The sequence below is a fragment of the Oncorhynchus kisutch genome, linkage group LG25, assembly GCF_002021735.2.
Source record: "Oncorhynchus kisutch isolate 150728-3 linkage group LG25, Okis_V2, whole genome shotgun sequence".
In the NCBI taxonomy this organism is placed as follows: Eukaryota; Metazoa; Chordata; class Actinopteri; order Salmoniformes; family Salmonidae; genus Oncorhynchus; species Oncorhynchus kisutch.
Window position 1 is genome coordinate 19,647,256 of NC_034198.2, and position 144,179 is coordinate 19,791,434.

Sequence of the window (144,179 nt, forward strand, 5' to 3'; positions counted from 1 at the left end):
TTTTGACCTGCTGCCATGTCCGTTTTGGCCCGTTCATGTTTAATCTACACACACACACACACACACACACACACACACACACACACACACACACACACACACACATTTAATGGAGTCACACTGCAAAAAATTACTTGGTATTTTTGTCTTGTTTTCAGTAAAAATATCAAAAAATGTATCATAGCTTTATACAGTGTGATGGAGTTACTTTACACAATTTCACTCATATCTGCAGTGCATTTCAATAAAAAATTTAACCGTTTCATAATTACAGTACAACTGCATTTTTGGAGATGTGAATTAAATATTTGAATTGTAATTGTGATGTTTCAGCGGAGCGGTGAGTGTGTAATTGTGCACTACTTACGCATTCAGGCGGTCTGCAATACTTTGCCACGCTTTTTCTCTTTGCTTTATCACTGTGGCGGTGTTGCCTTTCTTCTTAATTATATATTTTACCTCCTCGTATGCCTCCATGAGGATTTGTGCTTCCGACGGGGAAAAGTACGCGGCTCTAGTTGCCATGGTAAATCAGTTAATCTGTGATCTGTGGCGGGGTCTATTTGAGTGAGCCGTGAGCGCGCACCTATCCAGGATTGGTTTCACCTGGCTTAATGAATCCGTGTCTGCTCATCCTGGCTTGGTCTTTGTGCAACAAATTAAGCCTGGACGCACATGTTTTGGCTTCATTGAGCTCAGCTGAGTCATTTATCCCGGATGTCTTAATTCTACTTTTGTGCAACAGGCCCCTGAAGGTACCACGTTCATCTGTACAAACAATAAACACCATGGGACCATGCAGCCGTCATACCACTTAGGAAGGAGACGCATTCTGTCTCCTAGATATGAACGTACTGTCACGCCTTGGTCTTAGTATTTTGTGTTTTCTTTAATTATTTGGTCAGGCCAGGGGCCTGTTGCACAAAAGTAGAATTAAGACATCCGGGATAAATGACTCAGCTGAGCTCAATGAAGCCAAAACATGTGCGTCCAGGCTTAATTGGATGCACAAAGACCAAGCCAGGATGAGCAGACACGGATTCATTAAGCCAGGTGAAACCAATCCTGGATAGGTGCGCGCTCACGGCTCACTCAAATAGACCCCGCCACAGATCACAGATTAACTGATTTACCATGGCAACTAGAGCCGCGTACTTTTCCCGGTCGGAAGCACAAATCCTCATGGAGGCATACGAGGAGGTAAAAGATATAATTAAGAAGAAAGGCAACACCGCCACAGTGATAAAGCAAAGAGAAAAAGCGTGGCAAAGTATTGCAGACCGCCTGAATGCGTAAGTAGTGCACAATTACACACTCACCGCTCCGCTGAAACATCACAATTACAATTCAAATATTTAATTCACATCTCCAAAAATGCAGTTGTACTGTAATTATGAAACGGTTAAATTTTTTATTGAAATGCACTGCAGATATGAGTGAAATTGTGTAAAGTAACTCCATCACACTGTATAAAGCTATGATAAAAAAAATTATATTGTCCATTGACGAACACTGCATTGCCAGTGATTGGTGTAATATTCCTCATCTTATGATTTCAGATGGTCTGCAATGCTGACTGTGTGATCAGCAATGTTGTGGCAAAATGGCCTGGCTCAGTCCATGACTCCAGAATCTTTCGGGCCTCTGAAATCTATCACAAGGTAAGCCACACAACCCCTATTTATAACCATCATGGCTGTGTCAAGAATATCACTGTGTTTATGAGGTAGTAATGATGAGATTTTGTGTTGACAGGTGAATTCTCTGGTGTGTTGCTGGGAGACAGGGGGTATGGCTGCCAGCCTTTTCTCCTGACACCTTTCACAGACCCCCAGGAAGCACAGCAGGCCTACAACCATGCCCATGCCAGGACCAGGGCCAGAGTTGAAATGACCTTTGGCCTCCTGAAGGCACACTTTCACTGCCTTCACAAATTAAGGGTCAGCCCTGTTAGGGCATGTGATATTACTGTGGCTTGTGCTGTCCTCCACAATGTGGCCTGCCTGAGGAAGGAGAGGGCCCCCAGAGTGCCACCAGCCATGGACTGGGACAATCCGGCAATCTTCCCTGATGACGACAGTGGTCGGCTGCTGAGGGACCAATATGTGTTGAATTATTTTAGTTAGTATGTGTGCTTTCAATTTTGGTTAAATATGTCCTGCGGTGGCAGAGGAATTTGGGTTTTTTTGGGTTCGTTTTTTGACGAATTTGGCCTCTTATGATGTTTGTGCGGTATACTGTGTGTAATACAAGGCTGCAGGGAGGCTACTGCATCCATTCATTTGTCTGTTCAGTTGATGTGTATGGATTTGTCCTGCATTTATTTTAGTGTGCAGACATGCAGGGTGTGTTATATACAGACCTTTGAATGTGTATGTATCATTTTGTATAATATGCTTGGATTCTGTGCTTTCCATCTTGTAGAGTCACTGTGACTTCAGTTTCGAAAGGAGCTGATGGTTTACCTGCTTTGTTTTGTCCTTATTCAATAAAGGAACATAATGTTACACATTGTGTTTTTATATTCATATGGAATGTGTATTTGTTTATATGACAGAGTACTAGGGCCACACTGAAGAAAAAGGATAGTCATACATTTATGAGGCTGGTTCTTTCTGCAGAAAAGCTACATATTGTTTTTACAGTTTTGATACTTATGACAATGTGATACTTAATATTCTGGCACATCAGCATGTCTTTGTTTATGAAACCATACTGAAGTACAATTTCACGAAATGCCCCACATCTGTCATTTTAACAACTGTCCTCCTTTAAAACAACTGGTTACAATATTATGACTTGTGTTTTTTTTCCCCTCTGTGGCCCTAATATTCTATCATTTTATATATAGCCTTATAGTCTATGGGAAACTGTAAATTATCTAATGATAGCAACATCATCTAAAAATCATTTTTTATCCAAAATCATTGAAATTAATGATCACAAACGTTTAAATAATAACAGTGGGTCTAGTTATATGTGATAACAATGTATAGTGAGCAGTGAAATAACTATTGGTTTCCATTTGTGGTGACTGCTGACTGACATTAGGGATGAGATTAAATAGATCCTGGAATTTAGCCTGGTCTGGAGCAGGCTAGCTCCACAGAATAAATCTCCATGGTAATTTATACCATAACATATCCTCCTGCCCCCTATCCATCTTTAGTGCAACCGGATTACGGATCAATTGAGCCAGGATCACCAAGATATCCTGGCTTAATCCCTTATCCTAGTTTTGTGCAACAGGCCCCAGGGTGTGACATGGGTTATTGTGGTGTGTTTTTGTCTTAGGGGTTTTGTGGGGTGTCTAAGTAGTCTAGGGCTGCCTGAGGCGGTTCTCAATCAGAGTCAGGTGATTATCGTTGTCTCTGATTGGGAATCATATTTAGGCAGCCATATTCTGTGAGTGTTTTTGTGGGTGATTGTTCCTGTCTTAGTGTTTTGTATTTCACCAGATAGGCTGTTTCGGGTTTCATTATTTCATTTAGTTATTTTTGTAGTTTCTGTATGTATAGGTTTTCCTTCATTAAAATATATCATGAATCATCATCACGCTGCATTTTGGTCCGATCCTTGTTCTACCTCTTCGTCAGAGGAGGAGATAGAAGAGAGCCGTTACACGTACTTTACTGAGAAAAGTGCAAATCAATCCCAGAACAACAGCAAAGGACTTGTGAAGATGCTGGCGGAAACAGGTACAAAGGTATATATATCCACAGTAAAACGAGTCCTATATCGACATAACCTGAAAGGCACCTCAGCAAGGAAGAAGCCACTGATCCAAAACCACCATAAAAAAGCCAGACTACGGTTTTACAACTGCACATGGGGACAAAGATCATACTTTTTGGAGAAACGTCCTTTGGTCTGACGAAACAAAAATGGAACTGTTTGGCCATAATGACCATCGTTATGTTTGGAGGAAAAAGGGGGAGGCTTGCAAGGCGAAGAATACCATCCCAACCGTGAAGCACGGGGGTGGCAGCATCATGTTGTGGGGGTGCTTCACAAAATAGATGGCACCATGAGGAGGAAAATATGTGGATATATTGAAGCAATATCTCAAGGCATCAATCAGGAAGTTAAAGCTTTGTTGAAAATGGGTCTTCCAAATGGACATTGACCCCAAACATACTTCCAAAGTTGTGGCAAAATGGTTTAAGGACAAAAAAGTCATGGTATTGGAGTGGCCATCACAAAGCCCTGACCTCAATCCTTTGGAAAATATGTGGGCAGAACTGAAAAAGCACGTGCGAGCAAGGAGGCCTACAAACCTGACTCAGTTACACCAGCTCTGTCAGGAGGAATGGGCCAAAATTCATCCAACTTATTGTGGGAAGCTTGAGGATGGCTGACCCAAAGTTTGACCCAAGTTAAACAATTTAAAGGCAATGCTACTAAATACTAATTGAGTGTATATAAACTTCTGACCCACTGGGAATGTGATGAAAGAAATAAAGCTGAAATAAATTATTCTCCCTACTATTATTCTGATATTTCACATTCTTAAAATAAAGTGGTGATCCTAACCGATTGATTGAATATGTCCGTAAACACACGAGCCAGCTGGTCTGCGCATGCTTTGAGGACGCGGCTAGGTATGCCGTCTCGGCCAGCAGCCTTGCGAGGCCATGGAGAAGGAGAGCCCACAGGCTTTGGTAGCGGGCCGTGTCAGTGGCACTGTATTGTCCTCAAAGCGAGCAAAGAAGTTGTTTTATTTGTCTGTTAGCAAGATGTCAATGTCCGCGACTGGGCTGGTTTTCTTTTTGTAATCTGTGATTGACTGTAGACCCTGCCACATACGCCTCGTGTTTGAGCCGTTGAATTGCGACTCTACTTTGTCTCTATACTGACGCTTTGCTTGTTTGATTGCCTTGCGGAGGGAATAGCTGCACTGTTTGTATTCGGTCATGTTTCCAGTCGCCTTGCCATGATTAAAAGCGGTGGGTCGTGCTTTCAGTTTTGCATATACACACACATTCATTCAAATAAACACATACAAGAACACACACATACATGTAATAGTGCCAGACATGCACACAAACATATACAGTTGGCATTGCTGTTCTGATTTTAATTGTCCTTGATGTCCTTTGTTTTAAATGTATTTTGTTTTATCATTTTTTTGCATTGTTGTTTACTTCTGTCTTCCTTTCTTCTCTCTAGTTCATTCTCTTGGATGTTGGTGCATTGGGGGGTTCTTGGGGGCGAGGAATGGAATTATTTGTGTTTTTACATTTTATTTTTCTTGGGGGGGGGGGCTGTGGGAGGGGTCTCGAATGGTTGAGGGACAGCTATTGGGGAACTATGTGTGTGTGTGGGGGGGGGGATCTTGGAGGGTTCGGATTCACATTTTTTGGCCTGGTGGTAGATTTGTCAACGTGTCCTTGAGCAGGGCATTGAACCTGGATGCTTCTGTGTGTCGCTCTGAATGGGAATCTGTTGGATGACTGGTATGGTGTAGTTGTTGAGCAGCTTCACTGCAAGTATATTGTATGTTTCGGATATATTCATTAAATAACAAAAATTATAAACTCGCTCACAGAGTCAGCGCATACATCAAAGTTGTTGGCTGAGGGTATCCGGAACACATCCCAGTCCACGTGATCGAAGCGGTCCTAAAGCGTGGAATCTAATTGCTCAGACCAGCGTTGGACGGACCTGAGCACGGGCGTTTCCTGTTTTAGTTTCTGTCTATAGGCTGGGAGCAACAAAATTGAGTCATGGTCAGATTTGCCAAAGGCAGGGTGGGGAAAGGCTTTCTATGCAGTGGTTAGAGTAGCAATGATCCAGAATGCTAGCAGCCCGTGTCGCGCATTCGATATGCTGATAGAATTTAGGAAGTCTCGTTCTCAGGTTAGCTTTGTTAAAATACACGGGATATACACGAGTGTGACTATAATCGAAGAGAATTCTCTTGGAAGATAATGCGATCTGCATTTGGAATTCTAGGTCAGGTGAACAAAAGGACTTAAGTTCCTGTATGTTGTTGTGATTACACCATGAGTCGTTAATCATAAATCATACATACCCCGCCCTTCTTCTTACCAGAGAGATGGTTGTTTCTGTCGGCTCGATACATGAAGAAACCGGGTGGCTGTACCGACTCTGACAACATATCCCGAGTGAGCCATGTATCCGTAAAACAGAAAATGTTACCATCTCTGATGTCTCTCTGGAAGGCAACTCATGCTCTAATTTTGTTCACCTTGTTATCTAGAGATTGGACATTGGCAAGTAATATGCTCGGGAGCGGTGGATGGTGTGCTCGCCTACTGAGTCTGACCAGTAGGCCGCTCCATTTGCCTCTCTTGCGGTGACCGTGTTGTTTTGGGTCAGTCTCTGGGATAAGAACCCATGTCCAGGGTGGAGGTCCGAACAAAGGATCCGCTTCTGGAAAGACGTATTCCTGGTCGTAATGTTGGTAAGTTGTCATCGCTTTTATATCCAATAGTTCTTGCATCAAGAAGAGTGCATGCGTGTGTATGTGCAGTGATGTAAAGTAAAAATACTTTCAAGTACTGCTTAAGTAGTTTTTGGGGGTGTCTGTACTTTACTATTTATATTTTTGCCAAATTGCACTTTTACTGCACTACATTCCTGAAGAAAATAATGTACTTTTTACTTCATACATTTTCCAGGGCACCCATAGGTATTCATTACATTTTGACAGTAAAATGGTCCAATTCACACACTTATCAAGAGAACACCCCTGGTCTGCCTCTGATCTGGTGGACTCACTAAACACACATGCTTTGTTTGTAAATTATGTCTGAGTGTTGATGTGTGCCCCTGGCTATCCATCAATAAAATACATTTTAAAATGGTGCCGTCTGGTGTGCTTAATATAAGGAATTTGTCATGGTTTATACTTAAGTATATTTAAAAACAAATACTTTAAGACTTTTACTTGAGTCATTTTCTATTAAAGATATCTTTACTTTTATGCAAGTACCTTTTCCACAACCGTGTGTGTGTGTGTGTGTGTGTGTGTGTGTGTGTGTGATGGGAGGGACCTAGGCTACAGCCAGGGAGTGGGCGGACTCGTCATATCATCATAACAACCTCCTTATAATTTTTCCTCTCTCTTACAACTCTCTGGAGGCAGAAGAGGAGAGAGAGGAGGGTTCTTCGAAAGCAGGGACAAACTACTAATCCAGATTAAATCAACTACGAGCTCCACTAGTGTGTTTGTTGAAAGTCTCTGTATGTGCAATAACAAAAGACGGTAAAAGAGAGGGAGCGACCTGTTAACGCCGGGAAAAGATCATTCGTTCGTTGTACCGAAGCCCCGTGGACATGGAGCGCTTATGTGGACCAAAGCTCCCGTTCTGGGTAAGTAGGGCTTGTCCGTGGCAGTCAGTAGAGTTCGCGGTTGTGATCACCTCGTGCATATCACAAGGATCTGAAACAAGGCCATTGCCTTGGCCTCAGTGTTTTCTCTGTGTTCCTCACATTAGAGATAATAATATTTGTTTCACTTTGTATAATAATAGCCCCGTGTTGGCGATTTAAACATGACAACGAGCGCAGCTGAAAACAATATATATTATAAAACAAGGAAATAAATATTCGGTCCTGGAGGCTTTCATCAACTCAACCTGGAGCATACCCAGTAAGCAAAAGTATTTTGAAAATAGGTATTTTGCAGACATTTGCTTTGGTCTTTGTTTCTAGGGCCAAATGTCAACAGTTTTTTTTATGTCCTATTTAAATAGCAGAATTTAGTTAATATTCCAAGTTTGCTGACACAAATAGAACACTTTAACTACAACAACATTTTCAGTAATGGTTACAGAAATGTTTTACTTCCTATGTAGTTGTTGGTCTACCAGAGTTAAATCCATTGACTGTAAATCAGCCTGAATAAAAACGTCTGTTAAATGACCAAAATGTACAAATGAACACTTGCCAAGCACAGGGGTATTATTTAAATTGGATCCGCCCCCAAACAAGACCAAATTTGAACCAAACATATTTGGACCAATTATAGATGTCTATGTTAGGTCCATATCAAGGCCTATCCAGAGCGGACCAAAAAGCGGAATATCAAAATGTAACTGTTACAATGTTGATGAACATGTAACCTACCCTTTTAAATCCATTAATCTCTGTGTGAAACCACACAGTGACCTCGGTCAACCTGACCTTTTTAAAGTTCACAGCGCATGAGCACATTATAGGTCAACTGTGCTTGTCTGTTTTGGTATTATACTAGGCACCTGATTTCCCTCGCTCTGGTGCGCATTCCACAAAAATGCCTTGTTTACGAGGTCACGAGAGGTGAAGACCTCAAGTATTTGTGCTGCCTGACTTTGCTTGGTCTAGGTTACTTAAAAATGTTTGGTAATCCCCCTGAACTCAGGGTCTTAGCTCTCATGGTATGAGAGCAACACATCACTAACAGATCTTCACATTCGAGGACACATCCATCTTACATTTGGTTCCTTAAAATGTTTTGGGTCTTGGCAGTTGGTTGCCAGTGTTCTGCTCCCCAAAGTCAACAGGAGAACAGGCCAACACATTTCTGGTCCAGAGATTGTGGACTTTAGAGGTCTCAGTCAAGGTTAGGACTCTAATACTGTACCTTACAAGTTCAACTAGTTCAACCTAAATACCCCCAGCCTATTTAGACTCTTTATTGGTCTGTGTGTGTCTGACAGACACACACACACAGCATCATTGCCTTTAAGTACACCAGATGTACATTCATTTCCAATGGAACGCTGCGTTTGCCTTGCAGCATTGCAGAGCGTTCAGTGTGGTGCATACAGGGCATTTGGGAAGTATTCAGACCCCTTCACCTTTTCCCAATTTTATTGCTTTACAGCCTTGTTCTAAAATGGATTCAATTGTTTTTTCCCCTTCATCAATCTACACACAATACCCCATAATGACAAATTAAACGGGTTAAGACATTTTTGCAAATGTATTAAAAATAAAAAACAGATACTTTATTTACATACGTATTCACACCCTTTGCTACGTTACTCGAAATGAGCTTGGGCGCATCCTGTTCCCATTGATCATCCTTGAGATGTTTCTACAACTTGATGGAATTTACCACAGGTGGACTCCAATTAATTGGACATGATTTGGAAAGGCACACACCTGACAGTGCAAGTCAGAGCAAAAACCAAGCCACGAGGTCTAAGAAAATCCTGTCTCTGAGCTCTACGGACAATTATGTCAAGGCACAGATCTGGGGAAGTGTACCAAAAAAGGTCTGCAGCATTGAAAGTCCCCAAGAACACAGTGGCCTCCATCATTCTTAAATGGAAGAAGTTTGGAACCACCAAGACTCGGGCAGGAGCTGGCCGCCCAGTCAAATTGAGCAATCGGGGGAGAGGGGCCTTCGTTAGCAACTCAGTAAAAGGCACATGATAGCCCGCTTGGAAATTGCCAAAGGGTACTTAAAGGACTCTCAGACCATGAGAAGCAAGATTCTCTGGTCTGATGAAACCAATATTGAACTCTTTGGCCTGAATGCCAAGCGTCCCGTCTGGAGGAAACCTGGCACCATCCCTACGGTGAAGCATGGTGGTGGCAGCATCATCCTGTGGGGATGTTTTTCAGTAGCAGGGACTCAGAGACTAGTCAGGATCGAGGGAAGATGGACGGAGCAAAGTACAGAGAGATCCTTGACGAAAACCTGCTCCAGAGCACTCAGGACCTCAGACTGGGGTGAAGGTTCACCTTACAACGACCCTAAGCACACAGCCAAGACAGCGCAGGAGCAGCTTCGGGACAAGTCTTTGAATGTTCTTGAGTGGCACAGCCAGAGCCTGAACTTGAACCCGATTGAACATCTCTGGAGAGGCCTGAAAATATCTGTGCAGCGTCACTTCCCATTCAACTGGACAGCTCTTGAGAGGATCTACAGAGAAGAATGAGAGAAACTCTCCAAATGCAGGTGTGCCAAGCTTGTAGCTTCATACCCAAGAAAACGCAAGGCTGTAATCGCTGCCAAAGGTTCTTCAACGAAGTACGGAGTATATGGTCTGAATACTTGACTATCATTTTTTTTTTAAATATTTGCAAACATGTCTAAAACTTTTTGCTTTGTCATTATGGGGTATTGTGTGTAGATTGATGAGGAAAACAAACCATTTAATCAATTTTAGAATAAGGCTGTAATGTAACAAAATGTGGAAAATGTCAAGGAGTCTGAATACTTTCAGAATGGATAAATCGAAGGTATACGTCAAATTGTACGCGTAGACGGCTTGACAGAAATGGTAGCAGAAGGTGAATGTTGAACTTTTTTTGCACACATATCCAGATGATGCTGTGTACCGTTTTGCCCGATAACGCTGTGGGTGTGTATGAGGCGTTAGATTAACACAGAAGCACACAGGGCATATAAGGTTCCCCCTGTCCCGCGCCCCTCCCCTTAGCTTCCTTCTCTCGGCTTTCTCTGCTATCACTCTCTATCGATCTCCGGTCTTAGATGGAGTCCTACAGAGTATGTAGCATGTGGCATGTGCTCATCATACCAATGTTTTCAGCAAACAAACAAGTATGATGTCTGACCAGAGCATGTCATTCTCTCCCACCACTCTCCCGTTCTCTCTCTCTCTCTCTTTGTGTGTGGTGTGTGTGTGTTTGTGTGTAAAGTCAATATACAGTATGTTACCTCCTTTTTTTCAGTAGACTAACCTAGTTCTTAAGAAACCTTATGCTGTGAGAACAGACAGACGGAGAGGAGAGAAAGAGAAATAGAATGCATGTGTGTGAGAGGGAGATCTGAAGGGCTTTAGTGCAGTAGTGGCTAAGGCCTAATTTGAAATGAGTTCAAGGTGGTTTTAGGCTCGTAGGCTAGGAAGGATTACAGTAATGTCTTTGACACAGGAGGACAGCGTGTAACTCCACCCCTAAAGCTTTATTTTACAGATACATAGTATGGTTTCAGTTTTTCACCACTTTAATTCCTTATATGCTGCAACAGGTGTACTGTTGACATACGGTAAAGCTAATCCTTTGGTTCACTCCTGTCACAAATCGTAAAATTGTGAGCGTTAAAGTAACTGTCCAGTGAAAATCTCACTTTTAAAAGTTGATATTTTGTTAATTCATACACAGATACTTTGTTGACTCATCCTATACTTGTATTTGAGGGGAAACTTTTTTAAACCCATCTCAAACATACTGTTAAAAAAGTTAGCCATTTCCTCAGGAAGAGGATGTCATCCTGAGCTGGCAGATCAGCGGTATACTCACATTAATATTTTTAATGACCGGTATACGCCCACACCATTCCAACCCAGGGTTTTGACTGGCAACATTTTAATTTACTGGAAATTTGAGAAATTTACCGAACAGATATGCATTGGGTATGTAACCTGATCAAATCAAATTTTATTGGTCACATACACATGGTTAGCAGATGTTAACGTGAGTGTAGTGAAATGCTTGATGCAAATGTTCATTCCATAATGCAGTTAGCGAGTGGTTTCATCTGACAGAGATTAAAATATCCGTTAGATCTCCTCTTTCTACATTTCTATTAGGCAACTTTGAAGCAAGGTAAGGCCTCGTATGTATTAAAACGTCCAGGTTTCAAACAATTAATTATGCGTTTCAAAATGCATACTTCCTCCAGCTTTTTTTGGGGGGGGGGGGGACAAAAGACAGCCATTACCGGCTCACGGAAACCCTGATTCACGGAAACCCTGATTCCAACACAGAAAATCTGCGTTTTAACATAAGTGTTGGAAGCTTTTCTGAAAATATAGTTTACCAAGCTACCAATTACTTCACACTGGAATAGGTTAAGCTGCACTGAAGTTACCCTTAAGAAAAATACAGTTTACTAAAGTAACTTTGAAAAAGTAGTTCACAACATCAATACGTTTTTGGAAGGATAACAATTTCACTCGTATTGTAATTAAAGGCCCAATGAATGAATGAAATATTCTTATTACATACTTTTTTCTTTACGTAGTTGAATGTGCTGACAACAAAATCACACAAATTATCAATGGAAATCAAATGTATCAACCCATGGAGGTCTGGATTTGGAGTCCCACTCAAAATTAAAGTGGAAAACCACACTACAGGCTGATCCAACTTTGATGTAATGTCCTTAAAACAAGTCAAACTGAGGCTCAGTAGTGTGTGGCCTCCACGTGCCTGTATGACCTCCCTACAACGCCTGGGCATGCTCCTGATGAGGTGGTGGCTGGTCTCCTGAGGGATCTCCTCCCAGACCCGGACTAAAGCGTCCGCCAACTCCTGGACAGTCTGTGGTGCAACGTTGCGTTGTTGAATGGAGCGAGACATGATGTCCCAGATGTGCGCAATTGGATTCAGGTCTGGGGAACGGGCGGGCCAGTCCATAGCATCAATGCCTTCCTCTTGCAGGAACTGCTGACACACTCCAGCCACATGAGGTCTAGCATTGTCTTGCATTAGGAGGAACCCAGGGCCAACCGCACCAGCATATGGTCTCACAAGGGGTCTGAGGATCTCATCTCGGTACCTAATGGCAGTCAGGCTACCTCTGGCGAGCACATGGAGGGCTGTGCGGCCCCCCAAAGAAATGCCACCCCACACAATGACTGACCCACCGCCAAACCGGTCATGCTGGAGGATGTTGCAGGCAGCAGAACGTTCTCCACGGCGTCTCCAGACTCTGTCACATCTGTCACATGTGCTCAGTGTGAACCTGCTTTCATCTGTGAAGAGCACAGGGCGCCAGTGGCGAATTTGCCAATCTTGGTGTTCTCTGGCAAATGCCAAACGTCCTGCACGGTGTTGGGCTGTAAGCACAACCCCCACCTGTGGACTTCGGGCCCTCATACCACCCTCATGGAGTCTGTTTCTGACCATTTGAGCAGACACATGCACATTTGTGGCCTGCTGGAGGTCATTTTGCAGGGCTCTGGCAGTGCTCCTCCTGCTGCTGGGTTGTTGCCCTCCTACGGCCTCCTCCACGTCTCCTGATGTACTGGCCTGTCTCCTGGTAGCGCCTCCATGCTCTGGACACTACGCTGACAGACACAGCAAACCTTCTTGCCACAGCTCGCATTGATGTGCCATCCTGGATGAGCTGCACTACCTGAGCCACTTGTGTGGGTTGTAGACTCCGTCTCATGCTACCACTAGAGTGAAAGCACCGCCAGCATTCAAAAGTGACCAAAACATCAGTCAGGAAGCATAGGAACTGAGAAGTGGTCTCTGGTTATCACCTGCAGAACCACTCCTTTATTAGGGGTGTCTTGCTAATTGACTGTAATTTCCACCTGTTGTCTATTCCATTTGCACAACAGCATGTGAAATGTATTGTCAATCAGTATTGCTTCCTAAGTGGACAGTTTGATTTCACAGAAGTGTGATTGACTTGGAGTTACATTGTGTTGTTTAAGTGTTCCCTTTATTTTTTTGAGGTGTGTGTGTGTGTGTGTGTGTGTGTATAATACATAATATATCTATATGTGTGTATATACACTGAAAATTCAGGCAGTCTATTCAAACAGCTCCTACACTAAAAGAGCACTATCATTATTTTCACAATTTCACAGTATTATTCCAACCTCAGTGTGGAGACGCATACATACGTGTATGTATATATATATATATATATATACACACACACACACACACACACACACACACGTATGTATGCGTCTCCACACGGAGGTTGGAATAATACTATATCATATACATACATACACACACACACACACACACACACATTGGGGCAAAAAAGTATTTAGTCAGTCACCAATTGTGCAAGTTCTCCCACTTAAAAAGATGAGAGTCCTGTAATTTTCATCATAGGTACACTTCAACTATGACAGAAAAAACGAGAGACAAAAATCCAGAAAATCACATTGTAGGATTTTTAATGAATTTATTTGCAAGTTATGGTGGAAAATAAGTATATATATATATATATGTGTGTGTGTGTGTGTGTGTGTGTGTGTGTGTGTGTGTGTGCGCGCACACGTGAACGTACGTATGTATGTGTCTCCACACTGAGGTTGGAATAATACTGTGAAATTGTGAAAATAATGATAGTGCTCTTTTAGTGTAGGAGCTGTTTGAATAGACTGATTGTTCTCTCTCATTGTGTCTGCCATAGTTGAAGTGTACCTATGATGAAAATTACAGGCCTCATCCTTTTAAGTGGGAGAATGTTTGAATAGCTGTTTGAATAGACTGCCTGAAATTTCAGTCTGTTTTTGGTGGGATGGAGTTTTGGCCTGCCTGGTGACATCACCAGGGGGTAAATTAGTTAATAGACCAATAAGAAGGAGAATTCCAAACCTCTCTGCCAATAACAGCTCATTTTCAGTTTTCCCCTACCCACTCAGACCACTCCGTCAGTCCAAGCAAAATTCATGATTGAGAAATTGCTTTTTGCTAAGAAGCTATTTTTGTTTGACCATTTTAATTTATGAAAAATCACAGTAAGGCATCTAATTGTTACCCAGAAACTCTTTAATTTTGAGATAAAAACGGTTGCATTCGGACCTTAAATTATAGGTCATATTTAATAGAAATCAGGAAACACGGGAGACGTTAAGGCCATACAGTTTCAGCTCCATTAAGGGAAATGGTTTTCTGAGCAGCAACTAATATTACATTTACCTTCTTTCTACGACACTCATCCGTTTCATCAGGTATAGCAAGACTGCTGGTCTATTGAGATTATGTATAACCGCAATCTTACTGTAATCTTTTGTAATTCTAAAGTGACCCAATTATTCAGTCCTGACTGGCAATTTGTAGTTGTTGAGTTATTAAATAAATATTGTGTCATGAAGGGCCAGTTTCTGGTTTTTAGTCCATAAATAGAGGCTTAATCTGTGTACAGGAAACCGTCCCGAAGAGTACACCATGGATGTTTTAATTTGTCATTTGTTGAGCTCTTTTGCAAATGTCCACCTTACTTTGATAAAAATATTTTGTCAAGGATGCATCTTGTCATGTAGACACAGTCTTTGGTTAATTAATGACCAGTGAAACATCCATGGTTGTGTCCAGTAAACCTGGCCTTTATTACACAATGGGGACCAAGAGGTACTATTTCTATCGCTAGGACCCTGTTAATGTTGCTCACATCTATATTTTATTTGTGTTATTTTCATTTAATTAATTCATCCATCGTTTCTGTCTTGTGATGGAGTCAAAGCACTGATAATAAACTAACAGGATGTTTTCTAGAAAGGAAATCAGCCCTGTGCTGGATTAGCTCAATGACTCATCTAATAACTGCCAGCTCCATGCTCCTAACCTTTCCCTTACGTACGGATCTTATTATCATTCAGTCACTGTATGTAATGTAAGTGTGCTATTTTTCCTTTGTCATCTATTGATGTCCAAACGCTAATGTTGTCTATAATTATATTTTCACATTTATTTCCTATTGTTGAGAAATGTCGACTTTTCAGTCTTGCTGTTTCTGAAATGTAACTTTTACTCAGTTTACACTTCCTCGCCTTGGCTTATTTTCTTTCCTCAATAGCAATGTTTTCTGAACTCTTGAGATTCTGCTTAACTGGAAAAACATCAGGAAATGAGATTTGCTGACTGTACGGTCATACTCATACCTCCAGAATGACCACAGTTTCACTGAGGCATCTTCTCATGAAAATCAATATGAAACACACTTACATACGTTTTACTATCCTTGTGGGGACCAAACAGTTGATCCCTATTCAAAATTATATTTTCCCTAACCCTAAGTCTAACCCTAATTTCCCTTCTAGCAGTTGTGCCTCTTCTCCACGGCCCCTTGTGCATGCCTGCAGCCAGCTCTCAGACCCAAAACATACAAACAGGCAGCATGGCGACAGGCACTTCCTCTTTTATCAGGGCCTATGTATAGTGGTCCTCCTTAGACATACAGTTGAAGTCGGAAGTTTACTTACACCTTAGCCAAATACATTTAAACTCAGTTTTTCACAATTCCTGACATTTAATCAGAGTAAAAGTTCCCTGTCTCAGGTCAGTTAGGATCACCACTTTATTTTAAGAATGTGAAATGTCAGAATAACAGTAGTGATTTATTTCAGTTTTTATTTATTTCGTCACATTCCCAGTGGGTCCGAAGTTTTCATAAACTCAATTAATATTTGGTAGCATTGCCTTTAAGTTGTTTAACTTGGGTCAAACGTTTCGGGTAGCCTTCCACAAGCTTCCCACAATAAGTTGGGTGAATTTTGGCCCATTCTTCCTGACAGAGCTGGTGTAACTTAGTCAGTTTTGTAGGCCTCCTTGCTCACATATTCTTTCTCAGTTCTGCCCACAAATTTTCTATAGGATTGAGGTCAGGACTTTGCGATGACCACTCCAATACCTTGACTTTGTTGTCCTTAAGCCATTTTGCCACAACCTTGGAAGTATGCTTGGGGTCAATGTCAATTTGGAAGAACCATTTGCGACCAAGCTTTAACTTCCTGAATTTTTTTTAAATGGTCGAATTTATAAACTAAACTAAAGATGTCTTGAGATGTTGCTTCAATATATCCACATAATTTTCCTCCCTCATGATGCCACCTGTTTTGTGAAGTGCACCACAACATGATGCTGCTACCCCCGTGCTTCACGGTTGGGATGGTGTTCTTCGTCATGCAAGCATCCCCCTTTTTCCTCCAAACATAACGATGGTCATTAAAACAAAAAAGTACAATCTTTGTCCCCATGTGCAGTTGCAAACCGTAGTCTGGCTTTTTTATGGAGGTTTTGGAGCAGTTGCTTCTTCCTTGCTGAGCGGCCTTTCAGGTTATGTCGATATAGGACTCGTTTTACTGTGGATATAAATACATTTGTACCTGTTTCCTCCAGCATCTTCACAAGTTCCTTTGCTGTTGTTCTGTGATTGATTTGCACTTTTTGCACCAAAGTACGTTCATCTCTAGGAGACAGAACGCGTCTCCTTCCTGAGTGGTATGACGGCTGCATGGTCCCATGGTGTTTACTTGCGTACTATTGTTTGTACAGATGAACGTGGTACCTTCAGGCGTTTGGAAATTGCTCCCAAGGATGAACCAGACTTGTGGAGGTCTACCATTTTTCTGAGGTCTTGGCTGATTCCTTTTGATTTTCCAATGTCAAACAAAGAGGCACGGAGTATGAAGGTAGGCCTTGAAATACATCCACAGATACACCTCCAACTGACTCAAATGATGTCAATTAGCCTATCCGAAGCTTCTAATGCCATGAAATCATTTTCTGGAATTTTCCAAGCTGTTTTAAGGGCATAGTCAACTTAGTGTATGTAAACTTCTGACCCACTGGAATTGTGATACAGAATATTTCACTTATAATTAATTCACTGTATGTAAACAATTATTGGAGAATTACTTGTGTCATGCACAAAGTAGATGTCCTAACCGACTTGCCAAAACTATAGTTTGTTAACAAGAAATTTGTGGAGTGGTTGAAAAACGAGTTTCAATATCTCCAACCTAAGTGTAAACTTCCGACTTCAACTGTAGATCTAGGATCAATTTACCCTAGCCAAGTCTTACCCTTAACCATTAAGGGATGGAATGTAAAACGGACCTTAGGTCAGTGTCTGCGGGCAACTCCCGGTACAGTAGTTAATAGCCCATTTCCCCAGCAGAGAGCTCTCTGGTCTAACACGGAACAGATGGTGCCATTAAAAAATGTTTACAACCTCAGACGATTTCATAACATCCAGCCTAAAGAATGTTGCCCCTAACACCACTTACTAGTAGAAAAGTGAACTTTCAGAGATGGTTCACATTTCTTTGATTACTTTATTATTATTGAAAACTTCCACTTTTTCAGATGAATGACTTCAGACGAATTCTGTAAGGAACCAGAGTACCACATCCATTGGCGTGTTCTACTTTAAAAGTAGAAAAGTGAGCTTTAAAAGACACGATTCAACATAATTTGATTCTAAACTCTGAAAAACATCATCTGTGAACTCCACCTGACCATGGTTGTCAGTGTTTACGGTGTAGTGCTAACCATCTGGTAGGGCTTACAGAACCCCCCACACAACACATCTGATTAACAAAACGTCTCCGATTTACTTACTATCTTGTTATAATGTATGGAGGGGGGAGAGTGAGTATAGTCTGTACAGACATGCTGGCTCCTTTTAATAACTTTTATGCCAACATTAAGTTCATACACCAATCATTATGTTCATGCAACATCATACAAAGTAATTAGATGCCTATTGTTCATAACGTATGTTGAATTTGAATTAGATGCTGTAGAGACAATCCCTCTGATTGACAGAACTCATAAGGGGCACATTTAACTTGAGTCGAGACCGAGATGCCGATAATAAGGCAGCGTTTTGCTGTTCTTCACGTCAGATTCCAATCACACACATATCAGACAAATCAATGCTTTCTTCCAATGCCAACAAAACAAAGACACTGAGTGTCCAAAACATGGTATTTGCACGAGACTGACCAGGTGAACCCAGGTGAAAGCTTATTGATTTCACTTGTTAAATCCACTTCAATCAGTGTAGATGAAGGGGAGGAGACGGGTTAAAGAAGGGTTTTTAAGCCTTGACACAATTGAGACATGGATTGTGTGACATCCAGAGGGTGAATGGGCAAGACAAGATATTTAAGTGCCTTTGAACAGGGTGGTAATTGTTCTGAGGGCAAAAAGGAGAGCAACTCAATATTCGGAATGTGTTCCTAATGTTTTTTTGTACACTCTGTGTAGATAGCTCATTACTTTTCGAAGCATCATGGGGAAATTGCACACTTACCATAACCACGGATTAAACTTGACACCCAGAACCAAATCAGCTACTGTTAAAGGGACATTTCTAAATTGTTCAACTTCATATTCATCATCTCCAACTCCACCCCAACATCGACATGTGTGAAAATGGCTTGTTTCTATATTTCGTAGTAAAAAAGATAGAGGGAGATAAGTGTTTCCATTCCAATGACATCATCAACCAATTAGTTGGCAGTTAGTGGGCAATGACTACTCATAATTGGTAGAAGAAATCGTCACGATGCGCACCGATGATGTCATTAGAAACACTTACAGTATCTCCCTCAATCTTTTTTTAATACAAAACATAAACGTGCAATTTTCACAATGTTGATGTTTGGGTGGTGGACATGAATATGTAGTTCAAAATTGAAGACTTTCGTGACAGATTGGCTATTGAGTAACAGTAGGGAACTTGCCACAACTTGACTGCAGGAATTGCCAGGCATTTCACAATATGATATTATCAAAATACTTAAGTGCCGCTATCATATGTATTGCAATTCAATACTGTGATTTTATTGTGATTCGATGTTCCAAAAATATTGCTCACCATATGTCTGGGGCAGAGGGATAAGAGAGAGCTATGAGAAAAATAATTTTGATCAGTAGCTAGGTTTCCATCCAATTGGTGACCAGATCTTCATTAGGGCTGGACGATATATCAAATTCATTTGATATATTTGAATGGATGTTTTTGCGCGATATTCCAAATACCGGTATCGTAAGAATCAAGTTTTTGTTATTTTTTCTTTTTATGGGCGTTTATGCCCGCTTGTTCTCATGTTCTATTTGTGGTCTCGTCTCCTTCACTCGTCTGCTATGTGCACCTTCCCATTTTACAGCAGAGATCTGTATATATTGAGAGATGCACATCTCCTCCCTAATAATGGGAGTCCTTGTCCCAAAGGCGGGAAGACGGGCAATGAGTTTACGTCCAAAATTAGCCCATAGAAACGCATTGGCCTTATATCTTGGACAGATTTGAGCTCTTTTAGATCTTTCGTCTCTTCCTCTATGGTTTACACACACACCAGGCCCCTGCCTCTCTCGCCAACAAAGTTGAGAGAGATCACATCTTCCTCTCTGACAAGTGGTTTCAACTCGCTGTTTGCATTTGAGGTTTGGGCCAACAGAAACGGTCAAATGGACACCAAAACACATTGAGACATTATTTTACTGTAATGGAGGAGAAGTTAACTTATCCAACGATACCCTTTTATGTGTCAACTACTCAAATTGCACACAGAGCAGACACTACTAAAACAAGAGTATCAATGAACATTGATTCTGGAAAATGAATGATCAGTTTATCGCTCAGGGCATTGGGATACCACATCCTGCTAGCAGCATTTTAACCAAATACTGTTATACTAGCTGTCTAGTTTGTGTTTTATAAATGTGCAATAAGCATAAAACACAATTGTATAAGGAATTGGCAACTTGTTTTCAATTGGCAACTGATTTCAACATCTGAACAAAGTGGACAGGCGAACATGCTTTTCAAACAGTCGTAGACAGAAGGGTGTGTTCATAACAATTCAACTGTTCAACCTTGTTAGCTAGAAAATACTGTAGATCCAAGTTGGCTAAACTTGAAATATAAAGATTAACTGGCTAATCACTAGCACATGGGCTTGAGAGATTGTTGATGAAACCTGTGTTAATTTTCTATAGCCTAATGCCTGCTACAAGAAGTGATGATTAGTGAATATGCATTATGCATGGTTCTAGTTACATTTATAAGACAAAAGGGCATTTTCATAGACAGACTGCCAGATCAGTGATTATTGCAACAAAAGAAATGCCGGTTAAACCTATTTGGATAAAATCATTGAATTATTAGTGGGTCTTATTGTTGTGGGATGCTTATATTAAGCCTAGGTGTAACTTCACAAGCCCTGAATTCATTAGATTATTGCTGGCTGTTTGAAATGCAGTGTATGTGACCTTTAATTGTACAACAATGCTTATTTAGAGAGAACATAAAAAAAAAGAGATGTACACTACATGGCCAAATGAATGTGGACACCTGCTCGTCGAACATCTCATTCCAAAATCATGGGCATGAATATGGAGTTGGTCCCCCCTTTGCTGCTATATCAGCCTCCAGTCTTCTGGGAAGGCTTTCCATTAGATGTTAGAACATTGCTGAGGGGACTTGCTTCCATTCTGACACGTGCATTAGTGAGGTCGGGCACTAAGGTTGAGGGATTAGCCCTGGCTCACAGTCGGCGGTCCAATCTCAAAGGTGTTTGATTGGGTTGAGGTCAAGCCTCTGTGCAGGCCTGTCAAGTTCTTCCACACTGATCTCAACAAACCCTTTCTGTATGGATCTCGCTTTGCTCACGGGGGCATTGTCATGCTGAAACAGGAAAGAGCCTTCCCCCAAACTGTTGCCACAAAGTTGGAAGCACACAATCGTTTAGAATGTCATTGTATGCTGTAGAGTTAATATTTCCCTTCACTGGAACAAAGGGGCCTAGCCTGAACCATGAAAAACAGGCCCAGACCATTATTCCTCCTCCACCAAACTTTATAGTTGCCATTATGCATTGGGTCAGGTAGCGTTCTCCTGGCATCTGCCAAACCCAGATTTGTCCGTCGAACTGCCAGATGGTGAAGGGGGATTCATCACTCCAGAGAACGCGTTTCCAATGCTCCTGAGTCCAATGATGGCAAGCTTTACACCACTCCAGCCGACGCTTGGCATTGCGTATGGTGATCTTAGGTTTGTGTGCGGCTGCTCGGCCATGTAAACCCATTTCATGAAGCTCCGAACGATCAGTTCTTGTGCTGATGTTGCTTTCAGAGGCAGTTTGGAACTCTGTAGCGAGTGTTGCTACTGAGGACAGACGATTTGTTACCCGCTTCAGCACTCGCGGTCTCGCTCTCAGAAATTTGAACTGACTTGTTGGAAAAGTACCATCCTATGATGGTGCCATGATGAAAGTCACTGATCTCCTCATTAAGGCCATTCTACTGCCAATGTTTGTCTATAGTGATTGCATAGCTGTGTGCTCGATTTGATACACCTGTCAGCAACGGGTGTGGCTGAAATAGCTGAATCCACTAAATTGAAGGGGTGTCCACATACTTGTGCGATTCAGGATATACACACACACGTTTCACATTTTTTAAAAGATATTTAGGCCATGTCGCTCAGCCCTAATCTTAATGCGGATTTTAGAATATGCGCATGAAGAAAATATGCGCATTTTCGCTTAAGTTTTCATGTACTGAATAAAAATCAAAAGTTCAATGTTTTTCCATCACATTTTCAAATATACTAATAGTTTTGTCACAAACTGTTGAATTAAATATAGCATGTGCCTACTCCGGTTTTGGCACGTACACTCCCAAAGTTGGTCCTAGGGCCCCCAATGGAGCACGTTTTGGTTTTTGCCCTAACGCTACAAAGAGGATTCAAATAGTCAAAGCTTGAGGATGAGTTGGATATTTGAATCAGCTATCAATTTTGAGCTCTTTTCAAATAACTGTGGTTGTGTCCTGAATGTATTTTCCACTTCATAGATGTGAAAAAGCTACCCATGATAAGTGGTCTCATTCAGGATGTTCACATGAGAAGCACACTGCTCAGTGATCATAGCTATTTCTTCTGGGCTTATACAGTATGCTTAACTTATTTTGTCATGTTTTGAAGATTGTGGTGTCATTGTGAGGTTCAAATACATTTTATCTCCCCATGAAACACCTTTAGTGTACTTATCAAAGGCCCATTATCAGCAACCATCACTTCTGTGTTCCAATGGTGCGTTGAGTTAGCTAATCCAAGTTGATCATTTTAAAAAGGCTAACTCAACGCACCATTGGAACACAGGAGTGATGGTTGCTGATAATGGGCCTCTGTACGCCTATGTAGATATTCCATTAATAATCTGCCGTTTCCAGCTACAATAGTAATTTACAACATTAACAATGTCTACCCTGTATTTCTGATCAATTTGATGTTATTTGAATGGACCAAAAAAAAGAGCTTTTCTTTAAAAAACAAGGACATTTCTAAGTGACCCCCAAACTTTTGAACAGGTGTGTGTATTACTCCGCAAGCATTTCACAACAAACTCAACACCTGTTGTATTTGGCAATATTTTTTAACCTTTTATTTTACTAGGCAAGTCAGTTAAGAACAAATTCTCATATACAATGACGGCGTAGCCCCGGCCTAACCCGGACAACGCTGGGACAATTGTGCACCGCCCTATGTGGGGTTTTGATTTGGTGTTGAAACCACACAGTGAATATCGGAGATAAAAGCTTTGGGAGAGTGAAGTTTCACATTCCATTTAGATGGCTTGTGTGTTTAGATTTTAAAGTTGAAATCCATTAGTTCTGGAATGCCCTGTATTTTCCAGTCATGGGCCCAAGAGAGAACAGAATACTCATTCATATATTCCTTCCTTTCTAGTACTAGTCTACTGTATCTCTATTCATCATCCCATGACACGATTAACCTGTTGGGGACAAATGAACTATTTGAACTATTTAAATGAACTATTTAATTTGATCACTCTGTTGTCACAGAATTTTCCTGCACAGCATTAAATGCAAATTGTAGTGTATTTGAGGTTCAAAGTCCTCTAAAGTTTTAAAGTAACTGTCCAGTCAAAATCTCACTTCAAAAGTTCATATTTGGTTAATTCATACCAAAATAATGCTGTTGACTCATTCTATACTAATTTGTGGCCAAAACATAAATGGACCCCCCCCCCCCTCCCACGGTATATGCCCACACCATTCTGTTGTTGGGGTACGCCAACACCATTCCACACAGAAGAGGGGGGGAATCTGTCATCAGCATCTAGGAGACGAGGCCTTCCCCAAACTATTCAGTAAAATAGCATTCAGTCTCTGTCATTCAGTTAAGCCTGTACTTGATTGAACTTTATATTTTTTTATTCAATGGAAAGAAAACTATTACACTCATGGGTAAATTATAGGTCATATTTCATAGAAATCTGGAAACACTGGACAGTTACTTAACAATGTCAGACTTGATTTGCTCTAATAAAACATTTATTGATCCTTACAATGTAAATGTAATTTTATACAACGAGTGGGTCTAATCCTGAATGCTGATTGGTTAAAACCACATTCCAGCTGGTGTCTATGACGAATGACTGGGTCGCGTCCATAGATACAGAACAAAAAGACTGAACGACTGGGTCGTGTCTCTGGCAACAGATAGCATGAACGACCAGCCAGCTTGGGTACCAAACCTAGATTTGTGTCGGGACTATATCTTGTGGAAGGAAGAAATGGTATGAATAAATTCATCAAAATAATGTTTTTAATGAAAATATGTCAACCATTATTTGAATATGTTGGTAACCCGTTGTATAAAAGTGATAATGCCCTCAAAGCCGGTGTTTGGAGGATATATTGGCACGGTTTACAGGCCCTCGACTTCAGCTCGGGCCTAATAACACCTGTGCCAATATCCTCCAAACAGCGGCTTCTCAGGCATTATCACTTAAATAATCCACATAATCTTTCACATTTGCTGTTGCTGCAGGATTATTTTCCCCATCTCTCTCACGTTTGAGATATTTAGCAGATTCTCTTGTCCAGAGTGACTTACAATAGTGAGTGCATACTACTCTTATCTGTTTCCGCCCATTCTAGCCATTTGGGAGATGAGACTCGTGCTCCGTAAAAAGCAATGCTAACCGCTACCCTTTTTTCCTCCCTATCTCCTTTGCTTTACTTGTCAGCCCATGATTTATTTGCATACACTGCCTTTGCAATGCAAAGTTATCAATCATGCTCACAGAGGGTGTTCCATACATTAATTTCACTGGAGGGGGATGGGAGAAAAGAAGCTAGCTTATAGACTCACCATGACACTGCCAAGCTATAACTCTTGACATTGTGATGTGTTGATGTCAATGGACTATTAATGTTAATTACTACACAAAAATGTAAAGAGTTTGATTCCAGAAATGGTCCCAATGATAAAGTGAGTAATAATGACCGGCCAAACATTTGCATTCATTCTCAAATCAGCCTCGTCACTGGCATCAAAGAAAGGTGACCTTCCTTGGACAAACAGCTATTTATTTACATAATTCAGTATCACCCCCATAATGTAATATTTGTTCTCCTGGACATGGACGCTAAAGTCATTAGCAGAGTGATGGCTGCTAGCTACCTCCCTCAAACTGGTTAACACAACCCAGCAGGCCTGATTTTTAGATGCAAAACATACAGTAAATACTGACTAGTGCTGCTAACCATCTGCCATCTGTACTGAAGGTTGATGAGACAGGCAGACTTTACAGAAAGGAATGGCTGGTGTGTATCACACACGGACCAGCCAGTTACACACCACAACCTACCATCCAATCATAGCTTCTACGCTACACACCACAACCTACCAGCCAATCCTAGCTTCTACTCTACACACCACAATCTACCATCCAATCGTAGCTTCTACTCTACACACCACAATCTACCATCCAATCGTAGCTTCTACTCTACACACCACAATCTACCATCCAATCGTAGCTTCTACTCTACTCTACACACCACAACCTACCATCCAACCGTAGCTTCTACTCTACACACCACAGCCTACCATCCAACTGTAGCTTCTACTCTACACACCACAACCTACCATCCAACCGTAGCTTCTACTCTACACACCACAGCCTACCCACAGACCTGGGCATTGTTCTCATCACGTAGAGTGGAAAGGCGAAGGCCATGCTTTGTGACTCGCTGAGAGCAAAGTCGATGCGGTTTTTTGTTTTCTAATGCTCAGGGTGTGTGACTGTTCCCTAGTGTCATATTTATTTGAGCCACTGTAGTGATGCAGCTAAATAATGACCACACTGGGGAGGCGCCTAGCCTGATGCAACATACCACGTGGTACAATGGAAAACTAGTAACCTGGTTATACAGAGTTTGGGTTGTTAGCCAGGCTAGGGGCAAACCTTCACTTTATTCAGTCACACTTCATTCAGTTCAGTCCCTTTTTGATTTACACAACCATACTTTGTATTCCTGTGTCCTGTCACACTAATATGATTCACTCATGATGCTCTGCTCTTTCATCCTGGCCATTAAGCAGATGGGCCAAATGTAAAGACCAGTCATTCTATGTATAACTATAGGCCTACTGAAGACCAAAGTGCCACCTCTGTTGTCAACTGATTTATACTGGTTTAATTGGAAGGAATGGTATGGTTCATGTGTCTAACTGTATGTGAGTTCTTTGGCTTTAAAAGGGCATCTGAACAAATGAACCTTAATCAAGTTTGGCAACGTGAATATGTACAAATAAATGATGTCTTATCATATTCACCCATTTATATAAATGTAGCTGTATAGCTGTGGTCTCACATTCTCCATGTTGTTCTGAAGACTACCTGGGATGTTTATGCACGTACATTGCAGAAATGGAAACTGACAGATGGGATGGATCAGCCCCCCCCCCCCACCCCACCCCCCCACATCATACAGACACACGGCATGCACACACGTCCACACATACTCCCCTGATGGGTGCCGACAGGCAGAAACATGGGCAGCTGTGTTTATCTAGCCAAGTATCTGGGGTTGGGCCTCTTCTACTCTGTTCCACCACTGCCTGGTCCGGTCCTTAAAAGCACATTCACTACTGGCTGCCTGCCACACTGCCGATATGACGTTTGATACGATATGCTTTCCTCTCATGCCGTTGAGATATGGCTGCATCCTTTAGCTATTCATGGTAAATACTTCCATAGATACTCTCACTGGCTTTTGGGATTGTTATTGGGCCTCACAAAACTGGTAGCACTTTAGTTGTGTTAGTGCTATAATGCCTACATGGCACTAACTGTCATAAGACTGTCATAGCAGCTGTCATTAGGAGTTATAACAGCTAATGTCTGTTTATGACTATGATGACTTACCGGGTCCGGTAACTTTACTGTGAAATAACCTTATTTGCGTACTGTACATATGCTAACCTGGAATATTATATATTCTCTTTTGAGCCCTAAAATTATTTAAAGTATGCCCTAACAGAAATGTAACTAGCAGTCATTTGTCTTCATTAGGAGTCCCTGCCTTGCTGTCCAGTCTCACTGGCTGGCTAAATGAAAGCTCCAGTGCAGTCATAAATGAGATGATCCTGTGTTTTGTATATATTTCCACACTACTGTATGAGGTTGGAATTATATTGTTAAAATGACAATCAATGACAATGCCATTTTAGTGTAAGAGCCGTTTGTAATTTCAGCCAGTCTTTTCAGTCTGTTTTGGTGGGATGGCGTTTTGGTCTGCCTGGTAACATAATTTACAGGCGGTAAATTAGTTAATACACCAATAAGAAAGAGTTCCAAACCTCTCTGCCAATAACAGCTAGTTTTCAGTTCTCCCCTCCCACTCAGACCACTCCGACCAGTCCTATCTAATTCTTGCTTGAGAAATGGCTCTTTGCTAAGAAGCTATTTTGATATTGAGCCGCATTGGACCTTTAACTTAGCTTTTATTGATGTAGAATGGAGAAAACTATGACCATAAGCTATAAATATATGCTAAATGGCATATACACTGAGTATACCAAACATTAGGAACACCTTCCTAATAATGAGTTGCACCCTCCGAACAGCCTCAATTCATAAGGTGTTGAATGCGTTCCACAGGGATGTGGGTCCATGTTGATTCCAATGCTTCCCACCGTTGTGTCAAGTTGGCTGGATGGCCTTTTGGGTGGTGGACCATTCTTGATACACACAAACTCTTGACACAGACCGGTGCGCCTGGCACCTACTATCATACCCCGCTCTAAGGCACTTAAATATTTTGTCTTGCCCATTCACCCTCTGAATGGCACACATACACAATCCATGTCTCAATTGTGTCATTGTTTAAAAATCATTCTTTAACCTGTCTCCTCCACTTAATCTACATTGACTGAAATGGATTTAACAAGTGACATCAATAAGGGATCAGACTGACCAGGTGAAAGCTATGTCATGGAAAGATCAAATAACATGTATTAGTCACATGCACCGAATACAACAGGTGTAGACCTTAGTGAAATGCTTACGTATGAGCCCCAAACCAACAATGCAGTTTAAAAAAAATATGGATAAGAAAAAAAAGTAACAAGTAGTTAAAGAGCAGCAGTAAAATAACAATAGCGAGACTATATACAGAGGGGTACTGGTATAGAGTCTATGTGCAGGGGCACCGGTTAGTTGAGGTAATATGTACATGTAGGTAGAGTTATTAAAGTGACGATGCATAGATGATAACAACAGAGAGTAGCAGTGGTGTAAAACGGGAGGCAATGCAAATAGTCTGGGTAGCCATTTGATTAGGTGTTCAGAAGTCTTATGGCTTGGGGGTAGAAGCTGTTTATAAGCCTCATGGACCTAGACTTGTCGCTCCGGTACTGCTTGCCGTGCAGTAGCAGAGAGAACAATCTATGACTAGGGTGGCTGGAGTCTGACAATTTTTAGGGCCTTCCTCGGACACCGCCTGGTATAGAGGTCCTGGATTGCAGGAAGCTTGGCCCCTGTGATGTACTGGGCCGTACCCACTCCCCTGTAGCGCCTTGCGGTCGGAGGCCGAGCAGTTGCCATACCAGGCAGTGATACAACCAATGCTCTCAATGGGGCAGCTGTAGAACCTTTTTGAGGATCTGAGGACCCATGCTAAATCTTTTCAGTCTCCTTAGGGGGAATAGGTTTTGTCATGCCCTCTTCACGACTGTCTTGGTGTGCTTGGACCATGTTGGTGATGTGGACACCAAGGAACTTGAAGCTCTCAACCTGCTCCACTGTAGCCCCGTCGATGAGAATAGGGGTGTGCTCGGTCCTCTTTTTCCTTTAGTCCACAGTCATCTCCTTTGTCTTGATCATGTTGAGGAAGAGGTTGTTATCTGACCTCCTCCCTAATAGGCTGTCTCGTCATTGTCGGTGATCAGGCCTACCACTGTTGTGTCATCGGCAACTTAATGGAGTTGGACTTGTGCCTGGCCTTGTAGTCATGAGTGAACAGGGAGTACAGGAGGGGACTGAGTTGATCCTGTGTTGAGGATCAGCATGGTGGATGTGTTGTTCCCTACCCTTACCACCTGGGGGTGGCCCATTAGGAAGTCCAGGATCCAGTTGCAGAGGGAAGTGTTTAGTCCCAGGGTCCTTAGCTTATTGATGGGCTTTGATAGCACTATGGTGTTGAACGCTGAGTTGTAGTCAATGAATAGCATTCTCACATAGGTGCTCCTTTTGTCCAGGTGGGAAAGGGCAGTGTGGTGTGTAATAGAGATTGCGTAATCTGTGGATCTGTTTGGGCGGTATGCAAATTTGAGTGGGTCTGGGGTTTCTGGGATAATGGTGTTAATGTGAGCCATGGCCAGCCTTTCAAAGTCTTACTCACATTGGCTGCGGAGAGCATGATCACAGTCTTCCGGAACAGCTGGTGCTCTCATGCATGTTTCAGTGTTATTTGCCTCGAAGCGAGCATAGAAGTAGTTTAGCTCGTCTGGCAGGCTCGTGTCACTGGGCAGCTCTCGGCTGTGCTTACCTTTTGTAGTCTAATGGTTTGCAAGCACTGCCACATCTGACGAGCGTCAGAGCCCGCGTAGAACGATTCGATTTTAGTCCTGTATTGATGCTTTGCCTGTTTCATGGTTCGTCAGCTGGCATAGTAGGATTTCTTATAAGCTTCCGAGTCTCGCTCCTTGAAAGCGGCAGCTCTAGCCTTTAGCTCAGTGCGGATGTTGCCTGTAATCCATGGCTTCTGGTTGGGGTATGTACGTATTGTCACTGTGGGGAAGATGTTATCAATGCACTTATGAATGAAGCCAATGACTGATGTGTACTTCAATGGTTTCGGAGGAATCCCGGAACATATTCCAATCGGTGATAGCAAAACAGTCCTGTAGCATCTGCTTCATCTGATCATTTTTTTATTGATCTAGTCACTGGTGCCTCCTGCTTTAATTTTTGCTTGTAAGCAGGAATCAGGAGGATAGAATTATGGTCATAGTTGCCAAATAGAGGGCAAGGGAGAGCTGTGTGTGGAGTAAATGTGATCCAGAGTTTTCTCTCTCTGGTTGCACATTTAACATGTTGATAGAAATGTGGATTTAAGTTTCCCTGCATTACAGTCCCCATCTACTAGGAGCGCCGCCTCTGGGTGAGCATTTTCTTTTTTGCTTATGGCAAAATACAGCTCATTCAATGCTGTCTTAGTGCCAGCCTCTGACTGTGGTGGTACGTAAAACAGCTATGAAAAATACTGAAACTCTCTAGGTAGATTGTGTGGTCTACATTTTATCATGAGATACTCTACCTCAGGCAAGCAATAGCTCGAGACATCCTTAGATATCGTGCACCAGCTGTTATTTATAAAAATATATAGTCCGCCTCCCCTTGTCTTCCCAGACTCCGCTGTTCTGTCCTGCCGGTGCAGTGTATAACCAGCCAGCTGTATGTTGATAGTGTCGTCATTCAGCCACGACTCTGTGAAGCATAAGATATTACAGTTTTGAATGTCTCGTTGGTAGTTTAATCTTCCGCGTAGGTCATCTATTTTATTGTCCAAAGATTGCACGTTTGCTACCAGAATGGAAGGAAGTGGGGGTTAATTCGATCGCATACGAATTCTCAGAATGCAGCCTGCCCTCTGGCCCCTTTTTCTCCACCTCCTCTTCACGCAAACCACAGGGATCTGGGCCTGTTCCAGATAAGCAATATATCGTTCACGTCGGGCTCGTCAGACTCGTTAAAGGGGGGGAAAAAAGGATTCTGCCGGTCCGTGGTGAGTAATCGCAGGCCCGATGTCCAGAAGTTATTTTTGGTCATAACAGACGGTAGCGGCAACATTATGTACAAAATAAGTGGAAAAAAAGTTACAAACAACGCAAATAAACAAACAAAAAACACAATCGGTTGGGGACACGTAAAATGTCTGCCGCCCTCTCCGGCGCAGGTGTTCTTAATATTTTGTATACTCAGTGTATTTGTTTTAGTTTTTTTAACAATTTCTATTTGATCTTTAATGCACTTTGAGATTATTCTTGTATAATGAAGTGCTTTAAAAATGTAATTATTCTTATTATGAAATATGATGTTTGAGAGTAGTGCAGTTTGTTTCTGTATCACAAGATGCTTCCCACTCTCTCGAGTTTCACTACTCAGTTCTTAGTGTCTGTGATTCAACTCATCCCCCAAGCTGTGGTTTTCTCCTCTACATTTTCATTGGAAGTTTACAGTATGAACACTGTCCCTTCTACGTAACTAGGCTAAGTACAGCAACAACCTATGCTGTGCGTGTCTCCCTCTCGGCCCCTAAGCCAGCTGATGTCATGCGACATTCCACACAGCTAGACAGCCCCAAATGACCTGGGGTCAGACAGGAGCAAGTGGCTTGACTACTGATAATGTTCAGTACTAATTTATATACACTACTGGTGTTCTGTGAGAACAAACACTAGACCTGAGTATGTTCATAATGACACACTATTCCCTATGCCTATATAGGACACCACTTCGGGCCATATTGATGTCATGGGTTCTGTCCAAAAGTAAAGCACTGCACAGGGACTATTAGGGCGCAATTTCAGATAGGCCCCACTGGATATGTGTTTGATGATTTGACATTTAAAGTGTATTGGTCTCAACCCATTGGTCTCCATCTTTATTTGATTCTAGGTAGCCAATCAGACGCTCCACACAGACAGTCCAGACCTGCCGGAATGTTTCCAGCTGTCAGTGCTGTCATGGCTGCCTTGTGTGTACCTGTGGCTTGCTTGCCCTCCCTACCTCTTCTACCTCCAGAGGAACAACAAGGGTTATATCATGATGTCCATCCTTAACAGAGTGAAAACGGTGAGGGACCACACCACGCACTGGGCTGCTGTATGCGGACATGCATACGCCGTCTGTCCAGTTGTCTCTCTGTCTCCGTCTCTCTCTCGATGCAATACTGTTTGTTGCCTGAGATTCATACCCTGTTTCGTGGCCCTTATTAGATTAGTTAGTTGATGCACGATAGGGGAATAGTGGAAATGTTTATTAGACAGGCTAATGACCAGTACTGGGAAACGTACCAGACATTCAAGCTGGTTCAGACGGTTTAGATGGGTTTTGATCAAATTACTCCTGCTCAGTTTTGGGTTTATTTCTTTCTCTCTTTCTCGCCCCTCCCCTTTCCTCCTCTAGGTCTTTGGGTTGGTGTTGTGGATTGTGTGTTGGACAGATCTTTTCGGCACCTTCCATGAGCTGCAGCAGGGGGACTCAAAGCCACCCATCTACTTCGTCACTCCACTGGTGGTCGGCATGACGATGGTACTTGTACACAACCAACAGGGCGTGGTGTTGTAAACATGCAGTACAGTCATACAGTACAGTGTTCAACTCACTTCCTAAAAATATCTTATTTTTGGGGTCTTGTTGCTTAGTGACCAGTATTTTGATTCCATAACTTGCCAATCAATCATGTATGTATTGTTGCAACCTGAACTCAGGGGTAGACGTAACATAGTAACCGGAAATCTAGGACACTCAAATTAGTAATGTATGTATTAATTTGTGGATGTCCATCATCCATTTTGTATGATAAGTTACGATTTACAATTCAAGTTTTATTAGTCATGCGAGATACGCATGGTATACATTGTTCAATGAAATGCTTACTTGCAGGTTCCTTCCCGACAATGCAATAACCATAAGAAATAGTTAAAAACAAGAATATGAACATGAAGTGAATGGCAGTAGAATAGATTAACAATTTTAGTATAAATGTAATACAGGAAGGCACAATTTATAGTAAAATATTTACATGTGTTTGGGGGAAGGGGGGATGGAGAGCAAGTGTTTAACTTGAGCAGTATAGTAAGAGTCTGGTAGCAGTAGTTGTAATGTGTGCTAAGGTGAAGAGAATCAGAGCAGGTGGTCAGTCCAGTTCAACTCTGATGGCTTGTAGATACCAAAAGGCTCAGAGACAGTTTCTATCAGACCTCATGCTCTGATACCGTCTGCTAGACGGTAAGGGAGAGAACAGCTTGTGGCTGGGTTGTGTGGGGTCCTTGATGATGCTGCGTGCCTTCCTCAGGCACCATTTTGTATGTTCCGGATGGATGGAAGCACAGCCTCCGTGACGACCACGTTTCGAGTAGATGTACTGGATGGGTGGAAGCACGGTCCCAATTCCTATGACATGTTACGAATTGCAATTAAGACAATATGTTACAAATTTGCAATGTATGATATGTTACAAATTCTAATTTGTTATAGCTAGCATTAGCTAGGTTGCTTGGTGGCTAACATTAGCTAAGTTGAGGTTAAGGTTAGGAGTTATGTTAAAGGGTTATTGTGAAGGGGAAGCTAAAATGCTAAGTAGTTGTAAAGTAGATAAAAAAGTAAGCAGTATTTGCTAATCAGCTAAAGTTGTCCGTGATGAGATTCGAACATGCAACCTTTGGGTTGCTAGACATTCGCGTTATACGCTCATCCATCCATAACGACCAACCACCATTTTTGCCTTAAGTAACCTTCCCTGTTATGTAACCATACCAAAGGTAACATATACTAAGTTGAGTGTCCCAGATTTTTGTTTACTATGTTACGTCTAGTCTATGAGACCAGCCTGATTGTTGTGTTTGTAGATTGTCATTGTATTCCATGAACCTTTACTGTATGTTGCACGCTCTGAGGTGTAGAATAAGCCTAGTGAACATGCTGTTATTCACAGGCAGTTGCTATGCTGGTTCACAAGTTGTTGTTTTTTCTTCTCACATTTCTCTCTCTCGTGCCCTATGCATGAGTGAGAGAGAGCTGAGATGCATGTTCACCTTTACATGCCCGGTGTGTTTCTGTGCTTATCTAAATCGTGATAACTTTAATGCCTCGCTCCCTCACCCTCCCTTTTTCCCTCCTCTCTTTCTCAGCTGCTAGCTTTGTTTCTGATACAGTTTGAGAGGTTGAGGGGGGTCCAGTCTTCAGGGATTCTATTTATATTCTGGTTCCTGTCAGTGCTGTGTGCCATAGTGCCTTTCCGCTCCAAGATCCTACAGGCCAAATATCAGGTGAGATCAGGGTTTCCCCTAATGTGTACTGTATAGGCGGAGGTGAAGGAGATGTTTAAAATGTATAGATGTCTCCATCTCCCTCAGCTCTCTCCTTCTTTTCCCTCTCTCATAATATGGTTACCACCCCACTCTTCCTCCTCCTTCCCTCCCTCTCCTTCCCTGGCTAAAGAACTTACGGTTGGTTGTTTTGGGGGTTAGGCAGGGCCGAGGTTGGGTGAAGAGGAAAAATACTAGGTCTGTTGTCCTAGCGACCTGCAGGGCCTTAGCCGTCTTAACTAACCTATCCTACTGAGGGCTGTCTAATACTCTTAACATAATAAAATGCCCTAACAGCTAGCTAGAGCTACACTGGGGCCAAGCCAGGTCAAACCATGCCAACATCAGTCCTGTGGTCTGCTCTGGTTATTTACAATCCCATTGATCCTAACAATTAGCCCCTAGTTGTGTTTCATATATTTTATTTAAAATGGCTTGTGGTCAGGGAGATAAAGGAATGATTTTGGATGACTTAGTTGTTTTTAGCTCAGCAGGGTTTGGGGGGACTGATCATCGATATGTAAGAGAGCATTTTAGGAGACTAGGACAGTTAGTGCATTGTCTGTCAGCCTCCTTAAGAAATGGCTTTCATAACAAAATGTCTTTCTCTGTTCTTGTGTTTCAGAGTGAGATTTCAGACAAGTTGCGTTTCACCACATTCTATTTCTACTTCAGCCTGATCGTAGCCGAGCTTATCCTCACTTGCTTCAATGAGAAACCTCCACTTTTCTCCAACATAGACACAGACCCCGTGAGTCAACCAGACACACAGACCCTGTGAGTCAACCAGACACACAGACAGACAGTGACCTCTTCTTACTCTTTCTCCTCAGAATCCTTGTCCTCAATCAACTGCTGGTTTCCTCTCCACTATGACCTTCTGGTGGTTCACTAGGTAACATGATTTCCCCCATACAACACATACTGTACAACAATTATACCTTTGTGCAGGATTGCCTTATCCTGTACATTTGTATGGCTTGTAGTTATTTCATGTTCAAGTATGTTATTCCCACAAGTAATCAGTACATTTGATCAATAATCAATGGAACCGCAAACAAGTCTTCTCTCTGTGCCCTGGTTTCCTGGACACGGATCAATTATTTTCCAGGATCTTGCACTTCATGAAGTTCCACTAATGTGTTGTGTCCCTCTCTGTCCCAGCATGGCCATCAAGGGCTATAAGAACCCTCTGGAAGCCAAAGACCTGTGGTCACTGAACAAGAGGGACAGCTCAGAGGTGGTCGTCCCCAAGCTACTGCGGGAGTGGGAGGTGGAGCAGGCCAAGGCTCACAGGTAGGGAGGGAGGGAGCAAAAGAGGGTGGGGTGGTAGAATAGGAAACTGAAAAACTATTATTATACTGAACACATATAAACGCAACATGCAAAGATTTCAATGTTTTGTACTGAGTTACAGTTCATATAAGGAAATCTGTCAATTGAAATAAATCAATTAAGCCCTAATCTATGGATTTCACATGACTGGGAATACAGATATGCATCTATTGGCCACAGATACTTTTTTTTTTTTTAAGGTAGGGGAGTGGATCAAAAAACCAGTCAGTATCTTGTGTGACCACAATTTGCCTCGTGCAGATCGACACATCACCTTGGCATAGAGTTTATCAGGCTGTTGGTTGTGGAATGTTGTCCAGTCCTCTTCAATGGCTCTGCGAATCTGATGGATTTTGGCGGAACTGGAACACGCTGCCAGTACACGTCGATTCAGAGCATCCCAAATATGCTCAATGGGTGACATGTCTGGTGGGAATGCAGGCCATGGAAGAACTGGCACATTTTCAGCTTCTAGGAATTGTGTACAGATCCTTGCAACATGGGGCCGTGCATTATCATGCTGAAACCGGTGATGGCAGCGGAGAAAGGGCACGACAAACAGGATCTTGTCACGGTATCACCGTGCATTCAAATTGCCATTGATAAAATACAGTTGTGTTCGTTGTCCGTAGCTTATACCTGCCCATACCATAACCCCACCGCCATCAAAGGGCACTCTGTTTACAACGTTGACATCAGCAAACCGCTCGCCTACACAACGCCATCTACCTGGTACAATTGAAACCGGGATTCATCTGTAAAGAGCACACTTCTCCAGCGTGCCAGTGGCCATTGAAGGTGAGCATTTGCCCACTGAAGTCTGTTACGATGCTGAACTGCAGTCAGGTCAAGACCCTGGTGAGGATGACGAGCACGCAGATGAGCTTCCCTGAAACGGTTTCTGACAGTTTGTGCAGAAATTCTTTGGTTGTGCAACCTCTGTGTCATCAGCTGTTCGGGTGGCTGGTCTAAAACTGCACATTTTAGAGTGGCTTTGTATTATCCCCAGCACAAGGTGCACCTGTGTAATGATCATGCCGTTTAATCAACTTCTTGATATTCCACACCTGTCAGGTGGATGGATTATCTTGGAAAATGAGAAATGCTCACTAACACAGATGTAAACAAATTTGTTTACAACATTTTAGCGAAAGCATTTCTGGGGATCTTTTATTTCAGCTCATTAACACTTTACATGTTGCGTTTTATATTTTTGTTCGGTGTGTATTTCTAAGAAATGTAGATTTGAGACCAGCATCCACATTTCCTTTAATCTTTCCTGTCATGGACATATTCTATTTGGTGCTTCTTATCTCAAAGGCTTCCAATGTTTTCACAACTTTTTTTGTTATAATACATTTTTTCGCAGTTTGAAAATCAGTACCCTTATTTCCTTATTTTACTTGTTACAACAACATTGACCCAGCAGTACGACTGTGTAGAGAATGGTTTCCCTTGTTTAAGGTTACACAGCCAAATGACACTGCCTAAGTCAACAGTAGTTTGCCCTTTCACATCTTTCCCAGGACTGTGGAGAGCTGAGGGGGTGGGGGGGGGGTTGTCTTTATGGGATCTGAGTGTGCACGCTTGTGTTTGTACTAGTGCATGTATGTGTGCGAAAGATAGTGTTTTTCATGTGGCGCCAGCCAGTATCGCTCATATCTGTTAAACGTGTTAGCATAGTAACCACTGGATTGTGCAGCACCTTTTGAGCATTTAATATGTTCAGTCAGTGTCTCTGCATCTCTGGTCTTGGGTGGAGAACTCTGTAGAAAAGCAAACATGCTAGTATCAAAGACAGAAATAGCACCACAGATCAGTAAGATGAGTTGGCGAGAAATCGTTACAAAACACACAGATGAAACATTGTGTGTTTTGATGTGTTTACATAATACATGATGTGTTTACATCATACAGAGAATTCCAACAGGCTGCTGCAGTGAATAAAAAAACACTGGAATGTGACTGGAATGCAGTGGAGTGAAAATCTGGCTGGCATAGCCTTGCTGATAGCCATATTAAACACAGAGTACCTGCTTTTTCTCTGATAAGAGAGAACCATTTTTATAATTCATCCCAATCCTACGATATTAATAATTGATAGGATTTATATAAAGTTTCTCTTTGAAAATGTCTGCTTTAACTTATCAAAGCAGGTGGCTAACACAAAAAAAACTTCTGCTTAAACTTGTCAAACAAGCTTTCGAGAGAAAAAAACTATTAGCTGAAACTGCTTTCTGCTTCAGCTTATTAAACTGGACATACACTACCGTTCAAAAGTTTGGGGTCACTAGTAATTTCCTTGTTTTTGAAATAAACGTTTTTTTTTTTTAATTGTCGATTTTTAAATAACATCAAATTGATCAGAAATACAGTATAGACATTGTTAATGTTGTAAATGACTATTGTAGCTGGAAACGGCAAAATGTTTATTCTCTGTTGGGCCCGTAACTAGAAAGTACAGGGCACTCCAGAACTAAAATCTAAACACACAAGCCATCTAAATGGAATGTGAAACTTCACTCTCCCAAAGCTTTTATCTCCGATATTCACTGTGTTGTTTCAACACCAAATCAAAACCCCACATAGGGCGGTGCACAATTGTCCCAGCGTCGTCCGGGTTAGGCCGGGGCTAGGCCGTCATTGTATATGAGAATTTGTTCTTAACTGACTTGCCTAGTAAAATAAAAGGTAAAAAAAAAAAAGCGAAATACAACCGGTGTAGAGTTTATTGTGAAATGCTTGCTTGCAAGCAACGATGCTGAGTTATATATAACACACACACTCTACTGTTCAAAGGTTTGGGGGTCACCTAGAAATGTCCATGTTTTTTAAAGAAAAGCACATTTTTTGTCCATTAAAATAACATCAAATTGATCAGAAGTACAGGGTAGACATTGTTAATGTTGTAAATGACTATTGTAGCTGGAAACGGCAGATTTTTAATGGAATATCTACATAGGCATACAGAGGTCCATTATCAGCAACCATCACTCCTGTGTTTCAATGGCACGTTGTGTTAGCTAATCCAAGTTTATCATTTTAAAAAGCTAATTGATCATTAGAAAAACATTTTGCAATTATGTTAGCACAGCTGAAAACTGTTGTACTGACTAAAGAAGCAATAAAACTGGCCTTCTTTAGACTAGTTGAGTATCTGGAGCATCAGCATTTGTGGGTTCGATTACAGGCTCAAAATGGCCAGAAATAAAGACCTTCTATTCATGTTCTGAGAAATGAAGGCTGTTCCATGTGAGAAATTGCTAAGAACCTGAAGATCGGGTACAACGCTGTGTTCTACTCCCTTCACAGAACAGCGCAAACTGGCTCTAACCAGAATAGAGAGGAGTGGGAGGCCACGGTGCACAACTGAGCAAGAGGACAAGTACATTAGTGTCTAGTTTGAGAAACGGGCGCCTCACAAGTCCTCAACTGGCAGCTTCATTAAATAGTACCTGCAAAACATCCGTCTCAACATCAACAGTGAAGAGGCGACTCCGGGATTCTGGCCTTCCAGCTACAGTAGTCATTTACAATATTAACAATGTCTACACTGTATTTCTGATCGATTTGATGTTATTTTAATGGACAAAAAATTTGCTTTTCTTTCAAAAACAAGGACATTTTTCTCAGTGACCCCAAACGGTTGAACGGTAGTGTATATCTTCCAGGCTACATAGCCATGGGCGCCACAGTACCGTTGTAATTGTTGTTTCTTACCTGCACTGACTTTGCAGAAGGCTGCTTTATTGAGGAAAGTTTCGAAAACTGTGAGATGTGGTTGTTGAATGTAGCTACCTTAAGGTGAATACACTAACTGCAAGACCAAAATGTCAACATAAATCTTGTCCAAACACACTTGACACCAGCTTGGGAGTGTCTGCTGAATGCTGAACTCTAACCTCTTGTCATTGTTCCAAGCGTTCTCTTTGGCTCTCGCTCGCTCTCATGTTCGCTCGCTCTTTCGCTACTCTTCAGTTTCTCTGCCAAGTTCTGTCTGGTTTTCCTTCAGTGAACAAAAGAACCAGTAAAATGATATGAAAGAGAGACCTAAGCCTGTAATTGCTCAAACCTGTTTAGAGGTGTGAGGGAGTTGCGTTTCATTGACTTTTGGAATCCAACCCCTCCACATTCCGATTGTGTGAGAAAATCATGCGTAAATATACAGTATATCGGTTAACGTCATGTTCAAGGGTAGAAACTGGATGTGATGAACCTATTTCTACCCCTTCTCTCCACAGTGCTGTGGACCAGTCCACCCAGGCTCATTTCTCCAAACCTCCGCCAGCGGGAGAGTCCAACCATGTAGGGGGGGAGAGCAGTCCTGAGGAGGTGGAGGTGTTGCTGTCCAAACAAAAAGACCCCAAAAAGCCCTCCTTCCTCCGTTCCCTCATCAAGGCCTTTGGACCCTACTTCCTCATCGGATCTGCATTTAAACTCCTACAGGACCTCATCACCTTCGTCAACCCACAGCTCCTCAAGTAAATAGAGCACTACTCAGCATTATAAACCCTTATGAAGCCTTACCAAGTCTATATGTCAAATGCAGATGAACATGCTGAATGTGGTCTGAATAAAGATAACGTTCTGAGTAAAGATAAAGATCAGAATATAAAGCTAATTTAGGACAGCAGCAGTATTTCCCGTATCAGACCCATCATAGGGGTGGGGTGTTTGTTTCCTTGTAGCTTTACAGAGTGACAGGACAATATTGTTCTTGTTTGTGGTGTGTCTTTGAGCAGCTATCAAAGCCCCTTTTTAACGAGTGTTAAAATACAGTATTTTAAAGGGAAAAGCTGCACACTCTAGTAGCTCCGATGTAATATATTATTTTTACCAACATGGGCTGGATAGTAGTCTAGCGATGAAGCTGTTGGGCCAGTAACCCAGAGCTGTCTAGTTGAAATCTGTTGATGTGCCCTTGAGCAAGGCAACCCTAATTGCTCCTGTAAGTCGCTCTGTATAAGAGCGTCTGCTGAATGACTCAAATGTTTAAACAAATATTCTCACTACCACAGTGTTTCCACTGGACAAGATTCACCTGGACACCTATGTGGTTTATGGAAGGACAACATTTACCTACATGAACATGTGTCATGGTCTCTTATTTCCAGGAAAAATATTATTTGCATCTTGATTGGTCTACATCCTTATGGTCCTCCTCGGCTGTCAAGAGTTGTTTTATTTGTTTGTGATGTAAAGCCGACGTGCAAATGTGTTCCCTGTGTAGGTTGTTATGAAAGTGTGTGTTTGAATGATGGGAGGCTTTCTGTGAAGCATAAACCCATCTACAGTACCAGCCAAAAGTTTGGGCATGCCTACAAGGGTTTTTCTTTATTTTTACTATTTTCTACATTGTAGAATAATAGTGAAGACATCAGAACTATGAAATAACACACATGGAATGTAGTAACCCAAAAAGTGTTAATTTTTTAGAATCTTCTAAGTAGCCACTCTTTGCCTTGATGACAGCTTTGCATACGCTTGGCATTCTCTCAACCAGCTTCATGAGGTAGTCACCTGGAATGCATTTCAATTAACAGGTATGCCTTGATTAAAGTAAATTAGTGAAATTTCTTTCCTTCTTAATGTGTTTGAGCCAATCAGTTGTGTTGTGACATGGTAGGGGTGGTATACAAACACTTCCTGTCCCGCCCCCTATCTATTTGGTAAAAGACCAAGTCCATATCATGGCAAGAACAGCCCAAATAAGCAAAGAGAAATGACAATCCATCATTATTTTAAGACATGAAGATCAGTCAATCAGGAAAATTTCAAGAACTTAGAAAGTTTCTTCAAGTGCAGTCGCAAAAACCATCAAGCGCTACGATGAAACTGTCTCTCATGATGACCGCCACAGGAAAGGAAGACTCTGGTACCTCTACTGTAGAGGATACGTTCATTAGAGTTAACAGCCTCATTATTTGCAGCCCAAATAAATGCTTCACAGAGTTCAAGTAACAGACGCATCTCAACATCAACTGTTCAGAAGAGACTGTGTGAATCAGGCCTTCATGGTCGAATTGCTGCGAAGAAAACACTACTAAAGGACACCAATAATAAGAAGAGCCTTGCTTGGGCCAAGAAACACAAGCAATGGACATTAGACCGGTGGAAATCTGTCCTTTGGTCTGTTGAGTCCAAATGTTTGATTTTTGCTTCCAACCGGCGTGTCTTTGTGAGATACAGAGCAGGTGAACGGATGATCTCTGCATTTGTGGTTCCCACCGAGGAGGTGGTGTGGGGGTGCTTTGCTGGTGACGCTGTCTGTGATTTATTTAGTATTCAATGCACACTTAACCAGCATGGCTTCCACCTCATTCTGCAGCGGCATCCCATACGGCATCCCATCTGGTTTGCGCTTAGTCCCACTATCATTTTGTCTTTCAACAGGACAATGACCCAACACTGTGTAAGGGCTATTTGACCAAGACGTAGAGTGATGGAATGCTGTATCAGGTGACCTGGCCTCCACCATCACCCGACCTCAACCCAATTGAGATGGTTTGGAATGAGTTGGACTGCAGAGTGAAGTGAAGGAAAAGCAGCCAACAAGTACTCTGCATATGTGGGAACTCCTTCAAGACTATTGGAAAAGCATTCCAGGTGAAGCTGGTTGGGACAATGCCAAAAATGTGTAACTCTCTCAAGGCAAATTGTGCATACTTTGAAGAATATCAAATATAACATACATTTTGATTTGTTTAACACTTTTTTTGGTTACTACATGATTCCATATGTGTTATTTAATTCGTTTTTATTTCTTCACCATTATTCTACAATGGTAAAAATAAAGAAAAACCCTTGAATGAGTAGGTGTGTGTGCAAATGTTTGACTGGTACTGTATGTCATGTTTAATGTGCTTGTTTTACTCATCAGTCTACAGAATCTATGTATTTTGTATATACAGTACCAGTCAAAGGTTTGGACACACCTACTCCTTCAAGGTTTTCTTTGTTTTTACTATCCCATCTTTCTTCTATTCCCCCCCCCCCCACCCCCCCAAATATTCCTCTCTCCTCCCTCCAGGTTATTGATCTCATTCACAAAGCAGAAGGGAGCTCCCACCTGGTGGGGATACGCCCTGGCCTTCCTCATGTTCTTCGCAGCCTTCCTCCAGACTCTCATTCTGCACCAACACTTCCAGTACTGCTTCGTCACTGGGATGAGGCTCCGCACCTCCATCATAGGAGCCATCTACAGGAAGGTACACAGAAGCACGCGCACACACACACACACACACACACACACACACACACACACACACACACACACACACACACACACACACACACACACACACACACACACACACACACACACACACAGTGGTGAAAATTTTATTTTTGTCTTTCTCTTCTGTCCTTTCTTTCTCTCCCTAGTCTCTGATTATCACTAACGCGGCCAAGCGTACATCTACAGTGGGAGAGATAGTCAACCTGATGTCAGTGGACGCTCAGCGCTTCATGGATCTCACCACCTTTCTCAACATGCTGTGGTCCGCCCCACTTCAGATCATACTGGCACTATACTTCCTGTGGCAGGTGGGTGGGTTCTTTCCATGGAGGTGGGTTTATTAGTCCACCATGGCCAAAGTAGTGCACTGTATGGGGAATAGATCTAAAGAGATGAGATCCAGAATGATTGTGCCTGGAGTGTATTCATTAGTGGGATTCTGTTTGCAACAGAAAAGGTTTTGCAAGGGAAACCGTTTCCTTCAAAAGGGAAAACATTTAGCAACAACAACGAGTTTCTAGGTCCCTCCCTGTTTCATTTCATTCTGTTTGCGTCCGTTTGGCTCCTAAAGTTAACGGTAAATGTTTTTCCGATGCAAAACATTTTGTAACAGACTAAACGTTTTGCAACTTTATCCGACTAATGATTACACCCCTGCTCTCTGCGTTGATTAGTCTTACGTCGTCTTTCTGGGGTCCATCTCTGTTGTGTTGATTAGTCTTACGTGGTCTTTCTGGGGTCCATCTCTGTTGTGTTGATTAGTCATACGTGGTCTTTCTGGGGTCCATCTCTGTTGTGTTGATTAGTCATACGTGGTCTTTCTGGGGTCCATCTCTGTTGTGTTGATTAGTCTTACGTGGTCTTTCTGGGGTCCATCTCTGTTGTGTTGATTTGATCCTGCCTTGTTTTTTATTTTGATTGCTAATACCTTGTCTCTCTCTTCTAGAACCTTGGTCGGTGTCTGTGTTGATTGGTCGTGCCTTGTCTCTCTCTTCTAGAACCTTGGTCGGTGTCTGTGTTGATTGGTCGTGCCTTGTCTCTGTGTTGTAGAACCTGGGTCGGTGCCTGTGTTGATTGGTCGTGCCTTGTCTCTGTGTTGTAGAACCTGGGTCGGTGCCTGTGTTGATTGGTCGTGCCTCGTCTCTCTCTTCTAGAACCTTGGTCTGTGTTGATTGGTCGTGCCTTGTCTCTCTCTTCTAGAACCTTGGTCTGTGTTTGGTCGTGCCTTGTCTCTCTCTTCTAGAACCTTGGTCGGTGTCTGTGTTGATTGGTCGTGCCTTGTCTCTGTTGTAGAACCTGGGTCGGTGTCTGTGTTGATTGGTCGTGCCTTGTCTCTGTGTTGTAGAACCTGGGTCCGTCGGTGCTGATTGGTCGTGCCTTGTCTCTGTGTTGTAGAACCTGGGTCCGTCGGTGCCTGTGTTGATTGGTCGTTCCTTGTCTCTGTTTTGTAGAACATGGGTCCGTCGGTGCTGATTGGTCGTGCCTTGTCTCTGTGTTGTAGAACCTGGGTCTGTCAGTGCTGATTGGTCGTGCCTTGTCTCTGTGTTGTAGAACCTGGGTCCGTCGGTGCTGGCTGGTGTTGCTGTGATGATCCTCCTGATCCCCTTAAATGCTGCCATCGCCGTGAGGACACGAGCCTACCAGGTATGCACACCTCCCTCTGCTTTTCTACAACGGCTTAATATCTGTGGTATGGAGGTTTGATGTTGTGGTGATGATCGCGACTAGAAGGATGGTGTCGATGATGATTGTAATTACGACTGAGAAGTCTCGTCGATTTGAACAAGCGGCTTCTCGTCCAAGTGTGTCAAGGTAGAAACGTGTGCAACTCTTTACCACAACAAAAAAATGCTCATGATCAAACACCAGAGCACTGTAAAGATCTCCTGTGAGTGTGTACTATAGCAGGCTGCTCTTTAAACTCTTTTTTTAATGAGTGTTAAAATACAGTATTTTAAAAGGAAAGGAAAAGCCGCACACTCTGTTAGATCCGACGCATTCATTTATCTACCAACGTTTCGACAGCCAAGCGGTCTACATCTCTAAAGTAGCATTGTTTTGACATGGACAGAAGATATCTTCCACCTCCCCCTCTCTCCCCCCTCCCTCTCTCCCACCTCCCTCCCTCTCTCCCTCTCTCCCACCTCCCTCTCTCCCACCTCCCTCTCTCCCACCTCCCTCTCTACCACCTCCCTCCTGTTGTCTCTTAAAGGTGGAGCAGATGCAGTACAAGGATGCTCGCATCAAACTGATGAACGAGATTCTGAACGGGATCAAAGTGTTGAAGCTGTACGCTTGGGAGAGCTCTTTTAAAGAGAAGGTTCTGGAGATCAGACAGAAAGAGCTCAATGTGCTCCGCAAGACGGCCTACCTCGGTGCTCTGTCTACCATGGCCTGGACCAGTGCACCATTCCTAGTACGGGACACACTCCGGCACGCACACACACCTATATTATCCTTGTTGTATACGCTATATCACTTTGCATGGAGGAAGGAAGGTTAACTCTGACTATTAGCTAGCTATTTTAGATGGACAGAGTACAACTGAAAGCTGCAAATCAATGAGCTGTCCAGAGGATCTTTTTCCAAGCTTTTTTAAAATGATTTTTTATGTCTCCTCAGGTTGCCTTGACAACGTTTGCAGTGTATGTGACTGTGGATAAAAATAACATTTTAGACGCGGAGAAAGCCTTTGTATCTTTGTCTCTTTTCAACATCTTACGGTTCCCTCTCAATATGTTGCCCCAAGTCATCAGCAGTATCGTACAGGTAGGCTCTTCTCCTCCTCTGTCATTCTCTTACTCCTTCTTGTCTCACTCCTCTCAATTTTTTCACCCTGTCACTCTTTCTTTTCCCCCTACTTCTCTCATTCCTCTTTTTCTCACTCCTCCTCTTATTCCTTCTGTCATTCCTCCTGTGGATGTTGTGCATGCTTTTGCGCTGTGTGTGTGTTGACTCTGTTGCCACTCCAAGGCCAGCGTGTCCCTGAAGCGTATCCAGGACTTCCTGAGTCATGATGAGCTGGACCCAGAGTCTGTGGACCGGACTAACACTGCCACAGGTGAACATTGAACCAAACTTGGCTGGGCTGGTTTCATTTCACCCCCTAAGGCCCTTCCGATACCCCTTAGGTTTTCACTGACATGAAGGATGGTAGAGAATAAAGCTAATGGGACGGGGCCTCTGAGGCATTCTAATGGTCTATGTTTCTGCCATAGAGATCCTATTAAATTACTATTCTAATTCCTAGTTCTATGGTTACTGCTGAGTCACGCTTACATGGGCCTGTTGCCATGGCACCACTGCCTGCCATTACTGTAGGCGGTGAGGTTTTATATAGAAACTATGAGGGATTATGTAATCAATTTCAGTTTTGCATCGTCATTACTCTTGGCTTTTGTAATAATAACGTTTTAGACTCTTAAGTTGAGGTGACATAAGGTATTTAGATGGACGGATTCCCACAGTCATTGCTTTCTCTTCTGTAACTCCCTCTGTTTTTGCCAGTTTGGTAATGCTGTGTCATGGTTCCTGTTTTTGTAACTGCAACGCATTCTCCCCTTCAGATAGCTCGGTGACTGTTGTCAACGGGAAGTTCACCTGGGCAAAACAAGATCCTCCTGCTCTACACAAGTATGTTGGCAAGTTGCATCATGCAAAGGACAATAACTATTCAAGGGAAAGAATGCACTGACTGTGTGTGTTTGTCCGTCCCAGTATAAACCTGATGGTGCCCCAGGGCTCATTGCTAGCGGTGGTAGGACATGTCGGCTGTGGAAAGTCTTCTCTGGTGTCAGCTCTATTGGGAGAGATGGAGAAAATGGAGGGAGACATCTCTATACAGGTATGTCCACTGAATTCAATTATGCTAACTGAAGGTTGATTTGATTTTATTGGGGCATTTGCTCGATTGAGTAATTGATTAGTGTGTCAATTGCTTTATTGATTGATTGAACGATTGATAGACTGATTGTTTGTGTCCAGTTGTAGTTTTCAGCTGTACTGAGTTTTCTCCCTCCTCTCCTTTCAGGGTTCGGTGGCCTACGTCCCGCAGCAAGCCTGGATCCAGAATGCCACTCTGAGAGACAACATCCTATTTGGCAAGGCCTACAACGAGCACAAGTATCGCTGTTGTCTGGATGCCTGCGCTCTGACCCAGGACCTGGAAGTACTACCTGGAGGAGACCTGACCGAGATCGGAGAGAAGGTAGGGAGATGGAATAGAATCTAACCTGGTTTGTTTTTTGGGGCTAAAGGTCACGTTAGCCCACAACTAAAGGCATCAGTTCTGGGAGCTGAGATGAGTCTTTGAGTCTCAAACAAAGCAACTTATTTTGAGATCAGTGATTTGCTTGTGTTTGTCTCTCTCCTCTCTTTCTCTCCTCTCTTTCTCTCTTTCTCTCCTCTCTCTGGCTTTCTCTCCTCTCTATTTCTCCTTTCTTTCTCCTGACTTTCTCTCTTCTCCTCTTTCTCTTGCTCCTTTCTCTCTTTTTCTCTCTCAGGGAATCAATCTCTCAGGTGGTCAGAGACAGAGGGTGAGTCTGGCCAGAGCTCTGTACAATGAGGCAGACGTCTACCTGCTGGACGACCCTCTCTCTGCCGTGGACGCCCACGTGGCCAAACACATCTTCGACCAGGTCATTGGCCCAGAGGGGGCGCTGCAGGGCAAGGTGAGTAGAAGAGTCACACTGCTCTGTTCTCCATACACTACAGAAGAAGAGAGACACATTCTGAGTGGTAGCAAAGAGACATTAACTGGTTAGATATCTTGTCCATTATCAACCATATTTGGTGGTATGGCACTACATGGCCATGTTAAAAAGGACAACAGTGGGAATCTCCTCATAACTGACAAGTACATGAGCTATATTCTGCCTAGTTCACATAGTAAAACCCCATTTTAAAGAGTCCTCGCCTACAATAGAGGAAATGGTAGCTCTTATCTGTGGTTTATAGTTTTCAATCCTCTACTTGTTGGTTTAGTATCAAATGTACGACTTTAATGCTCTGATAAGAAACTTATGTACAGACTTGGGTATGTAGTGTGTTTGGTTGTTTCATTATTATAGTGAGTGTCACTTCCTATATTTGAATGTTCACTGTCCTGCTGCATATGCAACACTAAGAATAATTGAACTAACATGACAGTAAGTGACAGAATCACTATTCATTTTTGAAGATGTTGTATAGATTCTATGACTCCAAATGTAAATTATCTAGCTCAGGTATTTCTCCTTCTATAGTTTGTTCTCCATCTTTTGAAATGGTGAGTCAACATGTTTTAAGCAGATTTATTAGAACATCGAATTGCAATAAAATCTCAGTATCGAATCACAATAACAATATAGAATAGTGAAGCGTATAGAAACGCAACACATATAGAATAGTGAAGCGTATAGAATCGCAACAGATATAGAATAGTGAAGCGTATGGAATCGCAACACATATAGAATAGTGAAGCGTATAGAATCGCAACACATATAGAATAGTGAAGCGTATAGAATCGCAACAGATATAGAATAGTGAAGCGTATGGAATCGCAACACATATAGAATAGTGAAGCGTATAGAATCGCAACAGATATAGAATAGTGAAGCGTATGGAATCGCAACACATATAGAATACTGAAACGTATAGAATCGCAATAACAATATAGAATAGTGAAACGTATAGAATCGCAACACATATAGAATAGTGAAATGTATAGAATCGCAACACATATAGAATAGTGAAGCGTATGGAATCGCAACACATATAGAATAGTGAAGCGTATGGAATCGCAACACATATAGAATAGTGAAGCGTATGGAATCGCAACACATATAGAATAGTGAAGCGTATGGAATCGCAACACATATAGAATAGTGAAGCGTATGGAATCGCAACACATATAGAATAGTGAAGCGTATGGAATCGCAACACATATAGAATAGTGAAGCGTATGGAATCGCAACACATATAGAATAGTGAAGCGTATGGAATCGCAACACATATAGAATAGTGAAGCGTATGGAATCGCAACACATATAGAATAGTGAAGCGTATGGAATCGCAACACATATAGAATAGTGAAGCGTATGGAATCGCAACACATATAGAATAGTGAAGCGTATGGAATCGCAACACATATAGAATAGTGAAGCGTATGGAATCGCAACACATATAGAATAGTGAAGCGTATAGAATCGCAACACATATAGAATAGTGAAGCGTATAGAATCGCAACACATATAGAATAGTGAAGCGTATGGAATCGTAACACATATAGAATACTGAAACGTATAGAATCGCAACACATATAGAATAGTGAAGCGTATGGAATCGCAACACATATAGAATAGTGAAGCGTATAGAATCGCAACACATATAGAATAGTGAAACGTATAGAATCGCAACACATATAGAATAGTGAAGCGTATAGAATCGCAACACATATAGAATACTGAAACGTATAGAATCGCAACACATATAGAATAGTGAAACGTATAGAATCGCAACACATATAGAATAGTGAAGCGTATAGAATCGCAACAGATATAGAATAGTGAAGCGTATAGAATCGCAACACATATAGAATAGTGAAGCGTATAGAATCGCAACACATATAGAATAGTGAAGCGTATAGAATCGCAACACATATAGAATAGTGAAGCGTATAGAATCGCAACACATATAGAATAGTGAAGCGTATGGAATCGCAACAGATATAGAATAGTGAAGCGTATGGAATCGCAACACATATAGAATAGTGAAGCGTATAGAATCGCAACACATATAGAATAGTGAAGCGTATAGAATCGCAACACATATAGAATAGTGAAGCGTATAGAATCGCAACAGATATAGAATACTGAAACGTATAGAATCGCAACACATATAGAATAGTGAAACGTATAGAATCGCAACACATATAGAATAGTGAAGCGTATAGAATCGCAACAGATATAGAATAGTGAAGCGTATAGAATCGCAACACATATAGAATAGTGAAGCGTATAGAATCGCAACACATATAGAATAGTGAAGCGTATAGAATCGCAACACATATAGAATAGTGAAGCGTATAGAATCGCAACACATATAGAATAGTGAAGCGTATGGAATCGCAACAGATATAGAATAGTGAAGCGTATGGAATCGCAACACATATAGAATAGTGAAGCGTATAGAATCGCAACACATATAGAATAGTGAAGCGTATAGAATCGCAACACATATAGAATAGTGAAGCGTATAGAATCGCAACAGATATAGAATAGTGAAGCGTATAGAATCGCAACATATATAGAATAGTGAAGCGTATAGAATCGCAACAGATATAGAATAGTGAAGCGTATAGAATCGCAACACATATAGAATAGTGAAGCGTATAGAATCGCAACAGATATAGAATAGTGAAGCGTATAGAATCGCAACACATATAGAATAGTGAAGCGTATGGAATCGCAACAGATATAGAATAGTGAAGCGTATGGAATCGCAACAGATATAGAATAGTGAAGCGTATAGAATCGCAACAGATATAGAATAGTGAAGCGTATGGAATCGCAACAGATATAGAATAGTGAAGCGTATGGAATCGCAACACATATAGAATAGTGAAGCGTATGGAATCGCAACACATATAGAATAGTGAAGCGTATGGAATCGCAACACATATAGAATAGTGAAGCGTATAGAATCGCAACACATATAGAATAGTGAAGCGTATAGAATCGCAACAGATATAGAATAGTGAAGCGTATAGAATCGCAACAGATATAGAATAGTGAAGCGTATAGAATCGCAACACATATAGAATAGTGAAGCGTATAGAATCGCAACAGATATAGAATAGTGAAGCGTATGGAATCGCAACAGATATAGAATAGTGAAGCGTATGGAATCGCAACACATATAGAATAGTGAAGCGTATAGAATCGCAACACATATAGAATAGTGAAGCGTATGGAATCGCAACACATATAGAATAGTGAAGCGTATGGAATCGCAACACATATAGAATAGTGAAGCGTATGGAATCGCAACACATATAGAATAGTGAAGCGTATGGAATCGCAACACATATAGAATAGTGAAGCGTATGGAATCGCAACACATATAGAATAGTGAAGCGTATGGAATCGCAACACATATAGAATAGTGAAGCGTATAGAATCACAACACATATAGAATAGTGAAGCGTATAGAATCGCAACACATATAGAATAGTGAAGCGTATAGAATCGCAACAGATATAGAATAGTGAAGCGTATAGAATCGCAACACATATAGAATAGTGAAGCGTATAGAATCGCAACAGATATAGAATAGTGAAACGTATAGAATCGCAACACATATAGAATAGTGAAGCGTATGGAATCGCAACAGATATAGAATAGTGAAGCGTATAGAATCGCAACACATATAGAATAGTGAAGCGTATGGAATCGCAACACATATAGAATAGTGAAGCGTATAGAATCGCAACACATATAGAATAGTGAAGCGTATAGAATCGCAACAGATATAGAATAGTGAAGCGTATAGAATCGCAACAGATATAGAATAGTGAAGCGTATGGAATCGCAACAGATATAGAATAGTGAAGCGTATAGAATCGCAACAGATATAGAATAGTGAAGCGTATAGAATCGCAACAGATATAGAATAGTGAAGCGTATAGAATCGCAACAGATATAGAATAGTGAAGCGTATGGAATCGCAACAGATATTGGCACCTAAGTATCACGATAATAAAGTATCGTGAGGTCCCTGGCAATTGCCGGCCTTAATGACAGATCCTCTTTTCTTTTCTCTCAAGACGCGTATCCTGGTGACGCACGGCATCAGCTTCCTGCCGCAGGTGGATAACATAGTGGTGATGGTGGAGGGCAGGGTGTCGGAGATGGGCTCGTACCAAGAGCTGCTCAAACAGAATGGGGCATTCGCTGAGTTCCTCAGGAACTATTCCCTGGAGGACATCATCGAGGAGGACGAGGCAACAGGTAGAACTACCTGTTACTATAGCACAGGGGTATTTGAATCTTACCCTACGATGTCTGTAGCACTGCTGGTTTTCTGTTCTACTGCCACCTGGTAATTAATTGCACCCACTTAGTGTCCCTTAAAGGAAAACCACATACATTTTTGGTCACTTGAAATCGTGTGAGAACATGTCTTTGGAATACTTCAAATGTTTTCTTATGTGTCGTTATATGTTATCATATTAACCCTCCACCTCAATGGACATTTTTACCCCACCCCCACCCCAATGGACATGTATCATGCTGAATTGCCACCTCTAGTCAGCAACCTGTCCCCCGGTCCCAGGTTTAAATTGGTCTCTGATTAGAGGGGAAGAATGAAGAAAAGCAGTGGAACTGGCTTCAAGGTCCAGATTTGAATTTGAGGGCTAAAGCAGAAGGGCGGATTCTATTGATGTTAATCCCCTTGGGGTTCCACTGTTCCCCTTACACCAGTACGTGCCAACATGTGTCCTTGAAGGCTACTGGGTGTGCAAGCTACTAGCTGTTTCAGGTTTGTTAGTTGGGTTGGAACAAAACCCTAAATACCCAGTAGCTCTCTAGGAGGAGAGTTAGCTGTCCCTGCCTTACACCTATAGGAGTGTGTACACCTGCTACATAATTACCACGGTAACGCTGTAACTCAACACCCACAGAGGCTTTGATTGACGAAGAAGAAAACTTCCCTGACGACGCCCTTAGCAACCATACAGACATGGTGGACAACGAACCAGTGGTCAATGAGGCAAAGAGACAGTTCATAAGGTACTTATAAGTCTCTGTAACCGTTCATAAGGCAGTCCCTCCAGGATTCTTCTGGTTTTTTCTTTGTGACAGTTGCGGACCAAAATGCCTGATTTTGCTCTGGCAATTCGGACATTTTGCATGCCAATTTGCAATGTTTTTATTAAATGTGTCAGTAGGGTCATTTAAAAAAAACAAATGCTGGTCAACGGGGGCACCTCCCCCGGACAAAAATCCCCCTCCCCTCTGCACTAAGCGAATGAATTGAAGCGTACCTTTTTTGCCTCATGTAAAATGTGGTGATGCAGAAATGAGAGACCACGTGTGGTTGTTATGAAAATCTAGGAATATTTGTCCAGGGAAATGTTTCTGGTTGGTCTCAGGGAATGTACAACAATTAGGAAGGGAGACTTTTAAAATGGGATTGAGTGAAGTAGCAGCAAATATGTTGAATGAGCAACTAATGAGCATGGAGACTCTCACAAGTTAACTTATATCTTTCTGTCCAATACAGCTATTGACATACTTTTTTAGCTCTTTATTAGAGGCACACTTTTTGTAAGTAGTTATAACTGTCCTCTGGAATTTAGCCTGAAAAGATTTGACAAATGTGATTGGTTGACGATATCACATTGGCGTCTCATCTTGCACTGCTCAGAATATCAGATCTCAACACAGATTGGAGAAGTGTTTAACATCATCAGTCACCGATCAATCACTTCCTCTCTCCCTGCAGGCAGATCAGCATCATCTCAGGGGACCTGGAGAACCCAAAGAGCAGGTCTGTCCGGAAGCGTCTGTGCAGCGAGAGGAAGCATGCCGAATCTGACTCAGAGAAGAAACTACCCAAGGTGGAGAAACTCATCCAAGCAGAGACCGCTGAGACAGGCAGGGTGAGTAGAGCTATGGGGCCATACATAGTTTAGTGAACTTGATTGAAGATGTAGACTTCTACTTTCTCCTACCCCCAGGTGAAGTTGTTCCGGGTGTATTCCGAGAGAGTACGGCCTCTGATGTCTAACCTCTTACCCCTGACCTTTAACCTCTGTCTCCTCCCTGTCCTCAGGTGAAGATTAAGGTGTTATGGGAGTATTCCAAAGCTTTAGAGCCACTGATCTCTAACCCCTGACCTCTAACTGCCCTTTCCTCCCTGCCCTCAGGTGAAGAGCAAGGTGTTCTGGGAATATGCCAAGGCAGTAGGGCCTCTGCTGTCCCTCTTCATCTGTTTCCTGTACGGCTGCCAGAGTGCTGCCTCCATCGGAGCCAACGTCTGGCTGAGCCAGTGGACCAATGACGCAGCTCAGAACGTGACCCAGGAGAATGTCAGCATGAGGGTGGGGGTGTATGCTGCTTTGGGCATGGCACAAGGTGAGGAGACCTGCTGTCCAGTACCTTTAGGATAACAATACCTATCCACCTTAAGATGACTGAAAGTACTCAATATTCAATAATACAATTTGTCTGTGGTGTTTGGGTCATTTGTGCCGAAGAGGTTTTGTTGTTGTAGATTTTGCTGTGTATATGACAATCGCATGTTTTTTACTTTATTACTGTATGATGCTCACTATGAGTGGTTGGTCTTGTGTGAGGACCTTGGCCTCAACACCTCAGGTCCTTTTCCAGTAACACTGTGAGCTTGATTTGAATGAAATTGAAAAGGGTCTCTGCATTCATGAGAGCGGACACGTACAGAACCCACTGCCTCCTCCTCCCTCCATCTCAGGGCTCCTGGTCATGGTCTCCTCCTTCACCCTGGCCATGGGGAACATCGGAGCAGCCAGGAAGCTCCACTATGCCCTCCTGGACAACAAGTTTCACACCCCCCAGTCTTTCTTTGACACCACCCCCATAGGCAGGGTCATCAACCGCTTCTCTAAGGACATCTACGTCATCGACGAGGCACTGCCCTCCACTGTTCTCATGTTCCTCGGGACCTTCTTCTCCTCTCTCTCCACCATGATAGTCATAGTGGCCAGCACCCCCATCTTCGCCGTGGTCATAGCCCCGCTGGCTTTCATATACATCTTTGTCCAGGTATTGGTTCTGTTCTGAAGAGCTAATGGTTGGTTGCTCTACTCTCCAGGGCAGGAGTTTATGGTGTCAAGTAATACTTGTTTTTTTCCCCCCTCCTTTTCATTTCAATTTCTGCCAAAGTGGGTTGTTTACCTTCCTGAATGCAGCATGCAGCACCCTGATTGTTGGAGCAGTTTCTGTGACCTTTGGCTTTTTTGTTTCTCTGCAGCTTTTTGTGTTCCTGTTATCTGTTGAGCATTTGCTCTCCTCCCGGTCTCCTCTCCCCTAACTATGCATTCACATCCTCTCTCTCCCTCTCAGCGGCCCTATAGCACTTCCTGCCCTGTCTGCAGCCTGTTTACCCACACGCGCAGACACACACAGCAGGGTTGGTTCACCCACAGCCGGTTCTGTGTACACACAGTAGTGAAGGAGGCTTCAGTTCAGCTGATCTTGTTTGTTTGTTTACTCTGGTCCTCTTGAGGCGATCAAGCTGAGAGCGCAGAACACTACTGTGCTTTCTTTACCACCCAAAGTCCTTCTCAGGGACACAGTGGAGAATGTATTGTAGCTGGAGAACATAGATTTAGACTAGAGTGGCGTAGGATGAAGTTGCCCCTAGACCTGATCTAAAGGTGAGGGTTTTAGGTTTGTGCTTACAGGAAAGATGAGAACTCTGGTGTGCTGCTGCCCTCTGGCGGTGAATGAATGGAAAGGCAAGTAGTAGTCTGATTCTACAGGTGTCCATCCGCACATTAGATAGTTTGAGGTTCTTTTATTTCCTGTCCGACTCTATAGGGTATTGGTATGCAGGGTTGCCATGCAATGCCTTTAGTTTTTGACCCAGGAAGTTAATATTTGGGTCATTATTCGATACTGCCAAAGGCTTCTATACCAGTGGGAGGGAGAGAGATCCAATTAACAGTAGTGTGGTTGTCACCTGTGCCCCTCCCCCCTCTCCCAGGTGTGCTGTTGCTGGCCAACTGTCTGCTGTCCAAGGCCTACAGCATGCTGCGGGCAGCCGAACTCATGCACCTCCACATGCTCCAGAGGTTGCTGAGGGCACCCCAGGGCTTCTTCGAGAGCACCCCCACGGGGCGCGTACTCAACCGCTTCAGCAAAGACGTGGACATTATAGACTCGCACATCCCAGACAATATTGATATATGGATGCGCACTTTCTGGTACACAGTGAATGTGCTGATCGTATGCTCTGCCCTCACCCCTCTGTTCCTACTAGTCGTAGTGCCGTTAATGGTGTTCTATTGGTGGGTCCAGGTAAATAGGACACAACTCATTAATAACTCTAATACAGCGTGTGTGTGTGTGTGTGTGTGGGCTGGTAGATTGCTGCTGTTGTGTGTACAGTTTGCTGTGGTAGATGTGACCATCATTCTCGTTGTCTTAGTGTTGCAGTGGGGTTTGCTTGGTGGGTAGACACAGTAGCAGACTAGCGAGTGGAGGTTTAGTGTGTAGCCTAAGGCTCCAGTCTCTAGTTGTTTGGTTTGTGTGGAACGGCTGTTCTTCTAGTTCACACCACCCCAAGGAATATGGATGTGGAACCTCAGCATATGGCAATATGACCAAGATTGTTGATATTCCATTGACTTGGCTTCACTATGATAATTCGATACACTGAATTTTGAATTTGACTGAATCCGTGCCGGTTAACAACCGGGGGTAGATGGTGAGCAGCCGTTCGGTATCTGTATTGAATACTGTTGTGTGTGTGTGTGTGTGTGTGGGGGGGGGATAGGCATTATCGTGTCATCATGGTTACTGAATGTTCATTCCGACGTTTATAACTCATCCTAATCAGTTAAACTTCAAATCATCCAACATCCATTTAGAATCCGTTTGTTGTGAATAACTGTTTGGCTATCTACTACTAACGCACTAAGATGATTTGGCTTCTTAAGGTCCCTATGGCTTTGTAATGTGTGTTTGGGTTTTTTTGCGTCTGGAGATTTGACCCACAAAATTACGACACTTGATAGGAGCCACAAGGCTTCTTCAAATTGCTGGTCACTGATAGAATGTGTTGAGCATCAATTGACATGACTGCTCTTGATCCGATTTCCATCCGTTTTAAATGTCCACGCATCTGCAGCACACTGATTTAATTTCAAGAAATCGACAAGCAATCACCTCCTTTCAACCTTCCAATCAGTCTGATTGAGAAGGTCTAAAGAGAGTACGTGATCCCGAGCGAAAAATAGTTTAGTTTGTAGTATCTGCATTTGGATGTTTCGCTGAGGGCCATTGGGGCTTGTGCTTTCCAGAAGTTTCCAGAAGTTGGAAAACTGAAATATTTCTGGAGCCCGACCGATATATCAGTTCACCAATATTATCGGCCGATATTGGTCTTTTACCACTATATCGTTATCAAGATGATAATTCAACCATTAACCGATATTCAGTAAAAAGGATTTTTAAATCTCATGCTTTTCTGAACAAATGCGGCCATTCTCAGAACGAGGGGACATATTTGCATACATTCTTGCCACGATTTATGAAATCAACATTTGAAGCATAGTTATTGGACAATTGCACTTTATGCAAATTCAGTGAGTAAGACATATAGGTATGTTTTGTCCCCTAATAAATCAGAATCTGACCCCCCCAAAAAAAACATTGATCGGGCTGGGCTCTGTATAGTGAATGTAAGCAGGGTTCTGTGTGTTCACATGTGCCTCTGTGAGATGCCTGCTAACTGGAGCTGCAGCGCTGTTAACTGGGTCGCCATGATCTAACATCCGCATATATTCCTTCTGCTTTTTGATTTATCTGCATTGTCTTTTATTTACCTTCTCTGTGTGTCTCTCAATCATTGAAAAAAGGGCTATTTCTTACTCACTGGGACTTTAATTATTCTATATGTATGAATTTGACCTTTAATAATGTGTTAGTGTTTAAAAGCCAACCCGTACACTGCAGTATTATGATGGCATTTAAGCACTAATGGACATTGAAGTGTTGATTTGATCAAGTGTAATCAAATGTGTTTAGTACTGGATGATTTATACATTGATTTGATAATCAAATTAAATATACCTTATTTCGTAGACTGGGCCGGGTGGAAAGAGTATCCGCAGAGTTCAAGAACTGGCATTATCATAATTAATGTAAACGCTAGCTAAATATGACTATTAAATATATCTATCACTATGAAATGAATCTATTACTCTATTAGTCTGTCAAAGGAACTCTGCAGATGTTTTGTGAACCCTGACCTTACTATATATAGTGTGTTACTGCAGTGTGCTCTTCCTAGTTGCTTACTGTCACAGCTTGTATCCCCGTGTTCAGTTACTATATAATGCGTTGTTCATCTCTCTTCCCCACGGCTGTAGAGATTTTATGTGGCCACATCTCGGCAGTTAAAGCGTCTGGAGTCGGTCAGCAGGTCTCCTATATACTCCCATTTCTCTGAGACCGTCACTGGCTCTAGTGTCATCAGAGCCTACTGCAGACACGATGCCTTTGTACTAATGAGTGACATGAAGGTGGATGAGAACCAGAAGAGTTACTACCCTGGTATAGTGTCCAACAGGTAGGTGGTGTCTATATCTTACTGTACATTCACTATGGACTCTGGAGGACAGTGGCTGTGTTCCAATTGTCTTTGGTGCGGCAGGTTGCCTTGCCTTAAGAGTGTTTGGTCAGTAACCGAAAGGGCGCTGGTTTGAATCCCCGAGCTGACTAGGTGGAAAATATGTTGGTGTGCCCTTGAGCAAGGCACTTAACCCTAATTGCTCCTGTAAGTCTCTCTGGATAAGAGCGTCTGCTAAATGGCTCCAATGTAAAATTCTTAATTTGCTTCCTTTCCTCGCTCCCTTTTTTGGCTACTGCTCTGAAGGGTCTTGGTAATAATCCCAAGTGGGCTAGGATTCTCTCTTCAAAATGACAGTACAGTATTTGTCTGTCCATTGGATTTTGAGGATTGGAACATAACCACTGACTGGTGCTCATGTTGAAAGCATGCTCAACAGGCACACGTTCCATCGCAAAGTACATAAAACATGAGTGTCCCACTTTACAATAAGTGCTCCTAATACTGTATCTAATCAATGTATTTGCATGGTAATGTATATTGAACAAAAATATGAGCGCAACAGTTTCAACAATTTTACTGAGTTACAGTTCATAGAAGGAAATCAGTCAATTGGAATACATTCATTAGGTCCTAATCTATGGAATTCACATGACTGGGTAGGGGTGCAGCAATGGGTGGGCCTGGGAGTGCATAGGCCCACCCACTGGGGAGCCAGACCCAGCCAATCAGAATGAGTTTTTCTCCACTAAAGGGATTTATTACAGACCAAAATATTTTTTAGTTTCATCAGCTGTCCAAGTGGCTGGTCTCGGACGATCCCGCAGGTGAAGAAGCCGGATGTGGAGGTCCTGGGCTGGTGTGGTTACACATGGTCTGCGGTTGTGAGGCTGGTTGGACACGTACTGCCAAATACTCAAAAAGACATTAGAGGCGGCTTATAGTAGAGACATGAACATTCAATTCTCTGGAAACAGCTTTGTTGGACATTCCTGCACTCAGCATGCCAATTGCACGCATGTATGGTGTTTTGTGATAAAACTGCACATTTTAGTGGCTTTTTATTGTCCCAAGCACAAGGTACACCTGGCAAAGGAGAAATGCTAACAGGGAGGTAAACAATTTAAGAGAAATAAGATTTTTGTGCATATGGAAAATTCTATTTAATTTCAGCTTATAAATATGGGACCAACACTTTACATTAGTGGAGGACGGCTCATAATAATATCTGGAACGAATGGATTGGCACCAATCACATGGAAACCATGTTTGATGTATTTGATACCATTCCACTGATTCCTCTCCAGCCATTACCACGAGCCCGTCCTCCCCAATTAAGGTTCCACCAACCTCCTGAGCTTAATTTTGCATAAAAAAAAATGTCTTCAGTATATTTACATAGGCGGGTTCAGTGTAACTACTGTGTAGAAACACACTGTGTGTCAGCGCTGCTCTAACTATGTTGTGTGTTTGTGTGTGTGTGTGTAGGTGGTTAGGGGTGCGTATAGAGTTCATTGGGAACTGCATCGTACTGTTTGCTGCTCTGTTTGCTGTGATCGGGAAAGACAAGCTCAACCCTGGACTGGTGGGACTCTCTGTGTCCTACGCTCTACTGGTACAGTACAACATATCTACTGTCCGTTTAACTGTCTGCTGCAAATGGTGCCCATTGCTTGCCACTGTGATTCTGTAGTGCTCGTGTTAAGGACGTCACACTGCTTGCTTGGCGACTACCGTTTCTTCCTAATTGAGCTCATACTGAGGCTCGAACCCACCGAAAGCTAGTTATTCAGCAACGCAAGTGGGGACACTTCAGACTGATGGCTTAATGGCGTGTGTGTTTCTCTTCCCCCCCCCCCCCCCCCCCCCCAATAAGCATCTCTCACCCCCAATAAGCATCTCTCATGCTACTGTGTTTTCCTTGTAACAGGTGACCATGTCACTGAACTGGATGGTGAGGATGACGTCAGATCTGGAGAGCAACATCGTAGCCGTGGAGAGAGTCAAGGAGTACTCTGAGACCAAGACTGAGGTACAACGAAAATACATCCACACGGTGCTTACTAGAATGGTACATTACATATGGAAATAAACCAGGTCTAATCGCTCATAAAGTACAAGGCACAGCGACAGTGGAAATGTTGTTGTGGCCTGCTGTCTGCTATTTACTGACTACCTTTTTGTCTCTCATAAATTGGCACTTGAAGTGTGTTTTATTTGCTCTAAATAGAGAAACATTGTTCATGCTGTTTTCCAGGAAAATAATCCATTAAAACAAATCTGGAATTTACACATTCCTTTGACTGTTTGGCTGCAAACTCACAATCACAACCATAAAAGACTAAAAGTAACTACATCTATATCTTGGATATTATGTGCCATATAAGGCCTACCTTTTGATGTTGGGCGGCTGGGCACTAGTATACTGTACATTTCAGACCACTTTGTATATTACACCCAACAAATATGCCACCCTCTTTACTGATCATGTGATTGAGTTTATAGTCTTACACTGTGCTACAGTATGTGGATGTGTGCTTGTTTATGAAATGTGTCTGTCCTTCCTCAACCTCTGCAGATGTGGACAGAATTTCAAGTGTGCATCAAGCTTATTGTTGTGTATAATTGTGTATGTTGCTAGGCCCCGTGGGAGGTGGAGGACAAGAAGCCTTCGCCTGATTGGCCGTCCGAGGGGAACGTAGAGTTCAGTGACTACAGTGTGAGGTACAGAGAGGGACTGGAGCTGGTCCTTAAGAACCTCACCGTCAGTGTCAAAGGAGGAGAGAAGGTGAGCACAACAGACATACAGGCCTTGATTCTGTAGACTGATGAGGGAAAACAAGCACATTAAACATGACATACAGCACCAGTCAAAAGTTTGGACACACCTACTCGTTCAAGGGTTTTTCTTTATTTTTACTATTTTCTACATTGTAGAATAATAGTGAAGACATCAAAACTATGAAATAACACATATGGGATCATTTAGTAACCAAAAACTTGTTAAACAAATCAAAATATTTTTTTTATTTGAGATTCGTAGCCCCCCAGTGCCTTGATGTCAGCTTTGCACACTCTTGGCATTCTCTCAACCAGCTTCATGAGGAATGCTTTTCCAATAGTCTTGAAGGAGAGCCCACATATGCTGAGCACTTGTTGGCTGTTTTTCCTTCACTCTGCGGTCCAACTCATCCCAAACCATCTCAATTGGTTTGAGGTCGGGTTATTGTGGAGGCCAGGTCATCTGATGCAGCACTCCATCACTCTCCTTCTTGGTAAAATAGCCCTTTCACACTTTGGAGGTGTGTTGAAAAACAAAAGATAGTCCCACTAAGCACAAACCAGATGGGATGGCATATCGTTATTATATTATTATTATTATTATTATTATATTGTGATAGCCATGCTGGTTAAGTGTGCCTTGAATTGTAAATAAATCACAGACCGTGTCACCAAAGCACACCCCCATTATCAAAGCACACCCACACCATCACACCTACATGCTTCACGGTGGGAACCACTCATGCGGATATCATCCATTCACCTACTCTGTGTCTCAAAGACATAGCGGTTGAAACAACTAAAAATCTCAAATTTGGACTCATCAGACCAAAGGACAGATTTCCACCGGTCTAATGTCCATTGCTCATGTTTCTTGGCCCAAGCAAGTCTCTTCTTCTAATGGGTGTCCTGTAGTAGTGGTTTCTTTACAGAAATTGGACCATGAAGGGCCTGATTCATGCAGTCTTCTCTTAACAATTGATGTTGATACGTGTCTGTTACTTGAACTCTGAAGCACTTTTTTGGGCTGCAATTTCTGAGGCTGGTAACTCTAACGAACTTACCCTCTGCAGCAGAGGTAACTCTGGGTCTTCCTTTCCTGTGACGGTCCTCCTGAGAGCCAGTTTCATCATATCGCTTTATGGTTTTTGCGACTGCACTTGAAACTTTCAAAGCTCTTGAAATTTTCCAGAATGACCGACCGTCATGTCTTAAAGTATTGATGGACTGTCATTCCTCTCTGCTTATTTGAGCTGTTCTTGCCATAATATGGAGATGGTCTTTTACCAAATAGGGCTTCCTTCTGTATACCACCCCTACCTTGTCACAACACAACTGATTGGCTCAAACGCATTAAGGAGGACAGAAATTCCACAAATGGACTTTTAACAAGGCAAACCTGTTAATTGTAATGCATTCCAGGTGACTACCTCATGAAGCTGGTTGAGAGAATGCCAAGAGTGTGCAAAGCTGTCATCAAGGCAAAGGGTGGTTACTTTTAAGAATCTCAAATGTAAAATATATTCTGATTTGTTTAACACTTTTTTTTGGTTACTACATGATTCCATATTTACAATGTAGAAAATTGTTTAAAAAAAATAAAGAAACACCTACTCATTCCAGGATTTTTCTTTATTTTTGACTGGTACAGCAGATACTGCAATAAGGCTTTCATTTCAGTCACAAATGAACAGAGAAACTTGACACCACGAAAACACCTGGCAGATGTTCATTTTGGGGTGAAAAACATTGCTTCATATGCCAATCAGAACAAGTTAAATGCTTGTTTAACACACTATTTTATAGAATGTACCCCCATGAAAACGCTGTACTCCTGCCATCACATTTCATACACAGATAAAGTTCTGTTAACTTTATCAGAGCTGGCACTGATGTGTGTGTCGAGCATGCAGATATCCAGAAGAAAAAAAGAATCTAACCTTTTATTTATCTGGAAGAAGTATTTGAATTGAGACTGGTGAACTACGATGAACAACACTGAGTATGGGAGCATCTCCAGGGTACAGTTTTTTGTTGTTGCAGAGTTTCATTCAAATCAAATGCATTTATACAGCCCTTTTTACACCAGCAGATGTCACGCAGGAAATGTTCAAGTTTTATTGTCACATGCACATGTACAGTGAGTGGCTTAACTTGTTACCTCTACCCAACATTGCAGTAATACATATCAAAATAGTGTAATGTTTTTTTTATTACAAAATACCTATAATAAAGAAAGAGGCGGCTATATACATGTAGGCAGGGATTAGGAGAATGTGACTGGTATCAGGATAAATAATAGTAAACAGTATGGCTGCAGCATAAGTGGTGGGTGGGTGAGTATGTGTGCAAGAGTGACAGTGTAGATATGATAGACGGATATACTGTACAAAATAGCTGTGCAGCGACGCTCCCCGTCCAACCTGACAGAGCTTGAGAGGATCTGCAGAGAAGAACGGGAGAAACTCTCCAAATACAGGTGTGCCAAGCTTATAGCGTCATACCCAAGACTCCAGGCTGTAATCGCTGCCAAAGTGCTCAACAAAATACTGAATATAGGATCTGAATACTTATATAAATGGCATGTTTCTGTTTTTTGTATAGATTGATGAGGGGAAAAAAACGATTTAATCAATTTTAGAAAGAGGCTGTAACGTAACAAAATGTGGAAAAAGTAAAGAGGTCTGAATCCTTTCTGAATGCACTGTATACATGTAAATGGGAGTAATAGTGACCAGTAGCAGGATAAATAGATACTGATGGGAAAAAGATGGACAGCAGCGTAGTGGGAGTAATACATCTCATCAATAATCATTATAGCAGCAGCGTAGGTGTGAGGGGGGGGGGCAGTAGTTATTAGCCATTTAACAGTTGCCTTGTGTATCCCTTACAGATAGGTATCGTGGGTCGTACTGGGGCTGGTAAGTCCTCTATGACACTGTGCCTGTTTCGACTTCTGGAGGCGGCAGGGGGAGAGATCACCATCGACGGGGTCAAGATATCAGAGATAGGACTGCATGACCTTAGATCTAAACTCACCATTATACCACAGGTAAACACACACACACACACACACACACACACACACACACACACACACACACACACCGTCCTCACCTCCACCTTCACTACCCTCTCTCTCTCCCCAGGAGCCAGTGCTGTTCTCTGGCAGTCTGAGGATGAACCTGGACCCCTTTGAGAGGTACAGTGACGGGGAGGTATGGAAGGCTCTGGAACTGTCCCACCTCAACAAGTTTGTCAGCAACCAGCCGGCTAAACTGGAGCTGGAGTGTTCAGAGGGAGGAGAGAACCTCAGGTAACCTAATCCTAACCACTCAACAACTGCATGCTTTGATACCCATTTGCATTCACACATGTTTGCACCTGTACAAGGCTTTTTACCTGTATATTCAGGTGGGAATTAAACACTGAAAACATGTGGAATACAAACGTGCCTTTTATTAGGATTTTCTCTTAAGAACGTATTCCTTCTCTGAATATTTCTTTTAGCTTTTTATATCTTTCATGTTTTACTCTTCTGAAAAATAATAATGCCTTTGTGTGTGTGTTCAGTGTGGGCCAGAGGCAGCTGGTATGTTTAGCCAGGGCTCTTCTGAGGAAGACGAGGATTCTGATTCTGGATGAAGCTACAGCTGCCATCGACCTAGAGACCGACGATCTCATCCAGTCAACCATCAGGACACAGTTTGAGGACTGCACCGTCTTCACCATCGCTCACAGACTCAACACCATCATGGACTATACTAGGTAATGTACAATACATAACACATGTACACACTCATAAACCCGACAGACAGACATAGAAATACATATTTTGATTTAAGATGCCATGTTATTGTGTTGTTTGGTCTTATTCTCTCCAGAAACCTAATAAAGTTATGAGACATTCTACTAACCCCTCTTCACCTCTTTGCAGAGTGCTGGTCTTGGACAAGGGACAGATTGCTGAATTTGACACTCCTACAAACCTCTTATTCCGGAGAGGAATCTTCTATGGTATGGCTAAAGATGCAGGACTGGCACAATAGCACTGCCTCTCCTCTACACACACACAGTCCTGTACCTAGATAAAAACCTATAGTGCCTTGTGTCAGATCACAGAGCGCCAGTGAATGTATCCTTTTATACTCTGCAGTCCGCTTCAAAACCAGGATAAAAATGTTAGTTTCTTTTTTTAAATGTTACTTTTTCTAAAAAAGAAAAGACAGAAAAACTGTGTCACTGTAATTTCCACGAGTGAGTTTCAGGATGAATCCAGCTATTTTTGTACTGTATCATTTTTATTATTTAAGCTATACTTTTTATTATTACGAGTTGTCTGATTGGGAAGTTTGCTCTGTTCAATGTGTGATTTCCTTTGTGAACCAAATCTGTAAAAACTTGAATTCTGTACTACCAAAATATGAGAGATGGTGGTAATGCCTTTATTAAAAAAAAGAAAGACCTTAAGACTGCCTTCATTTTTTCTTTTTTATATACATTTATGATCATAGTACATGTTAACTACTCTGCTATAGCCTACGCTACAACCACAACATAGTTAGCAATGTAGGAGGTAAACAATATTAAGTATGTAGAACATTTAGCTGAATGATGGGAATTAACAGGATTTATGGTGTGGATTAAGGTTTGATAAATATGGCCTGTCAACAACACAACAGAGCATACATACATAGAATGTATGGCCTAGATCTATTCATCTATATTCTTACGTGGGCCAGAGATTATTATTATTATTTTGGAAGAAATGTATAAAGAAGCAACACACCAATAAATCACTTTTCTACTAATTAAATGTTGCTGAATGTTTTTACGAAAATCACAATTTTATCATAATTGAAAATGGCGCAAAGCTAGCATTATTTATTATTTCAACAACTATTAAAAGTTTCTTACGATATTAGGTAATTATCAAATCATCTGAAAACTAAGCATCTCAATAAATAACAAAGATATGTCAAATCAGGTAATGCCAAAGTCCAGTCTTAAGGAAGTATGCTTTGATTTCATTTCCCTCAGTCATTAGGTGCATTTTTTTGTCAACCTCCCTTCTAAAGAGTCCGTGTGAGCATCAGAGAGGGGAACTGAAGGCAGGTACATGTTCCTTATTGTCATAGCTTTCAGAAATGGGGTCCTAATATTTTGTAGCTTACACCATTCAAACGTTAGAGACAAATGTATATGAAGGAAAATAATCAACATGCCACATGTGAAAGCACAAAGCTACAGTATAGACAACCAAAGTGCTTATCATTTTGGCACTGAATTTAGAATTTTGTCTGGGATTTTTTTGCAGATATTTTATTGCTGTTCAGAATTGATCAAAGGGCCAGTCTAAATTAATAAACGGGGCTGATCTGGCCACGACTAGTACAATGTCTGCCAGTTGAATAGCCCTGGCCTAGATTAACATTGACATTTTAGCGAACCTATAAGCCTTCTGCATGGAATATCTCACTGACTAGTACAATGGACCCCTTGTTAAAAGCAAAGTGAGAGGCCGTTGTCACTCAAAGGTGAGGTAGTGGTGCCAAAACCACCATCATAATTGATAGTTTGATTAATTTTTGCGTCAAAGGGTATTATCCAAGCCTCCTCACCTTGTAGCTCTCTGGAACCAGGGTTGGCGACCCCGGTGAGGTAAATACATTCATGCTAAAGTTACTGCATATAAGCACTAGAGGGGGATCTTAAATCACGCTGCATCATTCCTCACAGACTCAGGCTTCAGTACTGATGGGAGCTGGTGTTGTCTGAGTAAGGGAAAGGGGGATACCTAGTCAGTTGTACAACTGAATACCTTCAACTGAAATGTTCCCCTTTGGCGTTGCTAGTGCCACGTGCTTACCAACTGAGCCACAAAGGACCACATTTACCCTTTAAAGACTCTGCAGCAGTATTGTCTTGAATGCAGAAAATACCCCAATAAACATTAGTCATTTGAAATGTCAAGCATTTCATTAAGTATATTTGCGCAATGAAAGTGAATCTGTTCCACAATCATCCTGAGAGCTCAGCTGCTATTTTTACTCTTTTATAATTAACCTTAGTCATGACTGCTGCAGTGTGAGGGGTGGTTGATGTGGTCACTCAGGATGAAGTTGCTTCCAGAGTTTCCCCCCCTAATTGTTATGCTAAAGATTTGGGGAGAGTAAACTAATCCTAGATCTGTGCCCAAGGGCAGAATAGCTGCACCAAACGCTGACAGTTGATTGGTTTAGCTGACGATGGATGAGCTCAGGGTGCCAGGAATCAGGATGCTGAGTAACGTCTCAGCCTATAGGGCAAAACCACATGAGAGAGAAGCTGGATTGGAGCTCCACTCCTCGCTACCCACCACAGAGATTACACCTCGGGCACTAGAGTCAGAAGTGAGATCAAGATTGAAAACAACTCAAGTGAAGTGGTGACAAAGCAAGAAGTTTATCTGGGATCGAACAAAGCCAAGCTTGTTTTTCTAAGGCCTTGATTTCTCTGCTTTGTCAGTGTATTGCCAAATATAGGATGTCTGTGGTAGCAGAGAAATGCCAATATGTCAGTTTTGGCACAGTAGATATTTTCTGGGCTGCTTTTGGATCAAAGAGCTGCTTTCCGAAAGCCTCCCAGGTGGAGGTGGTGGTGTAAGGACACTGACAGTTGCAGACATATTTCTTTAGCAGGATCTGATATTGATAGGACTTACATTGCCACAGGGGAAGTTGATGGATTAAAGTATTTATCAGAAGCTTGACAATTGAGTGAATTGTGCACCATTGTCTGTGATAACTTAATCAGGTGTTCCAAGTATAGATCACACGTGTACTGTGTAGAACTCTCGCTGTCAAGGGACGCAGTCAGTGTCTGTATTTTGATATTTTCTTTTATTGAGAGACTTAGTAAACCAGGTATATGCACGCTCTAGTCTAGGCAATCTGTCATTCATCGATCATTTTAGTTCAGGGAGAAACAAATTGTCAGGATTGCGTTTTAGATTTTAAATCAAATGTTTGATATGAGGCAACAGTACAGAATGTCCTATTGTTAAACATATCTGTTTTACCGTTTAGAAATAAAAGCACTTTATGCATGTTCTCTCCCCATTTGAAAAAGTCCTAAGTATTTGGACAAATTCACCTATGCCTATAATGTATTAAAGTAGGCAAAAGTTTAGTATTTGGTCCAATATTCCTAGAAATTACTTCATCAGGCTTGTGACTCTACAAACTTGTTGGATGTATTTGCAGTTTATTTTGATTGTGTTTTGGGTTATTTTTTGCCCAATAGGAACTGAATGGTGAATGATGACTGGAGTAATTTTCTTTGAGTGGATAAGATGTTTCTCAACACATTTAAATGAATCCTAATAATGTCATGATTAAGAAAAATCCTGATTTTACTGGAATATAGAGCCACATTTTAAAGTATAGCCTCACTGTCCAAATGGAAGTGCATTCCGAAAGTATTCCAGTGCTAGCCTCTCTACACTGGCTTCCTGTCAAAGCAAGGGCTGATTTCAAGGTTTTACTGCTAACCTACAAAGCATTACATGGGCTTGCTCCTACCTATCTCTCTGATTTGGTCCTGCCGTACATACCTACACGTACGCTACGGTCACAAGACGCAGGCCTCCTAATTGTCCCTAGAATTTCTAAGCAAACAGCTGGAGGCAGGGCTTTCTCCTATAGAGCTCCATTTTTATGGAACGGTCTGCCTACCCATGTCAGAGACGCAAACTCGGTCTCAACCTTTAAGTCTTTACTGAAGACTCATCTCTTCAGTGGGTCATATGATCGAGTGTAGTCTGGCCCAGGAGTGGGAAGGTGAACGGAAAGGCTCTGGAGCAACGAACCGCCCTTGCTGTCTCTGCCTGGCCGGTTCCCCTCTCTCCACTGGGATTCTCTGCCTCTAACCCTATTACAGGGGCTGAGTCACTGGCTTACTGGGGCTCTCTCATGCCGTCCCTGGAAGTGGTGCGTCACCTGAGTGGGTTGATTCACTGATGTGGTCATCCTGTCTGGGTTGGCGCCCCCCCTTGGGTTGTGCCATGGCGGAGATCTTTGTGGGCTATACTCGGCCCTGTCTCAGGATGGTAAGTTGGTGGTTGAAGATATCCCTCTAGTGGTGTGGGGGCTGTGCTTTGGCAAAGTGGGTGGGATTATATCCTTCCTGTTTGGCCCTGTCCGGGGGTGTCCTCGGATGGGTCCACAGTGTCTCCTTACCCCTCCTGTCTCAGCCTCCAGTATTTATGCTGCAGTAGTTTATGTGTCGGGGGGCTAGGGTCCGTTTGTTATATCTGGAGTACTTCTCCTGTCCTATTCGGTGTCCTGTGTGAATCTAAGTGTGCGTTCTCTAATTCTCTCCTTCTCTCTCTCGGAGGACCTGAGCCCTAGGACCATGCCCCAGGATTACCTGACATGATGACTGCTTGCTGTCCCCAGTCCACCTGGCCGTGCTGCTGCTCCAGTTTCAACTGTTCTGCCTTCTTATTATTCGAACATGCTGATCATTTATGAATATTTGAACATCTTGGCCATGTTCTGTTATAATCTCCACCCGGCACAGCCAGAAGAGGACTGGCCACCCCACATATGCTCTCTCTAATTCTCTCTTTTTTTTCTCTCTCGGAGGACCTGAGTCCTAGGACCATGCCCCAGGACTACCTGACATGATGACTCCTTGCTGTCCCCAGTCCATCTGACCGTGCTGCTGCTCCAGTTTCAACTGTTCTGCCTTATTATTATACGACCATGCTGGTCATTTATGAACATTTGAACATCTTGGCCATGTTCTGTTATGATCTCCACCCGGCACAGCCAGAAGAGGACTGGCCACCCCACATAGCCTGGTTCCTCTCTAGGTTTCTTCCTAGGTTTTGGCCTTTCTAGGGAGTTTTTCCTAGCCACCGTGCTTCTACACCTGCATTGCTTGCTGTTTGGGGTTTTAGGCTGGGTTTCTGTACAGCACTTTGAGATATCAGCTGATGTACGAAGGGCTATATAAATACATTTGATTTGATTTGATTTATTCAGTCCTCTTGACTTTTTCCACATTTTGTTACATTACAGCCTTATTCTAAAATTGATTAAATAGTTTTTTTTCTCATCAATCTCCACACAATACTGTGAAAACACCCCATAATGACAAAGCAAAAACTTTTTTTGTTGAAATTTTTGCAAAAGTTATAAACATAACAAAAAACACTGAAATATCATTTGTATAAGTATTCAGACCCTTTACTCAGTACTTTGGTGAAGCACATTTTGCAGTGATTACAGCCTTGAGTCTTCTTGAGTATGACACTACAAGCTTGGCACAGCTGTATTTGGGGAATTTCCCCCATTCTTCTCTGCAGATCCTCTCAAGTCCTGTCAGGTTGGATGGGGAATGTCGCTGCACAGCTATTTTCAGGTCTCGCCAGAGATGTTCGATCGGGTTCAAGTCCAGGCTCTTGTTGGGCCACTCAAGGACATTCAGAGACTAGTCCCGAAGTCACTCCTGCATTGTCTTGGCTGTGTGCTTAGGGTCGTTGTCCTGTTGGAAGGTGATCCTCAAATCAAATTGTATTTGTCACATTTACATGTTTAGCAAATGTTATTGCGTGTGTAGCGAAATGCTTCAAATACTTATGACTTGAATCACCCCAGTCTGAGGTTCTGAGTGTTCTGGAGCAAGTTTTTAATCAAGGATCTCTCTATACTTTGCTCCATTCATCTTCCCCTCGATCCTGACTAGTCTCCCAGTCCCTGAAAAACATACCCACAGCATGATGCTGCCACCACCTTGCTTCACCATAGGGATGGTGCAAGCATTCCTCCAAATGTGATGCCTGGCATTCAGGCCAAAGAGTTCAATCTTGGTTTCATCAGACCAGAGAATCTTGACCAGAGTCCTTTAGGTGCCTTTTGGCAAACTCCAAGGGGCTGTCATGTGCCTTTTACTGAGGAGTGGCTTCCGTCTGGCCACTCTACCATAAAGGCCTGATTGGTGGAGTGCTGCAGAGATGGTTGTCCTTCTGGAAGATTCTCCCATCTCCATAGAGGAGCTCTGTCAGGGTGACCATCGGTTCTTGTTCACCTCCCTGACCAAACTCCTTCGCCTCTGATAGCTCAGTTTGGCTGGGCGGCCAGCTCTAGAAAGAGTCTTGGTGGTTCCAAACTTCTTCCATTTAAGAATGATGGAGGCCACTTTGTTCTTGGGAACCTTCAAATCTGCAGAAATGTTTTGGTACCCTTCCCTGTGCCTTGACACAATCTTGTCTCGGAGCTCTACAGACAATTCCTTCAACCTCATGGCTTGGTTTTTGCTCTGACATGCACTGTCAACTGTGGGACCATAAATAGACAGGTGTGTGCCTTTCCAAATCATGTCCAATCAATTGAATTTACCTCAGGTGGACTACAATCAAGTTGAATAAACTTCTCAAGGATGATTAATGGAAACAGGATGCACCTGAGCTCAGTTTTGAGTCTCATAGCAAATGGTCTGAATACTTATGTAACTAAGGTATCTGTTTTTTAGTTTGAATACATTTGCAGAAATGTCTAAACCTTATTTTGCTTTGCCGTTATGGGGTATTGTGTGTAGATTGATGCGACTTTTAAAAAATGTAAAAAAGATTTTAGAATAAGGCTTTAGCGTAACAAAATGTGAAAAAGTGAAGGGGTCTGAATACTTTCCGAACGCACAGTTCTGAGCACCTTAAATAACCTCTTCTAGCTGCTAGAGCGATGTCTAATGATTTTTATTCTATTTCGAGTTTCATTCCATTTTAAAGCTGCCTGTGTTGACTTTTTCATGTCTTATAAAGAATCACCCTATTATTATATACCTGTTTTAGCCTCAAGATCCATCCATCCTCACCTGTATGACAGGAGTTTATTAATTTCGGCTCCAAATGAAACATTGCATTTGTCAATGACAGATGGAGTGGAGGAGGGCATGTAAGGTAAGAGATCTTTCCTATGTGGGGTACGTGACAGATTGTACTATGTTGTTCCTTCCTCTTTATCCATCAATCACACTTTGAGTTGCTTTGACTGGTGAAAGTGGGTGTTTCAGCACATCTATCCCCCCATCCAAACACACACACACACACACACCCTCTTGCTTTAGAAATGTACCATATCACTGCTTTAGGCCATTCTGGCCTGAACTTGAACCTGCAGTGCTAGATGTTAGATTACCCAGTGACTAGACAGTACCTGTGGCCAAACTCATTGAAATGATGTGACCAACATCAGACTGTAGATTATAATTGTTAATTGCTGAATTGGGGAAAAACAACATATGTTTGTTGGTTGAAAACATATTGTAAACACAACAATCCATCTGAGAGGATTAAAATGGTTAGACCTACTATAATTCTTCATACTGGCACGCAGCTAAGGCTTGATTAAATACACAGTAGGGCCGACTTTTGTTGCAGTAAAATGCACTCATGTGGCCCCTGTATCCTTATTAGCATGACTGTGTAGAAATTCAGCCTGAATAGTTGATTCTTCTAAGGGAATTGAATGTGCATTCCTTCAAACATTTATTTTACGTCAATGCCATTGTTGGTGACGAGCATTTGTTGGTTTGTGGGTCATCTATATCTGTGTTGTGACTTCCTCCACTGAGAGGGACAGAAACATTGTCCCCGTATCTTCCTGTTCGTAAATCAAGCTGTCCTGACGAAAGACGTTCATCCAACTCAGCAAGTAGTCCATCGCATTTCCAGCCTCACCTGATGGCAATCACATTACCAAAGTACTATTCTACCTGACTCCGACAGTAGGAATGATAATATGTATTATGCAGACACCAGACTGCCTGATAGGATTATAGTAACACATCGGTTGTTGTTGGGCAGTTGTCACTGTCCATGTGTCAACTCGGAGCATCACAGATCACAAGTTTATATTTTCTCTCTGAGGTATAGTTAGCTGTTTTTCAGAAAGGTGTTACGGGCAAGTAATGTTCCAGGAACCCCTGTAACAGGGACGGATGGTGTCAATTATAAGCACGCCTGATCCACGGCACAAAGGCAGGTTTTGGAGGATGTGTTGTGTGTGTGTACTGCAAATTGGAGGGAGCTCAATGTTCTTGAGGGAGTTGCATCTCAAACGGCTGGGCAACGTGAGTCACGTACGATCTGGCGCAGACACTAAACCCACAACACAGTACAACAAGTGCTATTTAACGGTACACAGCCGCACCTCCAATTAAACCCCTCAAATGATCACGGTGATTCTTTCTATTCACATATAAGACACTTCAGACATTAAGGTTGTAGGAGAACATAATCATTTGCATGGCTAAACATCAGTTACAAAACATTCAATATTACCTTATAAGGTCATGGATTGGATATCATAACCAATCCATCAATAAAGCAACAGACAGGACAGACACGGTGTACAAAGCACATATAATCCCTTTCAAAAGGAGAGTCTAAAGAATATCCATTAGTAACAAGTATGGGCACCATCCAGTGTCCTCAGCAGAACTTTGCCTGTGTTCCTCCAGCTGGCTTGTTTTACTATCGTTGTGTGTACCAGAAAACTCCACTAGTCCTCAGAAGGATGGTAAAACAAGGACAATTATCCATCATGGGGACATTTCCCAGGTCTAAGGATAGTCCATTTTAGGGTTAGAATTAGGGTTAAGGTTGGATTAGGGACATTTTGAATGGAAATACATTTTAGAGGTGTGTGTGTGTGTGTGTGTGTGTGTGTGTGTGTGTGTGTGTGTGTGTGTGTGTGTGTGTGTGTGTGTGTGTGTGTGTGTGTGTGTGTGTGTGTGTGTGTGTGTGTGTGTGTGTGTGTGTGTGTGTGTATTAATAATGCCAGCTCCTAGTGCTATACCTGATCCACACACATGTGAGTGCTGATATCCACTAGTCTCATCATTGTAGGCTTGGAGATGACTGTGAAAAGCACTCAGGTTCCTCATTTAGATAAATGACAAGCACTATTAGTCCCTCTTCTCTCACCAAAATAAATCACAGTAGGCCTAGTCGATGCATTAAAACGGATTCAAGTAATGCAAAAAGTATGCCAATTTGTTCTGTATTCAAATGGATAATTTACACTAAGGTCATAATTGCACATTGACAGTAATTGTTATCCAAATGAATAAACGAATTCGTCCCCTAATAATTTTATACAAAATAATTGACTATTCAAATATCGCAGAAGTATTGGCATTAACGGTTAGAGGGGATGACAGTAGTTTCATGTAGACTTAGGCTGCCTGTCATCAAAACTCATCAAAAGCAGTCACACGCAAGGAACAAATAGTTTGCAAAACGTATCAACAAAATGTATTTTATTTAGAAAAGACATTTTTCACAGAGTGGATTTTTGTTAAGATTATTGAAGTAGGCCTACAGTTTCAATCTCTCCAAGTAACTCGTGCGTCTTTTTTCCTCCAGTGCGCAAGTCTGTATCCCGGTGCATACAAGGCGCATACTGGGTTAAATGGGGATACCAGCTCAATCCTTCTAACAGACAGGTGCCCCGCCAGTCCCAGCCCAGCTTTACCACTCTTTCAACATCTCACAAGCAATTCATAACTGTCACTTGCGAGCAAGGGCGAGTTATGTGGTCAGGAGATCGCCTGGGAAGAAGCCGATTGGATATTTTGGAGCAAAGTTCTGAAGTATAAATAGAGCATCTTCATCTCTCAAGACTTCAGATACCTGATCGAACAGGAACTCGACAGATTAATTTCACTCAATTTAACTTGTAGGTTACTGGAGACTTGTTTTAAATCTTTTGAACTTTGAATTTCAAACCTCAATAATCGGCGGAGACATTGAAAAATCTATAGTTTTGCATCAATAAATAGGCTACAACATTTTTCTCTCTAAATTTTCTTTGAAACTGGTACACGCTGGCGATGTGGTGGATGCTGTTTCCCCGGTGGATCTGGTTCTTGTTGGGGCAGTGCCTGGTTCTGTGGTTGGACCAGCGGGTCAGGGCCATGTCTGTAGCCGGAGTAGCCTATTCCCATGCCGGCATCTGCCCCAACGAGATGAACCCCAACCTTTGGGTAGACGCCATGAGTACCTGCATGCGGGAGTGCGAATCTGACCAGGTGAGTGTTCCCTGTCATCACGTCCTACTCTACTCAGTGAGAAATAACATTGTTTTTAATTCAAGCTGTGAAATTATAGGTTTTAAAATAATTAATTCATGATGGAATATGAATAATTTGTAATTCTATATGATGTATAATTCAAAAAGTGCATTGCAATTTGTCACTCAACATCTGCTTTTGTATTAAATGAGAATAAACATAAAATTATTATTATTAATCTAATAATTTTTATACATATTTTTTTTTACAATTGCTTCTCTAAAATTCTACAGTAACCAATCCTTTTAATCCTTCCCCTCTCCCTACAGGAGTGTGAGAAGTTTGAGAAGTGTTGTCCCAACGTATGTGGAAACCAGAGCTGCGTGGCGGCACGCTACATGGACGTTAATGGGAAAAAGGGTCCAGTGGGCATGCCCAAAGAAGCTACCTGTGCCAGCTTCATGTGCACCCAGCAGGGCTCTCAGTGTGACATCTGGGAAGGCCAGCCTGTGTGTAAGTGCAGGGACCGCTGTGAGAGAGAACCTCACTTCACCTGCGCCTCCGACGGTATGACCTACTACAACAAGTGCTACATGGATGCTGAGGCCTGCTCCAAGGGCATCGCCCTCTCTGTGGTCACCTGTCGCTTCCACCTCACCTGGCCCAACACCAGCCCCCCGTTGCCCCTGGAGACCACCCTCCGACCAACCACAGCCCCCCTCCAGGAGACGCCCCCACTCCTGACGGAACCCCAGCCGCCAGTCATGGCCAGCAGCTCATCACAACAGTTGGTTACCGTTGGAGACACGGCCAGCTTCATGTGTGACGTCACGGGGCACCCGCGGCCCGAGATTAGCTGGCAAAAGCACCAGGTGGAGGGAGATGGAAGGGAGAGGGTTGTGATGAGACCCAATCATGTGAGGGGGAATGTGGTGGTCACCAACATTGGCCAGCTGGTGATCTACAACGCCCAGCCTCAGGACTCTGGTGTCTACACCTGTACTGCAAACAACCCCTCTGGCTCGGCCCATGCCCACCATGCCCTCACCGTGGTGCCCAGGGATCCCCTGAGGAGAGAAGAGCCCAGGAACATGACCCGCTGCCCGGCCGAGGAGTGCCAGAGGCCCCCTGACACGGTGGAGGAGTGTGGTGGAAAGGAGAGGGTGAGCTGGTACTATGAGCCCAAAAGGAACAGTTGCTTCTCCTTCACCCATGGCAGCTGTAACAGCAACAGGAAACCATTTGAGACGTATGAGATGTGTATGTTGTGCTGTGGTCCGGAGGTGTCTTCCCCCTGTGGCCTGCCCAGCCTGCAGGGTCCCTGTAAGGCCTACGAGCCCCGCTGGGCCTACAGCAGCAGCCAGAGGCAGTGCCAGTCCTTCATCTACGGAGGCTGCAGTGGCAACGACAACAACTTTGAGTCCAGAGAGTCCTGTGAGGAGATGTGCCCCTTCCCTAAGAACCACCACTGTAAAACCTGTAAACCCAGAGGCAAGATGGTGACCAGCTTCTGTAAGAGTGACTTTGTGATCCTGGGGAGGTTGTCTGGACTGATGGAGGAGAGGGACTCGGGCCAAGCCCTAGTCACAGTGGAGGAGATCCTGAAGGATGAGAAGATGGGCCTCCGGTTCTTTGGCAAGGAGCCTCTGGAGGTGACCTTCACCAACATGGACTGGAACTGCCAATGTCCCAACACCAGCGAAGGTCAGGTCATCGTCATGGGAGATGTGAGGGACGGCATGGCCGTGCTGCAGGCGGACAGTTATGTGGGAGCGTCGAACACACGCCGGGTACGGAAGCTCAGAGAGGTCATCACTAAGAACACCTGTGACATTCTCAAAGAGTTCCCCGCCATTCAGTAGACCAGGGGGAGAGGGATAGGGGTGCTTTGAGGACAATTGTACACACACACATACACATTTATTTTTAATTTAAATCTTTTATCCTTTTTCCTACCCTCAAGATTGCATTCAACGCAACGTCAAAGTTAAAAGCAGAAAGTAAATAAAACCGAAAAAATGTAACACAGCTCTGTACATAATGTACCTTGCTCTGAGAGTTTCACTTGAACAAAACATTCTTAATGCGCCCTGCCAACCTGTCTGTTTATCCCAATGCTCTCTGTTGTGGTCTGACTGTTGGCTTCTAATTGAAAAACCATGTATCAGAACAGAGGAGACATTCATCAAACCCTCTAGTTGTCTCATTCCCTATAGACTCGGGCCTTTTCCTCCTCCGCCTCTCCTGGTGCATCTGGAAATCGACCAAGCAGACTTTTGCTCGTTGGAAGCACTGCACAGAAACTACATGTTCTGATGTTTGTGTATATACTTTACTTTAAGATTGTTTTTGATGTTTGTTTTCGTGTTATTGATCTGTCACTGTGGATGATGAAGCTGTTCCCTTACCTCTCTGGTAGAACCGATGACAGTGTGTCTGTGTAATATACTGTGTGATTAAGTTTTTGTCAGTACACCTGATTTAAGTTGTAATATATTCTCTCAGTGGTTGATTGCTACATTTTCCAAGAATCAGAATGATCTATCAACAATAAGGCACGTTAATGCTTCCCTTTGATATGTTGCTATTTATTGTATCGTAATCTTTCTGCTCTGCTGTTGACTCGCTTTCACACCTATTCCCAAAGCACATTCTCTTAATTTGTTTTTCTCGTTGGAACGTATGTTCCTTGTTTGTCTTTTGTGTCATATTTTATGATGTCTTGTATAAGATCAAACAGGGATATCCATATCCCTGCGTTGTCATGTAAATATATAATAAAATATTAGATTCTGTCTCTACTTTGATATTTTACTGTTTCATAAACTGAAAGAAATGATTGGAATATACCGCAGGAAGTAAAGGGGAAAATTACAGGAGAGAATGAGGAAATACATTCACACATTTCAGCTATAATTGTACTGAATAAAAATATAAAACGCAACATGTAAAGTGTTGGTCCCATGTTTCATGAGCTGAAATAAAAGATCCCAGAAATGTTCCATACGCACAAAAAGCTTATTTCTCTCAAATTGTGTGCACAAGTTTGTTGACATCCCTGTTAGTGAGCATTTTTCCTTTGCCAAGATAATCCATCCACCTGACAGGTGTGGCATATCAAGAAGCTGATTAAACAGCATGATCACGACACAAGTGCACATTGTGCTGGGGACAAAAGGCCACTGTAAAATTTCTACATTGTAGAATAATAGTAAAGATAAACTATGAACTAGCACATATGGAATCATGTAGTAACCAAAAAAGTGTCAAACAAATAGAACTGACAGTCCATCAATACTTTAAGACAAGACGGTCGGTCATTCCGGAAAACTTCAAGAGCTTTGAAAGTTTCTTCAAGTGCAGTTGCAAAAACCACAAAATACTATGATGAAACTGGCTCTCGGGAGGGCCGTCACAGGAAAGGAAGACCCAGAGTTACCTCTGCTGCAGAGGATAAGTTCGTTAGAGTTACCAGCCTCAGAAATTGCAGCCAAGTTCATATTATGTCAAGAACAGCTCAAATAAGCTAAGAGAAATGACAGTCCATCATTATTTTAAGACATGAAGGACATTCAATGCGGAACATTTCAAGAGCTTTGAAAGTCTCTTCAAGTTCAGTCAAAAACCATCAAGTGCTATGATGAAACTGGCTCTCATGAGGGCCAACACAGGAAAGGAAGTCCCAGAGTATAAGTTAGAGTTACCAGCCTCAGAAATTGCAGCCCAAATAAATGCTTCACAGAGTTCAAGTAACAGACATATCTCAACATCAACTGTTCAGACGAGACTGTGTGAATCAGGCATTCATGGTCAAATTGCTGCAAAGAAACCACTCCTAAAGGACACTAATAAGAAGAGACTTGCTTTGGCCAAGAAACACACGAGCAATGGACATTAGTCCGGTGGAAATCTGTCCTTTGGTCTGATGAGTCCAAATTTGAGATTTTTGGTTCCAACTGCTGTGTCTTTGTGAGACGCAGAGTAGGTGAACAGATGATCTCCGCATGAAGTTTCCCACTGTGAAGCATGGAGGAGGAGGTGTGATGGCTTCGCTGGTAACACTGTCTGTGATATATTTAGAATTCAAGGCACACTTAACCAGCATGGCTACCACAGCATTCTGCAGTGATACACCATCCCATCTGGTTTGCGCTTAGTGCGACTATCATTTGTTTTTCAACAGGAGAATGACCCAAAACACACCTCCAGGCATTGTAAGGGCTATTTGACCAAGGAGAATGATGGAGTGCTGCATCATATGACCTGGCCTTCACAATCACCCAACCTCAACTCAATTGAGATGGTTTGGGATGGGTTGGACCGCAGAGTGAAGGAAAAGCAGCCAACAAGTGCTCAACATATGTGGGAACTCCTTCAAGATGGTTGGAAAAGCATTCCTCATAAATCTGGTTGAGAGAATGCCAAGAGTGTGCAAAGCTGTCATCAAGGCAAAGGGTGGCTACTTTGAAGAATCTAAAATAGAAAATATATTTTGATTTGTTTAACAATTTTTTGGTTAGTACATGTTTCATTCAAGTGTTGGTTCATAGTTTTGATATGTTCACTATTACTCTACAATGTAGAAAATAGTAAAAATAAAGAAAAACCCTTGAATGAGTAGGCGTGTCCAAACTTTTGACTGGTACTCTAGAAATACACTGCCACATGCATACATTGTAAAGGTGAAACAAGGTAGCAGTTAGACAGCATTTCTCCAGTTGTTTTTTCTCCACCGCCATGAGCCACTCAGACTGTAAAGCAACAGAGACCATGCGTGCGTCTATACAGTAAAAGTGCTGTACCTGGGTGGTTTGTCTGACAGGAGTGATGAAAGAGAGAGGGGAATAGCGTGTCCCAAGCCCACCCTGGTCGCTCCTCTCCTTCGCCCCTCTTTCCGCCCACTTTCCTCGACTCCCACCCTCCCCCTCAAACACACACACAGCCCCCAGTGGCATAGTAAAAACTCCACTGTGTTTTGTTTAGTCTCTCCAATTCCTGTGTAATTGGGTAGAGCAGCTCAGCCGTAAACCTCAGGTCCACTCCCATTCAGGAGTTATGTCTTTCAAGGTCTGCCAGAAGCCTGTTCTGGGCCTGGGGTTCGACAAGGGTGTTCCTCCACAGCTGCCTTCCTCTGGTTCTCCCATCTCAGCTCTGAGCCCGGAGAGGGAGGGAAGCAGTAGATATCCCCAGGTATGGTGCTCCAGTACAGGCTGAATCACCTGGGACCTCAGGCCTACTGTGGAACTGCTTTTGTTGGTTTAGAGAAGGACAAGTAGATGGTGAGCTTTAGAGCTATCTATCAGGAAGATATATGCAGGATCTATTACCTGTTGCTTTATTTCATTCTCACCATTCACTTAATAAAGCATGAATCATTTGAGATGTACTGTGGTTCCTTCTATAATTATTCTGCACACTTTTCACAGCCCACTCAAAGAGCTGAGATTGAGCCAGCAGTATGGCAGGACAAGCACATTACCTGATGTTCTGTGCCATAAAGGTCCAGACCTCTCTGCATGGCTGTAGTACACTTCCATAGACCCCGTCCATACACATTGGTTTTGGAATTCAGATTTATGACAAGTTTGACAGAACTGGACAACCAATGTTTTGATGAGTGTGTGTGCTCAAAAACAGTTGGTTCTGGCAAAACTAAAATATTTTACAAAATGTCACAAAGAAACTAACTAGCTTATTGGTTTTTTGTTGTTCTGTGTGTGTGAGATATACAGTGAACTCCAAAAGTATTGGGACAGGGATTATTATTTATTTTTTACTCTGTCCTGCTTTTGGGGGGGGGGGGGGGGGGGGGGGGTGACATTCAGGACTATCCATAATCATGGTAGCATCCACATTAATGTAGAAGTGTTTAGAAAACTATTATGCTCTTATTTACATAAAAGTGACTTAAAGGACACACATAATTTACCATTCATTTCTATTGGGCACAAAATAATCTGAAACACAACCAAAACAAACAACAAATGCAACCAAAAAGTCTGTAGAGTCACAAACTTGATGTAATCATTGAGTGTTAGGAATATGGGACCAAATACAAAACTTTTGACTACTTTAATACACAAGTGAATTTGTCCCAATACATTTGATCCCCTAAAATGGGGGGGGGAGACTATGTACAAAGTGCTGTAATTTCTGAACAGTTCACTCGATATGGATGAAAATACCCTCAAATTAAAAGCTGACAGTCTGCACTTTCTGTACCATTTTAAATTGAAAGTGCTGGAGTACAGAGCCCAAACAATGTGTGACTGTCCCAATACTTTTGGAACTCACCGCAATTAGCCATTGGTTACTCGACAGAGTCAGTACTCTGTAGTGACCTACAGCAGCTTTCTGTACAGTGCTCAGTTCCTTACTCAAGGGCACATCTACTGTACAGATTTTTACCTTAGGGATTTGAACCAGTGACCAACACTCTAACCACTAGGCTAGTGTTACCCAACTCTGATCCTTGAATACCCCCAACAGCACACATTTTTGTTTTAGTGACAAAAACACCTGATTCAAATGGTCAAGGGCTTGATGATTCAATTACAATTAGAATCAGGTGTGCTTGTCAGGGGCCACAACTAAAATATGTACTGTTGAGGGTACTCGAGGACCGGGGTTGGGAAAGACTGCACTAGGCTACCTGTTGCCCTAACAAATCTCTCTGTGTGTGTGTATGGACTTATTACAACGGATGTTGAGAATAGAGTGTCCTCTCCACCTTTGGGATATACATTGGGATATGTGTTGGTATTACAATGCATGTACATCCGAATTTCACAACCAATCTGTGTGGGGCCATAAAAGGATGCTACAGTAGCACTGAAAACACAGTTTACAGAAGCACCTGGATCTAGATGACAATATAAATACCACTTACTTGATGATAATGTCCCCCCTCTGGCAAATATCTCTCAATTCCATCAGCAAAACCAGCAAAAGGATAGCCTATACATTGAGGAATGTCTTGGCAGACAATTCCATGTTCCCCAAGGGAGAAATGTACAAAATGTACATATAATAATAGTCTGACAGCTTATGTTTGAAAGATATACTGTCTCTTTACCTCAGTAATTCATATGCAAACATCAGAGTATACAGTACCAGTCACAATTTTGGGCACACCTACTCATTCAAGGGCGTGTCTTTCTTTGGACTATTTCTACATTGTAGAATAATAATGAAGACATCAAAAATATGAAATAACACATATGGAATCATCTAGTAACCAAAAAGTGTTAAAACAAATGTTTAATTGTTCAAAGTAGCCAACCTTTGCCTTGATGGCAGCTTTGCACACTCTTGGCATTCTCTTAACCAGCTTCACCTGGAATGCTTTTCCAACTCTCTTGAAGGAGTTCCCACATATGCTGAGCACTTGTTGGCTGCTTTTCCTTCACTCTGCAGTCCAACTCACCCCAAAATGTTCTCAAATCAGGTTGAGGTCGGATGATTGGGGAGGCCAGGTCATCTGATGCAGCACTCCATCACTCTCCTTCTTGGTAAAATAGCCCTCCATAGCCTGGAGGTGTGTTGGGTCATTGTCCTGTTGAAAAACAAATGATAGTGGGACTAAGGACAAACCAGATGGGATGGCGTATGCACAGACAGTGGCAGCAGCAAAGCACCATCACACCTCCTCCATGCTTCACGGTGGCAACTACACATGCAGAGATCATCCGTTCACCTACTCTGTGTCTCACAAAGACACAGAGGTTGGAACCAACGGTCTCAAATTTGGACTCATCAGACCAAAGGACAGATTTCCACCGGTCTAATGTCCATTGCTCATGTTTCTTGGCCCAGCAAGTCTCTTGTTCTTATTGTGGTTCTTTAGAAGTGGTTTCTTTGCAGCAATTGAACCATGAATGTTTCACGATTCACGCAGTCTCCTCTGAACAGTTGATGTTGAGATGTGTCTATTACTTGAACTCTGTGAAGCACTTATTTTGGCTGCAATCTGAGGTGCAGTTAATTCTAATGAACTTATCCTCTACAGCAGAGGTAACTCTGGGTCTTCCTTTCCTGTGGCGGTCCTCATGAGAGACAGTTTCATCATAGCGCTTGATGATTTTTGCGACTGCACTTGAAGAAACTTTCAATGTTCTTGAAATTTTTCAGACTGACTGACCTTCATGTCTTAAAGTAATGATGTACTGTCGTTTCTATTCGCTTATTTGAGCTGTCCTTGCCATATTATGGACTTAGTATTTGTAGAAAATAGTACAAATAAAGAAAAAGCCTTGAATGTGTAGGTGTGTCCAAACTTTTGACTGGTACTGTACAAAGGCAAAGTTTGGTACATTGTTTTATGTTTCAAATGGTACAATTTAATCATAGCATGCATGAAAAATAGAAACATTGTGGAAGACCATAAGAACACCTTCCTTCCCTTCCCTTCCCTTCCCTTCCAATTCCAACCCAACACCCACTCTCCAGCTTCCACCCACCAGGAAGAGAGTGAGATCCCTCCTGGCTGTCCACCCACCACTCACCCTCCCTCACCTCTACCCGCCACCCATCCTCCCTCACCTCTACCCGCCACCCATCCTCCCTCACCTCTACCCGCCACCCATCCTCCCTCACCTCTACCCGCCACCCATCCTTCCTCCGCCCTACCCGTCACCCATCCTCCCTCACCTCTACCCGCCACCCATCCTCCCTCACCTCTACCCGCCACTCATCCTTCCTCCGCCCTACCCGCCAGCCATCCTCCCTCAACTCTACCCACCACCCATCCTCCCTCACCTCTACCCGCCACCCATCCTCCCTCACCTCTACCCGCCACCCATCCTTCCTCCGCCCTACCCGCCACCCATCCTCCCTCACCTCTACCCGCCAACCATCCTTCCTCTGCCCTACCCGCCAGCCATCCTTCCTCCTCCCTACCTGCCAACCACCCATCCTTCCTCCTCCCTGCCCGCCAACTACCCATCCTTCCTCCTCCCTACCCGCCAACCATCCTTCCTCCTCCCTACCTGCCAACCATCCTTCCTCCTCCCTACCCGCCAACCATCCTTCCTACACCCTACCCGCCAACCACCCATCCTTCCCCCTCCTACCCGCCAACCACCCATCCTCCCTCCTCCCTACCCGCCACCCATCCTCCCTCCTCCCTACCTGCCAACCACCCATCCTCCCTCCTCCCTACCCGCCAACCACCCATCCTCCCTCCTCCCTACCCGCCAACCACCCATCCTCCCTCCTCCCTACCCACCAACCACCTATCCTCCCTCCTCGCCAACCCCCTACCCTCCCTCCTCCCTACCCGCCAACCACCTACCCTCCCTCCTCCCTACCCGCCAACCACCTATCTTCCCTACCTGCCAACCACCCATCCTCCCTCCTCCCTACCCGCCAACCACCTATCCTCCCTCCTCCCTACCCGCCAACCACCTATCCTCCACCTCCACCTAAGTTTCTTTCTCCCCCACCTGCAAAACTTAGACCATTGATTGAGCAACCCTCCATCCTGCCCCCCCTCCTCCCCACTGCCCACCTTCCCCCAAATGCAACCTCTTTAAGGATACATATCATTCTATAGAAACCACTTATTGTGTATATACTTAATCTGCTAACAAGCCAAACTTAGTTGGAGACGATCCAACTAATTAATTATATATCATTTATGGGAATTTTGGAGAACATGTAGGGAACAACCCACTGGGAACAGATGTGAATTGAACATCTATTCCATGTTGGTTCAACATCATTTCATTGAAGTGACATGGAAACAACGTTGATTTAACCAGTGTGTGCACTGTGGGAACCTATTGAAGGGTAAACCAGTTCAATGTAGCCAGTGAGCCAGATAGAACAATTGTAAAACCACCACCAATTATGTTTTTATCCTTCTCTCTTTCCAAATCGTCAATTAAAACAACACTTTCAAAAACAAAAATGCATGGTTTGGATCTACAATAGCACTATTTATTTCCAATTAAAAGAACGGCATATGAGGAACACGTGTGAACCTTGTTTTTATAGTGCCTAGTTTTTACTATTTTCTCTGCAGGTGATTTGTTCTACATCTGATTTAGTTATTGTTATATTTTGGTATGCTAGGTTTGTAATAATCATTAGCAACTCTTATTGGGTTGATTGGGTTCAAAAGCCCACTGCAACTCACACTGGCTGTGTTTACACAGCCACCCTTAGAACCCAAATCTATATCCAATCTTTTTTTCTGACTGTCCACACACTGTTTTAAAATGGGACCTTTATCAGATGTGTAGCATTCACATTGATGTAGCCTCTGAAGTGGCACACAGATACAAGGCTCATTTTCTGCCACTGTTCCTTTTGGGGTGGTTGTCATGGTAACAACAGGTCATGTGCAACAACAACAAAAAACACAGAACAAAAAAATCTGATCTGAGTGTCCAGACAGAGGTCACATATGGAGGATCAGGTTTGTAATCAAGATTCAGATCCACATATTGCGGTGGTATAAATTGGAAGTCAAAATATCAGATTCCATGGGTTTTACTCTGTTTACAAATTAGGGGGGGAAAAAATCTGAATTAAGCTGCCTGTGTAAACGCAGCCAATGTTGTTGCAAGTATCTGTGCATTGCCATGTGGCTGTAACAGATGCTCCTGCCCTGAAACAAACATTTCTAAAGCAGTATTCTTTCATTCTGGTCCTGGGAATCCACAGGGAGGCTTTTGTTCCAGCCAAGTTCTAGGGTGTGGAGGCTATCTGAATTAGATTAGTTAGTGCGGGCTGGTACAAAAGCCTGCACACCCTGTGTGGGTCTACAGGACCAAGATGAAAGAACAGAACACTACCCCCAGGAGATTAATAAACGTGTATTGTATTCTAATTTAATGAGGCACATCACAGATAAAGATTAAACAAAATGTACATGATTGCCTGTCATGAAGATTTGATAGAAATATACAGGTCAGAGAGGACATGGCTATCTGCCTCTGCATTCTCCCCTGGGATATGTTAGTGTCTGCAGAACAGATCAACTAGCAGGGTGGTTTTGGCCCCCAAGATTCATCATCTACATCTGGTATGGCCATATTACTGACAAATTCTTTTGAAAAGATACTGTAGTTAACTCATCTGGTATGGCAATACTATGAAATATTGAAAAGGTGCAGAAAAATTATGTCTACTGAGAATATACTGTGCAGTAGCTAATGTTACTCAGGTGCTGTTTAAATTAGATTAAAATTGGATCCATTCCCAATCCTATTTGGTGGAACAATGAGGAACAAAAGAAAGGGTTAGGGTTATGCTTAATTATAAACTGGGTGGTTTGAGCCCTGAATGCTGATTGGCTGACAGCCATGGTATATCAGACCGTATACCATGGATGAGACAAAAACATGTATTTATACTGTTCTAATTCTGTTGGCAACCTGTTTATAATAGCAATAAGGCACTTAAGGGGGTTGTGCTATATGGCCAATATACCACGGCTAAGGGTTGTGTCCAGGCACTCCGCGTTGTGTCACGCTAAGAACAGCCCTTAGCCATGGTATATTGACCATATACCACACCCATTCGGACCTTTTTGCTTAAGTATAATGTATTGCTGGTGCTGTTGTCTGACTATAGAGAGAGTTGGTTCCATCTAGCATCCTCTAGTGCAGGGGTCTCCAGCAGGTCGATCGCAAGCTACCAGCTGCTCTATCAGTAGCTCGGCAAACAATTCCCCGAAAGTACATGCAATTTTTCATGTGTTCCATTGCAAACTATCTAAAACAAATCTCACACGCATCCAACATGGCAAGGTCCCAGCTACTATTATCAATGCAACATTGACATTATCCCACCCCTGGTTAGCCACTATTGGCTTAAAAAAGCCAAACCTAACACAATATCTGCCTATTCATTTCCAGCAATATTGCCTCGGTCTGTCTATGTGGTGCGCGCGTTTGTCAACCACTCTGTGTGTAGCCAGTTGATGGTCTTGTGGGTTGACAGAAATACTTCCCCAAAACCTTCTCAATGAAATGTTAACTGCAATCATGAGTAAGTATATAATATGCATCTATTATTTGGTGTTTGGAAACTTTGCCATGAAATGAGCAGCAGCGGTACAGAACTAACATTAGACGGCACATTTCGCAATTAAGGGCCAGAGGTACAATTAAAGGGGAATTACAACCAAATATATATTTGTTCGTTTTCCTCCAGACCAACAGAAAACAGGCCTTCTGATGTGATTTATTTAACTATTGACATGGACTCAGAACATCCAATCTCGTTGTTCTCTATGAACAATTGTAATTTTGGGAGTGAAAAAAAAATCAACAACAAGACAAATACAACTTTGGGAAACGTAAAACCTAATTTGAGAAGAAAAGTTTGGTTTGTAGAGAACCCCCCCCCCCTCACCATAAATACGCATAAAATGTATTTTATTTGCTGTGTATGTTTAATTGCCAAATCAATCATGATCTAGAATATTTTAACAATATTACCTAAGTCAACTAAGTGCTGGATTCAATCCGTATCGCGGAAGATCCTCGTTAAACTGTAGAGGTCATTTCAAGATTGAGCAGACATCTGCGGGGTTTACTGTGAACGCAGTCTCCGCGAACGGGCGAACATTGCCTTTACATTTCAATCGAGCTATAACGCAGAACTTTCTGACGTACAGTAGAGGAATGCAATGAGGATTTATCTCCACTAGGTGTCAGTGTAGGACTGATATATTCTGATGTATTCTGTGTACACAGACGATAGATGACACCATAAGGCTTCGTTTACACAGTCAGCCCAATTCTTAATGAAAAAAATAATCCGAATGGGGATGCCTTTGTAAACGCAGCCTAAGGACCTCACTATTTAAGCCCTTTAAGTTAATGAGCCCATGGTCACTTCCACTTCACTGGTGTTGTCCTTATTATGGAATTATGTGATGACATGGCATAACCTAAACAACACTCTCTGTCTCACACATACATACACACATGCACACGGCGCACACGCTTGACGCATACGCTAACGCATTTACGGAGACACACACACACACAACTGCCCTCGACCTTTAGTACTAGAAACAATGACTGGTGAAAACTGAGTCCGGGATTTGGACATCACTTTAACATGCCCCTGTGCCATTAAGTGACTGTACAACCGCATTAGTTAACCAGAAAAGGATTACAACTAAAGCAGTGAATTAAAATACATGCAAGACGTTTGGTTTTACTTAAGTAGTTAAGCTACTAGCTTAATAAAGCAACACCAAGGCATTCAAATCTCATGTCAAAAGTCATAGTTGTGACGTTTCATCAACGTCTTAAGAGCATTTTCAAGCATGAGTGACTCATAAAGCAGGCCTTGCATGCGCGGTGATCCACTGAACAGTCCAGGACTACGTCAACAGAGCTGCTACAGTAAGCTCTATTACATAAACACATCACAGAGGTAACAGGGAAATATGTAAGTATGGGTGTTTATGAGAGCAGTAGAATTAGAGTGTGAGTGTGGCTCTTAGTGGGATTTCTTGCTTTAAGTTTTGCTTGAAGATGCTACCTCAAAAGAGACCGTTTCAATAGAACACAAAGTGTGTGTATGTGTGTGTGTGTGTATATGTACCTGCGTGCGTGCATATGCGTGTGTGTATGTTCCTGTGTGTGTGTGTGTGTGTGTGTGTGTGTGTGTGTGTGTGTGTGTGTGTTTGCACTCTCCCTCTCCTTTATGGTGTTTATTTTTGGAGCAGTACACACAGGGGTTAGGATAGAACAGTCCAGTAGAGTGGAATGGACCGAACAGCTCCAACAACCAGCCATGCCTCTGGCCCTGGGCAGGACAAGGTTAATCTCGCTCCCTTCTCCCATAGCCGGAGCCTGTCCATTTGAGTGTCTGGTCTAATCAGTCACACCAGCACTCCACCCCTCGACCTGAATCCATCTCTACTCCTCTCTTATGTAATCTTTCCATCACAAACAGAGAGAGAGAAGCGGGGATGGAGGGAAAGAGAGAGAGAGATTTGCTCTAAATCTCCACTGCTCCTGTTCCTGTTCCATGCATTATGCAATCTGCTTTATCAGTTGTTGGTGTTGATGCACAAGATAAAGAGAGAGAGAGAAGATACAATTAATACACAGTAATCTACCTGTCCTGTTGTAGGTCCTGCTCAGTCTAATACAGACCAGTTTCTCTACTTACAGTTCTATTGCTTCTGTATCACTTTCCTTGGAATTCACCGATGTGTTGTTTTGTTTGTCTCTTCAGACGAGAACATTTTCATTCATGTTTTTATGTGTTTACAGTAACACTTCCAGGGACTCCTTGAGATCTGAAGTGAATTGATATGTGTGAAGCACAGGCATACCGTAGGTGTCGGCTGACCCTCTTGGTTTTTTATTGGCTATCTTCATTTTGGGTGATGGCAATGAATGTGAATTCTAGTATACAGTATAATATAGCGTATTTGCTATCTTTGGTCTAGTCTCATAGGGTCTGATTTGAGGCTCTGTATGAATGAAGTATGAATAAGTAATAGAAATGGAGTCTTAGTACCTATGTAACTAAATAACTCAACTTTTATGGATTTGCACAGTTATAATTGCATGACAAAAATCATTATTTATAATCAGTAATTATAATACAAAATAGATCTGAGGCAAAGGAATATGACATTTTTATCCAAATACAATTATAGGAGTGGGGCTCAGGCTCGGCTCTTAGCCTGTAAAATCCCTCATTGGTGTATCGTCTGTCTGAGAACTTCATTAATTCCTACATGGTCACATCTCGGCTGACTTCTTTCTCTCTCCCTCTCTCTCTCTCCCCCTCTCCCATTGTTTTGAGGCTACGTATAATTTGCTCCCTTTAAAGAACAGCAAAGCTCTTAAACCCTGATTTCCCTTGTTCATCCATCATTCATCCTCTCCCCCCTCTCTCTATCTTTCTGTATCACTCACTACCCTACCCCTCGGCCTCCCTCCCCCCTCCCTATTAGTCTTGTCTAGGGACCAGAGAGTGGGCTCAGAGGAGGGAGAAGCATTCGGATCAGAATCTTTGAAGTAGAATTACATAGGAATTCTGAACAGGTGAACAGTCTCTTTCTGAGTGATCACACTGAGCAGAGACCCACACAGGCACACACACAGGCACACACACACACACACACACACACACACACACACACACACACACACACACACACACACACACACACACACACACACACACACACACACACACACACACACACACACACACACACACACACACACACACACACACACACTGAGGAGGGCATTGCCGGCTTTGAAGAACAGAGAGTGGGAGACTAGAGGAATCAGAAGCATGACTGTGGAATGGGGCTGAAAATGGACCAAAAACTTGGGGCGTCGCTTAGAGGTTCCATCCTAGTTGTTTCATGGCTTTTCTTTCCCTTTTTGACCTAGTTTAAAAGGGAATTTAAATAAGGGGCAATTTGGGACTGTCAGGTAATTTAATACAAAATAAAGATGCTTTATTCAAACAATTGACCACCCTTCTGGTTTCATGGAATTGGACCTTAAGTGTTAGTACTGGCCTCCATACATCTTCATAAGTGTTAGTACTGGCCTCCATACATCTTCATAAGTGTTAGTACTGGCCTCCATACATCTTCATAAGTGTTAGTACTGGCCTCCATACATCTTCATAAGTGTTAGTACTGGCCTCCATACATCTTCATAAGTGTTAATTCTGGCCTCCATACATCTTCATAAGTGTTAGTACTGGCCTCCATACATCTTCATAAGTGTTAGTACTGGCCTCCATACATCTTCATAAGTGTTAATACTGGCCTCCATACATCTTCATAAGTGTTAATACTGGCCTCCATACATCTTCATAAGTGTTAATACTGGCCTCCATACATCTTCATAAGTGTTAATTCTGGCCTCCATACATCTTCATAAGTGTTAATACTGGCCTCCCTACATCTTCATAAGTGTTAATACTGGCCTCCCTACATCTTCATAAGTGTTAATTCTGGCCTCATAAGGCCATAACAGAAGGTACACAGATTGTACTCACCAACACACCTCATGCTCCCATGTTAGAGTCTGGTTAGACTACAACAGTGTGTTCCCTTCCCACAGAGTCCTTGGCTGGTGGAAGTTGTGTGTGTGTGTGTGTGCGCACGTGTGTGCGTGCGTGCGAGAGAAAGAGTGTTTAGGTTATGCCAGGTCTTCACATAATTGTGTTCGTGGGTGCGCACGTGCGTGTGTGGTGTTCTGGTGGAAAAGTTTTAAGCATTGTTTCTGTGCTACCGGCGCCAGCCTGCAAGCTTGGCACAGCAAACGACATTCTCCTCACATGACCTATTCCACTACACCACTCAGATACTAGAGGACACGGCGGAGAGAGAACGAGATAGAGAGACAAAGAGAGACAAAGAGGGAGAGAGAAGGCGAGATAAGTAGAAGGGGTAAGTAGAGGGGGATGGAAACAGAGGTGGAGAGAGGGAGAAGCGGGTTTAAAGGGGTAATGATGGGGAGGATGACATAGGAAGGGGGAGAGATGGGAGAGAGGGGTGAGGATGTGAGTGTCGGTGACCCCGAGGCACATAGCTGCATGCAGACTCCTGTAGCTGAACACGGGCCAGGAAAACTGTCAGGGTACACCGTGTTCTCCCCCCTGACACACACACACACACACACACACACACACACACACACACACACACACACACACACACACACACACACACACACACACACACACACACACACACACACACACACCAGTGCAGATGATCTGGATGACTCACTCATCCCTCTCTCCTGCCCTTCTATTTTGGGATTTATCTCTAGGCTTTCAGTCAAACATTAAAATTGGGAAGAGGAGAGGAGTGGAGAGGTATAGAGATGGAGAGATTACTGAGCACACACAGGGAAAATAGGCATTTTACTCAACCAGCTGTCATCAGAGTGTTCAATCCAGTGATTACGTCACTTGTTTGGCACAAACCACTTCATGACAATGCTACTTGGTTCACATATTTGTCTGGCTTTGTTGTGTGGTTATATTGGATGCATAGTTATCATAAGGATTCATTCTACTGTCTGTGTCACCAGAGGATTGCGACATACTGGTATATACACAAGATTTGTCATATAAGTACACATGTAGGATCTTAATTCGATAACCTTGTTGCAAGAGAACATTCCAGCATTGCAGGACATTTAAAAGTTGTAGTGTATTTGAGGTTTAAAAGGGCTCCTGAAGTTAGGCATCTACACTTGAAGACTTGAAATGTATCAACCCCTACAAAAATCTCCATTAAGTATAATCCACATAAGATCACATTTCCTGAGGCTGCAGGATTACTTTCCTGCTGTAGCAAACTGGCTCAAAGTAAGATCCTACGTCTGTATATGACATATGAAACATGTTCTGCAAGTTTCTTGTAACTTGGCTGTGGTCAGAAGTTTTTTAACTGATGACTAGCAACACATTTCTTTATGCGTGTCTGCATGCTTTGTCTCTCCTGACACAGTGAGAATTTGATTATTTATCGGGTGCAAAACCAGTCAACAAAAAATAAGCTGTTTTCTTAATAAGACCCCATGTTGATCTCCACAGCACTCAAACAATGGAAATGACCACAATTTCACACATTACACTGAGTTGAAACGCGTATGCACTTTGCCTAATATAACAGCAATACATGTACACGACATAGATAAGATGTTGGTTTTAATGTAGTATATGACACTATCGTTTCAACACAGTTGTAGAGAATGAGAGATAGAGATCATAATGAATGCCGAGTCAGTGACGTTCACGTTCTTATTTGTGTGTGTCTCAACTGTCCCACTGAGGATTTTCTATGAAGCTTTCCTCTGTGGTGTCAGTGGCCAGTCAGACTGAACAGCAGCCATGGCTAACCACGCTCAGTTTAGCTCATTAACCCATACAGATTACTGACTTAGCTATATACAACTCACTGATCTACCTCACAGGCACTCTCACTCTCTCTCTTGCTCTCTCTCTCTCTCTCTCTCTCTCCCCCCATCTGAGTGTGTGTTTCACTCTCTGCTTTTTCTTGCCATTCAACGTCACTGGTTACCGTGACGAGCAGAGTGCTGACATCACAGACATTACGCAATCTCATCAACAACTCCAGGAGGAGTGTTCCCTTTTATAGCACCCCTCCAGAAACGTAGGGTCAAATCAGGCTTCATTTCCAGTTCCCGCAATGGATAAGGCTGTCCGTGTGTGTCCTAGTATGTGTCTGTGTGTTCGACTGTGCGTGCGTGTGTGTTTGTGTGTGTGCACATGCATGTGTGTCTGTGTGCATATGTTTGTGTCTGTGTGTGTTTGCGTACGTGTGTTTGTGTATGTGTGTGTGTGTCTGTGTGCATATGTTTGTGTCTGTGTGTGTTTGCGTACGTGTGTATGTGTGTGTGTGCCTGTGTGCATGCACATGCGTGTGTGTTTGATATTAACGCTTGACTGAGCTTGTATTGTGTGGTGATATAATTAGCCAGTGTTTCCTCAAGACAGAGTCTGTACTCTGTAGTGACCTATGGCCACCTTCTGTACAGAGTAAAGCAAAGGAGATGGTATACAACAGAACACAACACTTACACACACTTACTCTTCCACTCAGTGGTTAAATGGAGTCTCAGGCTACAGAACAGTATATAAACATACAGTATGTGAAGCATATGGGAGCTGTAGCATCAAAGAGAAAGATGCATAGTTCCGCCCCTGCATACTGCGTCGGTAAACTATGTTGTTGCCATACACAGTTTGTGCTGGTAAGTGGTACTGCGGCAAAGCCATGCTATAAATTGGACAATAAGAAATACATAAAGTTGCACTACAGAAACACAGAGTCCTTGGCTGTAATTATCAGACAGTTTAATCAATACAGTGAACGCCACTGATACTTCCATCTTGTTTGGACGAATTAGCCATGGGACCCTGGGCTCAGCAGACCGGAAATACGATTTATGGAAAGATTGTGTGTTTATAGCTGACTGACTCTACTTGCTTTTCAGCTAGGCTGGAATCCCATTTCACTAAATGAGCTACACTGGAAGAATTCAAAGACAATCTTTTCAGGCTTGTAAACCATATAGAAACCAATCTGCCTGAGGGAGAATTATGTGGAGTTTGTGTCTTTAGAGGTGTATGGTAGTTACTGACACAATCATGTCCATATCCTAGACCAGTCTACTGCAGCTACTTCTTATTTTACCCCTGTCATGTGATGATGCAGTGAAGTGGTGTCTTAGGTTCTTTTTTCCAGGGAGAGAGAGAGAGAGAGATTTGATGTAAAACTGAAGGGAGAGCAGAGGGTGATTCATGGACAACTCTGGTCAACAACAGCAACTCTATTTCTGTACCTCTCTCACATTAACATGCGCACGCACACACACACACAGAGAGCGAGAGAACAAACACACATGTCACACATTTACAGCTGCTGTGGTGCCAGTGAAGAGCTGATGCCCCATGCCAGGGAGATCACTCTAGTTTGAAGTCAAAGTTAGACGTCCTTCCAGGTTCCAACAACGTCTAGAATTGCATTCAAGACCGGCACTAGGGTCAAGGGTGAGCGTTATTACCTTCAACTAGGTCGGCGGCTTTCTAGGGCGTTTTGGCCAAGCAGGCAGGCCCACGCAACCAACATTCCAAACTCCTCGCACATGACATGTTGACCACAAACTGAGCCTCAGGAGGGGGGATTGTGTGAGGGGTTAGAGGGGACATCTTCAAATGTTCGCAGAGGAACTCAACAACAGTAATCGAGTGTACCCCTGATCCATCAGAGTAGGAAGACAAACTATATATTTACTCTCTCCTCTTTATCTCTCTCTCTCTGTTTCTCTCTTTCCCTCTCTCTCTTTCTGATCTTCCTCGCTCTCTCCTCTCACATCTTGTCCTAATAGGCATGTGGCTATATACAGTATGACTGTCTATATTTACCAGAAGATATATTTTCAGGATTTTACTGCCATTTCACTGTGTCCATTACCTCACATGATCAAATTTCTGACAGTATCAGGTCTCATGTAAAGATACGCCCGTATATGGATATATAGGAAACTATGGATCCCTTCTGCTAATTGACTTACTGTATTGTTTTCGGACTAGGTACTGTGTGTGTTGGTGTAAATGGGATCCCCTTTGAAACAAGATACACACACCACCTGCCAGTCAGTCACTAGACAGGACTGACAGTATATCCAGGCCCATGACTCATGAATAAAAACAACCTGTGTCAACCGCTGGCCTGCTGGCACTGCAGTCTGGGATAGCAGTCTATAATGGCCACCTCCAGGGCTAAAATACATTATACACTAACTGACTGTTGTACATGGAGCTGAGCGTGGCTGGTTTCTGTACAGAATGGTTGGTGGTAAGAAGTGCTACTTAGCTCATAATGTTAGATGGTAGTAGAGAGGGTGCTCTTTGGATTCAAGGGTAATTGGATTCAAAGGCACTCCTTTATTGTTTTGGTATATCTTAATAGAAAGGATTAACAGCCATCATTGTTCTCATAGAGAGACAAAATGTTTCTATTGTATATCCAGTGTTCCTAGAATGGGATTTAACCCGATCGTGGCTTATAAAGGCAGTGTTACATCCGCATTAGTGGAGATTGCGTCTGTGGTAAAAAGCTGCAGATGTCAGCTCAATCGGAGAGTACCTTTAACCCTTTAAATGGCGCATTGACTATCACACGCAATCAGATTGAATCCCCAACCAACTGTGCGTATGGCTTGAAGCACCTGTTCTGTGTCCTGCTGCTCAGTGTTCAGTTTGCATTGTGATTCGTTCTGGTCTCCCAACGCAGGAAAACAAAACAGGAGGGTACAACATCTCTGTTTACAACCAGAAGCCTGTCTGTCTATCCACCAATTAATCACACTGCAGCCAACTGGCCTGCTAATATTACAGAGAGAGAGAGGAGGGAGGGAGAAAGAGAGAGAGAAATCACAGCTGCTACAGCGAATATGGAGCGAGCGAGGAAAGGGCAAGGTAGAGAAGGAGCGTTTAAAAAAGGAAAGGGCAAGGGAGTGAGAGATCGATACATAGGGAAAGGAGAAGGAAAGAGTAAATCGAGGCAGGAAAGAACTGAGGGATAGAGGCTTCAGAGATAGTGTGTGAACCTCCCTGCAGCCTATGTCTTATACCCTTAAAATAACGAGGCATTGAGGGGCGACACAAGTACAGTTCTATTTTGGGGAGCCTGAAAAAGTACACAGGGTTATGTGAAGGACTCGCATGTGACATGCTCTGCCCCCCAACTACATCACACACACACAGGCAGACACACACGTGGGCATAGACACCCACACACACGCATATTTGTGCATGTGCCAGTATGTGTGTTGTTTTTTTCCGCATGATGCGACTTCTGGATTTTCAAATTAACAAATATGAATTAGTACTTAATTGCCTCTTGCAGTTGAACTGTGGTGTGAAATGTTTCAGTCACAGCCAGAATAATAACAGTCTATCAGGTCTGGAATGTTAAATGTTAAAATGTTAGCATCACTAAAGACAAAGAATATCTCAGTGTTAAAACTGATGCATTCAGGTTATACTAAACTGACCATGGGACGAAACCCCAGGGCTCACAACCTGAATTCATCTGTTCCTGAATACATACTAACAGGTGTACTGTCTGAGTGGAGGGCTGGAAACATTGACGTAAACAGCTGAGACCTGAGCCGGTATCTGTTGAACCTGCTCTTCTCTGGTTACTTCCTACCTCACATGACACCTACTGATACCTGACCTGCCTGGGCTAGTGTTAGTAGAGCACGCTCCAGTGTGTGTGTGTGACTGTGTGTGTCACACTAGACTCCTACATTCCACAGTATCCTCTCCTCTCATCACACCATGGCATGGGTTGTTTTGCCACCTGTGTCTGATGCTAGATGTCCTCAATCTCACACAAATTATCAAGGAACCTACCAGGTACAACCCCAGATCTGTAAACATGGGCACCCTCATAGATATCCTCCTGACTAACTTGCCCTCTAAATTTACCTCTACAATCACTGCCTTGTTGCCTGCGTCCGTAATGGGTCCGCGGTCAAACGACCACCCCTCATCAGTGTCAAGTGCTCCCTAAAACACTTCTGCGAGCAGGCCTTTCTAGTCGACCTGGCCCAGGTATCCCGTCAGTAGAAGATGCCTGGTTGTTCTTTAAAAGTGCTTTCCTCACCATCTTAAATAAGAATTACCCTTTCAAAAAATGTAGAACTAAGAACAGATATAGTCCTTGGTTCACTCCAGACTTGACTGCCCTTGACCAGCACAAAAACACCCCGTGGTGTACTGCACTAGATTTGAAAAGTCCCCACGATATGCAACTTTTCAGGGAAGTCAGGAACCAATACACACAGTCAGTTAGGAAAGCAAAGGCTAGCTTTTTCAAACAGAAATTCTGCAGCACTAATTCCAAAAAGTTTTGGGACACTGTAAAGTCCATGGAGAATAAGAGTACCTCCTCCCAGCTGCCCACTGCACTGAGACTAGGAAAAACTGTCACCACTGATAAATCCATGATAATCAAGAATTTCAAGAGCATTTCTCTACGGCTGGCCATGCTTTCCACCTGGCTACTCCAACCCCGGCCAACAGCTCTGCACCCTCGCAAAAACTGGCCCAAGGCCCCCTCCCCCCGCTCCTCCTTCACCCAAATCCAAACAGCTGGATCCCTACAAATCAGCTGGGCTAGACAATCTGGACCCTCTCTTCCTAAAATGATCCGCCGCCATTGTTGCAACCCTATTACTAGTCTGTTCAACCTCTCTTACGTATCGTCTAAGATTCCTAAAGATTGGAAAGCGGCCACGGTCATCCCCCTCTTCAAACCTATATCCATCCTGCACTGCCTATCTAAAGTCTTCGAAAGCCAAGTGAACAAACAGATCACCGACCATTTCGAATCCCACCGTACCTTCTCCACTATGCAATCTGGTTTCCAAGCTGGTCATGGGTGCACCTCAGACACACTCAAGGTCCTAAATGATATCATAACCGCCATTGATTAAAGACAGTACTGTACATCCGTATTCATCCACCTGGCCAAGGCTTTCAACTCTGTCAATCACTGTATTCTTATCGGCAGACTCAACAGCCTTGGTTTCTCTAATGACTGCCTCGCCTGGTTCACCAACTACTTCTCAAATAGAGTTCAGTGTGTCAAAACGAAGGCCTGACTGACCTCTGGCAGGCTCTATGGGGGTGCCACAGGGTTCAATTCTCAGGCTGACTCTTTTATAAATCAATGATGTCGCTCTTGCTGCGGGTGATTCTTTGATCCACCTCTACGCAGACGACACCATTCTGGATACATCTGGCCCATCTTTGGACACTGTGTTAACAAAACTCAATGCCATACAACACTCCTTCCGTGGCCTCCAACGGCTCTTAAATGCTAGTAAAATTAAGTGCATGCTCTTCAACTGATCGCTGCCCGCACCCGCCTGCCTGGCTAGCATCACTACACTGGACGGTTCTGACTTAGAATATGTTGACAACTATAAATACCTAGGTGTCTGACTAGACTAAACTCTCCTTCCCAGACTCAAATTATTAAGCATCTCCAATCCAAAGTTAAATCCAGAATTGGCTTCCTATTTTGCAACAAAGCCTCCTTCACTCATGCTGCCAAACATAATCTCGTAAAACTGACTATCCTACCGATTCATGACTTCGGCGATGTCATTTACAAAATAGCCTCCAACACTCTACTCTGCAAATTGAATGTAGTCTATCACAGTGCCATATGTTTTGTCAACAAAGCCCCATATACCACCCACCACTGCGAGCTGTATGCTCTCGTTGGCTGGCCCTCGCTACATATTCGTCGCCAAACCCACTGGCTCCAGGTCATCTATAAGTCTTTGCTAGGTAACGCTCCACCTTATCTCAGCTCACTGGTCACCATAGCAACACCCACCCGTAGCACGCACTCTAGCAGGTATATTTCACTGGTCATCCCCAAAGCCAACACCTCCTTTGGCCACCTTTCCTTCCAGTTCTCTGCTGCCAATGGCTGGAACAAATTGCAAAAATCCCTGAAGTTGGAGTCTTATATCTACCTCACTAACTTTAAGCGTCAGCTGTCAGAGCAGCATACTGATCTCTGCAGCTCATCTGTAAATAGCCCATCCAACCAACTACCTACCTCATCCCCATATTTGTTTTTGTTTTTCTGCACACCAATATTTCTACTTGCACATCCTCATCTGCACATACATCACTCATGTAAATTGCTAAATTGTAATTTCTTCACCACTATTGGCCTATTTATTGCTTTACCTCCTTACTTCATTTTCACACAGTATATGCAGATTTTTCTATTGTTTTGACTGTACGTTTGTTTATCCTATGTGTAACTCTGTGTTGTTTTTGTCACACTGCTTTGCTTTATCTTGGCCAGGTCGCAGTTGTAAATGAGAACTTGTTCTCAACTGGCCTACCAGGTTAAATAATGCATAGCTAACGTTAGCCAGTCTGTGATGTAAGTGAATGGGCTTTCCAACGTTCTGAAGATTTCTTTACCTTTAGTGGTTTAAAAAGAGCGCCAACATGTAGCGGTCTCTGATAGTAAATAAAATAACAAAAATGAAGTAAGCTTTATGCAACATCTTTTTGAGTGCGGACCCATCACACCTTTTGTTTGTCTGCGTTCACTCACTTACACATGGTTAGGAGGTCCAGGGTGGAGGCCTGTCCTTGTAGGAAGGGTCCTGTGTTGAGGTGGTGCAGAGTTCTTCTAGCCTGTTGTCTCTCTGCAGCCCTGTGTCCAACTAAAGAACAGGCAGGAATATAGAGATGTTACTCCACCAGATATGGCCTGTGATTGGCTGACCAGGTCAGCTGACTTAGTAACCTGGCAACCTAGTCTCTAACATAGAGGTGGGAAGTGGCCTATGCCACTGGACAATGGGGTCAGGCTGAGATGGGGGATGGTGGCCTACCTCAGCAGTAAAAGTCACGCAGAGTTTGTCTATAATGTCCTAGCCAGAGAGAGGGTTTAGTGAGGGTTTAGTGAGGGTTTAATGATTAAAGTCATAGGGTTTTGTACAGTGGTCGTCGCTAAAAAAAATGGGCCTCGTCGTTGATGACGCATACCTGTTTTCCTCATGCCTAATATCCATTATATGGCCCTTGAACACCAGAAGCCCCTGAACAAATGTTCCTGTTCAGATAGAATACTAATGTTAGAACAGAAGAATGCTAATGTATTCTGTTTTGTGTTAGAGAACGGACGTGAGGCTCCATGTAATCATTAATGGCCTGTCAGATTGCTTGCCTGCTGCCATATGGAGAGGCCATGGCCTTGTATAAGCACCTCTGCACCATGGACCAAATCTCCCTCACACATGGGATGGAAGGAGAGAGAGAAAGAAGAGAAAGAAAGAGAGGTAAAAAAAAAGTGTGGGTTGAATAGTGCATTTTATTGTGTAATTCATCCAGCTTGAATAGCTGGTACACAGCCAGCTGGTACACACAGAAAGAGAGCAAGAGTGAGAGTGTGAGAGAGAGAGGCTTTGAGAGAGTGTGAGAGAGAGGGGGGGGAATGGGGAATAAAGGGGCAAGGGAATAGGTCATCTCAATCTTGCCGTGATAGAAAAGATGCAAATACAGCACTTTCCATCCACAAAGGTGATTTCAATTACTAACTCAACTTAACACAATGGACAAGTTCAGATAGTAGGCTACATCACCATTTCATTCCGTTTCAATTGGTTTTCCACCAACTGAACATGACCCTGACTGGGTTAGATTGGGTTCTGACTCCTGTCGATTGGTCCACAACAAGGAAGTGAAATGGCTCTATGTTACTTTTTCTTCACAATGAGATGCAACAGAATCTATTTTTGTATTTTTTTGTTATTATTATTTAGAATGGTTTAGGGGGTGGATCCGCTTTAATATTGAGGATAGCTTGTTGCTTCCATCAATATAATTGTCTGCATCATTTCCAACCCACCATATATTTTGAGGGTAAATATATACATCCATATACATACATACACTACCTTTCAAAAGTTTGGGGTCACTTTTAGAAATGTTCTTGTTTTTTATGGAAAAGCAACAAAAAAAATCCATTAAAATAACATCAAATTGATCAGAAATACAGTGTAGACATTGTTAATGATGTATACGACTATTGTAGCTGGAAACAGCAGATTTTTTAATGGAATATATACAGTGCCTTGCGAAAGTATTCGGCCCCCTTGAACTTTGCGACCTTTTGCCACATTTCAGGCTTCAAACATAAAGATATAAAACTGTATTTTTTTGTGAAGAATCAACAACAAGTGGGACACAATCATGAAGTGGAACGACATTTATTGGATATTTCAAACTTTTGTAACAAATCAAAAACTGAAAAATTGGGCATGCAAAATTATTCAGCCCTTTACTTTCAGTGCAGCAAACTCTCTCCAGAAGTTCAGTGAGGATCTCTGAATGATCCAATGTTGACCTAAATGACTGATGATAAATACAATCCACCTGTGTGTAATTAAGTCTCCGTATAAATGCACCTGCACTGTGATAGTCTCAGAGGTCCGTTAAAAGCGCAGAGAGCATCATGAAGAACAAGGAACACACCAGGCAGGTCCGAGATACTGTTGTGAAGAAATTTAAAGCCGGATTTGGATACAAAAAGATTTCCCAAGCTTTAAACATCCCAAGGAGCACTGTGCAAGCGATAATATTGAAATGGAAAGAGTATCAGACCACTGCAAATCTATCTAAGGAGAAGACTGATCAGAGATGCAGCCAAGAGGCCCATGATCACTCTGGATGAACTGCAGAGATCTACAGCTGAGGTGGGAGACTCTGTCCATAGGACAACAATCAGTCGTATATTGCACAAATCTGGCCTTTATGGAAGAGTGGCAAGAAGAAAGCCATTTCTTAAAGATATCCATAAAAAGTGTCATTTAAAGTTTGCCACAAGCCACCTGGGAGACACACCAAACATGTGGAAGAAGGTGCTCTGGTCAGATGAAACCAAAATTGAACTTTTTGGCAACAATGCAAAACGTTATGTTTGGCGTAAAAGCAACACAGCTGAACACACCATCCCCACTGTCAAACATGGTGGTGGCAGCATCATGGTTTGGGCCTGCTTTTCTTCAGCAGGGACAGGGAAGATGGTTAAAATTGATGGGAAGATGGATGGAGCCAAATACAGGACCATTCTGGAAGAGAACCTGATGGAGTCTGCAAAAAACCTGAGACTGGGACGGAGATTTGTCTTCCAACAAGACAATGATCCAAAACATAAAGCAAAATCTACAATGGAATGGTTCAAAAATAAACATATCCAGGTGTTAGAATGGCCAAGTCAAAGTCCAGACCTGAATCCAATCGAGAATCTGTGGAAAGAACTGAAAACTGCTGTTCACAAATGCTCTCCATCCAACCTCACTGAGCTCGAGCTGTTTTGCAAGGAGGAATGGGAAAAATGTCAGTCTCTCGATGTGCAAAACTGATAGAGACATACCCCAAGCGACTTACAGCTGTAATCGCAGCAAAAGGTGGCGCTACAAAGTATTAACTTAAGGGCGCTGAATAATTTTGCACGCCCAATTTTTACGTTTTCGATTTGTTAAAAAAGTTTGAAATATCCAATAAATGTCGTTCTACTTCATGATTGTGTCCCACTTGTTGTTGATTCTTCACAAAAAAATACAGTTTTATATCTTTATGTTTGAAGCCTGAAATGTGGCAAAAGGTCGCAAAGTTCAAGGGGGCCGAATACTTTCGCAAGGCACTGTACATAGGCATACAGAGGCCCATTATCAGCAACCATCACTCCTGTGTTCCAATGGCACGTTGTGTTACCTAATCCAAGTTTATCATTTTAAAAGGCTAATTGATCATTAGAAAACCCTTTGGAAATTATGTTAGCACAGCTGAAAACTGTTGTTCTGATTAAAGAAGCAAAAAAACTGGCCTTCTTTTAGACTGGTTCAGTATCTGGAGTTTCTGGACATTCCATTAAAAAGCTATAGTCATTTACAACAATAACAACGTCTACACTGTATTTCTGATCAATTTCATGTTATTTTAAAGGACAAAAAATTTGTTTTTCTTTCAAAAACAAGAAAATTCTAAGTGACCCCAAACTTTTGAACAGTAGTGTACATACAGTTGAAGTCAGAAGTTTACATACACCTTAGCCAAATACATTTCAACTCAGTTTTTCACAATTCCTGACATTTAATCCTAGTTAACATTCCCTGTCTTAGGTCAGTTAGGATCAACACTTTATTTTAAGAATGTGAAATGTCAGAATATTTGTCGAGAGAATGATTTATTTCAGCTTTTATTTCTTTCATCACATTCCCAGTGGGTCAGAAGTTTACATACACTCAATTCGTATTTGGTAGCATTGCCTTTAAATTGTTTAACTTGGGTCAAATGTTTCGGGTAGCCTTCCACAAGGTTCCCACAAGTTAGGTGAATTTTGGCCGATTCCTCCTGACAGAGCTGGTATAACTGAGTCAGGTTTGTAGACCTCCTTGCTCGCACACGCTTTTTCAGTTCTGCCCACAAATTTTCTATAGGATTGAAGTCAGGGCTTTGTGATGGCCACTCCAATACCTTGACTTTGTTGTCCTTAAGCCATTTTGCCACAACTTTGGAAGTATGCTTGGGGTCCTTGTCCATTTGGAAGACCCATTTGCAACCAAGCTTTAACTTCCTGACTGATGTCTTGAGATTTTGCTTCAATATGTCCACTTAATTTTCCTTCCTTGCGATGCCATCTATTTTGTAACGTGCAACAGTCGCTCCTGCAGCAAAGCACCGCCACAACATGATGCTGCCACCCCTGTGCTTCACGTTTGGGATGGTGTTCTTCGGCTTGCAAGCCTCCCCTTTTTCCTCCAAACATAACGATGGTCATTATGGCCAAACAGTTCCATTTTTGTTTCATCAGACCAGAGGACATTTTTCCAAAAAGTACAATCTTTGTCCCCATGTGCAGTTGCAAACGGTCGTCTGGCTTTTTTATGGTGGTTTTGGAGCAGTGGCTTCTTCCTTGCTGGGGTGCCTTTCAGGTTTTGTCGCCTTAGGACTCGTTTTACTGTGGATATAGATACCTTTGTACCTGATTCCTCCAGCCTCTTCACAAGGTCTTTGGCTGTTGTTCTTAGATTGATTTGCACTTTTCACAGTAAAGTACGTTCATATCTAGGAGACAGAATATGTCTCCTTCCTAAGTGGTATGAAGGCTGCATGGTACCATGGTGTTTATACTTGCGTACTATTGTTTGTACAGATGAACGTGGTACCTTCAGGCGTTTGGAAATTGCTCCCAAGGATGAACCAGACTTGTGGAGGTCTACAATTGTTTTTCTGAGGTCTGGCTGATTTCTTTTGATTTTCCCATGATGTCAAGCAAAGAGGCACGGAGTTTGATGGTAGGCCTTCAAATACATCCACAGGTACACCTCCAATTGACTCAAATTATGTCAATTAGCCTATCAGAAGCTTCTAATGCCATGACATCATTTTTGGGAATTTTCCACTCTGTTTAAAGGCACAGTCAACTTAATGTATGTAAACTTCTGACCCACCTCTGACCCACTGGAATTGTGATACAGTATTATAAGTGAAATAATCTGTCTGTAAACAATTGTTGGAAAAATTACTTGTGTCATGCAGAAAGTAGATGTTCTAAGCAACTTGCCAAAACAATAGTCTGTTAACAAGAAATTTGTGGATTGGTTAAAAAAATAGTTTTAATGACTCCAACCTAAGTGTATGTAAACTTCCGACTTCAATTGCACATACACATACCCATACACACATATATATACAGTATATACATACATACATACATAGACATACATATAGACCCTTCTTTTTAGAATATACCTTTGTTATTCCTTAGGCTTCTACCTTCAGGTTATACATACTGTACACATTTTACAGACACATTCTATTTTACAATAGTTATATTTAGTTTGTTTTTAGTCCTGGCCTTCCTCTATTTCTGATGTCCATCCAGTTTGATTTCTATTTGTAACTGGGCTTTTTCACAAAGGTCTTGAACCTATATACATTTTACAGACCCCGTATGTTTTACATTTGTTATGTTGTTGTTATTAGTCCCACCCTTCAGCTCCATTCAACCCCTCCCATCTATCGCTTAACAACATTCATTTTGGATTTCTATTTGCCATATATTTTTCAACTGTGCTGTGATGCTTCACAAAAGTAGTGAACCTTTGTATTCTCATAGTTTCTACAGATTGTAAATTAAAGATAAACATTTTTGCTTAAACAATTATTATATTATTGATCGATTGACAAGGACTTTTCAAATCACCCAGTATTGCTATCTGCTGCGTTAGTTTTAGATAATGTTGCAATTCTTCAGCCATTCCTCGACCTCTGACCAAGAAATGACCTACATATGGACAATACCAAATTAAATGATCCAATGATTCTGCCTCCTCGCAGCAAAATCTGCAGAGCTGGGAAGATTGTATCCCCCATATATAACATTCTATTGGTTGCAAGAATTTTGTATAATAATTTAAATTGAAAACATTGAAGTTTTGAATCCGGTGTCGTTTTGGGTGTCAATTCATAAACCATGTGCCATAGAATCGGTACATCGAAAATCTCTTCCCATAGAATCGGTACATCGAAAATCTCTTCCCAACAATATATATGGCACAGCTGTCAATTTTCTGGTCCTTAAATTAAGCTGGTATATATTTTTATTTATCACAATTTTCTTTACCCATTTTTGGTCTTTAATGCAGGGCTGACAGACAAGTTCTTTACTTTCTCCCCCTTCTACTTGCCGCTTCCATTTTTGGTCTTTAATGCTGGGCCGACAGACAAGTTCTTTACTTTCTCCCCCTTCTACTTGCCGCTTCCATTTTTGGTCTTTAATGCAGGGCCGACAGACAAGTTCTTTACTTTCTCCCCCTTCTACTTGCCGCTTCCATTTTTGCAGTAATGCTGCAATTAGTTGGTTGTAATTTTGGATAGAGCAGACATTTCCATATGTCTGTGTTAGCTGCATGTGTGACATAACTCCACCAGTCCTATTTCTGAAATAATTTACAAAGATTATACCTTTTTTAAACATTTTATAGGAAAATATTTTTTTATCAATTAGTATATTTTTAGTTTAACCACAATATTTGTTGTATTATTGTTCTGTATTTTCAGGTGGATTCAACTGAAATTGCAACCAAGTTTCTAAGGCTTGTTAAAATCATTATGATATTTTGGAGATTATTTCATTTTCAGATAACCGAAAGTGAGCAGTTGTAATCTGAATAAAGGGAAATAGGCCATTTGTCACGCCCTGACCTTAGAGAGCCTGTTTATTTAGCTATTTGGTTAGATCAGGGTGTGATTTGGGTGGACATTCTAGTTTTCTATTTCTTTGTTGGCCGGGTATGGTCCCCATCAGAGGCAGCTGTCTATCGTTGTCTCTGATTGGGAATCATACTTAGGCAGCCTGTTTTCCACCTGAGTTTGTGGGATCTTGTTGTTGTTTTTTTGCACAGTAGCTGTCTAGCCCTGCAGAACTTTACATTTATTTATATTTTGTTGGTGGTTCATTATTAAATTATCATGAACACTATCCACGCTGAGCTTTGGTCTCACTCATTCAACGATGGACGTAACACCATTCTTGAACATGGGGTGAGACATACATACTTATTTACTAGAGAACCATTTTGGATTTAAGTAGCTTTTCTATGACTGATGCCTTTAGTGAGAGGTTCCATATTTAATAATTTCTGCCCTCTGAATTCATATTCATTATACAAAAAGGCCCTTTTCATTTTGTCTAGCTTGCACTTCCAAATGAAATTGAATATTTTGTGTTTATATAATTTCAGAAGTAGGTCACTAGGTGTAGACAAAACCATAAGCATATAAACTGATATGACTAAATAGTTAATCAGGGCGATTATTCCACAAATAGACAGGTATTATCCTTTCCACGGTAGCGAGATCTTTTTTGCTAACTTTCTATAAAAATGTATTGGAGTGAGATCATTTCTGTCTTTTGGGATATGTATACTGAGTCTGTCCACAACCCGTCAGACAATTTTATTGGTAAACTACACGTAATGTAAGTTGCATTTTTTTTTTGTGATCCAATACGTAATATTGGTAATCAAAATGTGGTATCTAGATCCTCTGAGGCTGTGGAGGGATTCTAATTGTGGTTTGAAAAGAAATCATGAATGTACATTGACAACAGCTAACATTTTTGCAATAATAAATAGATATACCGATAGTGGACAACCTTGTTTTACTCCTTGACAGTTTAAAATGTTCTGAGATGTAGCCATTATTTACTATTTTACACCTAGGTTTACTATACTTCACTTTAACTCATTTTATAAGAGATTATCCAAATTTGAAATATTCTAGGCATTAATATATAAACTCCAGTTGTACTTTATCAAACCCTTTTTCTTTCAATTTTTTTTTTACCCCTTTTTCTCCCCAATTTTGTGGTATCCAATTGTTAGTAGCTACTATCTTGTCTCATCGCTACAACTCCCGTACTGGCTCGGGAGAGACGAAGGTCGAAAGTCATGCGTCCTCCGATACACAACCCAACCAAGCCACACTGCTTCTTAACACAGCGCGCATCCAACCCGGAAGCCAGCCGCACCGTGTCGGAGGAAACACCGTGCACCTGGCAACCTTGGTTAGCGTGCACTGCGCCTGGCCCGCCACAGGAGTCGCTGGTGCGCGATGAGACTCAGAGGACCATTATTAGCATGTTTTAACCACTCATATATAAACGGTAGATTATTGGACACACTTTTTGTTGTGTGTCCGATAATCTACCGTTTTATATATGAGTGGTTAAAACATGCTAATAATGTTCCTCTGTGTACATAAAAAAAAAATTAAGTTTGGTATACTTCCACTGGTATGCCATCCAGCCCTGGAGTTTTCCCGGACGTAAAGGCTTAAATTGCATCTAGAGGTTCCTCTGTAATTTGGCCTCCATGAGGCTTCCTGTACAGATGTTAATTTTACATTATTAATAGGAAAAAATCCATACAATTAGCTTTGGTTAGTGGAGATGGAGGAGACTGAAAATAAAACATATTCTTAAAGTGCTTTACTTCCTCTTTCAAAATATTGTTTGGTGAATCATGAGTGACTTCATTTGTAACAAGTTTCAGTAAAAACAATGTTGGTAGGATTTCTATGTTGACGATTGAAAAATAATTTGATGCATTTTTCCCCATATTCCATCCAGTTCGTTTTTATTTTTATAGTATATTACACTGGATCTTTCTTGAATAAGTTCCTCAATTTCTTTTAGTTTTCCTCTAACTTACTCTGAGCCTCTATGGTAAATTTTTTTATTTATTGCTATCTATATGTACTGTTAGTCCTTCAATTTCCTTTGATAATATGGACTCTTTTGACCTAAATTGCTTTTGTTTTATAGATGCACCAGAACCTTAATTTAAAAGGCTTCATTTAAAAAGCTTTGAGATGCACTGCCTGCGATGGGAACGGAATTAAATTATGTAAAAAGTGAGTTGTGGTTGAAGGATGGGAATAAACAAGGTGCACTAATGTTTAATTCATACGGGTACCAAATCTCCTGCATTAAACATGGTTTTCTACAGAGTACGTAATCTATTCAGCATTTTATTGTTTTGCCTTTAAGACATAGTTTCATTGTGGCAGCAATTATTGTAATTGCAATTACATCATGTTTTTATGATTTAATTTTGGTATTTCCTCAAGCAGTAAACTAGCAGAGTTAATCATTTAAAACCATATAATGTAGTTCTTACTTTTCCATATGAAATGTACTTTGTTGAATACTAACATTATGCATATAAAATTGAGTGATGTTGAATAATATTGCTGAATATGGATTTTATAAATCATTATTAATCTAAACCTTTGGGAGTTTTGTGTCTGAGTTTTTACCAAACGGTGATCCCAGCTAATCATGCCGTCTGTGGCGTCAAGCCACTCCATGAGCCCAATGCATGCTGGTCTGCACAGCATGTGACATCACTTTAGAATGCAGGGCAGCGCACTCCACGGCCCCCACGCATGAAACACACACATGCGCACACACACACACACACACACAGCTGACAGCTCATTCATTTTACACTCCATAAAAGCGTGAAGAGCGTTACATCAATAAACTAACAAGGTCACTTTATACCGAGACCGGTGCAATAAAAAACAGCACACATAAACAAGTTAATCAACATAATGTAAAGAGATTGTGGACTTGGGTGGTGCAACTGCACTCTGCTTAACTAAGGTCTGTTGAGTGCACATTGTATGTGTACATTGTCTTACTGTATATGGAAATCTGTGATGACAAATGAGACCTGAGAACTTGTTTTAGCACCCGTGCCAAGGCTTAAGTTTAGTTCGATAACACAGACTTGTGGCGTGCAGGGGACCCAGGTTTGAAACCCAGATGGTCACACAAATACATTGACTGAACTGCGTAACCGTAGTTACCAAAACAAACCAATAACGTAATGTCAGACAAGGAGGGGGATTTTTGATAGCCTTTAAAATACATTGCTCTCCCTGTGATCAAATCCTAGGGTAGGAAACAAAGTAATGGAACACAGTTCCTGGTTAGAGGTCATGTGTCTATGTCTCTGTATCCTGTTTCAATGGCCTCTGTTCCTGATAAAGGTTGAGTAAATCATCCTACAAGATGCTATCTAGAACCTAAAATGGTTCTTCGGCTGTCCCAATAGAATAACCCTTTTTGGTTCCTGGTAGAACCCTTTACACAGAGGGTTCTACATGGAACCCAAAATAGTTCTCCTTGGAACCAAAAGAGGTTCTACCTGGAACCAAATTGAATGTGACACCTGACTCCCCCTGTACATGTCACAAAGAAAGATGACAATTATGAAGCTGGAGAGCTGGAGAGACAAGAATCCTAATTCTATGGGTGAGAGCAGAGCCCAAATCCTCTGGCTCAGGACAAGGTCCAGAGTAGGAGTACACACACATGCACACACACCATTAGCAGCCATGCAGTGGCCAACAAGGTGATTTCAAAGCATGAACTATCCTCCATTACACAGAGCCAATAACCTGCTGGAGAAAAGGCCAATGCACATGAGACATGCGGAGAGGAGACAAAATAATATTACACTGAAAAACATTCTCAGAGAGAGAAAGATATCTGACATCAGTTTTCTCCTCTCCACCCCCTGTCGATGGGTCTGTCTGGGCGGTGATTTGAACCCTGGGCTGAAAGACTTGGTGCTCTAATGAGTCTTAACGCTGGGGAACGATTAAGAGCACACACGCATGCACACACACACACAGACAAGCACAGACACAGAGCTGAAGGACACACACACAGGCTGGAAGGACAGACACATTCACACACTTTGGAAGAGGGACTTTACAGTTGCATTTCTGATCTGGTCTGTTTTGGAATTCCACTGCTGCATTAGTGCTGATTTTAAATGTGCAATTTAAACGTGCAATTTCAGACTGTTACTCTGTCTTGTTGCGGCAGTTTTGCATGCAGGCTTCTCCAGCATATTTTTTTATAGAAGCAAACTACTCCCACGGATGTTAAATTGAGCTTGTAAGTGATAAACATTGAATTTGAACGCACATTAAATGGGGTGACATTTCTGTCACATAACTCAGTTTATATTTAGTGTGTGTGTACAGTGTACATCCTTGAAGCACCGAGAGGTGAGAGGGAGAAAGAGAGAGAGAGAGAGAGAGAGAGAGAGAGAGAGAATGACAGAAAAAAGAGAGAGAGAGACAGAGAAGAAGAGCCAACTACAGTTCCAAACATTTCAGCCGTGCCTTCTCAGGTCCATCTGAAATTCCACACATCTGTTTGTCGAAGAGGAGCTCACCGTTCTAGGTCATCACTACCAACTCAATCTCAGATTCATACTCCATATTGATCTAATTTTGACAGCAGAGAGCTATGAGGACCAACTCCTCCTGAGGTTTTCTTGTTAAATTTCACATCAACGCTCTACAGACCGTGGGTCTGCATGACTGGGTTATAAGTTATGTGTTGGATCAATGCTGGAAAATTCATGTACTCTTCATATCAAACATGATATTAGTCCTGGACAATTTGACCATTATAACTGATTACCATTGGAATACCTTGATTCTGATCACGGAATGATGTTGACTATAACTTTTTTATTTTTTTTATTTAAAAATTTTAACACAACAAATCCAAAAAAACAGAACTATAGAAACAAGAGTACATAAACCTAACAGACAGGGGTGTTACATATCAACATTCCTTTTCTATTTGTTAAATACTTTTAGGGTGCGTATTGCTTTTTTGTTTTTACATTTACTGATCATTTCAAAATAATATTTAAATTCTATCTTAAATAATGTGAAGAGGGGTTTGTGCTCTGCCCACCTCATTTTATGGACAAAGAATCTTCCATGAAAGATAAACAAATGAACAATGAAAGTTAAATCAGGGTCCATATAATTTGAATCAAAATAAAACATATTATCAGATTATTTCAAAATAACATTAATAGTTGTTTATATTAAACTAAAATCTTCTAACTCACACCAAAATCTTCTGACATAAGAACAGTCCCAAAATAAATGGTCAAGAGTTCCTGGGTCACAACCACAAAATACACATTTGTTATCAATAGCTATTTTAAATCTGTGTATAATAAAGGTCTTTACAGGGTAGATTCTATGAATGAGTTTGTATCATACTTCTTTCACCTTATTAGATAAACAATATTTACCAGACAATAACGGAACTTTGTTCCAGTTCACTTGTCCTAGGGCTGCATTCCAGTACATTTTAGCAGAGGGAATAGTAACATATTGACATAATTTCCTTATATACATGTTATTACATTTGTAGTTTAAAATGTCAATTCCTTCTAAATGTATTGAGGCTAGAAAATCCTCAACAGTTGCACTTGGAGTATTATTATATTCCCCTAAAAGAAGAATAGTACCTTTAGGGACAGCTCTAACAACAAGTTGATACTCCTCAGGAGTGAATGTAACATTGTGTGTTCTAATAAGTTCTGGATAATCATATAGTTGTCCATCATTATTCAATAATTGTTTAACCCAAATAATACTGTTGTCAAACCAGTTCTGGAAAATAAAGACTTGTTTTGTATTTTATGTCTTTATTATTCCAGATTGTATACCTGTGTGGGGAAAAATTGCATTTGTACATGAGGTTCCAAGTTAGAAGTACTTGTTTATGAAAGTTTGTAAGTTTTAATAGGGATTTTACCCAAATCAACGTTGCATTTTAGTAAGAATTCTTATTATTACTTACATGCTGTTTAAGAATACAACAGTAGCCATGGCAACCAAAAACATCCATCTTTCAAGGACTGTGTCGAAACCAGAGCCATATTGTATTCTCTGTTGCTGTCCCCATTGCCCTACGTCAGACAGCACAATGGCCATCTGCACTGACCTGGCAGTGCGTTTCATGTTAAAATGACGCCATCAGATGAAAGATAATGTTGCTGGCCCTAGAAGGAATCTGAAGAATATAGGTGTGCCTCGGCACTGAACAGATATTCCCAGAGGCATGCCTGTAACGCTATAAAAGGCAATAGATGAGGGTGTCACAAAGAGAACAATTTGGTCATGTTTGCTAGTGCTAGGAGTTTCAGCATTCCATAGATGACATCTACGTTTGTTTTCCTTTGTTATCTTTAAGGAACCACCCATTATAGATACTCACATGTAGGCCTAGTACTGTATCAGAGAGAGCTACTTGCTACGAATGGCGACAAAACGTTAGGGAATAGAAGATCCACTATTGTGGACTAACAGTTGAAAGTTATCTGAGGCTGGCTTAATTCCATAAAGCAGAAAGACAGATTCTCCTCCTAGAGCTGTGGGTAACGAGCCCAGATGTTGGATTTTTCCATCCACCTTGACCTTTTAGTGAATATGGTATAGCAGCACATCAGACTGCCATTTACTCTCTGTGCTGCTGAAATATTTAAACGCAGGAGAAACCAACGTTGCTCTAAGTGCTGCAGCGCCACAGATTCCCCCTTCTTCCTCTCTTCCTTCTCTGAACACAATACAACAGTCACACAGCCACAGCAGGTTGATGGATGACAGTTCAGCTCAGCACTCACCATCTCACTGTTTCTATTTTGATCTGAGCCATAAATGAAACATGGCTATGGGGAAACAACACTGCTTTGACACTGACAAAAATAGTACATATTTTCATGCTTCAAACACCTAATTCTCAGTACTCGAGGTAGGATCTAGGATCAGGTGGTAGGATAGCCCTAGTACCAATCCTAACCCTAACCAGTAAAAAAGTACGCCTTGGACAAGTCAGCTTTGTTTGAGCCAGAACAGCCCATAGGGCAGGAGCCTATCTCCTGTTTCTTTAGCGTGAGTCAGCTTGATGTACAAGCACCCCCCCCCCTAGACACAACTCTGATCTGTCGCAGGGCCTTACCCCCAATCCATCTCCTTAACGCTGAGAGCCTTTGGTATAACTTGGCCGGGCATCAAACCCCGAACCTTAGGGCGGACACTCTAACCACAAGGCCATTAAGTTGGTACCTTAACCTTTAAGGGGTGATATATATACGATCTGACACTTGACCAGAGGTTGGGGCAACTTCAACCTCTTCTACCTACTTCTCAGTATGCCTGAACTCATATCTCTTCCTACCTCAGCCAATAAAAAGAGAGGGGGAAAGAGAGGGAGGGAGAAAGAGACAAAAAACAGATGGATGGTGATGGATGGTCCTAACATTCCTCGGAGCACCTGACTGACCGGAATTCCACTGGTCTGTATATGAGTCAGAGTGGAATTTTCCTGACGTTGGTCTGCTCTAAGTCGAGGGAACCACTGAGCCACCTGCGTTCGTCTGTCTAATTATCTCAAAATGAAGGGAAGGAGACAAGGAAACCCACATGACAAATTACTACAGTTTACTACAGAATACTACAGCATTTATCTATAGAATTCTGTAGTAAACTGTGTTATACTGTAAAATACTACACACTATAGCATCCCTCAATCTTGTGCAATACTTACTGTAGAATTGTGTAGTATTTTTTTAAATTGTTTATTTAACCAGGTAGGCCAGTTGAGAACAAGTTCTCATTTACAACTGCGACCTGGTCAAGATAAAGCAAAGCAGTGCAACAAAAGCAAAACACAGAGTTACACATGGAATAAACAAATGTACAGTCAATAACACAATATAAAAAGTATATGTACAGTGTGTGCAAATGTAGTACGATTAGGGAGGTAAGGCAATAAATAGGCCATAGAGGCGAAATAATGACAATTTAGCAAAAACACTGGAGTGATGGATGTGCAGATGATGATGTGCAAGTAGAGATACTGGGGTTCAAAAGAGCAAAAATAATATTAATAACAATATGGGGATGAGGTAGTTGGGTGTGCTATTTACAGCTGAGCTGTGTACAGGTACAATGATCGGTAAGCTGCTCTGACAGCTGATGCTTAAAGTTAGAGAGTGAGATATAAGTCTCCTGCTTCAGTGATTTTTTGCAATTAAATCCAGTCATTGGCTGCAGAGAACTGGAAGGAAAGGTGGCCAATAGGTGTTGGCTTTGGGGATCACCAGTGAAATATACCTGCTGGAGTGCATGCTACGGGTGGATGTTGCTATGGTGACCAGTGAGCTGAGCTAAGGCGGGGCTTTACCTAGCAAAGACTTGTAGAGGGCCAGCCAACGAGAGCATACAGGTTGCAGTGGTGAGTATTATATGGGGCTTTGGTGACAAAACGGATGGCACTGTGATAGACTACATCCAATTTGCTGAGTAGAGTGTTGGAGGCTATTTTGTAAATGACATCGCCGAAGATAAGGATCGGTAGGATGGTCAGTTTTACGGGGGTATGTTTAGCAGCATGAGTAAAGGAGGCGTTGTTGAGAAATAGGAAGCCAATTTTAAAAGTAATTTCTGATTGGAGATGCTTAATGTGAGTATGGAAGGAGAGTTTACAGTCTAAACAGACACCTAGGTATTTGTAGTTGTTCACATATTCTAAGTCAGAACCGTCCAGAGTAGTGATGCTAGTCGGGCAGGCGGGTGAGGGCAGCAATCAGTTGAAGAGCATGCATTTAGTTTTAATAGCTTCCGTGGCCTCCAACTGAAAGCAGTTGGAGGCCACGGAAGGAGTGTTGTATGGCAGTGAACCTCGTTGGGAGGTTTGTTAACACAGTGTCCAAAGAAGGGCCAGATTTATACAAAATGGTGTCATCTGCGTAGAGGTGGATCAGAGAATCACCAGCAAGAGCGACATCATTGATATATACAGAGAAAAGAGTCGGCCCGAGAACTGCACCCTGTGGCACACCCATAGAGACTGCCAGAGGTCCAGAGAACAGGCCCTCTGATTTAACACGCTGAACTCTATCTGAGAAGTAGTTGGTGAACCAGGTGAGGCATTCATTTGAGAAACCAAGGCTATTGAGTCTGATGATAAGAATGTGGTGATTGACAGAGTCGAAAGCCTTGGCCAGGTCGATGAAGACGGCTGCACAGTACTGTCGATGGCGGTTATGATATCATTTAGGTCGGAAACCAGATTGCAGAGTGGAGAAGGTACGGTGGGTGATATGTTTGTTAACTTGGCTTTTGAAGATTTTAGAAAGCCAGGGCAGGATGGATATGGGTCTATAACAGTTTGGGTCTAGAGTGTCTCCCCCTTTGAAGAGGGGGATGACCAATCTTTGGGGATCTCAGACGATACGAAATAGAGGTTGAACAGGCTAGTAATAGGGGTTGCAACAATTTTGGCACATCATTTTAGAAAGAGAGGGTCGGGGGGTGCAGAGCTGTTGGCCAGGGTAGGGGTAGCCAGGTGGAAAGCATGGCCAGCCGTAGAAAAATGCTTATTGAAATTCTTGATTATCGTAGATTTATCAGCAGTGACAGTGTTTCCTAGCCTCAGTGCAGTGGGCAGCTGGTAGGAGGTGCTCTTATTCTCCATGGACTTTACAGTGTCCCAAACATTTTAGAATTAGTGCTACAAGATGCAAATTTCTGTTTGAAAAAGCTAGCCTTTGCTTTCCTAACTGCCTGTGTATATTGGTTCCTCACTTCCCTGAAAAGTTCCATATCGATGCTAATGCAGTACGCCATAGGATGTTTTTGTGCTGGTCAAGGGCAGTCAAGTCTGGGGTTAACCAAGGGCTATATTTGTTCTTAGTTCTACATTTTTTGAATGGGGCATTCTTATTTAAGATGGTGAGGAAAGCACTTTTAAAGAGCATCGAGACATCCTCTACTGACGCGATGAGGTCAATATCCTTCCAGGATACCTGGGCCAGGTCGATTAGAATGGCCTGCTCGCAGAAGTGTTTAAGGGAGCTGTTGACAGTGATGAGGGGTGGTCGTTTGACCGCGGACCCATTACGGACGCAGGCAATGAGGCACTGATCGCTGCGATCCTGGTTGAAGACAGCAGAGGTGTATTTAGAGGGCAATTTGGTCAGGATGATATCTATGAGGTTGCCCATGGTTACGGTTTTAGGGTTGTACCTGGTAGGTTCCTTGATAATTTGTGTGAGATTGAGGGCATCTAGCTTAGACTGTAGGACGGCCGGGGTGTTAAGCATATCCCAGTTTAGGTCACCAACAGTTCGAACTCTGAAGATAGATGGGGGGCAATCAATTCACATATGGTGTCCAGGGCACAGCTGGGGGCTGGGGGGGGGGGGGTCTATAACAAGTGGCAATGGTAAGAGACTTATTTCTGGAAATGTGGATTTTTAACAATAGAAGCTCAAATTGTTTGGGCACGGACCTGGATAGTATGACAGAACTATCTCTGCAGTAGATTGCAACTCCGCCCCCTTTGGCAGTTCTATCTTGTCGGAAAATGTTGTAGTTGGGGATGGAAATGTCCGAATTTTTGGTGGTCTCCCTAAGCCAGGATATTAACACGGCTAGGACATCAGGGTTGGCGACGTGTGCTAAAGCAGTGAATAAAACAAACTTAGGGAGGAGGCTTCTAATATTAACATGCATGAAACCATGGCTTTTACGGTTATAGAAGTCAACAAATAAGAGCACCTTGTGTGTGGTGCTGGGGACAACAGGGCCTGGGTTAACCTGGGTTAACCTACATCACCAGAGGAACAGAGGAGTAGTAGGATAAGGGTACGGCTAAAGGCTATAAGAACTGGTCGTCTGGTGCGTTAGGGACAGAGAATAAAAGGAGCAGATTTCTGGGTGTGGTAGAATAGATTCAGGGCATAATGTACAGACAAGGGTATGGTAGGATGTGAGTACAGTGGAGGTAAACCTAGGCATTGAGTGATGATGAGAGAGGTTGCGTCTCTGGAGGCACCAGTTAAGCCAGGTGAGGTCTCCGCATGTGTGGAGGGTGCAACAAAAGAGCTATCTAAGGCATTTATGGTGGGGGCTGGGGGCTCTATAGTGAAATCAAACAATAACAGCTAACCTAAACAGCAGTAGACAAGGCATATTGACATTAGGGAGAGGCATGAGTAGCCGAATGATCATAGGGTCTAATGAGTAGCAATAGGTGAGTCAGGGTGCCGTTTGGTAGTCGCTACTGCGCTAGGCGAGCTGGAGACACGGAGATTCAGAAAGCTAGCGGGCCGTGGCCAGCAGATGGATCTTTGGCGACGTCGTAACGGAAAAGCCTGTTGAATACTGTAGAATGCTATTGTAAATACTAGAGTATCATCCCCCCACCCCCAAAAAAGCACTGTAGTAAATGCTGCACTAATGTCTGCAAAACCACTACAGTCCTCAAAAATACTTTTTAACTATAGTAAATACGACAGTATTTCATTTGCCTATACCCTGCCCATTCCCCTCCCCCATATCCCAATTTGTGCCACCCATACATGCCACCCATACATGCCAAGTATAGACTGTATAATGTGTTAAAGCAACACTAAACATAAAATATGTAGGGGGTCTGGTTCCTGTTTTATCAGTCTCCCTATACTGTACATCACTGAACTATTGCAGTTAGCAGTTAGCAGTTAGCCTGCGCTTTGAGTGGCCAAAACAAACAAAGCCTTAATGCAGAGGCAAGGAGAAACGCACGCATACACATACACTGGCAAGGAGATTTGAGGGGAGACCGCCTGGGTATCCTATTATTAGAGCTGAGGCTGAATGGTTGGAAAGAGAGAGAGGGAGAGAGAGGGAGAGGAGAGAGAGGGAGAGGAGAGGGAGGGAGATACTGCGGCTGCAGGGAATCACTCAGATTAAATTACACAGCGGACTAAGAACATCAAATACAAGAGAAAGTTTCAGATGCCTGGGGAGAGGGATAGACTCTGGTATGGAAAGAGAGAAGGGCAGAGGGAGAGAGAGTGGTGGGGAAGAGGATGGGCAGAGGCATAGTCCTCTAAATAGACTGTGTAGAGATGAAGAGGGGACTACAGCAGACTGAAAACTGTAAACAAACCCCTTTTCAATATCCCCTCTCCTTCCTCCCTTTCTCCCTCCGCTCTCTCTCTCCCTCTATTCCACACATCAAATAAAATAAAATTGTATTGGTTGCATGCGCAGATTACAACAGGCGTAGACTTTACAGTGAAATGCTCACCCCCAACAGCAAAATCCCAACAGCGCCGAGCTAAAAAGACAAATATTTGCTAAATAAAAAAAGACAATAAAAACAATAACAAGACTATATACGAGGACAGGGGGGGGGGGGGGGGGTGACATAGCTGGTCTGGAAGCACACTTTCCACTGTGCTCAGAGGACACTTTCAGTACTGTAGTTTAGCTGAAGCGGAGCCAAAAAGGACAATTATCTTAGAGAAGTAAAATTTTGAAATTCCCAAAAAAGGCACTTTCAATATCACCTTTGTCAACCTGGAGTCAGGGGTAAACGTTTCGTGTGGTATGTATTAATTTGTGGATATCCATCATCCATTTTGTATGATACTGTATGTCACATATTACAATTCATATGATATGAATTTGAAAAAAGTATGATATGTTTCGAATTCCAATTTGCTGTGGCTAACGTTAGCTAGGTGGCTCGGTGGCTAATGTTAATGTTAGCTACAGTAGGTGGCTAACGTTAGCTAGGCTAGGGGTTAGAGTTATGGGTTAATGTTAGGGTTAAGATTAGGGGAAGGGTTAGCTAACGTAGTTGCAGATTACCTAAAAAGTAGTAAGTAGTTGCTAAAGTTGTCCGTGATGAGATTCAAACACACAACCTTTGGGTTGCTAGATGTTCGCTGTATACGCCTAACCATCCAAACAGACCAACCACCCTACTTTTAAATAACCAACTCATCATCAAGCTTTGATTATTTCAATCAGCTGTGTAGTGCTAGGGTACTAAAGATATCCATAGAATTTTTCCAGCAATTGTCTTCGAGGTCAATATTTTTCCGATCACTCACACCCGAAGCTATTAAAATGTTATATTCATCCAATGTCTGCCATGCTTCTGGATGGCGTGATGACGTCTGCACAGCTCGTGCTTGCTCCAGTTCACAGGCATAATCAGCTTTGTAAAAGAGAAGGCAGTGACCACGAAACGGTGTATACGAACCTGAGTAGATTACGTTGAAAACAGGCGCCCATCTTGGAGGCAGTCTCCAGTCATGTTGTACTTCACAATAGACATCCATTTGTTAAGTAAAATCTGGTCCTGAGTGATATGCAAGTGCATGGAGAATGTTTCCTAGCTACAGTACTTGCATACAGATAGTCCCTCACAAGGGAGGGAGGGAGGGAAGGAAGGAAGGAGGGAGAGCAGAGCGAGAGAGGGATGCACAGAGGGAGAGAGAGGGATGGAATGAGGGAGAGAAAGGATTCTCCTCTGATGGTGACGCAGAAGAGCCTGTACATTCTATATTTAAACCTATTGATGTGTGCAAAGACACCCATTCGTTACCATAACCTTCAACTATGTACAGTATGCAAACCAAAACAAACAGAGAGAGGGAGAGATAGAGAGAGGGGGGATGGAGGATGAGAGAGAGACAGAGAACGAAATAAATAAATAAAGAGGGAGAGAGTGAGAATGGGATAGAGAGAGAGAGCGAGTCAGAGAGGGAGACAGTACAGTCCGCTGTGGTAGAACATATTTAGTGTTCAACTCAGCTCTTCCTGAGCTCGAGTCATCGTGAAATATGGATTATTGTTCAATTTTGCTGGGCTGTGGTGCTTTTAAAAGTTGAATGACTGTCTGGTGTGGAATAAGAACAGGTTCTGAGAGGATGATCTACAGTGAAATGACTTGGCAACACTTGAAAGCAGAAAAAGGAGTGAGGTTCAATCTCAGCCAAACACGTTTTTATTAAGAGCCTCGGCTATGGATTTATTTAACATTCAATAACACTGGAGTATTTTTCTCTCATCTTTCTTTTTCCAATAAACTGTGTAATGTTTAATGAAAGATGTTTGGTGGTGGTATCTTTGGACTGTAAGCCACTTTACATGTAATTGGTCAATGGTCATGCTGCAATGGCCAAACGCAATAACCCAGGAACTTGCTAAACTTGCATCTTGCTCTTCTCATTCACAAAGTCAAGCCAACACAGTCACAACAAAGGCCAGATACACAATACTGTGTTCTCTCTATGGTCTGCGATTACATTACGTTCCAGTCCATGGAACTGTCTCTACTTGACATCTATCAAGGTTGAGAAGCAGGAGATATATACAAAAATAGAATCGACAGTGCTATCTCTGCCATTTTCAATAACCCAACACTAGTTCACAAGAGGTTGAGGAACAGGTTGCATTTTATGCATCGTGGAACACTTATATTACATCTACAGTGCATTCGGAAAGTACTCGGACTCCTTGACTTTTTTCCACATTTTGTTACATTACAGCCTTATTCTATCAAATGAATCAAATGAATAATGTTCCTCATCAATCTACACACAATACCCCATAATGACCAGGCGCAAACAGGTTTTTAGAAAGGACTCTCAAACCATGAGAAGCAAGATTCTCTGGTCTGATGAAACCAAGATTGAACTCTTTGGACTGAATGCCAAGTGTCACGTCTGGAGGAAACCTGCCACCATTCCTACGGTGAAGCATGGTGGTGGCAGCATCATGCTGTGGGGATGTTCTTCAGTGGCAGGGACTGGGAGACAATTCAGGATCGAGGGAAAGATGAACGGTGCAAAGTACAGAGAGATCCTTGATGAAAACCTGCTCCAGAGTGCCCAGGATCTCAGACTGGGACGAAGGTTCACCTTCCAACAGGACAATGACCTTAAGCACACAGCCAAGGAAACGCAGGAGTGGATTCAGGACAAGTCTCTGAATGTCCTTGAGTGGCCCAACCAGAGCCTGGGCTTGAACTCGATCAAACATCTCTGGAGAGACCTGAAAATAGCTGTGCAGCAATGCTCCCCATCCAACCTGACAGAGTGGTATAAACTCCCCAAATACAGGTGTGCCAAGCTTGTGGCGTCATACCCAAGAAGACTTGAGGCTGTAATCACTGCCAAAGGTGCTTCCAAAAAGTACTGAATAAAGGGTCTGAATACTTATGTGAATGTGATATTTCAGTTTTTTGTTTTTGCTGTGTCATCGTTGGGGTATTGTGTGTAGATCGATGAGGGAAAAAAACGATGTAATCTATTTTAGAGTAAGGCTGTAACGTAATAAAATGTGGAAAAAGTCAAGGGGTCTAAATACTAGGAATGCACTGTATACTAAATGAGAGGTATCTTTCGTGAAAATGGCCTGGACTAGATGGGGCCCCAGCAAGGCAACATCACACACCCTGGGAGACGACCAGCTGGTGGGACACAGGACCATCTGTGGCTCTATTTACTCAAATGCGTGTGTGTGTCACGTTCATACAGTTCTGTACTAGTTTTGCAAATGTGGACAAACATGGACACAGGCACACACACACACACACACACGCACACACAAACATGCTCAGTGAATGCCACAAAATGTAATCTCAATCCTCCACAGAGCCCTCTCACAAGTGGGCTTTACACTTAAGCTACATTAACAAAGCACACTTTGGGAGTTGAAATACCCAAGCCATATGATTACAGGCCTGTCCACATGCCTAATAGACCATAAGACCCTTCACAGGGAGAGGAGTAGGAGGTCTTTGAAGCATTAACACAAGATATTCCCCTGCTGCTACCTTTTCCACATACAGATTTGCAAATGTGATTATCTGTTTGGCGAGTTAAGCTGTTGAAGCACTAAACCATGGTGAATGTTTGGCCTGTTCTAGCCTTAAATGAGCTCCAATTCACTTTACGTGACACTCCATAGGCTAATGATATCTCAGGCCAACACACAGGCAGGTGTTACTGTGTAGCCTTATCTACACACTTAAAGCTCGTCTTCCCTCCACTGAACTTGTAAATATATCGGTAGATAGACTTCCCCCTTAAAAATCCAAGTAACACAAGAGCCCCAAAACAAACCTTGGAAACTTAAGATTGGATAGGAGAGGGAGGAGTCAAATTTTGATTTGACAAGAGACACAAATTGCCCCTCAAGCTGTTTGTCACAAATCACATGTTAAGCTTCCCAGTGATGTGCATGGACTTTGGGGTCCTCTGAAGGAACTGATATGCCATATGCATACAGTGTTCCATAATCATGAATAGCCTGGGAGTTCACATGCACAACATTGGAGTAGTGGCCATATGAAGTGTAGATTCTGGGTATGGTTTTAGAGATAAACTGGCAAGTCATTCTGTCCATTAGCTTTGTGCATTTTATCTTAAACCGCCATTGGGCATGAGACATATGGTTCTAAACTAACACAGCGATCATTAGCCTTTATCTGTCCAGGGTCAAGGCTTGCCCAATAGCCAAGGTTGTTCAGATGGTAGATGTGAAATGAGCAGCCTTACTACTATAATGGAACATACCAACACCATACCTGGCATAGTGAGGAGTCTGGCCTTGCCCTGGTTGAGCCTAAATAAATCCCCCATGTAATAAGTTATTTGTAGCAAGACGACCAATGAGCTTGAGTCTAATAAATGCAAGTGTGCTTCCTGTCCTTAACAATAAATCCAATGTCCACAAATCACATTGACTAGTTTATTTTATTAAAAAGACCAGGGTGTAAATATGAAATTAAAAAAAAATAAAAGACAAGCATTTAATTTAAGCATTTTTAATACAAACTTAATATAAACTCTCAGTCCCTCTTGACATGTAAGACACTGACTCAAAATACTTTTTTTATACTGTATTTTTATCAAGTATTGCACAATGTTGGTACAAAATTAATTTATACGATTACATTTGTCCATAATATAGCAAAATCGGTCAACTCTTAACAGAAAATACAACTCGTACACTTTGAATTCCACCACTAAGGAATACTATGTACACAATCTTTAGAATATTTGATGCATTTTAAAGATGGATTTCTTTATCTTTAAAAAAAAAACATAACAAAAAGCTGCTGCAGCCATCACAGATCACTGGAGTAGTAAAAAGATATAAATGCAATACCATGTCATAGAAACAATATACTCTGATATCTTACAAACTCTGTACTAAATTAAATTATACAGTTAGAAAAAGACCAAGTAACCCCATGTAGTAGTGCCAATTCATAAAAATCAGCCATGTCTTACCACCTGTAAAATACTGTAAGAGGCCTGAACTTGAAGATTGTATTTTTAGTTTTTTTTTCTCATGTTACGGAGCATTTTTAGTTTTTCCCAACATAGTAAAAAAATTGTGCTTGGTTGGCAAAAAGGAAAAGAGAAACACAATGCATGTTGAATTTAAGTAACCAAGCTTGGACGCATTTGTACAACAAGCTTTAAGCAAAAAAACTCAAGGGGGGGGTAGAAAAAAAAAAGAAAAAAAAAAAGACACCCTTGGGCACATGCTGCTTCACTGACTAGACAGAGCTCCTCAGAGGACCCTCGTCATGATTTCCTTGAAAGTCCAGTTCTTCTTCATGTGTTTTTCCTTCTCTTCGAGCCACCGTCGTCATTCATAAATAACATCACGTCGTCGTTTCATCTTTAGTTAGCCATCACCGGCTGGAATTGCTGGTTCGAATACTGCATGTTGCCGAGACTGAAGTTCAGCCCATCCATGAGGGACTTGTCATTGAGACCGCCGTAGGCCGCGAACACATCAAAGGCATTGTTGTACTGCAGCGGGCTGAGTGGCCCCTCACTGGGGAACACTCCACTGGGGCTCCCCTGACCCTGGAGGCTTGGAAACACAAACTCCTTAGCATTAGGAGAGAGTGCCGAGGCCTTCTGCTGCTGGCCCAGGCCGTACAGAGAGAGCATGGAGGTGGACATGGCTTTTTGCTTCAGCAGGGTGTTCACATTCAGCCCGAGGTTGTTGGTGGGGGAGGTGCGGGCCACCTTGTTGCAGTTTCCTCCGTTGCCACCATTACTGTTGTTGCGGCCGGAGCTCTTCATCTTGGTGGAGCCGAACTTGGTGGCTGCAAAGGTGGCGGTGGTAAAGGTTATAGGCTGGGTGGAGCGTGGCATGAAGGAGGGGCTGACAGCCGCAGACTGCCCAAAGGGTGGTGAGGGAGAGCTGGACTCAGAACAGGCCCCAATAGGGTCACTGATGGGCATGAAGACCTGGGCCTCTGGGTTGAAGCTGTTCTTGATCTCCTTGTCCAGCTCGGACCCGTTCTCATTGTTATCGTCCACGTACAGCACCTTGACCGGCCCCTTCTCCCCAATCTGGTAGGACACCTCGAAGGGGTCAATCCACACACTAAGGTCCTGAGGGAGGTTATTCCGGACATCGTCAATGTCCAGGCCACTCTCCTTGGCTGCCTGCTCCACCACAGGGTCCACCTTCTCCCCTACATGGATGCACCTGTACCCAGAGCCCTTATATGGCTTATCAGTGTACCAGTGACCTTCATACTTCTTCTTCAGCTGCCTCTCAAGCTCCTCGCCAAAGATGTTCACACGCCTTCTGGGGAGTTTGTTGTACAAATAGGAAATAATAAAGTTGAGGGCTACTTGGATTTCAAGCTGCATAGCTGCTTCACGGTTGCGGCAGGTTGTTTTTTCGTTATGGAGTTGGTATTCCTGAGTGTTGCAAAAACCTCCAAGGCAGTGGTAATCAGTTTGGGCCAAACAGGGACACTGATTAAGTGCTGGTTGCTGAAACCAATGTCCTTCCTTTCACAGGGTAGGGTTCCTAAACCTGGAATAAGAGGGAAAAGACATTAAGCATTTACAAAAAAAAGATGCTATACGGCTAAATCTACTGTCCAATATTATAACTGCATATTCATACAAGTAATATGTATGAGTCCACCCATACAAAAAATACAAATGTATGCAAGCATGAATAAGTCCCTTTGGATATGGTTTGCTAAATGGCATATTATTTTAGCTCAGTTGGAAAGCTGTTGGCCTTATAAGCCTGATTGCATTTACAGTTCAGCCATTCGCATTGCTGTGTCTAGGTAGGCTGTACAACATAAGCAGTTATAAATAGGGCTGTGTCCCCCAGCGGTTTTCTAGCATTAGTGACAACTAAAGGCAAGCATAGTTGACCTCTGGACAATGGTGGCTCATGGCCCTTTTTAACGCAATTAAAACAATTTAGCCAAAATGATCCGAGACATTGTATCCTCACCCGATATAATCTATTTGAGAAACAATTATACACTCACGTCCCCAATTCATCTGATATGAGGAGATGGAATAATAATATTGGTTAGTGATGGTAACAGGAGAAACCGGGCACAAACATTGGCTAGAATGTAAGCGAGCAGCTGGTGAGCTGAACTAGCTGCAATCGCAGATAGCCTTGTTACGTAATCCTCATTGAATTTCTGATCACGACCATAGCTAGCTAGATGCCTTTATTAGAAATGACTGGTAATACTAGCTATATCTATATGAGATTATACGAATGGTCAAAACGTCCAATCCAAATCCTTATCCTAGTTTGCTTCACTTGAATCCAACCAATAACGTCGCTAGCTAGCTTTAACGCAATGGTTAGCTAGCTACGCAACCAGGATATGAAGGGGATATAGGCTAAACTGCAGCTGGCATACCGGAGGTTTTAGCCTGATAAATACAGTGAAGGGGATTCACGCTCAAAGGATAAGGTGTGTTGGCTTGCCCCAAATATCCTTTAAGGTTGTTCAAGTACCACCAAGGTAGCTAAAACGCTGGTTCTGGATTTTAGACTAAATTAGACTGATTTATGAGTTTCTAGCTAGCCATCTAGATATCACACTATCGTTAGTTATAGAAGTTAACGCCTTAGCTAGTAGCTACCACGTTAACCAACCTAACGTTAGCTACCCAACCAAAACAAGACATAGAATGCGGTCGTTAGCTTGTCAAATCCCTGGAGACAAGCTAATGCTTAATGACTGCCTTGCTAACGACTTATATTGAAGTGAAGATAATTATACTTACATTTAGAGTTAAACAAATTTACATCAGGTCCTTGCACTGTCTGAAGACCGATTGAATGGCTTGCTAACGTAACAAAATAACGAGATGGTTACTTCCTTCTTGTACAAAATCTACTGCTGTAACTATAAATCTAAATGATTATTCCAGTCGAGTTATGTGGAGGTCAATTGGAGTTTTTGAATATATCTGTTATCAATTCGATATTGCTAACTCCCTACTGCCTGGGAGTTTTTACAACTCTGCCCTTTAAATTGCGGACTGGCTTGTTTATATAGGTTGTACTCCGCCACGGACATAAAGTAGGCGGTGATATGGCTCTCAGAGGTCAACACCAAATAACGCTATTCTATTGGCCAAACTCGTCTCTCGTCATTCGCGAACTACTTCATCTTACGTTCCAATTGTAGGTTCTGCAAGTCAGTCAATAATAAGGGTCTATTACGGTAGTGGTAAGCTTTTCATGTTCATTGGGACTACATATTGTTGTCATAATGTTGAATGAAGATTGTTTAGATACTGAACATAAATAACTTATTTGGTGGTTTATGTACAATGAAAGTAGTAAATCAAAGAAAACTCATTTGTATAGCAAACCAACTGACACTGAAACGGGTTAGATATATTGACTCAAATATCAGAGACAATGATTTGTTGTAGTTGCTCTAATTATGGCCGAAGATTGCGCGTGCATGATTATTTCGGAAATTCAATAAGCGTTGTGAGACGTTGTGCCAAAAAGTATGTAGAAAGGGAGAAGTAGTGCACAGACAGTTTGGCGGAAGGACATATGTCACCGTGTAGGAATTTGCTCTGTTCAAATCAAATTGTGTTTGGTCGCGTACAAATATTTTGCAGATGTTATCGCAGGTGCAGCGAAACGCTGATGTTTCCAGCTCCAACAGTGAAGTAATATCTAACAATGCAACATGTGTGTACAGCAGTAGTTATATAGGATGAACCTTGACTAGAATACAGTATATCACAGGAGGCTGCTAAGGGGAGGATTACCCATAATAATACCCAGAACTGTGCGATTGGAATGGCATCAGACACATGGAAACCATGTGTTTGATGTATTTGATACCATTCCACTCATACTGCTCCAGCCATTACCACTAGTCTGTCCTCCCCAGTTAAGGTGCCGCCAACCTCCTGTGCAGTATTGTAAGTAAGAATATGTTCTTTAACTGACTCGCCTAGTTAAATAAAGGTTAAATAAACAATATATATATAAATACACATATGAAGTGGGTAAAACAGTATGTAAACATGTTTAAAGTGACCAGTGTTCAATGACTATGTGCCGTGTCTTCAGAAAGTATTCATACCCCTCGACTTATTCCACATTTTGTTGTGTTACTTCTAAAATCATGGTTTTAGACATTTTTGCAAATGTATTATAAATGAAATACAGAAATATCTCATTTACATAAGTATTCACACACCTGAGTGAATGCATGTTAGAATCACCTGTGATTACAGCTTTGAGTCGTTCTGTGTAAGTTTAAGAGCTTTGCACACCTGGATTGTACAGTCAAGTTGGTTGTTGATCATTGCTAGACAGCCATTTTCAAGTCTTGCCATAGACTTTCGAGACGATTTAAGTGAAAACTGTAACTAGGCCACTCTGGAACATTCAAATGCATCTTGGTAAGCAACGCCAGTGTATATTTGGCCTTGTGTTTTAGGTTATTGTCCTGCTGAAAGGTGAATTTGTCTCCCAGTGTCTATTGGAAAGCAGACTGAACCAGGTTTTCCTCTAGGATTTTGCCTGTGCTTATCTCTGTTCCGCTTCTTTTTATCCTAAAAAGTCCCTAGTCCTTTCCGATGACAAGCATACCCATAACATGATACAGCCACCATCATGCTTGAAAATACGAAGAGTGATACTCAGTGATGTGTTTGATTTGTCTGAAAGATAACACTTTGTATTCAGGACATAAAGTTAATTTCTTTGCCACATTTTGTGCAGTTTTACTTATGTGCTTTGTTGCAAACAGGATGAATGTTTTTGGAATATTTATATTCTGTACAAGCAACCTTCTTTTCACACTGTCATTTAGGTTACTATTGTGGAGTAACTACAATGTTGTTGATCCATCCTCAGTTTTCTCCTATCGCAGCCATTCAACTCTGTAACTGTTTTAAAGTCACCATAGGCCTCATGGTGAAATCCCTGAGCGGTTTCCTTCCTCTCTGACAACTGAGTTAGGAAGGACGCTTGTATCTTTGGAGTGACTGGGTGTATTGATACACCATCCAAAGTGTAATTAATAACTTCCCCATGCTCAAAGGGATATTCAATGTCAGATTTAAATTTTTACCCATCTACCAATAGGTGTCCTTCTTTGCGAGGCATTGTAAAAACCTCCCTGGTCTTTGTGGTTGAATCTGTTTTTGAAATTCACTGCTCGACTGAGGGACCTTACAGATAATTGTATGTGTGGGGTATAGAGATGAGGTAATCATTATTGCACACAGTTAGTCCATGCAACTTATGTGACTTGTTAAGCTAATTTTTACTCCTGAACACGTCAAGGCTTGCTATAACAAAGGGTTTGAATACTCATTGACTCACGACATTTCAGCTTTTGATTTTTAATTAATTTGTAAAGGGGTGTGAATACTTTCTGAAATCACTGAGGGCAGCAATCTGTAAGGTGCAGGGTAGAGTACCGGGTGGTAGCCGGCTAGTAACAGTGATTAAGTTCAGGGTAGAGTACCGGGTGGTAGCCGGCTAGTAACAGTGATTAAGTTCAGGGTAGGGTACTGGGCGGAGGCCAGCTAGTTATTACTATTTAACAGCCTGATGGCCTGGAGATAGAAGCTGTTTTTCAGTCTCTCTGTCCCAGCTTTGATGCACCTGTACTGTTTCCGCCTTCTAGATGGTAGCGAGGCGAACAATCCGTGGCTCGGGTGGCTGAGGTTCACTTATGTCCTTGGATCATTGGCTGTACAGGCTGTAGAGCTTTCCAATGACATTTTGATATGCCTTGGCTTGTTGTGACTACTGATTGGGAAGCACGCTCTGAACTGTATACGCCCCTATCTGAAGTTACAGGGTTATATTGAACTCTCTTTCCTAAGCCTTAGGAGTGCAAGAGAGGAATGGATATTGTGAAATGAATGGACATTAGAGAAAAAGATGCAGATTGGGTCCTTGCTTAGCAAATAGGATATTATGTGTGAGTGTAACCTTTCACTGTTAAACAGTAGGCTAAAGTTCCCTAGGCTACCAGCTATAGCGTTTCCTATGATGAAACTTAGTTTTAAGGTCATGGTCTGTGGGACTGTGTGAGTGGTTTTGTTGCACAATGGCCCAGCTCTGTCTGTCTGTGGCTCTGTGCTCTTACAAAGCAGCTGTGTCGAGCTTAAGCTATTTCTCTCTCTCTCTGCTAGACCTAAGGTGTTTGACGTCACAGCCCACTCTTACCTAACATGGACTCCAGAGCTCTAGGTTTGCACAATAAACACAACACCGCATGAATGAATTATACAGTTGGGGAAAGGTTCAGGGGAGGGAGGGTGTGTTTTAGAGGGGAACGGATCTGAGACTGAATAGTATATCCTGCCCCAAATACCCAGACAAAAGGGGACAGAATGTTTCAGAAATGCTTGATCTGTTCAGCCTTTCTGACTCAGGGGATGGACGTTAATGCAGTGCAGACAGTAGTCTGGGAAAAGCAGCACGCTGTCGATTCAACACAATATTAGAATTGATTATAATATGATTGACATTCATTTATAGTAGAGTGTCTTTTTTTTCAGGAACATGTTTTTCTGCTGCCTCAGGCAAAAAAACAACAACTCTTGAGTATAAGGACTCAGGTAGATAAAAAGGGAAACGTTTTGATGTTTTTTCAGTCTCTCTCTATCCATCTCCCTCTCCATCTCCCTCTCTCTCTCTATCCATCTCCCTCTCCATCTCCCTCTCTCTCTCTATACATCTCCCTCTCCCTATCTCCCCCTCTCTCTCTATCCATCTCTCTCTCCCTATCTCCCCCTCTCTCTCTATCCATCTCTCTCTCCCTCTCCCTCCCCCTATCTCCCCTCTCTCTCTATCCACCTCTCTCTCCCTCCCCCTATCTCCCCCTCTCTCTCTATCCATCTCTCTCTCTCCCTCTCTCTCCCTCTCCCTCTCCCTCTCTCCCCTCTCTCTCTATCCATCTCTCTCTCCCTCTCCCTCTCCCTCCCTCCCCTATCTCCCCCTCTCTCTCTATCCATCTCTCTCCCTCTCCCTCCCTCCCCCTATCTCCCCCTCTCTCTCTATCATCTCTCTATCCATCTCTCTATCCATCTCCCTCTCCCTCCCTCCCCCTATCTCCCCCTCTCTCTCTATCCATCTCCCTCTCCCTCTCCCTCCCTCCCCCTATCTCCCCCTCTCTCTCTATCATCTCTCTCTCCCTCTCCCTCTCCCTCCCTCCCCCTCTCTCTCTATCCATCTCTCTCTCGCTCTCCCTCCCCCTATCTCCCCCTCTCTCTCTATCCATCTCTCTCTCCCTCTCCCTCTCCCTCTCTCTCTATCCATCTCTCTCTCGCTCTCGCTCTCCCTCCCCCTATCTCCCTCCCTCCCCCTATCTCCCCCTCTCTCTCTATCCATCTCTCTCTCCCTCTCCCTTTCCCTCCCTCCCCCTCTCTCTCTATCCATCTCTCTCTCGCTCTCCCTCCCCCTATCTCCCCCTCTCTCTCCAGATTGGGTCTCTGTAGGGGTGAGAGATGAGTCACACCAGGGAGGATCCTGTGTGATGAAGCCACGAAGAGACACTGCAAGAGCCGTTGGACACAGACCAAGGCCAATACTGTTGTTGTTCTTGTTTGCCCACAACATGGCTGCATTCAGGTTGTGAGTTGACCAAATACTGAATCACGGCTATCTGTATGCTACAAATTACAGTATAAAGTATATACACTACAAAAACAAAAACAAAAAAGTATGTGGACACTTGCTCGTCGAACATCTCATTCAAACATCATGGGCATAAATATGGAGTTGGTCCCCCCTTTGCTTCTATAACATCCTCCACTCTTCTGGGAAGGCTTTCCACTAGATGTTGGAACATTGCTACGACTTGCTTCCATTCAGCCACAAGAGCATTAATGAGGTTGGGCATTGATGTTGGGCGATTATGCCTGGCTCGCAGTCGGCGTTCCAATTCATTCCAAAGGCGTTCGATAGGGTTTAGGCCAGGGCCTTGTGGAGGCCAGTCAAGTTCTTCCACACCGATCTCAACAAACCATCTCTGTATGGACCTCGCTTTGTGCACTGATGCATTGTCTTGCTGAAACAGGAAAGGGTCTTCCCCAAACTGTTGCCACAATGTTGGCACCACAGAATTGTCTAGCATGTCATTGTATGCTATAGCATTAAGATTTCCCTTTTACTTGACTAAGGGGCCTAGCCCAAACCATGAAAAACAGAAGCAACACCATTATTCCTCCTCCACCAAACTTTACAGTTGGCACTATGCATTCTGGCAGGTAGCGTTCTCCTGGCATCAGCCAAACCCAGATTTGTTAGTCGGACTGCCAGATGGTGAAGCGTGATTCATCACTCCAGAGAATGTGTTTCCACTGTTCGAGTCCAATGATCGAGTCCAATGACGGCAAGCTTTACACCACTCCAGCCGACACTTGGCATTGCGCATGGTGATCTTAGGCTTGTATGCGACTTCTCGGCCATGGAAACCCATTTCATGAAGCTCCCAAAGAACCGTTTTTGTGCTGACATTGCTTCCAGAGGAAGTTTGGAACTCGGTGGTGAGTGTTGCAACCAAGGACACGCAATGTTTACGTGCTACACGCATCCGCACTTGGAGGTCCCGCTCTGTGAGCTTGTGTGGTCAACCACTTCGTGGCTGAACCGTTGTTGCTCTTAGACGTTTCCACTTCACAATAACAGCAATTACAGTTGACCAGGCAGCTCTAGCAGGGCAGAAATTTGACAAACTGACTTGTTTTCAATGTGGCACTCTCATATGACAGTGCCACATTTGAAAGTCAGTAAGGTCATTCTACTGCCAATGTTTGTCTATTGAGATTGCATTGCGGTGTGCTTGATTTTATACACCTGTCAGCAACGGGTGTGGCTGAAATAGCCAAATCCTCTCATTTAAAGGGGTGTCCACATACTTTTGTATGTCTGGTGTTTGACATAAGCCCTTTAGCAGACACTTTCATCCAAAGCGACCTACAGATATATGTGCATACATTTTCCGTATGGGTGGCCACAGCGGGAATCAAACCCACAACCCTGGGTGTTGCAAGCGTCAGGCTCTACCAAGGATGGCCACAAAAGACCACAGTAAAGAAGGACAGTCTGTATATTAGTACATACCACAAATGACTGTCTTATTTGGTTGTCATTTGGTTTTATTCCCACAACAAGGCAGCATTCAGGCAGTGAGATGACCAAATACTCTAAAATGCCTTTCTTTACCAAAGCATCGGAAAAACTACTACACAGTGCACCAAACAATGGCTGTTTATTTGGTTGTTACTTGGTTGTTATTTTTCACAACACGGTGACATTCAGGTGGTGCGGTTTTCCTGGTTGTGAATTCTGCCTGAAGGTAAACAACACATGCTTCATGTAGATGTCTAAAAGCACATAGTCAGCACACATGACATTTCTTTCTCCTTTTCACATAGCTGTGAACCCTTTCTTCTCTTCTCCACACTTCTCTTGTCTTCTCTTCTCCTTTCTTCAGAGTCTTCGGGTTGCTGTTGTGTACCTGTTTGCCATGGGCTGACTTTGTGGCTTTGTTACGGAAGATACACCCTGGGAACATATCAGCCAATACTACTAGTTTTGGTGATATGTGTCATTTCACACAGCCAAAAGCTCTCTGACTCATGCTTTATACCTAGGAGGGGCAAGGACTTTCTAGAATAATTATTATTCAGATATGGTCTTTGATGATAAGAATCTGAGATTACAATGGCTCATGGGAATTTACTGCTTTTCACACTTCAGCACAACACCTGCTCTCACTGACATTTTATAGGTCTGTGAAGTTAGTCTGGCATGTCAATACTCATCCCCCAATGATTTCAAACTTGTCATGATGAGGCAGAATATCGTCAAGTTTTGTGCAAGTCAGCATACTGTCGATATTTTTTACAGGTAACTGCCAAATAATGGAAACAGTAGAGTAAATGAGAAATACAAAGTATATTGAAAGCAGGTGCTTCCACAAAGGTGTGGTTCCTGAGATAATTAAGCAAATCACATCCCGTCATGCTTAGGGTCATGTATAAAAATTATTTTTCCCATTATTTTGGCTACCATGGCCATGACAATGCCTCCATCCACAGGGCACGAGTGGTCACTGAATGGTTTGATGAGAATGAAAACAATAAACTATATGGCATGGCCGTCTCAGTCACCAGACCTCAACCCAGTTCAACACTTATGGGAGATTCTGGAACGGCTTCTGAGACAGCATTTTCCACCACCATCCACAAAACACCAAATTAGGGAATTTCTCATGGAATAATTGGTGTTGCATCCCTCCAATATAGTTCCATACACTTGTAGAATCTAAACCAAAGTGCATTGAAGCTGTTCTGGCTCGTGGTGGCCTAACACCCTATTATGTTGGCAGTTGCCTGTATCTATGAAGTGTTTCTTAATTTGCGATAGCCATGGAACTTTAAAGCGCGAGAGACTAATTGAGTAAATGTGGCAAATGAAATGTACACGATCACCGTCATACATGAGGTACATCAGCTGAGGGTATAAACTTCTACCTGTCCAGTTGTTTACAAACTCTGTGGCTGAGAGAGGCAGGGCTCGGGGAGTTTGTGTGCTTGCGTGTGTGTGTGTGTGTGTGTGCATACGTGCGTGTGTGTGTACTCACTCATCACACTCCTCTGCTAAGAAGTAGGAATGTCATTAATATAAGCACTGTTAATACCTGCCCAGCTCAACTCTACATACACACCCTTGTATGCGTGGGTCTCTGTTGAATTACATGCATGTTTTGAAGAGGTTTGAGCAGTGGGCTCAGGGAAAAGAGTTGGAAATAGCTTTCAGACTAAATAAGCTGAGGCTAACACTAAAACCTTGATATTCAGTACAGGAATGGAAGATGGGACTGTGAACCAAATGAATTTGGACAGTATAATCTCATAGTTATCATTATCATGAATTTAAAGTAATGTCTTCAGTACTGAGCCTTATATAATGGCCAATATAAGCAAGGTCAATGTCTGATTATATGTAATGTCTTTAATGCTTTAAAAGCTGAGCCCATTTGATTATGACTATGTACAATATGTGGGTTGCACAATGTCTATTAAGTATCAGTGGGATCACTTCTGCTCCTCCATTTAAATACCATTATGTTCCAGCACTGGGTTTCATGTCAGGGATTATGTTCAGCAGGCTGAGCTGCACCATCATGATTCATCCAGCAGAACACCACCAGCAGGACACAGAGACACTTCTAAAATGACACCCTATTCCTTATGTAGTGCACATATAGCCACATAGAAGATACACACAGATCTTGGCTAGGTCTCAAATAACACGACATGGACATTGTTTGTGTGTGTGTGTGTGTGTATCTGTGTGCGTGTGTATCTGTCTGTGTGTGTGTGTGTGTATCTGTCTGTGTGTGTGTGTGTGTGTCTGTGTCTATGTGTGTGTGTGTATCTGTGTGCGTGTGTGTGTTTCTGTCTGTGTATGTGTGTATCTGTGTGTGTGTGTCTGTGTGTGTGTGTGTGTATCTGTCTGTGTGTGTGTGTATCTGTCTGTGTCTGTGTGTGTGTGTGTGTCTGTGTGCGTGTGCGGGCGTGTGTTTTCCTGCTGCAGACACAGAAAGTACACTTACAAATGATATAAAGCTGTTCCTTCACAGTCAGGTCGACTTTGAGAAATTCAATTACACTCAGCATTGAACAGCTAGCGGTTGTGGGTGGAATGGGTTTTGGAGTGAGGGCCATCCATTGCGCTTAGCAGGGACGATGTGTCACGTTTCCATGAATAGTAAATGGAGTCTGATACAGTGGGCTCTGACTCCCTGTCACAGTGATTTGTATTTTTATCCTCCTCTCTTTACTCCCTTGCTCCTCTCATACATTTAGATTCTGACCTTCCATCTCTTACACACTCATGTTCTGAAGTCCTTCATCTACAGATTTTCTCTCTCCTCTCCTTGGGTATCAAATCGATTTCTGGGACAGGAGAAGACGGCATTGAGCTCTCAAAAAGAGTCTTAACTAATTGAGAGCTGGGGAATGAATGGTTTCTCAGCTTTCTGAGCTTCATATATTAAGACCACATATGAGAATTTGATACACAACACAAGTGCACTGCATACAAACAGAGAAAAATAGAAGGATCGCTTCACATCTAGACTAGTGTTTCGTTAAGTTTTCCGACTGCTACTCAAGCGTGGAGCGTGCACAAACCCTTAATTTGAGAAGCCTTCAATCTCTTGTTTGCCAGAAATGATGTGAAGGTAGTCATGGCAACTCTTCTTACAGATTACTCTTTGGCAGTGAGAGTAGCACTCAAGTGCCATTTTCTCCCCAGGCCAAATGTCAGATCCCATTGCTTTAATGGCAATGAGCTGTTTTCTACAATTGGTGTAAAAAAGGCACTTTGAACGCGAGGAGAATGTGATAGAGATAGACTGTTATAGGAAAAGAGTTAGTCTTCTATCTTTCTCATCCTCTTGGTCTCATCCAGGTTGAATATTACTGCTTGATAATGGATTATAAAAGAAAAGTATAATGTTGTGTTTGTTCCCACAATGAGATTTCCTAGATCAAAGGGCTGATACAGTGGTGTTAGTGTAAGGAGAGGAGCAGGAGCCAGATTTCGCTGATGGGTATCCTTCTACAGCTCTGGGGAAAGGTGATAGGCTGGCCAGGAGTGTGAGAGCAGAAAAACCATGGAGCAAAAAAACAATGTTTTTGGCCTACTGTACATTATCAGCATCAGCAACTCTCTATTTCAATCTCTAAGGGATGATTGAAAGAGAGAGAATAGAGAATGGTGGTGGGGGATGGGGATGGGGAGGGGGGGGGGGGGGGGGGGGTAGAAGTGACATTGCACTTTGCCTGGGAACAAAATGCTATTTTCTGACAAAGTTGGTACTTTCAGCCGAGCCTGAATCGATAATAAGAATTAATTACCCAGTGAATGAATTAAAGAGTTACAGTTTTTCTCAATCGTGTACATTTTTGGGGAGGGATCTGTTTTGAAATGTATGGATAGCAGAACAACAGTGATCATATGCTCAGATACATTTACAGAACTTCTGAGAATTTTCTTGCTACAGTTTACAGTTATGTCATTTAGCATACACTCTTTGTGAGTGAATACATTTTTGTAGTAACTGACTTGCATATCTTAGAACACCTTTTGCAAAATGTTTAATACAAATGTAAGGAGGATTAAAGGTTGCCGGAGACGATGGCAGACGTTTTACACGCCCCCAGCCGATTGTGTTATTTTGTTCGCTTATTTGCGTTGTTTGTAACTTGTTTTTTAACTTATTTTGTATATAATGTTAACGTGCAATCTTTGGACAATAAAATCGATGAGTTACGAGGTGAAGCAGAGGCTAAACTACAGGACTGTTTTGCTAGCACAGGCTGGAATATGTTCCGAGATTCCTCCAATGGCATTGAGGTGTACACCACATCAGTCATTCAATCTCCGCCTTATCTCAGTTCACTGGTCACGATGGCAACACCCATCCGTAGTACGCGCTCCAGCAGGTGTATCTCACTGATCATCCCTAAAGCCAACACCTCATTTGGCCGCCTTTCGTTCCAGTACTCTGCTGCCTGTGACTGGAACGAATTGCAAAAATCGCTGAAGTTGGAGACTTTTATCTCCCTCACCAACTTCAAACATCAGCTATCTGAGCAGCTAACCGATCGCTGCAGCTGTACATAGTCTATTGGTAAATAGCCCATTTTCACCTACCTCATCCCCATACTGTTTTTATTTATTTACTTTTCTGCTCTTTTGCACACCAATATCTCTACCTGTACATGACCATCTGATCATTTATCACTCCAGTGTTAATCTGCAAAATTGTAATTATTCGCCTACCTCCTCATGCCTTTTGCACACATTGTATATAGACTCCCCCTTTTTTTCTACTGTGTTATTGACTTGTTAATTGTTTACTCCATGTGTAACTCTGTGTTGTCTGTTCACACTGCTATGCTTTATCTTGGCCAGGTCGCAGTTGCAAATGAGAACTTGTTCTCAACTAGCCTACCTGGTTAAATAAAGGTGAAATAAAAAAATAAAAAAAATAAAATCAATCAAATGGAATTTATAAAGCCCTTCTTACATCAGCTGATGTCACAAAGTGCTGTACAGAAACACAGCCTAAAACCCCAAACAGCAAGCAATGCAGGTGTAGAAACACGGTGGCTAGGAAAAACTCCCTAAAAACTCCAATTGGCTTCGTCAATAAGTGCATCGATGATGTTGTCCCCACAGTGACCGTACGTACATGCCATGGATTACAGGCAGCAACCGAAACTGAGCTAAAGGCTAGAGCTGCCGCTTTCAAGGAGCGGAAGCTTATAAGAAATCCCGCTATTGTCACACCTGCTTTTCTTCCTCCCTCTGGTACTCGAGGGCGCCAGACTCCCCAGCATTATGCATTCAAGCCACCATCAGTACGCACACCTGCCTTCCCCCAGTCATGCGCACCAGCGATCATTGGACTCACTGGACTCAATTACTTGTGTCATTACCTTCCCTATATCTGTCTGTTCCCAAGCACTGTTCCCTGCGTCCGGATTGATTGTCATATGTCTGTGTTATCTGTGTTCTGACACTGTTCTTGTTCTATGTCTGTTCCCTATTAAATGTTTGACTCCGCGTACCTGCTTCTCCTGTCCGGCGTCACTCCTTACAGCTATGCCCTCTGACTAACCATCAAACAGGCAAAGCGTCAATACAGGACTAAGATCTAATCGTACTACACCAGCTCTGACGCTAGTCGGATGTGGCAGGGCTTGCAAACCATTACAGACTACAAGGGGAAGCACAGCCGCGAGCAGCCCAGTGACACGAGCCTCCCAGACGAGCTAAACTACTTCTATGCTCGCTTCGAGGCAAATAACACTGAAACATGCATGAGAGCACCAGCTGTTACGGAAGACTGTGTGATCACGCTCTCCAAAGCCGATGTGAGTAAGACCTTTAAACAGGTCAACATTCACAAAGCCGCAGGGCCAGACGGATTGCCAGGACGTGTACTGCGAGCATGCGTTGACCAACTGACAAGTGTCTTCACTGACATTTTCAACCTAGCCCTGTCCGAGTCTGTAATACCAACATGTTTTAAGCAGACGACCATAGTCCCTGTGCCCAGTAACACTAAGGTAACCTGCCTAAACGACTACCGACCTGTAGCACTCACGTCTGTACCCATTAAGTGCCTTGAAAGGCTGGTCATGTCTCACATCAACACCATTATTGTCACGGACGTCGAAAGTACTGGACCAAAGTGCAGAGTGTTGAGCGTACATATTCCTTTTATTTATAGAAATGTCACCAACAAAACAAGGAAATGACCGTGAAGCTTAACTTCGGCTATAGTGCCACTAACAAAGACAACTACCCACACTGAAAGGAGGGAAAACGGGCTACCTAAGTATGATTCCCAATCAGAGACAACGATAGACAGCTGTCCCTGATTGAGAACCATACCCAGCCAAAACATAGAAATAAAGAAATAGAAAACAAAACAGAATGCCCACCCCACATCACATCCTGACCTAACAAAACAGATAAATAAAACGGCTCTCTAAGGTCAGGGCGTGACAATTATCCCAGAAACCCTTGACCCACTCCAATTTGCATACCACCCCAACAGATCCACAGATGATGCAATCTCCATTGCACTCCACACTGCCCTTTCCCACCTGGACAAAGGAACACCTATGTGAGAATGCTATTCATTGACTACAGCTCAGCGTTCAACACCATAGTGCCCTCAAAGCTCGTCAATAAGCTAAGGACCCTGGGACTAAACACCTTCCTCTGCAACTGGATCCTGGACTTCCTGACGGGCCGCCCCCAGTTGGTAAGGGTAGGTAACAACACATCCGCCATGCTGATCCTCAACACAGAGGTCCCTCAGGGGTGTGTGCTCTGTCCCTCCTGTACTCCCTGTTCACTCATGACTGCACGGCCAGGCACGACTCCAACACCATCATTACATTTGCTGATGACACAAAAGTGGTAGGCCTCATCACCGACAACGATGAGACAACCTATAGGGAGGAGGTCAGAGACCCGGCCGTGTGGTGCCAGGACAACAACCTCTTCCTCAACGTGATCAAGACAAAGGAGATGATTGTGGACTGCAGGAAAAAGAGGACAGATTACGCCCCCATTCTCATCGACGGGGCTGCAGTGGAGCAGGTTGAGAGCTTCAAGTTTCTTGGCGTCCGCATCACCAACAAACTAACATGGTCCAAGTACACAAAGAAAGTCGTGAAGAGGGCATGACAAAACCTATTCCCCCTCAGGAGACTGAAAAGATTTGGCATGGGATCCTCAAAAGGTTCTACAGCTGCACCATTGAGCACATCCTGACTGGTTGCGTCACTGGCAACTGCTCGGCCTCCAACCGCAAGGCACTACAGATGGTAGTGCGAACGGCCAAGCTTCCTGCCATCCAGGATCTCTATACCAGGCGGTGTCAGAGGAAGGCCCTATAAATTGTGAAAGACTCCAGCCACCTAGTCATAGACTGTTCTCTCTGCTACCGCACGGCAAGCGTTACCGGAGCGCCAAGTCTAGGTCCAAGAGGCTTCTAAACAGCTTCTACCCCCAAGCCATAAGATTCCTGAACATCTAGTCAAATGGCTACCCAGACTATTTGCAGTGCCCCCCCCCCCCCCCCCCCTCTTTACACCACTGCTACTCTCTGTTGTCATCTATGCATAAAAAAAATCCAGAAAATCACATTGTAGGACTTTTTATTAATTTATTTGCGAATTATGGTGGAAAATAAGTATGATGAAAATTACAGGCCTCTCTCATCTTTTTAAGTGGGAGAACTTGCACAATTGGTGGCTGACTAAATACTTTTTTGCCCCACTGTAGATGCAGACATTTTGAATAAACAATGGTTTAATAGATGGGGCAAGGGTTCAGGTCGGCAGGCAGGCTCAGGGGCAGGGGGCAGGCAGAGTGGTCAGGCAGGCGGGTACAGAGACGGGACATGTTGAGGGTCAAAACCAGAAAAAGCTCACAGAGTTCTGTGTCTTGTGGACTCTGTTTTGAAAATTGACAACATTGTTACAAAAAATGCGCGCAATTGAGAAAAACTGTAATGAATGAATTGCTATAACGTAATAGTAATGTTTATACTACTGAGTATAATGCTGTAATGCATGTAATAACTGAATCTCTGTATCACACAATGCACACACACACACAAACTAATCCCTCCAACAACAACGTCATGTGTCCCCCTTTGTTACGTCGTCGTTATGCCTCCTCCTGTGAACACAATTCAAAAGGCCACACCAGGCCACACTAATGCCCTGCTGGGTCAATCCTGGAGAGCTCCAGTGTTGAGAAATATGCTGTGTGTGTGTGTGTGTGTGTGTGTGTGTGTGTGTGTGTGTGTGTGTGTGTGTGTGTGTGTGTGTGTGTGTGTGTGTGTGTGTGTGTGTGTGTGTGTGTGTGTGTGTGTGTGTGTGTGTGTGTGTGTGTGTGTTTGTGTGTGTGTGTGTGCCTCAGTCAAGGAGCACACACACAAACACACTCACACAGAAAGGGAAATTCCTACTGTGTGGATATTGATGTAATACGGTTAGCAGTAATAATGCAGCACACACTGCGCTGCACTTAAAAGTGTACTGTGAGAGCAGGCTTCCCTTTGCTCGTTACAATAATTATAAAGAGGAATTCTGTTACAGGGAGATGCTATTATTTTTGATAACTTTAAGAGGATTCTGTACTTTTCCTGTAAGATTGGCATTGGTCGGTGTGTACAGGCAGAGTGGAGTGGATAGAGGAAATGGCAGGCTGAACCAGCGGGTTTGTTTTGGTGATCTGAAAACCTTATGCACGTTTTTACTTCATGGCTTCTGTGATACAAGATCTATGGTGCCAGGGTACTGATGCCAAAACACATTCATGTATACGCATGTACATACACTACACCCATAGGGAGGATGTTTTGTCTACTCTACACTATGTCAGTTTGCCCTGACCTGCATCCAATGAGACCAGTCTAGGGTCACACCAGTTGACTAATAACTATTACAATAGTACTTCCTTCCTCTTTTATAAAAATGTACTTGCAGTATGAATGGGAAAATTAGGCATAATTATGAACTTGTTCTAAAATGTGTTGCCAAGCCTGAAGTGATTTCTCCCCACTCATTCCCCCCAGCTAATATTTTCAGGCTCCTACTGTAGCCTACAATATCCTTTGCTGGCTGCATTTGGTTTGTTCAGTGCAGTGTTTACTCTCTGGCCTTGCTGTGCTGTGGATGTCCCTTAGGGCTGATCCAGGACCAGCTCTGGTAAGGGTAGCAAGCTGAGAAGAATGTCACAGGGAAGCGAAGACTGATCCCATGTCAGTGTGAAAAAACATCCATCAGAACACACATTACAGTCTCCCAGACTGAAACAAGAGGTCAGAGTGTGGACACAGAGCCAGCTCAATTTCTCTCCCCCATTTCTTAATCTTTCCCAGGTTTCTATCGCTTCTCGTTCTCTCTCTCTCTCTCTCTCGTTAAGTGTGTTCAGGTGTGTTGGCCACGCCCACTAATGGGCCCCACCTGATCTTAATGAGTGCTTGTTTCCTTTGAAATGGGGTCTGTTTGAATATACTCAAATGAACAGCTTTGTATGTGTAAAAAAACATGGCACGCTGGCTCCATCCTGGTGGCGCAGTGGACTAATTCCATGGATAGAGAACAGAAGATTATAGGTTTGAATCTCAATAGTGCCGTGTCACAATAAAACATAAATGTGTTTGCATGATTAATGCCTAAGGAGATTAATGTCCATGTGTCCTATCTGTGCTTGGAGTTCTAGAAAGTTAACACCAAATAAGCTAGCAGTGTTATTAAAACAGTCTTATTGAAACATTCAGGAAGTTATTCAAAAACCTCAGAATAACCTATAATTTCTGTTCTCAGAGCGTTAATGAAAACTTTCAAGGAACCAGAGTAAAATGTTTTCAGAACCTCCCTAAAAATCTACGTTTCAAAGCTGGTCAAAATGTTCACTTCTGTTCTCAGAATAAAATAAAAACGTTCTGTTTTACTGGTCAGGAAACGTATGGCTTCTTTTCCACAACCAATGTGATACCAAAAACATACATTCCCACAACTTCCAACCCACTGGGCACAAACTGGTTGAATCAATGTTGTTTCCATGTAATTTCAACACCAAACAATCTATGTGATGATGTTGAATCAACGTGGAAAACTGTTTGGATTTGAAAAAAGTCATCAAGTTGAGGGCAATTTCACCAAATTTTTAACGTAAATATTTTTTCCGTTTCATGTTGAATTCACGTTAGTTGACAAATCAACTAAATGAAAATCAAAACTAGTCATTGAGCTGACGTCTGTGCCCAGTGGGAAGGAACCAAATGTGATAGCTGGGTACTGTCATGTCTGGCTGTTCTTTTCCTTTGGGTGTTATGTCTCTTTGGTTTCATAACCAGGTCTTTATAACAATTCAATAATGATGAGACGGGAGACGGAATCAGTTTAACTATTTATAGAGAATGTCACATCTCAACACATAGAATACCCATGATGCTCTGCAGTACAACCCCAATACATAACATCTCCTCCCCACCTACTTCAATTGACCCAATTATGAACAACAATATGAACAACCTTACAAGTCCAAGCGTCAACGTGACTCAGTAACAATGTCTTTAGACTGTGGTGTTGACACAGGTGTAGGCATGAGTAGCCTGTGTCACAGTCTTGTCACACACTTGTGTGGGTAGGGCTGAGTCAGTGACCTGAGAACGAGACTGTCAGTCCCTAGGTGACGACTGCTGGGTCAGGGTGTCACCCAGTAACAGTTCTGGACCACTCACGACTGGTGGTTCTGTCTGTGTTGCTTTCCTCAACAGTAACTGATCTGTGTGCCTTTTCCAGATGACATCCTCTGCAGTGTGAACAGTGTAGGACACAGAAGCAATGACTGTAGCAGGAATCCACTTTGGTCCTCTGAGGAAGTTCCCGATGAGTGGTACATTTACTGTTGAAGAAAAAGACCCCTTATAATAATCCTACGTTTGTCATGTGACATAGGCTACAGTTGAGGCTTTTAAAAACACATTACATACAATTCTACATAATTTACTTGGCAGAAGACATGAGCTGAATCTTTTTTAATACCACACAAATGACCTAAATGAGTGGCTACTCTGACACTGACAAACTGAGATCAATCTTGTCTTGAATTCAAACTAACAATATCCCAGGCCAATGAAGTGACACAGATTGTACAATATTAGGAGGTAATATTTATACAGTGTATATATATCATAGGCTACAGTAGTCTACTAAATACAATTTTCAGTGGCACACTGACTCACCTAATGATGAAAATGAAGCCATAGGCTACTCACCTTGATGGACGATGAGCTCATCTCTATTTCTTAAAACAGTGCTGCTGTTAGCTACGAATTGGAAGATGTTGAGAAAAATGTGTATCTATTGATTCAACAGACAAATCAGTCTTCTCTTTTCAGCAGTAGTCATTTGCTTTCCAAACTGTACGTTTTTCCCGCGATTGTATTTTAAAATGTGCAATTGGAAAACCAACAGCCTCAACCAACCATTTCATCTTTAATACATATTTGGCAGTTCCCATTCAAGTCAGGACAGGCATCCATTGCTAGTGTACCCATGAGTTTAACAGTCAAATTGCCAGGATAAGAGGTTACAAAATCCTTCTATGGATATATGTCTATTGGCCACAACGCAAGAAGATGTAGCCTACACAGTATTTGTTGTGCATGCTGCCCCAAACTGTGGCCTTCCCAACTGTAGGCATAAAGGTAACTGCCAAAATAAAGAAAAGACTTAAGTCAACAAGGCATACAAAGTACTGTATATGTTATGGTGTGCATTTTCCCGGCATGGTTTAGGTTCACTTGCAGAATCTATGCCAAGGAAGATGGCGCCGAAGAGGATGGCTAACGTTTTACATGCCCTTAACCAATTGTGCTATTTTGTTCGTTTTTTTTGGCGCTGTTTATAACTTATTTTTTAA

At 42.6% G+C, this 144,179-nt stretch overlaps 3 protein-coding genes across 9 annotated transcripts; 2 read left to right on the plus strand and 1 right to left on the minus strand.

Annotated features, from left to right (window-relative positions):
• Positions 1-7,042: 7,042 nt before the first annotated feature.
• On the plus strand, positions 7,043-64,958 carry abcc3 (ATP-binding cassette, sub-family C (CFTR/MRP), member 3). 7 transcript variants are annotated; one of them, XR_004205432.1, is made up of 32 exons: positions 7,043-7,338; positions 31,407-31,583; positions 31,917-32,042; positions 33,644-33,781; positions 34,446-34,571; positions 34,654-34,715; positions 34,985-35,116; positions 39,397-39,636; positions 42,186-42,363; positions 42,539-42,700; positions 43,944-44,036; positions 44,605-44,808; positions 45,015-45,161; positions 45,366-45,453; positions 45,959-46,025; positions 46,110-46,236; positions 46,423-46,599; positions 46,895-47,062; positions 51,196-51,379; positions 52,054-52,162; positions 52,878-53,034; positions 53,302-53,509; positions 53,865-54,175; positions 55,119-55,432; positions 57,508-57,707; positions 59,196-59,322; positions 59,638-59,739; positions 60,349-60,495; positions 63,382-63,540; positions 63,638-63,804; positions 64,062-64,256; positions 64,426-64,958. XR_004205432.1 is itself a non-coding variant. In XM_031804799.1 (31 exons), the coding sequence occupies exons 1-31, from the start codon at positions 7,303-7,305 to the stop codon at positions 64,535-64,537; spliced, it is 4,629 nt and encodes a 1,542-aa protein (XP_031660659.1). In that variant the 5' UTR covers positions 7,043-7,302; the 3' UTR covers positions 64,538-64,958. The 7 variants fall into 7 exon arrangements, 5 of the variants coding, with proteins under 5 accessions (XP_031660659.1, XP_020316036.2, XP_031660661.1 ...); XM_031804799.1 differs by lacking the exon at positions 53,865-54,175; XM_020460447.2 differs by lacking the exon at positions 55,119-55,432 and having other exon boundaries at positions 64,426-64,954.
• A 9,154-nt stretch (positions 64,959-74,112) lies between these two features.
• On the plus strand, positions 74,113-77,350 carry LOC109870607 (WAP, Kazal, immunoglobulin, Kunitz and NTR domain-containing protein 2-like). The gene is made up of 2 exons (XM_020461180.2): positions 74,113-74,567; positions 74,879-77,350. Exons 1-2 carry the CDS (start codon positions 74,370-74,372, stop codon positions 76,409-76,411), a joined length of 1,731 nt encoding a protein of 576 aa, XP_020316769.1. The 5' UTR covers positions 74,113-74,369; the 3' UTR covers positions 76,412-77,350.
• A 45,229-nt stretch (positions 77,351-122,579) lies between these two features.
• LOC109870184 (protein Tob1) lies at positions 122,580-126,179 on the minus strand. The gene is made up of 2 exons (XM_020460581.2): positions 125,927-126,179; positions 122,580-124,691 (listed from the first exon to the last, which is right to left on the minus strand). The coding sequence occupies exon 2, from the start codon at positions 124,520-124,522 to the stop codon at positions 123,533-123,535; it is 990 nt and encodes a 329-aa protein (XP_020316170.1). The 5' UTR covers positions 124,523-124,691; positions 125,927-126,179; the 3' UTR covers positions 122,580-123,532.
• Between the last annotated feature and the right edge of the window lie 18,000 nt (positions 126,180-144,179).

Bases quoted from the DNA above. Each gene is read 5' to 3' on its own strand.
- abcc3 (XM_031804799.1), top strand. From the start codon at position 7,303: ATGGAGCGCTTATGTGGACCAAAGCTCCCGTTCTGG. The intron at 32,043-33,643 runs GTACTTGTACAC...TCTCTTTCTCAG, and splicing joins TGGTGGTCGGCATGACGATG to CTGCTAGCTTTGTTTCTGAT. The intron at 55,433-57,507 runs GTAAATAGGACA...CCACGGCTGTAG, and splicing joins TGTTCTATTGGTGGGTCCAG to AGATTTTATGTGGCCACATC.
- LOC109870607 (XM_020461180.2), top strand. From the start codon at position 74,370: ATGTGGTGGATGCTGTTTCCCCGGTGGATCTGGTTCTTGTTGGGGCAG. The intron at 74,568-74,878 runs GTGAGTGTTCCC...CTCTCCCTACAG, and splicing joins GGGAGTGCGAATCTGACCAG to GAGTGTGAGAAGTTTGAGAA.
- LOC109870184 (XM_020460581.2), bottom strand. From the start codon at position 124,522: ATGCAGCTTGAAATCCAAGTAGCCCTCAACTTTATTATTTCCTATTTG.